This window comes from Lissotriton helveticus, unplaced genomic scaffold (assembly GCF_964261635.1).
Source record: "Lissotriton helveticus unplaced genomic scaffold, aLisHel1.1 SCAFFOLD_1114, whole genome shotgun sequence".
Lineage (NCBI taxonomy): Eukaryota > Metazoa > Chordata > Amphibia > Caudata > Salamandridae > Lissotriton > Lissotriton helveticus.
The window spans coordinates 3,810-147,988 of record NW_027611751.1 but is presented as its reverse complement, the minus strand read 5'-3'; the positions used below and the strand labels follow the sequence as shown (position 1 = coordinate 147,988).

Sequence of the window (144,179 nt, the reverse complement as noted above, 5' to 3'; positions counted from 1 at the left end):
TTCATGCGACTTAAATCCCTTCAGTGGAAGAGGCGGCTGCATGCCTGCAGATATGGCCAGATCAGTACTTGGCTGTTTCGGTTCACCAGTGGGGCTAGAATAGAAGCTGTTAAGGGCAGGGGCTTAGCTGTCTATTGGTGCAGCAGGTGCAGTGGCACCAGGTCCCAGACGCCTTAAAGGCCCACTGAACCCTGATAACTGCTGTTTGTCACAGTTCAAACAAAGGCCTGAGGGGCCCAAAGAACAATGATTATTGCTGTTTTCCACAGTCCAAACAGAGGGCAGGTGTCACATTTCCTTTCTTGCCTTAGGGCCCAGGGCACACTGGCTAGGCCACTGGTTAAGGATGCATTGGGGAAGAGGTGGGGAGACAGGTGGATATTTAAACAGCTCGACAATGACTTCATGCCTGGGTATTAAAGTATTCATTGCATTTAAGGACTGAAGCAGGAATAGATCTCATAATATAGGGAGGCCTACTTACAAATGCAGCTCGATAAGCGGCTGCCTTTTAACATCTCACTTATCACCTCTCCTAATTTACAGTTTTATTTTAGATGCAGACTTAAATCGTGACCTATGAATATGTTTTATCTATCTATAAAGCCACATTAATCACTGGTCTTGAAATGCAAATGGCAGCATTAAGCACGCAGAGGTGTAATCTACGTAATCTCATTATGTTCAGATACGGGAGGGTGTTTAGGGCGTAAAGACTTTGACAAAAACATTGCTGCCACCGTAGAAATTCAATCTTCCTTGTCCTACCTTAGTATACAAGTAGTACCACATACTTTGCATACCTGAATTAAATAGGCACAAAAAATAGTACCATATTTAAAGGCCCAGTTCAGAATTACAGGGAAGGTGCACTGTCCCAGACTACAAAACGGTGCAGTCTTCAGCGGGTGCTGTCATGTCACACAGGGGGAGTACACTAGATTATGCTGGAAAAGGATTGTGGTGCCCCAACGTAGGGGCAGTTGTAAACCACCAGTCTGCTTACAAAGTAAACCGTCTGGCAGCTATTAAACGAGGTGGCAAGTTTCCCCTGCAGGTGGTTGGGGTCTGTCACCATCCTGTCAGGTGGTGGTATACAATCAGTGCGCCTCCTGACTGCTTGTTTGCCCTTTCGCCCGTGTCAGTAATACAGTGCAGTCGCAAGACAAAAGGTTTTCCCACATTTGAACGTGGCCATGTCCAATGCAAAGGAAAGCAGGCCCGCTTAGAATCTCTTCTACGTGATCCACGCTACATAAAGGGCTACGGAAGTGTCTGCAGCCTTTTCTGTAGAACAAAAGCCAAAATGCCCATGGGAAGCAGAAAGAGGGTGCACTCTGATGCTTCATCATGTACGAAGACTTTGGCGTTCGTCTGTAGTAAGCTAGTGACAGAGTTAGTGGAGTGTTTATTGCCCTCTATGACACTCTACTTCTAAACACCTACTCCAGCTTGTACAGTGGTTATTGTCATCTGTTCACCTACATTATGCTTAATATAAATAGTGCAATTTCGGCGTTTGTGTCTGCCTACAACGTGAACCTGATACAAATAGCAGTACCTACAAGGTGGATGGTACAATTCAACAAGAGTCTAGGATATTCCAGCACAGATGACTTTGCATCAACATTACGGGGCATCAGTCTTGATGGCAAGCCAACTTTGTATACATTATTATCAGAGACTATACTTGCCTTTTGGATACAACTTTACAACAGAATTTTATGAATTTTCATACAGTTGTATTTATATAATAAAACAACCTACCCACAATAATTGATATATCTATTAATCTTTTTGGGTTCTGGAGTAGCATGCTACTTGCTGAAAAGCGCTTCAACACTTCATCAGGGGTAGCAAGCGCTCTATAAATGCAAAACCTTCCCTCTTCCATCCCTCCACTCTCTTTTTCAACCCAACTAACAGACCAACATGTCCAGCTCTCAAATACATTTTCTATTTCCCTACACTAATTCACCACTAATCTTTTTTGGATCCTGGAGTAGCGTGCTACTAGCTGAAAAAGCGCTTCAAATTGACCCTAACGCACTCCGCTGCTCGCAGAACTCTGCGTTGAGCGGTTGAGTTGTTTGACACTTTGCGGAGTTCTTCTTCGCGGAACACCGCCTAGGCCTAATCTTATCATGAAAATCTAGATTTCAGTCATAGGTTAAGAAACAAGTGTGAGTAGAAACATTTTGGGTGGAGAAAATTTAAGACATTAATATTGTGAATTTTTCGTTAATTAGTTGATGTTTGCAAGTACAACACTTCTCTGTGTCAAGTAAAGACCTTGAGAGTTTTGTAACTTTCAGATACTCAAATTGTGGATTTTGTTGCAATTAAAACATTTTCAAGGCCTGAAATTTCTTTGGAGGTTGCATGTGGGCAACCTAAGTTATCCTGCAAGAATTTCTTGATGAATCCTATTGCAACTACAATATGTGCTCTCTCATGTAAAGTCAGGTTGTTAGAAGCTTTTCTGCAACTCAAGATACGCCTTACTTTTCACCTGGTGTGGGTGCATTTCTCATGTTTAGTGATATCTCCTTTCTGAGTATAACGTTTCTGGCTTTCCCCTCCTGTATAAGGCTTTAGTCCAGTGTGAATTCTCTCATGTGAAATGACATTGTATTCGTGAATAAACCTTATCTGACATTACGAACATACATAAGGCTTTTTTCTCCCTTGTGAGTTTGCTCCTGACTAGTGAGAAGTAATTTGTGACCAAAACTTTGCTTGCAGTTCGAGCACTCATAAGGTTTTTCCCCAGAGTGGGATCTCTCATGAAGCATAACTGTGTCTTTCAGATTCAAGCTTTTATGGCATAAGGATTTTCTCCAGTGTGGAGTTTCTCATGGTGAGATAGCGTTTTTCTCTGCAGCTTTTCTGGCATTCAGAGTACTCATAAGGTTTTCATCAGTATGAAGTTGATTATGGTTAATGAGGCTGTGCCTGTCAAAAAATAGGAATTTCTGCCATTCACAGCATAGGTAATGTTTTTTCCCTGTGCGCGTCTGCTTATGTAGAGTGAGATTGCATTTAAAATCGATGCTTTTCTGGCACTTGGAGCACTGAAGTATTTTTGATGGTGTGTTTTCTTATGGTGCATGTAACCATCACTACCTCTGAATCTATTCTGACATTTAGAGCACTGATAATGTTTTTCCCCCAGTGTGGAGTCTCACATGTGCAGTGAGATCAAATTTACGGCTGAAACATTTTGGGCATTCGGAGCACTGATAAGGTTTTTCCCCAGTGTGGGTTCTTATATGGTGAGTGAGGTTGATTTTTTCACTGAAACATTTGTGGCATTCAATGCACTGATAAGGTTTTTCCCCAGTGTGGGTTCTTGTATGCCGAGTGAGTATTCTTTTTTCACTGAAACATTTGTGGCATTCAATGCACTGATAAGGTTTTTCCCCAGTGTGGAATCGCACATGTGCAGTTAGAAGTGATTTAAATTTGAAATCTTTTGGGCATTCAGAGCACTGATAAGGTTTTTCCCCAGTGTGGATTCTTATGTGCCGTGTGAGACTACTTTTTATATTGAAACATTTCTGGCATTCAGAGCACTGATAAGGTTGTTCCACAGAATGGGTTATTGAATGTTGAGAAAGACTGTGTTGGTTACAAAACCTTTCCTGGCTTTCAGAGCACTGATAAGGTTTTTCCCCAGTGTGGAATCTCACATGTGCAGTTAGAAGTGATTTACGGTTGAAATATTTTGGGCATTCAGAGCACTGATAAGGGTTTTCCCCAGTGTGGATTCTTATGTGCTGTGTGAGACTACTTTTTAAACTGAAACATTTCTGGCATTCAGAGCACTGATAAGGTTTTTCCCCAGTGTGGCTTCTTATATGCACCGTGAGATGGCGTTTTTCATTGAAACATTTCTGGCATTCAGAGCACTGATAAGGTTGTTCCACAGAATGGGTCATTGCATGTTGAGAAAGACTTTGTTTGTTACAAAACCTTTTCTGGCATTCAGAGCACTGATAAGGTTTTTCCCCAGTGTGGACCCTTGTATGTTCAGTGAGTCTGATTTTTACACTGAAACATTTCTGGCATTCAGAGCACTGAAAAGGTTTCTCCCCAGTGTGGGTTCTTATATGATGAGTGAGACTGTTTTTGTCAATGAAACATTTCTGGCATTCCGAGCACTGATAAGGTTTCTCTCCTGTGTGGGTTCTTCTATGCCGAGTGAGACTGTTTTTGCCAATGAAACATTTCTGGCATTCCGAGCACTGATAAGGTTTTTCCCCAGTGTGGGTTCTTATATGATGAATGAGATTGTTTTTTGTACTGAAACATTTGTGGCATTCAGAGCACTGGTAAAGTTTTTCCCCAGTGTGGGTTAATACATGTTGAGAAAGACTTTGTTTTTTACAAAACCTTTTCTGGCATTCAGAGCACTGATAAGGTTTTTCCCCAGTGTGGGTCCTTGTATGTACAGTAAGGTCTCTTTTTTCACTGAAATATTTCTGGCATTCAGAGCACTGGTAAGGTTTTTCCACAGAGTGGTTTAATACATGTCGATATAGACTCGCTTTTAAACTAAACCTTTTCTGGCATTCAGAGCACTGGTAAGGTTGTTCGCCAGAGTGGGTTATTACATGTCGAGAAAGACTTTGTTTGTTACAAAACCTTTCTTGGCATTCAGAGCACTGATAAGGTTTTTCCCCAGTGTGGATTCTTGTATGTTCAGTGAGTTTGCCTTTGCAACTGAAACATTTCTGGCATTCAGAGCACTGAAAAGGTTTATCCCCAGTGTGGGCTCTTCTATGCTGAGTGAGACTGTATTTGTAAATGAAACTTTTCTGGCATTCAGAGCACTGGTAAGGTTTGTCCCCAGTGTGGATTCTCATATGCTCAGTGAGATACGATTTACGGCTGAAATTTTTTTGGCATACTTTGCACCGAGAGTGGTTTTCCCCAGTGTGGATTCTCATATGCTCAGTGAGATACGATTTACGGCTGAAACTTTTTCGGCATACTTTGCACGGAGAGAGGTTTTTCCCAGTGTGCATTCTCTCAAATTCAGTGAGATGAGATTTATGGCTGAATCTTTTTTGGCACAGGTAACTTTTTTCCCCAACTTGGGTTATTTTGCTTTGATTGAGGCGTGTTTTAACACTGAATTTGTTCTCACAGCCAGTGTTTTATAAGGTGTATTCCTAGAGTTAATATCTCTACATTTAGTTTTCTCTTGCTTATATGCCACAGTAAGAGTGAACCCGATTTTAGAGTCGGGCTTGTTTAGATAATGTTCTGCATTTATCTCTAAAAGAAATTGTGTGTAATCTTCTTAACACTTGAATTGAGCAAAATATGTCTGGATGCAGCCCTTTAAAACCTGTTGAAATGTTTCTAGCAGATAACAGTCTTTTGGTTATAGCCTCTCCGGCAGCAACTTATTTTGTGACTGAAGTTTTTGTCAAATCTATTTGTATAGGTTCTTATCAATGCAGTGATAAGGTGTTAGTTTGGTATTTAATGATTAAACTGAGAAGTACCTTTTTGTAATGGCAGTAACTGAGGGCGTTAGAACATGCACAGTAATATTGTGGCTCACCAGTCGCAGAACATCCGTTCCTTTTACCCTTTCTATGTTTGGTGTAAGGTTAAGGATTGTAGTTCTGAAGACGAGGATTTATTTAATTAGCTATAGCGCAACGGTGCTCATTTAATCAGTTTTTATATTTAACAGTTTTACATATCACTCCTGCACAACAGATAATGTTGAGGCGATTTACATAGAATTGCAGAACAGTACACAATAAAAAGGAAACAATCTGAGATGGTCATGAACATAATAAAGTGGTGAAATTTTAAGGTTTCGCCAGAGTGATCAGAGTGGGTCGGGGTGTTATATCCCGAGGCAGATAGTCTCAAACTTCCGTAACTGGTTAAAAACGGTTGTTGAACAAAGGTGATTTTCCAATCTTTTGGATGTTAGCGTGTCAGCTTCGGAGTCTTCTATCAGTGTCTTTTCTTTGATGGTTTGCAGAAGAAACCTTTTGTTATATCTTTCTTTTATGCAGTGAGTGCTTCCACTCTGGAATTACATGAGGCTTTAGATCATGCATGCTTTAGATGAACGTTATTCTGTCATGCTGAGGCAATTTGTCTTTCTGATAATATTTCGGATGAGGATGTTGTGATTGGTCTTTCTGGCATTATTTCTGATGCTGTGTGGACAGATATGACTTTGCTCTGGGTTAACGAAATGCAAAATTAGAGACTTCACTTACAGGTATAGTACTTTCCTCAGCTCCCACTCCCTCGCCACACCTAGATTTTGGAAATTGTTTAAACTTAGAATGCTGGATGTCCTTCAGTTTTTCAAAATAATCCTTCTTATGGCACTAACATTCAGTTGGCTGGTGCTAAATCTTGCTTTCTTCGTCCATAATTTCAATCACCTATAGTATTAAAATTAAATAGATAATACATGTAAATATTCCCAAAAATTAATTTACAAGTCATATCAATGCAGAATTGCAGAATATTGAAAGTGTTGAGCTGTTCTTCAGACAGAGCAGAGTGTAGAATGGTAGCCTGAGAGTACTTGGATGTAGGAGTGAGGATTTGTAGAATTTCCAACATTTTATTAAGCTCAGAAAGGATACATGTACCCTATGGACTTGTAACATAGAATCCCAAAAGCAGACATTAAAGTCATATGGACTGGCACCAAAAAGATATTGAAAATAGAATACTATTAATTAATTTTTAATGTAGATTTCTAGGATGGGAATTTCCCCTCCACGGACAACAGGCGTTTCCCCCTGCCCTAAGTTACCACCTACTTGTATCTGGTAACCTGACGTTTGAGCTCTGGCCTCTGCCGCACGCAAATCTATTGTGTGTTGCGAGGACTATGCCTAGACCTATCCCTCAACTATGGTCCAGAGTATGAATCAAGGGTATTTTCATGTGTTCATTTTATTCCACCTGATTATCAGTCGTTAGGCTTGTCTGCACCTGGATTTAGAAAAACAGGACACAATTTTTTTTCAGACAGAAAAATTAGACTGAAAAGACCCACAAGACTCGGTGCAGCACAAGCAGCCAAGACTTATGTTGTTTTTTTACTAACTGGGGGAAACACACAATTCTTCCCTCTGTTAGAAATATCTTTCCCCTTCCCTCCCCTGCTTCGCCAATCTCCCCCCCAACCAACCACATGCATATATCTACCTCCTGCTTAAAACAAGTGGTAAATAAAAGCAGAAAAACAGTATGAAATAGTGAATGGCATGTGGTTTGACAGGCAGAAGAATCTGTTCCTCGTGGCAACTCCCCAGTACATGGCGTCAAAACTGTAACTGCACGTTACTGGGATAAATCTACCACAAACCCATTACGTGAGATTTTTCTGCGACCCCAGTACTGTGCAACTTCTAACAAGGGACTATGAGAGATCTTGGACCGGTCCTGTGACCTGGAGGGTCACACCCAGTGTGCCCTCATTTAAGGCAGCCAGCGCCAGGAAGCCTCGGCGTCAGTGCGCTTTATAAATTGCACCTAAGATAAGATAAGATAAGGCAGAGGACTGTCATGGGTTTAACAGCTAGAGCGGTGATGGCAATGCACCCTGTTGTAAGGATCAATAGCCTGATTAGATCTTTGCATCATGGTCAGTGGAGTGGCTTCCTACTGACACACCCATGTAATGCTCCATTTCTATACCTGTGCCCAGACTTTGCGATAACATCAAGTGCATGTTTAGGGTGTTGGTGTGCGTAGCATAAATGCAATGTGAGAGTGCGACAGAGTAAACACCATCTCCTGCCTGCCAGTTGTGTATGCAAGTGGGACCATCTATCCCTCTTTTATACCATAGTTCAAAGTCCTCTGTTACCAAGGAATAATGTGCTCTACAAAGTACGCAGGTGCCTGCTGGGACACCAGGGATGGTGTCAGCCTATCTAGTTGAGGGGACATCACCTGCACCTGCAGGCTGAATTACTTAATGGAGAAGCTGTGTATCTGTCCTGAAGAGCCTAGAAGTCTGCCTAGAAGCCTGCCTGTCTGGTAAGAAAGGGAAGGGAGTTTGACTATCCAGCAGGAGGACAAGGCTGTCCTGGAAGAAGCAAGGTCCGACACATCCTCGTTAAGGGCAGGCCGGAAAGCCATCCAGCAAGACCAGCTAGTCTGAGGGACTTCCCGCCCCGCCAAGACTCTCCCAACAGTTCAAGGAAGAAAATAAAACTCTACGACAAAGTGATTGTTGAGGCCCAGTAGGACGATTGTGTGCTGCCAACGGCGTGTTCAAGGTTGCATTTGCCAAATTCCTAACACAACAGGGTCTGAATCTACAAGCTTCCTGGAGAGCATGTGTTGGGCTTTTAGCTGCTGAATTTCTGACTACTCTTTGTCAGATGCCCATGAGGGACTACAACTATCCAAGTGTCGAACACCCTGTCTGAGCTTACGCCTGTGGTCCAGCCGGCCACAGTGTGGGCTCAATTGCTGACGGTCGGGCCTCCAGAGGGGGCTGCACTTACAGACAGGCCAGGTGTGACTGCTACCTTGGGACTGCTAATCTTCTGGCAACTGCAAAGAAAAGACAGAGTGTGTGCCCTGAGTGTGCACTGTATGCAGCCTTACATCCAGGACAAAAGCGCTCCACAAAAGCCTGCTGGTGGGTCACTGCTCTCTCGAGTCTTCGGGCGTGCCATTCAAGTGCCGGGAAACAGGAAAGAGACCCAGACAAGACAGACTCATCCTGTGGAAGGACAAGACGCTTACGACAGAGCATATACGCATTGGGGTGACTGGAGTGACAGAACTGCACCTATACTATATTCATGATACTCTTAAATGAACCCTAGAGGGGAAGAGGGTATCAGAACCGGACGCACCTGTCTACAGCACATGGTAGTCTGGCATGCCTGCACCATCCTTTCACCCAGACTGTCCATAAAGTTGATTTTAGAGCCAATACGCACATAGCAGGGGGAATCTCAGACCATTCGCTGGTGGAGGTGCAAAGTCATCAATGGAGCGCACACCGCTAGCCCCTCCTCTGGATCGCCCCTCGGGACTCTGGTACTTGTAGTTCTTTAGTGAATCACCCAGGTGGGTGCAAGTCGGTACTTGTTGGACTGATGAATCTCCAGACCCGATACATGTCCCGGGTTTTAGGATATCGCCCGAGACATGTCTCGGGTTTCGGGATAACTTTCCTCATCAGTAGAGAAATATCGTTAGGGGTGGAAGAGAAGGCCGCCACACAACAGTCAAAGGCCTCGAAGCCAGAACCGGTACGCAGGTGCGTCGTCCAAGAGCCCGTCGGCCCAAAGCTCAAGGGAGCCATATTGTGTTTAGTCATCAATGGAGTGCACACCGCTAGCCCCTCCTCCGGATCGCCCCTCGGGACTCTGGTACTTGTAGTTCTTTAGTGGATCACCCAGGTGGGTGCAAGTCGGTACTTGTTGGACTGATGAATCTCTAGACCCGATACATGTTCCGGGTTTTAGGATATCGCCCGAGACATGTCTCGGGTTTTGGGATAACTTCCCTGATCAGTAGAAGATCGTTAGGGGTGGAAGAGAAGGCCGCCACACAACAGTCAAAGGCCTCGATGCCAGAACCGGCACGCAGGTGCATCGTCCAAGAGCCCGTCGGCCCAAAGCTCAAGGGAGCCATATTGTGTTTAGTCATCAATGGAGCGCACACCGCTAGCCCCTCCTCCGGATCGCCCCCTCAGGACTCTGGTACTTGTAGTTCTTTAGTGGATCACCCAGGTGGGTGCAAGTCGGTACTTGTTGGACTGATGAATCTCTACACCCGATACATGTCCCGGGTTTTAGGATATCGCCCGAGACATGTCTCGGGTTTCGGGATAACTTCCCTCATCAGTAGAGAAAGATCGTTAGGGGTGGAAGAGAAGGCCGCCACACAACAGTCAAAGGCCTCGATGCCAGAACCGGCACGCAGGTGCGTCGTCCAAGAGCCCGTCGGCCCAAAGCTCAAGGGAGCCATATTGTGTTTAGTCATCAATGGAGCGCACACCGCTAGCCCCTCCTCTGGATCGCCCCTCGGGACTCTGGTACTTGTAGTTCTTTAGTGAATCACCCAGGTGGGTGCAAGTCGGTACTTGTTGGACTGATGAATCTCCAGACCCGATACATGTCCCGGGTTTTAGGATATCGCCCGAGACATGTCTCGGGTTTCGGGATAACTTCCCTCATCAGTAGAGAAAGATCGTTAGGGGTGGAAGAGAAGGCCGCCACACAACAGTCAAAGGCCTCGAAGCCAGAACCGGTACGCAGGTGCGTCGTCCAAGAGCCCGTCGGCCCAAAGCTCAAGGGAGCCATATTGTGTTTAGTCATCAATGGAGTGCACACCGCTAGCCCCTCCTCCGGATCGCCCCTCGGGACTCTGGTACTTGTAGTTCTTTAGTGGATCACCCAGGTGGGTGCAAGTCGGTACTTGTTGGACTGATGAATCTCTAGACCCGATACATGTTCCGGGTTTTAGGATATCGCCCGAGACATGTCTCGGGTTTCGGGATAACTTCACGATCAGTAGAAGATCGTTAGGGGTGGAAGAGAAGGCCGCCACACAACAGTCAAAGGCCTCGATGCCAGAACCGGCACGCAGGTGCATCGTCCAAGAGCCCGTCGGCCCAAAGCTCAAGGGAGCCATATTGTGTTTAGTCATCAATGGAGCGCACACCGCTAGCCCCTCCTCCGGATCGCCCCCTCAGGACTCTGGTACTTGTAGTTCTTTAGTGGATCACCCAGGTGGGTGCAAGTCGGTACTTGTTGGACTGATGAATCTCTACACCCGATACATGTCCCGGGTTTTAGGATATCGCCCGAGACATGTCTCGGGTTTCGGGATAACTTCCCTCATCAGTAGAGAAAGATCGTTAGGGGTGGAAGAGAAGGCCGCCACACAACAGTCAAAGGCCTCGATGCCAGAACCGGCACGCAGGTGCGTCGTCCAAGAGCCCGTCGGCCCAAAGCTCAAGGGAGCCATATTGTGTTTAGTCATCAATGGAGCGCACACCGCTAGCCCCTCCTCCGGATCGCCCCTCGGGACTCTGGTACTTGGTAGTTCTTTAGTGGATCACCCAGGTGGGTGCAAGTCGGTGCTTGTTGGACTGATGAATCTCTAGACCCGATACATGTCCCGGGTTTTAGGATATCCCCCAAGACATGTCTCGGGTTTCGGGATAACTTCCCTCATCAGTAAAGAAAGATTGTTAGGGGTGGAAGAGAAGGCCGCCACACAACAGTCAAAGGCCTCTGTGGTAAATAATAATTACCGGGACTATTTTTCTATGCATTAAATGATTATAAGAACAGCTCAATAAATGAGAGGCAGAGTCCGTGGTATCTGAGTCATACGGGCTTTAATTAAGTGGCTCGAGCCAATGGACATTGGGTTCCATCACCTACTAAGGTTCAGGAAGGGACATTCAACATTTCATTAACATCATACAATATATATAGTAGAACCGTACAGTTGCATTGAATACAGTAGGCGTAACAAGTGAAAAAAGAAAGATAAGAACATATGGGCGTAAAAGAAGGCGTGCACAGGGCGTGCACGGAGGTGTGTGATGTAGACGTCACAGAAGTGTCATAAGTGGGTGGACACATGGAGGGGGTTTCATGGGCAGCTGGAACCTTTAACCTACTGGTGCGCGCAAAACGAGTCATGACGTGTAACTGGGGAGGGCTGGGGGGCGCTGACTTCTAGCACTAGTAGAGGAGACTGAAGTCTGGGATGTCAGAACGACCTGTACCTATAGCGTATCTGATATCTTGTGTTTGGAGTACATGTTGCTTGATTCTAAAAGTCATCAGGGCAAAGGCTAGTGTATGCATATATTTCTTTATGTATTGCGTGGGCTATGAATCTTCTATGGATACTGATTCAGTAAATCACTTGCATGGAGACAGAAAGACTGGACTGTAGACGGATATGTTTATCCTGTTCGTTAGCTAGGAATGTGGCTCCGGGGAGCTGAACAGATAACTGTAGGCATAATATATTCTTGGCAAGCAGGCCAGGCCGAGCCGGGCACCGCGTTGCTTGGCAGGAAGTAAGGGAAGGGTCAGGGATGCGGGCGGGGCTGCATCTCTCGGAACGTTTCAGGAGGCTTGAGGCCTGGATCTTGTGTCCGGGCCCTGTGGAGCCTTAGAAACGGGTGCATCTCGATGATTTAACGTGCACCATGTAAAGACGTTGGCAACATAGGCCTAAAAGCCTAATTCACGTTGCTTTCACGGAGGACTGGATAACTGACATATTAATGTTGGACGCAACTGCACAGGCGTCTTTATTTTCGGCCATGGAGGGAAAATGCATGGAGATCATGCATATATATTACATGATGGGGAACACGTAGGGGACACATAGCAGGGCAAAATTCAATTTTCCTCACCTCGATGCCAGAACCGGCACGCAGGTGCGTCGTCCAAGAGCCCGTCGGCCCAAAGCTCAAGGGAGCCATATTGTGTTTAGTCATCAGTGGAGCGCACACCGCTAGCCCCTCCTCCGGATCGCCCCTCGGGACTCTGGTACTTGTAGTTCTTTAGTGGATCACCCAGGTGGGTGCAAGTCGGTACTTGTGGACTGATGAATCTCTAGACCCGATACATGTCCCGGGTTTTAGGATATCGCCCGAGACATGTCTCGGGTTTCGGGATAACTTCCCTCATCAGTAGAGAAAGATCGTTAGGGGTGGAAGAGAAGGCCGCCACACAACAGTCAAAGGCCTCGATGCCAGAACCGGCACGCAGGTGCGTCGTCCAAGAGCCCGTCGGCCCAAAGCTCAAGGGAGCCATATTGTGTTTAGTCATCAATGGAGCGCACACCGCTAGCCCCTCCTCCGGATCGCCCCTCGGGACTCTGGTACTTGTAGTTCTTTAGTGGATCACCCAGGTGGGTGCAAGTCGGTACTTGTTGGTCTGATGAATCTCTAGACCCGATACATGTCCCGGGTTTTAGGATATCGCCCGAGACATGTCTCGGGTTTCGGGATAACTTCCCTCATCAGTAGAGAAAGATCGTTAGGGGTGGAAGAGAAGGCCGCCACACAACAGTCAAAGGCCTCGATGCCAGAACCGGCACGCAGGTGCGTCGTCCAAGAGCCCGTCGGCCCAAAGCTCAAGGGAGCCATATTGTGTTTAGTCATCAATGGAGCGCACACCGCTAGCCCCTCCTCCGGATCGCCCCTCGGGATTCTGGTACTTGTAGTTCTTTAGTGGATCACCCAGGTGGGTGCAAGTCGGTACTTGTTGGACTGATGAATCTCTAGACCCGATGGTATACAACCTTTACCACGCAACTTTTACCACGACCTACCTTTACCACGCAACTTTTACAACGCAGGACCCTTTACCACGCATACCATTCCAACGCAGGTATTTACAACGCAGATACCTTTACAACGCATACCATTACAACGTAAGTATTGGTAAGTATATAATTTTATTTAAAATATTTTAGGTTTGGGTTTTGGGTAAATGGGTATTTTTAGGGTTCAGGGTCAGTTTTCAGTTTTTGGGTAAAGGGGTATTTTTAGGGTTCAGGGTCAGTTTTCAGTTTTTGGGTAAAGGGGTATTTTTAGGGTTCAGGGTCAGTTTTCAGTTTTGGGTAAAGGGGTATTTTTAGGGTTCAGGGTCAGTTTTCAGTTTTTGGGTAAAGGGGTATTTTTAGGGTTCAGGGTCAGTTTTCAGTTTTTGGGGTACAGGGCTATTTTTAGGGTTCAGGGTCAGTTTTCAGTTTTTGGGGTACAGGGGTATTTTTAGGTTTCAGGGTTGGGTTTGGGTTTTGGGGTACAGGGGTATTTTTAGGGTTCAGGGCTGGGTTTGGGTTTTGGGGTTCAGGGGTATTTTTAGGTTTTAGGGCTGGGTTTGGGTTTTGGGGTACAGGGGTATTTTTAACATATATATTTAAAAATTAATAAATAAATATTAATATAAATAATTAAAATATTAAATATTAAAATAATAATTTATTAATTTAAAAAAAATATTATTAATAATTACATTATTTTACCATATTATTTACTTACCTATACTTACGTTGTAATGGTATGCTTTGTAATAGTACCTGCGTTGTAGTGTATTGCGTTGTAAAGGTATTCGTGGTAAAGGGTCCTGCGTTGTAAAAAATGCGTGGTAATGGTCTGCGTGGTAAAAGAACGCGTGGTAACGTCATATATCCAGATCCGATACATGTCCCGGGTTTTAGGATATCGCCCGAGACATGTCTCGGGTTTCGGGATAACTTCCCTCATCAGTAGAGAAAGATCGTTAGGGGTGGAAGAGAAGGCCGCCACACAACAGTCAAAGGCCTCGAAGCTATTCGCTGGTGGAGGTGCAACTCGATGGTCCGGTTGTGGACTTCATCCTACCCCCTAGGGTTGATCCGTGATATTTAAAACACAAGACGTACAAAGCTCGTATGAGAGATAGAGCAGAATTCTATTTTAAGGAGAACGGGCGGCCTGTTGAATCAGCTTGCATGCTATAGGGTGAATTTAAGGCAGTGATTCGCGGCCATACACAAGCCTTGATTGGGAGAATGTCGAAGGAACGTAAATTGAAGTGCGAGGCTCAGGACAAGGAATGTGCTTTCCTGGAGGTTGGGTTGGCAAGTGGGGAATCAATTTTCTCCCATTACACCATCGACTGAAGCAGCACACATTAAGAGCACTAATGGAAAATAGCGTGCAGTCTTGCGCTGGCTACCCAGCATTGTCTCTATGTTGTTGGTGATAAAGCCAATGAGTTGCTTACATGGTTAGAGAGACAAGACAAAGGACGGAACTGGATCCTTGAGGACACTGACAAGGGGACGGAAATACTGGGAGAGACTCCCTGAAAGACCTGACCCTGCCAATGCTAATGAATGCGGACCGAGACGCACCAGACCAAGACCTGACAGTAGACTGAATAAATAAGACAATAGGAGCCTTGCAAACAGGGCAAGCGACGGGGCCTGATGAGCTCCCGTTAGAATTATATAAAAGCATGATGGATAATATCAGAGAGAGCCTCCAGAGTAGGTTTCAGGGTGTCTCCCGGAGGACCAAAGAACGTCTGAGGTGGTGGTCATCCCAAAAAGGACGAACCAGCAACTGAGTGTGGGTCTTATAGACCTTTCTCCCTGCTTAATATTGAGACTAAGGTCCTTGCGAACGCCCTGGCGATCTGCCTGCGGACAGTAATTGGAACAGTGGTTCATCCTGATCAATCGGGCTTTATGCCACACCAGGGAATGCGCTTAAATCTCCGACACCTTAATGGAGTACCATATGCAATAGGGGATTCCTTTGCTGTACCAGTGGCGCTGCTGTTAAGCTCTTGTATGTGGCCCCTCTAGCGAGTATGCGCCTCAATAATACAGTCTACCGAGTCTTTGCCGTCCGACAGGGATGTTCCTTGTCTCCTATGCTCTTCACACATGTTTGGGTTCACTAGGACCTCTCATATGGGGTATTCCAGTTGATCAGGAGTGGGATGTGAGAATCTCCGTCTACTCAGACGTTTTGTTGTATGACACGTAGCCAGCCTTCTCGAGTGAACGAATCCTACACATTTTTCACGTACTTGGAGATTATTCAGGAGATAATATCAACTGGAAGAAGTCCTTAATATTCCTGCTGGTGGCAGGGACCCTGCGGCTGCACTCTAGGTGCACAGTTAGGGTGGCACTACATGGCTTTAAATATTTGGTTGTGTTCATTACATGAGAGCACAGGCAGGAACATACTCCCGAAATAAGCTGGGATGCCCCACACTTGCGGGCGCTCCCGCTCTCCTTACTAAGCTGGGTGGCCCTATTTAAAGTGATGACCCTCCAGGGTCTCTTGTACATTGTGCAAACAACGTCCTTTAAGATCCCACCAGTCATTTTTTTTCAAAAGATAGTCTGAGAACTTCGGCTCCTGTTGTGGGATGGTGGCACGTCACGCTGAGTAAGTTGCAGAGGGAGTTTATTATGGTGGACTGGCGGTCCGGAGCATTCACAAGTATTACTGGGTCACGCAGCTGGTGGCAGTCAACAACTGGGTTTTTGCGGACTGTGAGGATCCTGCTTACCGGGTAGATAGTTTGGCCATGGACAAGAGAGGTTTCCCCACCCTGGTGCTGTATCGAAGAAAGTATGAGTGCACCCTGCCTACTCATACCCAAACATTGGTAAAGGTGTGGAAAGAGGCTACCAGGTATTTCGGCTGGGAAGGTAAGCTGACTGAAATTACTCCACTGTATGATGGTGATCTCTTAAGTGCAGCTGGAGTATTGCAGGGCTTCACAAAATGGGGATTGATTAGATTAGAGCGGCCGGGCGATGTGTGAAGGGGACAGGTGCTTGTGTCCTTCACGATGCTACAACAAAAGTATAAATTAGGTGACTAAAAACAGTTCTGGCATTTGCAGGTGGCCACGCTCTGCAAAGTCACATCCGGGAAGGGGGGCAGTTGCCTGATGCATCCCTACTGGAGGACCAGCTACTAATTGATCTCCTGACCGAAAAAGCAATCTCAACCATCTATAGGAAGTTGATCTACAATTCTCTGGATGCCTTGGGGATGCGCAGAGCTGTGTGGGAGAGGGATCTAGGCACGCTTGGCGATGGCGATTGGGTTGAGGCCATTCAGGGTGTCAGAACTCATTTTTGTCTAATTTTAAATGACCAGCATACTGCTTATCTTGCCAAGACACAGGTACTTTGTAAATCTCTTTTTATTGAACAAGTGCTCAATCGATGGTGTTGACACCGAAAATACGGTGCACATTAGTGAGAGTGATTAGACCAAAAACACAAAGTCTGCAAATATAGAGTGAGTAACATAGCTTGGCTTGTCCTGACACTCCCTGGCCAAATCCCACTACATAAAACTAAATTGCCCTTTATCAAAGGCAGGTAGTCCTCCCAAGGTTCTGGAGGTCGCTGGGCTGCAAGACGACTTGACTTTTGGTTCTGGATCATCCAGGGATGCAGACAGGCCAGTAGGACTGGGACCAAGAAAATAGTTCTCTACAGATCCTCACCAGCAGAGAAGGCTGCAGTGCCCTTAGGTCGCCAAGAACTGAAATTCAGGGTCTGGGGATGCCACCTAAAATCTTGATTTAAGGGTGTTAAAAGGGAGTGACAGGTAGAGGCTAATGGGCCCCTCTCATGGGGTGTCTACACCCTCTTATCATGCCCACCTCCTGTGGGAAGGGGACATAGTCCTAGCCCTGATTGGATAAGTCCCATCATCTTCAAGATGGTGGGCACTACAAAGTGTACTTCACCTCGCCTCCAGCACCTGAGGGATGGAGTTAACAGAGGGAGCGGGGGTTGCACCTCCTGTTGTATCTAAGGTTTCCCACCTGTCCTTGCGCCTAAAAGGGGGTGAGGACAGGAAGATCGCTTGCTCCCTCTAACAGGAGAGGCTGGGGCCGCATTACAAAGGCGGCAAGGCCTTTGAAAATCCTTGCCACAGATGGCTCTTCCTGACCAGGGGGAGGTGTGAGCACCTCCACCCAGGAAAGGCATTGGTATTGACCTCGAAGTGCACAGGCACTCTACCCCATGAGGACAGAATACACTCTGGTGGTAGCAGGCTGGCTCAGGCGGTAACCACACTAAGGAGTGGTAGATTTTACGGGACCCCTCTAAGGGGTACTCTGTGTGCAATTTTTAATAAATCGGACACTGCAATCAGCGCACGTATATTTCCTAGGACAGCGAAAACTCTACAGCAGGTCTTGCTCACTGTCCTTATATTGTGACTGCCACTACTGAACATTAATCTTGAATTGTTAAACCAGGGCCAGGATCTGGACAAGAGCCAATGAACAGGAGGGCAACTCACCAGATGATAGAAGTCTTCTGTCTTCACTCTCACTCAGAGAGAACAATGCCATCCCATGTATTGCATGACCTCTCAGATGTGATTCCTTAATAAGAATAAAATTAACATAACGCGTCCCTGGGGACCCCACAGATACACCGTTCCTACCAGTACCATAAATGCTTGGGGTCCCACAGGTAAACCTAACAGTGCTACAAAGGCTTAGGGGCCCTACAGGTAAACCTTTCCTAACCCAGTGCTACAAATGCAATGTGCTCACTGCAGCAAGACTGGGCGCTCTAGGGGCAGCAATTCAGTTGCTTGGCATTTATCTACCCTTAGCAAAGCCACGTGATAAAGGCAGTCGATCAGGATGATTCTCCTCGATCAGAAGTAGCTCTCACTATTGAAAAAGGTGGAGACCCTGGAATAACACAAACGCAGACATGCGGTTAGGCTCTACCAGGACATGTTGTAAACTAATAATTTATGTATCTGTAGGATCAGATTGCATTGCAAGTTAATTCTTATGTCACTATTTTCTGCATACAACATACAAGATAGATTCCTCACATGCTTACCCTGATGAAGGGAGAACCCCCAAAATGAATTGGGGCAGACTGAATTTGAATGTACTTGCGGAACAGTGGATTTTGAAAGTGATTCTATGAGAATAAATATGCTTAAACTGGAATACAAGTGGATTTTCTTCCAAGGGAAGGAGACATTGATGCACTTTTACGGGTACAAGCTGTGGAGCAGGAGACACAGATCAGATCTAGTCTGGCGCTATATAAACAACTGTAGCCAAATACATCTCCCTTCTGGCATGCGATGAGTGGATTACATAAACACTACAATAATGAATGAAAAATACACGGCATGCATAGACAAGGTCTGCTATGTAACATCTGGACTTCTGTAAACCTAAACAAACACCAGTAATCAGACACGAGGGACATCACCTGAAGCTCCTAAGATTTTCCTTTTGTTTGGTATCTTGTTTTTGGGAGGTGGGTTTTTAGGATAAGCTATTTTGGGTGTGTGTGGGGTGTGTCAGGTAGCCCCTGTGGTAGACAATGGGATAGAGGATAAGGAATGCCATGCCATCCCTTCATATATTTCTCCCCTCCTATATTCACAGTCCCCTTTTACCAGTTGTCCGATTTGCTGTTATCAAGAAGTGGAGAGAGGGGAATCGGCAGGCGGCCCCTTTAAGCCGGAGCTGAGGACGGACATCAGAGGATACACACTTGAAGAAGGCGGGGGCGGAGAGCGCGTCAGGTTGGTCAGTAGTTGGTCCAGCTACACGCGGCATGGGAACGCGAGGCGGAAAAACCAGCGGGGAAGACCGGAAAGACAGAGAAGGACTAACAGCCTTACGAGAGAGAGAACCGGAGCCCAGGGGAGGTCACAGCTTGTCGGCGAGCAGAACACCCGAACCTGGCGGAGGAGGGAAAGCCGAAGCAGAAGACCAGACCTCACTGAAGGACACGGAGTCACCACGCCATGGCCCCGGAGGGACATGGCTCTTCCAGGTGCGTGGGCGTCTTCGGGGCTTTTGGAAAGGGGCTGAGTCAAAGAGGGACGGGAGGGGAGGCTGAGGGGTAAAAGGGACCAAAGGAAAAGGAAATAAGTGAGATGGAAACAAAGACAAGAGCAGAAATCATCGGCTACTCTTTTTGTTTTGGTTGCTCCAACCTCTACACCCTCCCTTGACATTTATGCATAGCTATTATTTATCCCTCACATCCTCCCTTGACTAAACCATAAAGCAAAAACACTTACCTGGGTCTTTTACTTCTGTCCGAGGGACGACGGCGGCCGAGGCTCACCTAAGGGACTGAAGAGGAAGACCCTGTGGGAAAGAAGAATATAACAGAGACAATCAATCATTGTGATTTCCTGTAATACTAATAAAAAGTACATACCAAGAAATTATTCAATGCAGTGTGCTCCCTCTTGACCGACTCTTCTACAATGGGGAGCTACATACTTTCCCTACAGGGAATGGGAGACAGAAACACAGAGACCAACAGACACACACAGACACACACACGGGAAAGCATAGTAGGAAAACGCTATATACAGTTTTTATACGCTTGCATATGTACAATGTTTTAGAAAGATGGTGGAACAATTTATTCTGTTCAATGTGCTTATTTTGCTAATTACTTTTATCTGCTTCTATTATCATTGCAGTTCGGGTTGGACTGTTCCCATGAGGCACAGGGTCAAGACTGATTCGCATATGGCCATGTCTGAACTGGGGTGGCATGGTGAGCAAAATAATGATGGATTTACCCAGATCTCTTGATTTAGGGTGAATGTTTTGATTTGTTCTGCATTCCGTCCATCAATTGTGTGTCTTTTGCATTATTATAATTGCAGCACATAAATTCTTTACAAGAATTACGATGGTTAAATTAATAATAAAAATGCTAATGTTATGTTATTTTAATTTGATATCGCACACGAATTACCCCTACGCGGAAACTACTTTAAGGAGAAATTTAGGATTGGTACGTAGAACCACTCAATCTTTGTGAAGTTGAAAGAAAGGCTCTTGTATAGGTAATGCCTGAAGTTCATCAACTCTCCTTAGTGAGTTTATCGTTCTGAGGAAAGCAACTTTCCATGATAGGAATTGTAACGGACATTTGTGCATTGGTTCAAAAGGTGGGCCCATTAGCCTTGTAAGGACTATGTTTAAATTCCACTCTGGAGCAGGGGGAATACTTGGGGGTATAACCCTATTTAATCCTTCCATGAAGGCTTTAATCACTGGTACTCTGAAGAGAGATAGGTGTTGTCTATTTTGCAAGTATGCAGCTACGACTCCCAGGTGTAAACAAATGGATGTGTAAGTTAATCTGCATTGCTGTAAATGCAACAGATAACAAATGATGTTCTTCACAAACAACGAGAGCAATTTGACTGTGACCTGGTTCGATCGGAAACACCTGATTTCAGAGTGGGAAGGATGACATAAAATCACGTAGTACGTAACAATTAAGACCGATATAATTGCTAACAAGATGCGGGTTGTAGCAGTGCAGAACATCGGACTAAATTGTCAAGAAGTTTACACGGTCAATTCAGCAAGAGTGGGCAGTTTGCCAAGTAGGATGGTGTGACAATCGTTTCAGCATATGTCACGGTAAGCCTAATATGATTGAAGTGGACTTAAGGGCAGGTAGAAGTGAGGGTTGTTGCGATGACGAAATTGAGCCTCACAGATACAGGGCAGTGTATTATGAAGCAGGGTTTTGTTAAAGATAGGCAATGGCTATTGAGGGCATAAGAATAACGCCTAGGAACAGGTAACAGCTTGGGGTGGTGAGATGACGCAAGGTAGCGCCACATGTATGGGGCAGCATATTGCAAAGTATGATTGTTGTTTGGCAAGAGGGCTAGCTACGGAGGGGTATAAGTTCAACGCTGAGTGCAACTTGATGACTATCAAAATGTGGAGTGCTATTCTGTTTGCAGTACGTTTCATGGACATTTTTTGTTTGTGTACAAAACATATTAAGAATGTATATATTTTAAAGACATGTGTGTAAAGTACGTTGATGGTAATGCACATGAATTTGCTTGTTTTTTAGATGCCCCCGACGAAGGGAAATCTCCCGAAATGCATTGGGCTTTTTAATAACAATAAAAAAAACGTGACATATGGCAACCACCTCTCCTGTGTTTTTGGGAACGTTTCATCTTGGAAGTAGAATGAATAAAATGGATTGAAGCAAATGAAAAATGGTTAAAAAGAAATTGAGTAAAAAAGGATTAAGCGAAGTAAAAAGAAGAAAGCATTAATTGATTGGATTAATTCATTCACGTGGCTGTGCAGCCTACATGGGATCAGAAACTTGGTTCCTGTTCTGTCTTTTATCTGCATCTCATGGACTCCTCACATTCCTCTCGAGAGAAGATCCTGCCTCCTCCTCATTAGTGTTGTTTCAGTAACTGCTTCTATCACGTGTTCATGTTTCATTGACTTGTATTAGGAGAAAAGTGCATAAAAATACATTGTGTAGCATTAGCATTATATACTCCAACTTGCTTTAGGGTGGATGCTCTCGTCCATTGCAAAGACAATTGTCACTTGTTAGTTTGCTTGGCCTTTTGCTATTTTTGCATTAAATGTATGATAGATGTGTTGGCCTTCCGATGTGTTGTGTTTTATTTTACATAGCACAAGAGATGCTGAGGAAAATGACAGTCCAGTATACACATTCTTCATATAAATCAACTCACAGTATACTGTTCTGGAGGTTCAGTCCTACAGACATTATCTCTAACTGAATGCAGGCACCCTAGGAAGCATGTGCTTTTCAAACCAGGTGCCCTCTGATGCGGCGTCCTTGCTATTGGACAAGTCAATATATACTGAATTTTAGGAGGGTTACCGTATCTAGTGCACTCTGTTAGGCAGCGCTCACCTGTGGTAGTAAGATGGTAATAGGCACCTTATCACCTATGCACGGTGCAGGGCTTTGGGTTACAGAGCTCCTCACGCTGTGGAGAAGATTAGGTCACATTTACTCGTTTTTCCATATTTGGTCCTGATGAAATGCCAACAGATTGCTCCATGACTACACAAGGCATGAAAAACGTTGACCTGAAGTATAGACCCCATCTTACCAGCAGGTCCATAGGTGATCAACACTTTCACACAGTGATAGGGGCCATGAGTTCCTCAATTTCTCTGCCACTGTTTTGAACCTCAACATGGACCAGGATGATCACATTAACTATATTGCGGCAACTGGTCGATAGTTGATCTTATATTCAGACTTTCACCAATCTCACATCTTATGGCACAAAATCCTCTGTCCTTCTATGCTCATCCGGCGTACTTAATAAAAGATCTCCAACAAAGTGCCTTCTTGTGGTGCTCGCCAGGCATTGTAGCGCCGGCCTGGTGAGGAGTATAGCCCAACGATGAAGCATGTCACCTTCAGGTGAGTGAATGCAACTTGTCTTAAAAGCACATGCTTCCTAGGGTGTCTGCGACCTCCGGAACAGTATACTGTGATTCGATTGTGTTTTATTTTAACAAATGTACATAGCAGATATTGGCGCTTGCTTGTTTCACAGAAATGACCGGATACCTGCCTCGGAGCGCAATTCTTACATACGAGAATGAGGTTATCATGTTGCTGCTACAAGCTCCTTACCTGTGCGAGTTATCGGGAACGATGCGGGGGCAGACCCAAACCAGCCATACGTGGAGATCAATGACAAATACTGAACAATGAACAGAGCTTCCAAGCAGGTGACAAATACTTAATTGACCCTGAAAATAAAAGACACGTTTTTAGTATTCTGGTGACTCATGATCATAAAAAACAAAGGTTATAAATTCAATATTGTGTCAAATACTTAAAAAATGAAACTGGATGTGCTGAATCGGATGTTGCCCCAGGTCACGCGTGACACCTTCCACCACTATTGCTTATGGAACTGGGGGAATCAATCTCTTACCTGGCAAGCAAACGCTAGGATCGAGGCACAAGAGGAGTCTTGCAGGTCCACGCCACGCCAAATAACTTCATCAACAGCGACCGCCGCCACCAGGCACGCCCCCGCCGCTCCGGGACTTCAAATCCCGGCAGCCTTTGCAGCGGCGCGTTCCCTGACGCGCTAGACGCGCCAGGAGGGGCTACAAATTCAGCGAGCCCTCGGTGGAGCGGGGGGAATCAATCTCTTACCTGGCAAGCAAACGCTAGGATCGAGGCACAAGAGGAGTCTTGCAGGTCCACGCCACGCCAAATAACTTCATCAACAGCGACCGCCGCCACCAGGCACGCCGCCGCCGCTCCGGGACTTCAAATCCCGGCAGCCTTTGCGGCGGCGCGTTCCCTGACGCGCTAGATGCGCCAGGAGGGGCTACAAATTCAGCGAGCCCTCAGCGTCGCGGGACGCGAGCGGGACGCCCGGGCAAAGGGCGGGCCCTCTACGGCCCTCATCGGTCAGAGGAGGTCAGGTCAGGCCCCCTCACTTTCACATCGACCACCAAGCCCTAAAGGTCAGGATATTTTGCCATCACAATACTCTACATTTTATGTGCACACTGACTCTATCCCCTCGACAATATACAGTATGAGGAAAGGTTTGAAACCCGGTAGAATGCCTGTTTTAAGATCTAAATCTAAACTAAAAGAACCCACTCCCCAACCGGTTCCTCCCCTCACTGCAATCGACATCATGTTACAACAGACTATAGGGGTTGTATCTTCCGCAATTGCTAATACTGAAAGGAGGTTATCTTTGCCACCAACTATATTTTTGTCAGACTCTCGGGAGGTAGCAGCCGATCCCCTGGCCCTATCTCAGGATGCTAATGATGAGCTGGACTTAAACCTCGGAGTCAGCGCCTCGTTTGCCAATTTTCCGTGTGGTCAACCTCTCACTGAACAACCAGGGAGCTCACAAGATACTCCACCTAACCTAAGCCCCACAAGGGAGGATGGATCAACAAGCAACTTATTGCCAGGAAAAGAGAGTATGGGTCCTATAAATAGCAAACCAATGTCAAAGAAAAAGCCCAAAAATATCATACAGAACCATAACTTGGTGTCTCCCGCTCCCAACTCCGCATCTGGCATACCGTGTTGGGTAGTAAACATGGTAGCTGATCTAAAATCAGATCTTGAAGCCACGATTATTGCCCACATAAAGCCTTTAATGTCTAAAATTGATAGACTGACATCACTAATCAATACCAAAGGGATTGGCTCCAACAAATCAAGTGGAAATATGGCAATAGTTACCCAAGGAAACTTGAAAGGGGTGCCATTGGGAGAAACGATTAGTAAACCATCAAAAGATGCCCCCATTAAACCTAAACTGCCTCCAGCAACCACAGGAGCAAATATTCAACGCCCGATTCAAACTGGGGAAAAACCTGCTGCCACTCCTTCAAATCCTAACACCAGTGGCCCTATTCTGGAGACGCAACAGGATTTGGGTACTAGAAAATCACCCAACCAATCAGCGAAGGGTGTGCAAAGCACTGGTAAAAGTGCCACAATAGCCTTTTCCCCAACCAAAAAACAAGAGCCAGCAAAAAGACCAGCTCGCTTTAAGACAATTAATTTGCCACCGGAGGCTTCACCATTTGTGGTTGTGTTAACGGGTGTTCCACCTCTCAAGGAGGGAAGAAGGGAATCCTTTGTTGAGCTGAGAAATAAATGTGCACAGTGGCTCAAGCTACATAGACCTTTACCCCAAAACATGTATGGTGAAATACTCGCAGTTAGAAGAGGAGAGTGGGTTGGAAGAAACACTAAGACCATAGCAGGGGACGTTATAACTGTTAATTTCAGGGATACAGAAGTAGTAAATTACATATGTAACGCACCCAGTAGTGGACCCAATACCCAAGTCCATCCATTTCCTCTTTCTTACTTTTACCCTGTGCAACCAAGACAACAATTTCCGAGATTTGGCTTTCCAACCAATAGGGCCCATACATATGTTCCCCATCATACTATCCAATATCGCCAGCCACCCTGGCAAGGCCCCCCTGAATTCGACCCTTCTTTATCCCAGTTTGCACATTGGAACAGATTCTGCGCCCTTGATGAGGTAGATTGACTCATTTCTGAGGAAACTACCACCCCATAATTGGACTTGGACTGGTGCGAGGAGGAGCGCGCGCCGATTGTATTACAACCCACGTGCTCTAATCCTCTAACCACGTTAGTCACTAGTTTAACCCAGCAAACACCCTCTATGCTGGCAAGTGATTGCCTGGAAGCCCAAATCCTTACTGAAACTAACAACTATAAAAGTAAACCCGCCAAGGAACCAATAGAAATTCTTAGTTGGAACCTTGCAGGTATTCATAGGAAATTGGGCCTGCCTGAATGGAACGACTTGGTTGAGGCACACAAAATCTGCCTCTTCCAGGAGACCTGGAGTATGGAACCGCTCCATCGGGTTGGATTTGTAACCCATTTTATGCCTGCTGAGAAAGCAACGCACGGGAAGGGACGTCCCTCGGGGTGTCTTCTTATTTGGATAAGCATTTCCCTTAACTGCTGTATAACATCTAGGCAGGTTAATAGCCCAGATATATTAGGGATCCTACTAACTAATCCTAGTATGGGCTTATCCCTTGCCATATATAATATCTATGCCAGAGGCACAAAAAATGGGTGTACTTCTATGGTGATTTCTGATCTTGAAACACAACTTAGAGATCATGTGGAAGCTGACCATACCTTGGTAGCAGGTGACTTCAATTGCACCTATGAGCCACTCCCTATGGAGGACATTTCAGACCTAGTTGAGGAGGACAGCAGATGGGGTATTCCTGCACTTACTATCCCCCGATAAAAAGATGGTCCCGTAGCGCAATACAGCTAAATGCGCTGACACTAGAGTTTGGTTTAAGAGCTACGAATGATCGTACAACTTCAGACCGCCTGGGTGCCCATACGTTCAACAGAGTTGATCATTCCTCAAGGATTGATTATATTCTGTTGGACCTAAAACTCTGGAGACTGGTCCAAGACATGGTAGTTACACCTACTGTGGAGAGCGACCACAACTCACTTTCCCTATCTTTAACGAATCCCTGGCTTAGCAATGCATCTGTAGTCTCATTTAACTGCCCACACACAACTATTGTTTCTTCCTGTGGAAGACGTCTAAAGTGGAATAAAATTGCCACTGATGCTGCCAAGCTTTCCACCATAGACGAATTACTTATGGCCTCACAAATAGAATTAGACAACACTAATCCAGCCTTGCTAATCGAAAAGGTAACACCTATTTTCGAAGCAGTTGTCAAGTCCATAGGGGAAGTTTTTTGGGTAAGGGGCTCTGCAGGGAGGAACTCGTCTCATCACAAACCCAGGGGAAAGCATGATTGGTATACTCCAGCATGCAGACGGGCAAAGTCTCTCTTACTAGAGGCCGTCAAAAGTAAATCTCAATCCCTGATCCAGACAGCCAGGAAAGAGCATAAGAGCACACTGGCACACGCAAAAAAAGAGTGGGAAGAGGAGTACTGGTTCACTCTTAAAGAAGCTAGCCTCAAAAAAGATCCAAAATGTTTCTGGGATACAATTAGAGCCAGAAATAGGCCAGATAGTGATCTTATCACATGCAACATCTCAAGCCAGGCGTGGGTTAACCACTTCTCAAAGCTATACTCCCGACAAGATGATCAGACTTCTATTGAGGCTCCCAATGATGCTGAAGGGAGGGTTGTGGCCCTAACAATGAATCAAACAGACTGGGGTATTTACCCCGAAGAGTTTGACTTCACTAAAAGAAGTGGAGTATGCCGTAAGCACCATCATGCCCCAAAAAGCCGCTGGCCCGGACGGTATTCCTGGTGACCTCTTGAGATTAGACATCCCAAAGTGGGGGAAACTTATTCACTGCTTACTTGTTGCCATCTGCAGGGGTGCTCCGATCCCTTCACCATGGAAAGGGGCAGAGGTTGTCCTCATCTTTAAAAAAGGCGCCAGAGAAGACCCAACCAACTATAGGCCCAGTAGCCTGCTGGACATTAGTCAAAAAGTAGTCTGCAAGGTTCTACTGGTCAGAATACTGGACTGGATAGAAGAAAATAAAATCCTTTCTGACTACCAGGCAGGATTTAGAGTGGGTACTGGGACAATCGAACAAGCTTTTAGGCTGATGATGGTGTATTGGAAGGTCGTGGTTATAGGCAAAGGCAGTCTTTATCTCGCGTTTATCGATTTAAAGACTGCCTTTGACCTTGTACCGAGGGAGACCCTGTGGAGAGTCTTGGCCGATATGGGGTTGCCACATCATATACTTTCATTACTGGTTAGGCTCCATGATAATAGTTTTGCCCAGATTAGGTGGGGTTCGGGAGGAGAAAAAACTAGCAGTATCCAGGTTGAGAGGGGGGTCCGCCAGGGATGTGTCCTAGCTCCCACCCTTTTTTCCCTTTATATCAACGGGGTGGTTGAGCACCTTCGGGAACATCCTTCAGATGAACCATCCCTGGCTGGAGAACGTATACCTACCCTTCTCTTTGCGGATGATACGCTCTTAATATCGAAAACCCCAATAGGTCTTCAAAGGCTTTTGAACAACTTCCAATCTTTCTGCACTGAACGGGCCTGGTAAATAAAACGGGTAAAACGAAATACCTTGTGTTGAACCCCCCAAAAAAATTAGCACGCCCTCCAACTCTGAATGCTGAACCTTTGGAGAGGGTAGAAGTGTTTGACTACCTCGGCATTCGCTTATCCCATAAAATGCAATGGACCCCACATTTGGATAAAATGTTATTGTCCCATAAGAGGATAACAGGAGCTATTTTGAAAGAACAACGCTCCTGCGAAATCAGACCAATAGCTGTTGTCCTCGATATTTATGTAGCTAAAGGGGTCAGTTCTGCTCTGTATGGGGCGGAGCTATGGGGTTCATCTATTACCAATGATTTGCCAAGATCTGAAAAGAAATTCTGTAGGGCAATTATGTCACTCCCTCAGGGTACCCCTACGGTCCCACTAATGCTGGATCTGGGTTGTCGCCCTATTGACGATTTAGCAAAATTTCGCCCACTCCTATTATGGGCACGATTGTGGCGAGTGCCCGAACTTAGTAAATATGCGCAAGGCCTCGCAGAAATTATGTCTTTATCAGGGTGGCACAAAATTAAATGGCTGAGCGACATGAAAACCTTGCTACTTAACTTGGGTCTAAATGATGCGTGGGCAAATAGATCTTCTCCCCCAAAGGCAACCCTTAAGAAACTTTATTGGAACTGGATTGCGTTACAATGGAATACTAATGCTTCCTTGGGCAGACTTACTGAAGATTTTCTAAAGTTTAAGGACCTACCAAAACGAGAACTTTATTTAGACGTTATTGGAAAACCTTTTGATAGGGCACTTTACTTAAAATTTAGAGCAGGAACATTGCCGTTGTACGCTTTTTCCTCACGATGGAAATTGCCTGCACAAACTGCAGAGCTTTGCCCAGCATGTCTAGTTAGACCAGAGACAGTGGCACATTTCATGTTCGAATGTGGAGAGTATACTTTACCCAGGAAGATATGGCTTAAACATCTATGCCGCCAACTGGGCACTAGGTGTCACTCAGATGCAATACGCATACTAATGTCTGATAGCCGTACCACCTATGTTTGTGCTCTTGCCAAATTCTTATCATGGGCTTGGTCTATCCGAGCCAAAAGGCTTAAATCAATTGTTTAATTCTTTCTTAAATAATTTATGATGTGATTTTTAAAAAACACTGAATTCCTTTTTAACTGTTCATGCATAGATTCTTTTTGTACTTTGTTTATTTTTGGCTCTTCTTAATGTATTCATGAATTTTATGTGAAGCTTTTATGATAATTTTTTTATCGAAATAAAGCCTTTTTGACTTGACTTGGCTTATGGGACTTGTAGTTTTGTTTTTCTCATTAAAAGGATGGGCTCTAAAGTCCCAGTGTTCTAAGCGATGTTGGTCAAAATCAGAGGCCTGACGGAGGATGAAGCATGACACTGCTCTGCTTAGCAGTGAGATGACTGACAGTTCCCCAGCCCTTCCATTCTTTGACAGACAGAGGCTCGTCAGTTGTTCATATTTCTTTGCAACGAGAAGAAAAATTTTATTACAGCTTGTGTCAACTGAAAAGATAAAACCCCTGGGCGTGTTTAATTTACTGACAAACATGAACAATTAAGAACATGAGTTTCTGGAAAACTATCAAGGACCAAATCAGAATTAGCCGCCCTTCACACCCAGGAATTCTTGAGGCTTTGGAGAGGATGAATTGCACGTGGCATAAGAGGAACACTACATCGACTCAAAGCTCACTTTTCAGGGATGTACTGAAATGCCAGCCTCATGGCACACTTAGCGAGCTCTTCACCTCCTCCTCCTCAAACTGTTGACCAGCTAACAAGGCAAATGAGACTGCAGCAAAGCATCGCTGGCTTGGTTCCACACCGGGCCAGGCAAGGTGGCCAACTCCATGCTCCTCCAAGTCAGCAAGCACTCTGGTCGAGCCTGTCCTAACCCCACATGATTGTTCCCCATCACAACTATTTTAATGGTCCTAAGTTATGTTTCTGCTGAGTCAAAAAGTGAAAGATTTTACTAGGAAGAGCTGAAAGAGAAATCATGAAGTTTTTCAATATTTCTGAGTCTGCCACAGTACACTTGGAGTCAAGCTAGCCGGGCTGAAGAGAGGTGTTACCTCGAAACCGGTCCGGTCCTCGGATGCTTGATTCCGGTCTGGGAAAGATATGGCTGTTGTAGTTCGGACTGGACTGTTCCCATGGGGCAACAGGGTCAGAGCTGATTTGCATAAAGCCATTATCTGACCCAGGGTGGTGTGGAGTGCAAAAAAACGATGGATTTGGGCCCAGATCTTTTGACTGGGGGAGTGTGTGACATTGATCCACATTCAGTCCATCACTTGTTGTTTTTTGCAATTGCCGCCCTAAGTGCGCTGGGGATGCCCAGACGTGGGTCCCAGGCACTCCACACCACTTGGAGTCAAGCTAGCCGGGCTGAAGAGAGGTGTTACCTCGAAACCGGTCCGGTCCTCGGATGCTTGATTCCGGTCTGGGAAAGATATGGCTGTTGTAGTTCGGACTGGACTGTTCCCATGGGGCAACAGGGTCAGAGCTGATTTGCATAAAGCCATTATCTGACCCAGGGTGGTGTGGAGTGCAAAAAAACGATGGATTTGGGCCCAGATCTTTTGACTGGGGGAGTGTGTGACATTGATCCACATTCAGTCCATCACTTGTTGTTTTTTGCAATTGCCGCCCTAAGTGCGCTGGGGATGCCCAGACGTGGGTCCCAGGCACTCCACACCACTTGGAGTCAAGCTAGCCGGGCTGAAGAGAGGTGTTACCTCGAAACCGGTCCGGTCCTCGGATGCTTGATTCCGGTCTGGGAAACATATGGCTGTTGTAGTTCGGACTGGACTGTTCCCATGGGGCAACAGGGTCAGAGCTGATTTGCATAAAGCCATTATCTGACCCAGGGTGGTGTGGAGTGCAAAAAAACGATGGATTGGGCCCAGATCTTTTGACTGGGGGAGTGTGTGACATTGATCCACATTCAGTCCATCACTTGTTGTTTTTTGCAATTGCCGCCCTAAGTGCGCTGGGGATGCCCAGACGTGGGTCCCAGGCACTCCACACCGCTTGGAGTCAAGCTAGCCGGGCTGAAGAGAGGTGTTACCTCGAAACCGGTCCGGTCCTCGGATGCTTGATTCCGGTCTGGGAAAGATATGGCTGTTGTAGTTCGGACTGGACTGTTCCCATGGGGCAACAGGGTCAGAGCTGATTTGCATAAAGCCATTATCTGACCCAGGGTGGTGTGGAGTGCAAAAAAACGATGGATTTGGGCCCAGATCTTTTGACTGGGGGAGTGTGTGACATTGATCCACATTCAGTCCATCACTTGTTGTTTTTTGCAATTGCCGCCCTAAGTGCGCTGGGGATGCCCAGACGTGGGTCCCAGGCACTCCACACCACTTGGAGTCAAGCTAGCCGGGCTGAAGAGAGGTGTTACCTCGAAACCGGTCCGGTCCTCGGATGCTTGATTCCGGTCTGGGAAAGATATGGCTGTTGTAGTTCGGACTGGACTGTTCCCATGGGGCAACAGGGTCAGAGCTGATTTGCATAAAGCCATTATCTGACCCAGGGTGGTGTGGAGTGCAAAAAAACGATGGATTTGGGCCCAGATCTTTTGACTGGGGGAGTGTGTGACATTGATCCACATTCAGTCCATCACTTGTTGTTTTTTACAGTACACAGGAGCATTATTTCCCTACAGCAGCAAATCATGTATGTGCCCCGTAGAAAGCATGTTTGAATGAAACATGGAATGCATTGCAGCCAAAGATCTGTGGTGCAACATCATAGCAGAGTGCAAGATAACATGTGTTATTATTCCAGCAGAATGAAATGCCATTCCTAATGTGTACGTAATTTTAAAGACTGTGGCAGGAAATGTATGGCCAGTGTTGTTCTTCTGCCAGTTAATAGACTAGCACCATTATTGTGTCAGGAAATAAAATACTATGAGAAATCCTACTCTATGGCAGGGTGCTGCATGCCACTATGTTGCAGGTTACTTCCAACATAATCTGATTTATACATACATACTCCAGGGTGCTGCCAGCTATCGGGTCTGCACACAGCAGTCTGGAGCCACTCAGGAAGGAGGTAAGCTCTTTATTTCATCTTAAGCCCTTAGGTTACATTCACAGCCTGATAGATCCGGAGAACTTTATCTTCGCTCTAACTGCGCCGAACAGATAGACGTAGCCCATCATAGACTGTGTTGTGTGCTGGGTGATGCCTAGCATCTTATTATCGTTGGCGGGAGGATGAAGCTCTGATAGGAGCTACTACAAGAAGAGCAGAGAAACAGGTCCACAGATCGCCACAGAGCGACAATTGCCCAGAAGCTAAAGAAAGAACTCTGGAACAGCAAACCTCCTGCACCCTGGAGATTCTCCAGGGTAAGCAAATGATTGTAATGAAATGCAAACTGCAGCATTAAGGTCACACACTACAACATCCTTCCCTTTAAACCAAAGGTAACAACCTACAAGAAAAAACAAAACAAAGAACAACAAAACTAGAAAATGCATTTTCAAATGCTGCAAAAGAGAAACAGTTAATACAAATGAACAATATTAAACTTTGTTGGTACCTTAGTAATGTGCTTACTTCTCGGCTTCACTCCATCTGCAGCAATAACGCTCTGAAAGGAGAAATTACTGCAGTGAGTCTCAGAGTCTTCAGTATTACTGGTCTTAGTCACGAAGACTGTGGTGTTGGAAGATAGCGCGTCCTCCTTCACCCGGTCTACGACTTTGCAATATTGTCTGTAAATCTGCATTAATCTCTTGTAATATATAATAAAATATTTTGAGGCGCTTCACTCTGTGGCTCTTCAATTGGCCATTTTATAAACAACTTACACTCCTTCCACAAATCTCTTGGGACAACAATTAACAAATTTAAACTCAGCTCTCGACCACCCAGCCTGGACCAACAGGCCTCATCTCACTGCATCCCTCCTGGAGAGGCCCCACATTCTATGAACCACCCAAACACAGGACAGGCCTCACCTCATCTGCACCCCTGGACAGGCCTCACCTCCTCTGACCCCTGGACAGGCCTCACCTCCTCTGCACCCCTGGACATGCCTCACCTCCTCTGCACCCCTTGACAGGCTTCATCTCCTCTGCACCCCAGGCCTCACCTCCTCTGCTCCCCTGGACAGGCCTCTCTTCCTCTGCACCCCTGGACAGGTCTCTACTCCTCTGCACCGCTAGAAAGGCCTCACTTCCTCTGCACCCCTAGACAGGCCTCTCCTCCTCTGCACAACTAGAAAGGCCTCACCTCCTCTGCACCCCTGGACAGGCCTCACCTCCTCTGCACCCCTGGACAGGCCTCACCATCTCTGCACCCCTGGACATGCCTCACTTCCTCTGCACCCCTGGACAGGCCTCACCTCATCTGCACCCCTGGACAGGCCTCACCTCCTCTGCACCCCTGGACAGGCCTAACCTCCTCTACACCCTCTGGACAGGCCTCACCTCCTCTGCTCCCCCTGGACAGGCCTCTCCTCCTCTGCACCCCTGGACAGGCCTCACCTCCTCTGCACCCCTGGACAGGCCTCATCTCCTCTGCACCCCTGGACAGGCCTCAGCTCCTCTGCACCCCTGGACAGGCCTCACCTCCTCTGTCCCTGGACAGGCCTCATCCCCTTGCACCCCTGGACAGGCCTCACCTCCTCTGCACCCCTGGACAGGCGTCACCTCCTCTGCACCCCTGGACAGGCCTCACCTACTGCACCCTGGACAGGCCTCAGCTCGTCTGCACCCCTGGGCAGGCCTCACCTCCTCTGCACCCCTGGACAGGCCTCACCTCCTGTGCACTCCTGGACAGACCTCACCTCCTCTGCACCCCTGGACATGCCTCACCTCCTCTGCACCCCTGGACAGGTCTTACCTCCTCTGCACCCCTGGACAGGCTTCCACTCTGCTGCACCCCTGGACAGACCTCTCCTCCTCTGCACCCCTGGACAGGCCTCACCTCCTCTGCACCCCTGGACAGGCCTCACCTCCTCTGCACCCCTGGACAGGTCTTACCTCCTCTGCACCCCTGGACAGGCTTCCACTCTGCTGCACCCCTGGACAGACCTCTCCTCCTCTGCCCCCCTGGGCAGGCCTCACCTCTTCGGCACCCCTGGACAGGCCTCACCTACTCTACACCCTCTGGACAGGCCTCATCTCCTCTGCTCCCCCTGGACAGGCCTCGCCTCCTCTGCACCCCTAGACAGGCCTCTCCTCCTCTGTACCCCTGGACACGCCTCACCTCCTCTGCACCCCTGGACAGGCCTCACCTCCTCTGTCCCTGGACAGGCCTCAGCTCCTCTGCACCCCTGGACAGGCCTCACCTCCTCTGCACCCCTATACAAGCGTCACTTCCTCTGCACCCCTGGACAGGCCTCACCTACTGCACCCTGGACAGGCCTCAGCTCGTCTTCACCCCTAGGCAGGCCTCACCTGCTCTGCACCCCTGGACAGGCCTCACCTCCTCTGCACCCGTGGGCAGGCCTCACCTCCTCTGTCCCCCTGGACAGGTCTCACCTCCTCTGCACCCCTGGACAGGCCTCACCTCCTCTGCACCCGTGGGCAGGCCTCACCTCCTCGGCACCCCTGGACAGGCTTCCACTCTGCTGCCCCCCTGGACTGGCCTCTCCTCCTCTGCACCCCTGGACAGGCCTCACCTCTTCTGCCCCCCTGGACAGGCCTCTCCTCCTCTGCACCCCTGGACAGGCCTCACCTCCTCTGCCCCCCTGGACAGGTCTCATCTCCTCTGCACCCCTGGGCAGGCCTCACCTCCGCAGCCCCTGGACAGGTCTCAGCTATTCTGCACCCCTGGACAGGCCTCACCTCCTCTGTCCCTGGACAGGCCTCACCCCATTGCACCCTTGGACAGGCCTCACCTCCTCTGCACCCCTGGAAGGGCCTCACCTCCTCTGCACCCCTGGACAGGCCTCACCTCTTATGCACCCCTGGACAGACCTCACCTCCTCTGTACCCCTGGACAGGCCTCACCTCCTCTGCACCCGTGGGCAGGTCTCACCTCCTCTGCACCCCTGGACAGGCCTCACCTCCTCTGCAACCATGGACAGGCCTCACCTGCTCTGCACCCCGGGACAGGCCTCTCCTCCTCTGCACCCCTGGCCAGGCCTCTCTTCCTCTGCACCCCGGGACAGACCTCTCCTCCTCTGGACCCCTGGACAGGCCTCTCCTCCTCTGCACCCCTGGACAGGCCTCACCTCCTCTGTCCCTGGACAGGCCTCACCTCCTTTGCACCCCTGGACAGGCCTCACCTCCTCTGCACCCCTGGACAGGCCTCTCCTCCTCTGCCCCCCCTTGGACAGGCCTCACCTCCTTTGCACCCCTGGACAGGCCTCACCTCCTCTGCACCCCTGGACAGGCCTCTCCTCCTCTGCACCCCTGGACAGGCCTCACCTCCTCTGCAACCATGGACAGGCCTCACCTCCTTTGCACCCCTGGACAGGGCTCTCCTCCTCTGCCCCCCCTTGGACAGGCCTCATCTCCTTTGCCCCTCTGGACAGGCCTCTCCCCCTTGCACCCCTGGACAGGCCTCTCCTACCTGATCAGAAACCTTTCCAGGCTCTCTCTTCCCCCTGGGGGGCTGGGAGGGGTCTGTGAGAGTCTGAAGATGAACCACCACTGGGGGGGTCTGTAGATGGAGGTCGCTGCTCACCAGACAGGGCTCCTTCCTCCTCTGCTGCAGGCTGCACACACCAGGAGAGGCCGGAAGTGATGTCACCATCGCTGCCGGTGCTGTGTCTGCCACCGCTGACCCGGAGGAGGAAACTCTTCTCCCTTTATGTGCTCAGTGGAGTTCATCAGCAGGCGAGGAGCGCCCTCTGGTGGCCGCTGACGGAACCGCCGCCTCCAGGCTCCAGGAGTGAATACATTTCACACAAACAAGCACTTATACCTGCAAAGACCTGGGATTTCAGATGTCACAGACGGGAATGGTTTTAAGGGTCAGACAGGTCAAGTACAGGGCCTCACACTTGGCTGCTGCTGTAGAAAAGTATTTATAGCTTCACTTCAGGTGAGCATCTTCCAAACACTGATGTAAAGGACTTGAGAGTGTTTACAGAAAGGTGACAACTGGCAGTGGCTCTGTATTTCAATGAATACATCTGTACTTCAATGAATATATCTGTATTTCAATGAATATATCGGTATTTTAATGAATATATGAGTATTTAGGTCAGTTTTGCAATTAAACTGGACAGCTTATTTATTCTTTTAAATAATTTATTTGCAGTTTTTCAAATCCACAACGTGCTGGATAGCAAAGTAAACAGAGATAAATACCATGGAGTTAACATGCTAATGACAAGTTCAGCTCGTCATGGAGTGCCCATTCATTTCAATGGAAATTTACAGGTAATCGTTGGACATGCCATAGCATCCAAGTGGTTAAGACACCAGATCAGTGACAATGAGGCATAGGTCATGTGTCAAAGTGACAATTGAAGGAGCTTATTTCTAATTTTCCTATGCCTGTGACTTTTTCCTTATATTTAATACGGTTTTATATCCTCGAACAAGATTGAATTGTAGGTTCTAATTAGGTTTTGAGTTTCTGGTGTAAGAGCACAACCTAAAATATTAAGACACCGGCCTCTTCCAGGCTTTGTTGTTTTGTTTACAGTAACCACCATCCTCTCTCAACAAAGATTCACTGACAAAAAATAAAGCAATTTATCTTTGAAACAACTCATTCCTAAGATAGAGATATCAAGTATGAACCAGAAATTTCTCACACAGTTTGCATTGTATCATAAAAATGAGTGGGTGTTACAGGTCTGAAGAACTGGGGAGGGGCATTTGAGTACTGGAAAATATTCTACTCCTTCACATAGGCCCCTATATCATCGTACGCCCGTCATCAATACACCATTGATTAGTGAGTGCGTCAACTGTTTGTAGCATTGGCATGCAAGCAGTCTTGAATGTCTCGACAGCAACATTAGTTCAGACGTGCATACATCAGAGCTCTCAAACCTCACCCATCATGAGTGACACTCACACATTTGGAGGTCGGTCTGAAGTGTCACTCAAACCTGGTGTAAGGTATGAGCCAAGCGATTTATATTTTAAAAAGGATTTATTGAAGGTAGAAAGGGCACAGAGCATCCAGTTGAACAGCAGGGCAGGATTAAACTGCCAAACAGAGAATCTGGAACATAGAACCAGGAAGGCTCACGCAGGAGCAGGGTTCTAGTTCCAGCAAAGGAAATAAATAAATAAGAGGTGAAATGCAACACATCTCCTTCCTATAAAACAAGTCAAACAGTACAGTGAAGAGGAGGATTAGGATAAAAATCTAGAAGGCATAACAACAGGTCTGGCATTGGTTTTAACTCTATGAGCCACAGATTGGGAAGGCAGAACACAGTTGCTGTCGTCATGGGAAGAACTCTGAGCAGAACATTTGTCATGAGTAGATGTCTGGGCAGAACCTGGAGGAACAGACTTACACTTGGCAACCCTCCTTATGTTCCAGGCTCTACCATCTTGGGTAATGACAGAATTCCTGAACACTTTGACAATCTTAATAGGATTGCCGAACTTATAAAGACCTTTGAGAGTGAACCCAGGTTTCTTGATCCTGACCCACTCGCCCACAACAAAATCAGGAACCTTCACATTCATTTTCCTGTCAAACAAATTCTTCATAGTGTCCTGCTTGGTTTCAACCCGACTGGCCACTTGCGAGATGTCCAAGTGGTCAACCTTAACATCCAACTTCTTAACCCACCAGGGACAGATTTCGGAACTAGGAGTTCTTCCTCTCAGAAGCTGGAAGGGACTGACTTCAGTGACGGCATGTGGGGTGATGCGGTACATCCAAAGTCTTTCCCTTACTACATCCCTCCAAGATTCACCCGAAGAACAAGCAAGCTCCACAGCATTTTTGAGGACACGGTTAAACCTCTCAACCTGGCCATTTTCTCTAGGCTCATACAACGAGGTAGTGTGATGCTTGATACCACAAGAAACAAGAAAATCCTCCATGTCCCGAGAGATAAGTTGAACGCCATTATCAGTAATGAGGATTTCAGGGGAACCCTCTCTAGCAAAAACTTCCCTGAGGAAAGAAATGATGACCAAGGTGGTGGCAGAGGAGACAAACTTAACTTCCGGCCATTTGCTGTGATAGTCAATTAAAACTAAAGCAAAACGAGCATTCTCTGGCAGACGATGGAAAGGACCAGAAATGTCAAAAGCTATCTTCTGCCAGGGATGGTTAGGCCAAGAAACAGGATGTAGAGGAGCAGAAGACACCTTAAGCATCTTATCACTACTAATGCAATCCACACAGTCACGGACAGTTCTGTCTACCATCTTGTCTAGGCCAGGCCACCAAAAGTTGGTCCTAATGAGACGTTTCATAGAGGACATTCCAATATGAGTCCTATGGGCCAAAGAAAGAATCTTGTTGTACAAAGAAGCAGGAGGAATCATCTTCCCAGCCTTAAACAAAATCCTTCCTACAGCCTCAATCTCAGACGAAACCTGACAAAAAGGAGCAAATTCAGGTAAAACAGATTTATCCTTGGGCCAACCCTTTTCCAAACAGTCAAAAATAAATGAGAAAATAGGATCCTTCTCAACTTCCGACATCCACTCAATCTCAGAGATACCCCTGAAATCACTAGACATATAGTCATTGACTACAGAAACAATATCAATTTCACGATTATCCGGGTTGGAACCAACATCAGGGCAAGGCAACCTGGAGAGAAAATCCGCTGTGATATTACTCCTACCAGGAACATACAAAACTTCAAAGTCATACTCCTGCAATTTTGAAGATAAGCGTGCAATGCGAGCAGTTGAGTTCCAACCCCCCCCAGGAGACAAAATTCCAACCAAGGGCTTGTGGTCAGTTTTAAGAATGAATCTGTTGCCCCAAACATAATTGCGAAAATGCTCCACAGCCCATGTGCAGGCTAACAACTCCCTTTCGATGACCGCATATCTCCTCTCAGTGAGAGATAGGGTCCTTGACGCAAAGGCAACACACCATTCTTCTTTGCCAGCAACCTGACCTAACACAGCTCCAAGACCATAACAACTGGCATCCACGGTAATAATGCACCTCTTGTTAAGAGAGAAGGATCTCAAAGTGGGAGCATTGACAATATCTTCTTTGATAGAAGAAAAGGCAGACTCCTGCCTTTCAGACCACACAAAGTCTGAGGACTTCCTGGTAAGCTCCCTGAGGGGTTCCATTTTCGTGGCAAAATTGCGAATGAACTTACTGTAGTACTCGCATAAGCCAGCGAAGGAAAGCAATTTCTCCTTGTTATCAGGAGAAGGGGCTTTTACAATGGCATCAACTAGAGAACGCTTGGGAATTACACCGTCAGCAGACAAGGTGTGACCCAAGTATTCGACACTCTTACAAAATAATTTACACTTGTTAAATTTGAGGGTAAGACCAGCATCACATAACTTGTTGCACACATCCTTAAGATGGACACGATGATCATCCACATTCTTGGAAAAAATGAGGATATCATCCTGGAAACATTTTACAAACGAGCTAACCTCCTTAAAAATATGGTGCATGGCTCTCTGAAACACCGAAGCGGCGGAGGCTAGGCCAAAAGGCATCCGCTTAAATTGAAAAAGGCCAAACGGAGTGATGAAAGCGGTAAAATGCTTTGCATCATCAGTCAATTCGATTTGGTGATAAGCGGAACGCAAATCAAGTGTAGAAATAATGCAAGCACCATCCAACAAACAAACCATTTTGTTTATATTAGGGAGAGGGTGACAATCAGTGATTAAATTAGCATTGAGAGCCCTTAGGTCCACACACAACCTGATACTTTTATCGGGTTTCTGAGCCAAAACGATGGGCGAAACCCATTCAGAGGACTCCACTTCCTCAATAACACCTCCCAGGATCATGTCGTCTAATAAGACCTTGAGTTCAGCTCTTATACTAATGGGTACACCCCTCAGTTTTTGTTTGACTGGGATGGCACCACTTTTAACTTTGATCCTATGGGAAAAACCTCTTAGTTTGCCAAGTTTCTCAGAAAAAACCTGAGGAAATAACAAAGGGAGGTCCTTCTCAAGATCACACTCATTCTTGGAAGATTCAGAAGCAATCATACTATCATCAGACAGAAGAGTATTGGCACTACAGGAAGCAGTGTTGTCCAAAGGTGCAGTATCACAAGTGATGGCAACTACAGAGATAGGGTCTTTGTTCCTGGGATTTAAGGTAATTCCAAGTTTGAATTGATCCCTCCAGCCCAGAACATTCACACCTTTGACAGCAATATACATCTTGATCCAAGCACTGTTCCCTCTAAATTCAATGATAACTTCTTTATAACCCATCACCTTAATACAGGATTCATCAAAGTTTAGTGCAGCAATGTCAGACTCATATAAGGTAGAAAGATCAACAAGGCTCCCAAAAATTTCATTGCAATATAACTTGGTAATAATGGTCCAGGGAGAGCCTGAATCAGCCATAAGTTTGAGCTCTTTTCCTAAAATATTAACAATACAATCCGGAGAACTCAAAGTTTCTGCAGATTTGATATCAACTACATTGCGGATAGAAACAACAATACCATGTTCCAGGTCTTGAGATGAAGACATATCTTGTGACACCGTAGAAATTTTGCCTTTAAATGAGGAGGAAGAATCTTTTCTAGTACCAGTGTCTTTACACATTTTGGAAAAATGACCTACCCGTCCACACTTACTGCACTCTTTTCCAATAGCAGGACAGCGAGAATATGAAGCAATGTGGTTGGGATTACCACATCTAAAGCAGTAATAATTTTTAGAATTGGACTGAGTTTTGGTATTAGCATTAGGTTTGTTAAATGAGCTAGAGGAGGAAACAGCAACAGCATTAACATTGCCCTCATCAACAGTAGAGGATGATTTGCTAACAGCAACAGAGGAGGCTTTACCTTCTAGAGTCTTCATCCAACGCTCAGATTGTTCAAGGGCTTTGGAGGTACTGATAGTCACTTCTAAACTGGGATCCCCTAGGATCCAAAGCTGTTCCTGAACCTTTTTGCTTCTTACATGCACAATGATTTGGTCCCTAAGCATTTCGTCGGTCATTAAACCAAAGTTGCAATGTAGGGACAAAGCTCGAAGTGCAGTGAGAAAATCATCAAAACTCTCATTATCTTCTTGAGCCCTAGTATAGAATTTATACCTGTTTAATGCCACACTAGTATTTGGTTTAAATCTATTTTCAATGCGCAATAAGGCTTCATCATAAACATTGTGATCCCCTCCTGAGCGTATAGGAGGAATAGTTCTGAATACATTTTGACCCTCTGAACCCAAGCAGTGGAGAAAAATATTCTTCTTCCTCTCAGCAGACATACGCTCGCCATCGATAGCCTTTAGATAAGTAATAAACTCTTCTTTCCAACGTGACCATGGAATAGATGGTTCACCTTTGCTTTGCAGAAACTTGCTTGGAGGATCAAATTGCATGGCTGAATAATATGTTAATAACACAAATTAAATAAAGTATTGTCTGTAAAAGTACAGGAAATGCCAAGAGTGAAATGTAAAAATTTTGTCAAAGTGCACACAAAATGACTGCTGGGAATGTCAAAATGTCAAAAAAAATTTTTTTTTTATACTGGAACTGTACTGGAAACAGGAAGCAAAGATTAAAAACAGTAAAGTATATAGTGCCAATTTTTACATAGCAGAGAAGTCTCTTCAGGAAAAGTCAGTCAACAATAACTTTCCAATGTAGATGTACCAACCATTGTAGCGTGTAGCGTTTAGCCTGGAAATTTATCTCCTCAGCGCGCAGAAGGTGAAATGACTGCTTAACCACGTCGTTGTGCGTCAAATGTAAACACAGCGTCTGTTAGACAGAGGCCTCTGAAGCGGACACTGATTGAGAACGCTGATCGAGGATGTTTTGTGACGCGCTGTGTGACGAGGCAAACAAGAAAACAAGGCGGATTAGCTCTAGAAAGAGCGTGATCCGTGTGATGACGCGTTAAACGTGGTGACGTCTCAAATGTGATGACGCGTGGAGTGGCAGGCTGGTTGGTAGTTATGGCAACCAAACGGCAGTCCTCTCGTAACGGGGAAATCAGTGAAAATTCAATAACTTAGGCAAAGTACATACCCCGAGGCTGCCGACAAAATGCAAGTGAAGAGCTTCCGTTCAACAATACTCCGACTCAGATGAACGTCGAAAACAACAGACGGGTTCGTCTTTCCGAAGGAATCCTCGCACCTGTGCCTTCAAAATGCCGCAAAGGACTCCTGTGGGTTCTCCAATCGTCGCCAATTTTGTAAGGTATGAGCCAAGCGATTTATATTTTAAAAAGGATTTATTGAAGGTAGAAAGGGCACAGAGCATCCAGTTGAACAGCAGGGCAGGATTAAACTGCCAAACAGAGAATCTGGAACATAGAACCAGGAAGGCTCACGCAGGAGCAGGGTTCTAGTTCCAGCAAAGGAAATAAATAAATAAGAGGTGAAATGCAACACCTGGTTCATTCTTCCAAAACATGGGGATTAACTAGAACTTCACACGTGACTATTCGGCACAGAGCAGACCCTCTGTCCCACATTTTAGTGGCAAAACTTATATTTCACCATGAGTATTGCACACAGTTCAGTGGAATGTTAAATTGAATGTCAATTTTAGTGAGACTTGGTTGTTAATTTGATCACTTTACATTTCTTCTGATCATGTCTATAAATTCAGTAATGTCTCTTCCTTTGGAATTGTCAAAGTCAAATGTTAAGTGACACCACTCCCTGTGTCTTTTTTAAATATCTAATTTTTTTATTGACTTTTCATACACAATGAGCATTTAACAGGGATTGAAGTTTATCAATTCAGCAGAGTCCAAGATACTGTGTAAACTAGAACTGGTGTGACGACATAGATAACAGGAAAAATGATAAATAAAATAACATCTCCAGATAGAGGTGATGTGTCCTAGAAGATCCCGCAGATGATCAGGGAAGGAGGACGAGGGGGAACAGGAGGGGAAGGGACATGGAAACAGGAGAGAAAAGTCAGGGTGCCAGGCCCCATGGTCGCCCCCCAAAAAACTAACTCCCACTACGAAGGCCGTAGCCAGCTTACTCTTACCATGGGGAGTTAAATCATGGAATATTGACATTTTGTGAAGCAAGGTCTGAGGGGCCATGAATTGCGGTGCCACCCCTTGGTTGGTCAAGGTATCCCAAACGGAGCCCAGTAGCAAAAAGTACTGTACAGTCCACAGGAAATGCAAAATGTCACAGGCGAGTGCGCTACACCATCAGCACCTCCAGCACTTGGAATCGTCTGCCATATGTGCTTTATAGACCCACTCCGGCGTCCAGTGCCAGTGGTGTAGGAACTTGAAATAACTGATTTCAACCTGACCTCCTGAGGTACACTGCCATGATCTTTCCAAAGGTCATGGGAGTCCTGTTCAGAGAGTGAGAGGCCCAACCTCTACTCCAGCAAACAGCATATATTGTAGGCAGCAGTGCTTTAAAAAAGGCTGTCCACAGCTGTAACATACAATCCCACCTTAGGGCCTGATTCTGATGTGGTTAGGAAGGCCTCCTAACGGCATTTGCTATGTCCGAATCGGATCGGGAACGTGTCTCACCAATTGAGGGCCCTATTACGATGTTATTAGGAAAGCATTCCCACCTCGGGCCGATTAAGATGAGGTTAGGAACATAGGCTCCTATTGACGTCAATGGGAGTCCAACCAAATCATATCTGGAAGCATCCCGACGCATCATACTCGGTTGGTTGGACTCTCCTGATCCGATTTGGTTGGAAACCATTCCCAAACCCATTTGGTCGGGAAGCTTTCCACACCGTATCAGAATCGGCCCATAGTGTCCTTGAATCCTTTCCACATCAGAGTATAACTCAACATTGGGGCAGTCTCAAGATCATAAGGGGGAGCACCCAGCATGTGTCGCAGGCTATGCATAGGCAGTCGATACTGTCAATGATGCAATTGTGGCAGCCCGTAATCACGCATGAGAGTAGCAAAGGGGGCCAACTCACCGTCCCCTACTATATCGTCCACAGAGCGTATCCCTCTGGTCCTCCGCTAGGTAACCGGAGTTCAGATCATACCTGGCTCCAAGCAGCTCCTTGAGAAGAGCAGGTGTCAGCAATGCGTTATACGTCTGAGCCAGGTGAAACACAAGGTCAGTCAACCAACGCTGTTATGCCTCACAGTGGCACTTATAGGCAGCCAAATCGTTCATCTGCCTTCCTGCCCTCTCACAGCACCTGTGTAGAGGAGATGGACCCAGCGTTCTCCTCCAAGTACTGGCTCAGATATTGGAACCGTCTGTGTTTGTTTTCAGGGGCTTTATACCATGCTGTATACATACACAAATGGGCCTGAGGGGTTTTCAACAATCAAAGTTTATGGTCGAGTAGCAGAAGATCATGACCAGAGGTACTGTTTGGAAGGATCAAGGCGTAAACGTTTACAATGGACGCAGGAGGTGAAAGTATAGTCCGCGTCCCTCAGCTGCGTCAATCACCATGGATCCATCAAGACATGATCATCAATAATGTTAGAGAGGATGAACGAGTCTCAGGGATGCCTGCCCGTATGGTTTCTAGACTAGTCAAGGTGCCATATTCCAGCATCCCCCCTCATGAATAGCCAGGCTGTCCAAAGGAGAGCAGGAGTTTGGTCAGCCGCCGGGGCATAGATAGAGCCCACACATAAAGACTCATTGAGAATCTGAACCTTGGCAAAAATATATCTGCCCAGGGAGGTCCCGCCATGTCTGCAGTGTGCAAATCCCCAGGGATTTGTGAAAACAGATGCCCAACCCACTCTCCCCATGTTCCAAAGGAGTAGATGGCTGTGTAAGGGTAGTCTGGATCCTGCTGGTATGTAGTACCGTACTCATCCAATCCCTTCTGAATGTATCATGTTCACGAGGTGACAGGTGTGTTTCCTGGAGCAATGTTTCATCAAGGCGGTGCATCTTCTGAAATGAGAGGATTTTCTGTCTCTTGATAAAACAGGTCAGGCTGTTGACATTAAAGGGCATATTTACAAGGAAGTAGTCTCCTTGGCCTAACGTCACGCTCTCCACTTCTGAAATGCAGGACTACACCGTATTTACAAGAATACGGTGCAGCCCTGCATTTCTCCCTGTGCTGGGGCTAAATTTAGCTGCCTAGCGCCAATGCAGGCAGCCTTGCACCATAGTGCAAGGGTGCCTGCGTGGAGGGGAGCAGGCCTGCCAAGTACCACGCATCAGAGGTTAGACTAACGCATTTCAATGTGGTTGTACGCATCACCGTACTGAAATGCAAAGTCACACATTTTTATGGCTTTCTGAGCTGTCAAGTGCTGGAGCGATGCTATAATAATTAGAAGTCAAACTGAGCAAAGCTGGCAGCGCACATTTAGGGGTTCTGGTTTAGCTACTTTCATGCATGGCACTCCGATCCGTCACGTGAGACATCCTGTGATTCTGGGCAAATCATTCAATATCCCCGTGCCTAACAAAAATGAATCTGTCCATCTGTAAAGCAACTGAGGCTCATATAAAGCACTATGATCTCCGATAACTCTGGGTCGAGTGCAAGCTTAATGAAACTCCGAAAGAAATGCAGGGGACATTCCTATTCCAACTCTAATGCTAACCCTATGAAGCACCCTACAACTTTAGGGCTACTTACACAAAGACGGACTGTAATCCAAGTCACCGAGTTTCAAACAGACTACTTCCTGAAGTAAGCCTAAAGGAGGTTCTGGCGGTGCCCGACCAAAAGAACCAGTGGAGGCCAAGTTGCATGACGTTTGGGTGATTTCCTAGGGTCAGCTCAAACTGCAGCGGTTTAGGAAACACGTCTCTTCCCCCTTCAAGCGTTTGACACCAGCCGCTGTCCTAGTGGTGTATGAACTGTCTATAAATTATTTTAAGGGGCCGAGCAAACCCCGGTCATAAGCTCTCAATGCCCATTATCTTCCTGAACAAGGGCTGACTGTCCCCTGTGAACACTCAGCATTTCTGGACGGGAGACAGTTACATTTCAGCCCCCACACGGGACCAAACTAGTCTGCGTGGATCTCTAGGACCAAACACTCTGGCCCTGTGATCGGGGTCGATCAGCAGCTGTAGTTTTGTTGTTTTTGCCTGAAGTGCTCACCCCCATGTCTGCTAAAGGTGGATTCATGAAAGAGAGTTTAGTGTTCACTCGCCAGCCGCCTACAGGGCTTGCTGGAGAGTGTCTAGAATAGGGTGAGTTTATGAGAGAGAGTATATTGTTCACGCGCCATTCTCTCTTTTTTTTTTTGCATAGTTTTATATAGCACGAACTTGACCCAAATTGGGTATCAGAGCGCCTTACATAGCACCAGTTACATTACATGAGGACACACATCCATTTTTGTTAGGCACGGGGAGATTAAGTGTTTGCCCAGAATCACAGGATGTTTGGCGTAGTTACCGAGACGCAAACCCAGATCCTCAGGTCCGAGTTCGAGCGCCCTAGCCGTTAGGTCAACTCCTCTCCCATAGACCCTCTCCATTCGCCTACAGGTGCTGCTGGAGAGGTTGTAGAATAGGTTGGTTTGACAGGTATGATGAGGGACGGCTGACCTTTCCCATGGAGCAGCACTTTTAGCTGATAAATGTGCACACTCTTGCTAGCAGTACTAACACTGCCACACAGGGCTTGGCATCACCATCACCGTCCCTTTGTACAGCGTACATGTTTCTATTACTTTCATGTTTTACATCTTAAACCTTGATTACCAAACCTGTGCTGAATATACTCAGCCAGCAGCCCATCTGGACATGGTTGGAGGGGGCCTGATCCAGTCACTTATTGCAATTATGAGGATGAATAAGTGGCGATAAACACGTTTGACATTGAAATCCATGACCTTTGAGTCTCTGTGCCATTCCCTTTAAGATTTGACTAACCAACAGTGTTACATCAGGCCCCTCACACCTCTCCGACGAGGAACACCCTAGACCAGTGGTCTTAAAATGTTTAAATGCCACGCCCCCAACCCCACAGCGATTGTCGGGCTCCCCTCAGAATTTTTGACAATTATTATAATAATTTGGCAATGTTTAAATATGTCTAGACTTATTTAAACATTGCAGTTAAGTACTGTTTTAAGAATGCAATCAAATACATGATTGCCAAACATGCTACTCTGGTCAGGCTTTAATATAGCCTTATGACCTGCTGACGAAGGCCTGCATCTCGGGACTATAACGGGTTCAGGGCATTTAACAACCGGTATATCCCGTGGCAGAAGGGCTATAAGGCTATTGGAACATTCCACCCACTAAGGGTAGAATGTTCTAAATTAAAAAGAGAAAAATATGAAGACAAACATTGGAATGTTGGAGCTCTGTACTTATACCAGCAATTACAAGCCCGGAGCTGCTTCAATGGAGCTCCCGACATTCCAAAGTTCTAATAACGGGCACAAGTGCCCAGAGTGTGTTCATTTGAAGTGGGGGTTTTGAAAAACATTTAGAGTCCCGTCCCTTTTGACACATACTCCTAGCTAGTATATAGTATATAAGTATTTAAACATCAAAACAAGTTAGTGATGGCCCATGGGAGAGCGGCTTACATTATTTTAAGCTTAAAACAAAGCACCATTATCAGCATAATGCTTCTTTTGACCAGTGGCTAGCGCCTCACCTGGGATCACCCCAGGCCCCCCTACGAGAGCCCGCCCTCAGTTTGAGGCCCCCTGCCCTAGACATACATTTTAAGCATTCTCAGATCCTAAAAAAATATAACATGAGAGCTGACAGCATGAGTGAATGAATCAATCAAGATTTATTTCGGAACTAATTAATATCTCATGAAATTGACACAGCAATAGCACAGCAGAACAAGTAAACAACTGAAATGCATTTTAACAACAATTAATCTATTCATAAACACTGGTAGGAAACAAGGAACTGGTGGATCAAAAAGATAAGATACATCCTACATCTAAAACGGATTACACTTTTGATTAAACATTCAAAACTGCAGAAATATGTTACCAGCAGCGTCCTGCAACTTATGGGTGATAGGAATTTTTAGGCTAATTAACTCACTTTTTGACCTGAATCTCTATTGTTTGTTCAATAACTTCTGAGGTTAGGAGGAGAGTTAGAGTCTCACACTAGCTTTCTTAAAAAAATCATTTTCATTTTTAGGGCTTTAATACAGTGAAAATGTATATCAATACATAACTGTTAGCAAATTGCCACTTTGTTATCATTTTATCCGTCCCCTCGGAAACACAAACTGACTAAAACGATTCCATGGTTAATCATGCCACCAAAAAATTGTCGTCCAAGAATGCAAAAATTGTGATTTTGCCTAACTATCACACAACATGGGGCTCAGTGACATTTATAAATGATTCCTCACTCTCCTGAAAAGAAGCTGTGTGCTCACCCTGTCTATCACAAGCATGCAGGTTGGAGACTTTCAATATTAATCCGTATCTGCTAAACAGACACCGTGTGTGGCTATCACACAGCTGCAGCTCCGTGACCTTCATTATTGATCTTGCTCTCCTCCGAAGTGTGCTCGGCCTGGCTACCACACATCTGCAGCTCTACGACCTTCATTATTGATCCCGCACTCTTCTGAAGTGAAGCCTTGTGCTCGGCCTGGCTATCACACAGCTGCAGCTCTACGACTGTCATTATTGATCCTGCACTCTTTTGAAGAGAGGCTGACGTCTTTGTACGTTTGAAAGTTAACAAAAGATCTTCACACATTTACTGCAATGACAGCTTTTTGCCTGTGTGTTTGTTCGCTGATCAATCCTTAATGTTGAAGAGTTACTAAACCTATGTCAACATTCACTGCACTTGAATGATTGTTCATGTGTGTTTTCCAATACCGTTATAGACCTGATATATATATATATATATATATGAACAGAAACTCCTGACCGCCAAAAGTAGCGGCTGCAGCAGGCGTAGACCTCACTCCAAGAATAGGTGCTTGTATTTGATCTAGCAAACACCAAAAAGCCACATCACGCACTTCTGTGCCAGCAATCCATTTTATTTCAGCAAAGTGAAAAGAGCTAGTGCCCTCCCTGACGCGTTTCGCGATAGCCAGTAGGTATATATAGTTAGGATTGTTTTCCATAGGGAAATCGCAACATTCTATTGGGAATAACTTTGGCGCCGGTTGAGGAATCTTCCTGAAATTTTCCTTAACTTTGCCTCGCGGCGCTCCGGTCCTTCGCCGAAAGGTTTTTTAAATGCTAATTCCTAACTATATAAGGCCTGAAACCTATGATTTTTTCAGTGAATTTGCAAGGTTTTTTAAATGCTAATTCCTAACTATATAAGGCCTGAAACCTATGGTTTTTTCAGTGAATTCGCAAGGTTTTTTAAATGCTAATTCCTAACTATATAAGGCCTGAAACCTATGTTTTTTTCAGTGAATTCGCAAGGTTTTTTTAAATGCTAATTCCTAACTATATAAGGCCTGAAACCTATGGTTTTTTCAATGAATGTGAGAAGAGATAAATATATATATATATATATATATATATATTTATCTCTTCTCACATTCATTGAATTTAAATGGTTTTTCCAGCTGTATTCACAGATGTTTGCTTATTGTTGACGATTCACTAAAACTACTTCCCCATTCACTGAAATGATCTGGTTTTTCCCCTGTGTGTGTTCTCTGATGCTGTTTTAGGTGTGATAATCAACCAAACCTCTTCAAACATTCACTGAAATTATATTTTTTTTCCAGTGTGTGTTCTCTGGTGCTGTTTTAGGCTTGATAACCGACTAAACATCTTCACACATTCACTGCAATGATATGGTTTTTCTCCAGTGTGTGTTCGCTGATGAATCCTTAATGTTGAAGATTCAATAAAACTACTTCCACATTCACTGCACTTGAATGATTTTTCCTGTGTGTGTGTTCTCTGATGTCGTTTTAGTCCTGAAACATATATAAAGCTCTTCCCACATTCACTGCACTTGAATGGCTTTTCCCCTGTATGTGTTCGTTGATGAACCTTCAATGTTGATGAGTCACTAAAACTACTTCCACATTCACTGCACTGGAATGGTTTTTCCCCAGTGTGCGTTCTCTGATGCCGTTTTAGGTTGGATAATCGACTAAACCTCTGTACACATTCACTGCAATGATATGGTTTTTCTCCAGTGTGTGTTCTCTGATGAATCCTTAATGCTTTAGATTCACTAAACCTCTTCATACATTCACTGCACTTGAATGGTTTTTCCCCTGTGTGTGCTCGCAGATGAATCCTTAATGTTGATGAAGTCCTAAAACTACTTCCACATTCACTGCACTGGAATGGTTTTTCCCCTGTGTGAGTTCCTTGATGCTGTTTTAGGTGGGATAATCGACTGAACATCTTCACACATTCACTGCAGTGATATGGTTTTTCTCCAGTGTGTGTTCTCTGATGGTGTTTTAGGTCTGTTAATTGAAAAAAGCTCTTCAGACATTCACTGCACTTGAATGGTTTTTCCCCTGTGTGTGTTCGCAGATGATTCCTTAATTTTGACGAATCAATAAAACTACTTCCACATTCAGTGCAATGATATGGTTTTTCCCCTGTGTGTGTTCGCTGATGCTGTTTTAGGTGTGATAATTGATTAAACCTCTTCATACATTCAGTGCAATGATATGGTTTTTCCCCTGGGTGTGTTCGTTGATGTCTTTTTAGGCCTGATAACTGAATAAAGCTCTTTACACATTCAGTGCATTTGAATAGTTTTTTCCCTGTGTGTGCTTGCTGATGGGGTTTTAATATTGATGACAAACTAAAGCTCTCACTGCATGTGTCTGAGACTTCTCTCTTGGTTAGCGTCTCTGGGTCTGGTATATTCTTATTTAAATCCCTTGACTGTACTTCCTGAAGGGTCATCATGACTGATAAAGCACTTGTGTTATTCTTGCATTCCCTGTATGTATCGTATTTTGCACGTTTGCTTATAGATTAAAGAATAAAGTGTAATGATCAACAACTACTCCCCAAACTCATAATGTGTGTAAGGCTTCTTCATGGGCGATTGTGTCTTTAGACTGGATAATGGTTCTGCACGCATGCGGGTAAAGATCCAACGTCCTTCTGGTCGGTGCACAGTGGAACAGTGCTCTGTATTTTAGAAAACAGAACCCCTATTTCTTTTAACCTTCAGTTGTCTGACTCCACTCTGTTGCGCTTTTCACTGGTTGCTGTGGATTGGTCTGAAACAGTTTACAATACACCTCTAGCACTGAATGGTAGTCGTTAGTCTTTTAGGAAGCAGAGCACTGCTGTAACCACCACATACCAACCTCGTGATCAAAGCTGGTATTGGACATGTTTACACAAGAGGAGGTTTATCAGTGTTGTCTTAATTTTCTAGAGGTAATTTCTTCGTTTTGAGGCACGAAGGTGCACAGCTGAGACTCGTGGAATCACTGAATTTCTCTTGTCTCTTGTCCCTTCTTTCAGGATGTCTCAGTTTATGTTTGGGTTCGGCTGGCTCTGACGGCACTTATGTTTTCCTGAATACTGGAACTCAATATTTCGGACTTCATCTTTGCAGAGTTACAGTGTTATCTTCCTTATTTTTAAACATTTCGTCCAATCAAAGATTGTTTTCTGTCGGATGTAAAAAGATTTAAAATAACTTAAAGTGAAACATAACGGAATGTGCTTACACAATTTTTAATTGATTGTATAAATATTTCTTCATTACTATTTCTGAAACTTATGAAGGCATATTTAACCATACACAGAAATTTACATAAAAGTTGCTTTGACTTTCACATCTTACTTATTTCAGCAAAGGTGTTCATGAGTAAGCGAGTTAAAAAAAAGGGCGCTCGCATAGCACTCATACACTAGTTACAGCTTTAGGTAGATGCATATGGGCAAGGTTTTGTAAAACAAGAACAGCTCTTTGAGTAAGAGATGGATCAAGAAGACTCAAGACAGAAGGGTGCACATCAGGATGTTGTGCCATAAATCAAATATTACTGCTCGCAGAGATGCCTGGCTTCCTCCACTGCACCCACAATATGCAGTAGAGCAGCAGTTTCATGATTGTATTTACTTTGTGGTTTTACTTCTCTCAAATATTTTTAAGTTTGTCAGTATTATCCATCGGGGTGGGAATTCCCAGCTGGACGAGGAGATTGAGCTGGGCTGCTCTGTGGTTTAGTTGTCCCACCTCTAACTTTAGAACTTGAGATAGCACACCAGCCTGGTGGCACACTAGTTGAGAGCTGTGGTGCATAAGCATAGCAAGAGCACAGATGGTGCTCCAAAACCAAAGCCTGTTAGCACCCTTTCACCCCTGGACCATGCCCAGCACCCCAAGCACTCTCTTAAAAACATCTCTTAAGTCAAACTGCTCTGTCCATATCTCCTACATCTCTGCTGCCCTCCATACAAGGTAGGGCCTGTTCTCAAATGTATTCACCTGCACCTCACATGCATAGACCTGCTTTCAACATTCCTTTTCCAGCACAAAGCCTGTGAACAAGATTTTCTAACCACGTAATTCCCATGACTTTTCATGGGTCCCTCCTCCTACTCATGCAATTCAACATCACCTGTACAAACCACCGTGGCCACATTTAATGGAACAATACTGAGGTGCGCTCATTCTTTCCACAAGATGGAGAATGCGCCAGAACAGCGCACGCTGCACATAAGATAAAGATAAAGTGCCTTCTGCGACTCTCACACATGCCTGGCAATGACACAGCCCCTACACAGCTTTTACAAAGGACCAGATGCTTAGCAATGCTTTTCAAATACACACAAAATGCCATAGACACAGCTCAACAATGTAAAATTAAATTAATTAATGGAGTGAAAGCCACCAGCAAATGATCCAAAGCGTGCCGCAGGCCACAAGGGTCTTTACTATCTCAGCTGCTTCCTACAGCAGCACAGCTTAATGGCACCAAAGTGTTCTTCCTTTGATAAAGGTGCTATGCATGTGGTATTTGTACAGCACAAACCTAACCAAAAAGAAACAGAGCTCCCTTTCAGGTCCAAGGCAGGGACAGAGTCAACGAGTGATAGGTGAGGCAGCTGGATAGTGGATTGTTACTGCATTGTGATCGAAGAGCCTGAAACTAGCAGCGTGTGTGATAATTCCTCAGCAGCTTCTCCTCTATGACAGGTAAAGCAGGTGCAGGCCCAGATCAGACAGTAATAATAGATTTATAGCTCAGTAGCATTTTGAGATAAAGAACTGGGTAGTAGGACGCTGGCTTCCAATAGCACAGCACTGAACACTCCACCTCAGCCAATCTTTAACGATTGTTTGAAGAACAGAGCAAAAGGAAGGTGTGTTAAATGCCGACCATTAACCTTTCACCAGCTGCACACGGGGACAGCATTGGCTAGATGGAACGCTGTGCTACCGCAACCGCTCAAGTCATGCATGCGCACGCAACAACATGCTGCGAGGGGTTACTTGAACCCTCGATTCCAATTCACACAGTTTAACTACACACATCACAGTTATCTCTCTCCCCACCGTATCCAGCGCATGTTTCTTGATTCAAAACCAGAGAGCCCGACCTGTAAACAGGCTGACGCTGGCTTCTGACATATGGTGTGGGAGTGCCCACCACTACAGGTGTCAAGGCTTGAGGTTACAGCCACCTTAGCGGAACTGGCAGATCATACACGGTCACCTACTTCTGAATCCTGCCTGCTAGGCCTTCACCCTAAAGCAAAGGGGGGCAAACACTTACACCGGTTCATAGACCTTGCATACGTACTTTTCAAGTGACAAATAAAAATGTACTGGAAAGCAGCCTCTGTGCCGGACATTAAGAGGCAGCTGCATACTCTCCTGCACTGTGCACGAGCAGAGGCAAACACACCACACATGCTACTCACTAGAGGAGTGGGAGAGTGGGTATGGGGAACTGGGATATATATAACTTTAGAATAGAAGCCAAGAACGATATTAGACCACCATGAAGAAACTATTTCTGGGACCTCATGAATGTATAATTTCTGTACAATTGTACCGAAGTATGATGTATATCATCCTGTTCATGTGATCTCTGTTACGCTGTGGACGGTGGGGCTGGGAGCCGTGCCAGCAGAAGTCTTAGATTAGACATCATGTGTTCTACCCATTTGTGTTCCCTGCAGCCTCCCCCTTACACCCACTTCCTTATAATTTATTGATTTATTGACGCTCTGTCTGCTATTAGGATTGGCATGTTTTATAGTCCTCACCGTCCTGCTCGCCTTGGGATCACCCTTTACCTTAGTAGATCTTGCTCTGACACTGATGTAAATAGCAATGCTGCCCAACCATGATGTGTTTACATATGTCACATATATGATGTCATTGATGCTCCCTGCAACCTGTATCCCTCAATGTGTTTCCTCTTGTTGGTGTTTTAAAAGAATAAAAAATGAAAAAAACTTTCACCAGCTGCAGTCAAATGAGATAATGAGATGCAAACATACCTCCATCCTGCACAACCTGGGACCAGACTGCTGAAAAGTGATCAATGGGAAATGAGACAGGTTTGGAGGTGAGCAAAACAATGAAAAACCACCTGAAAGAGCAAATTCAAAAAAGAGAGTTAGGAGAAGATAGATGGATATTAGAAATGGCAATAGCGACAAGCAAGAGAAGGAAATAAACTCAACATTATTTGGGTAAACACTGGCCTTGTGAATTTTTACAGAGCAAAAAATGTTTTAAAAGTTTGTAAAATACTGAAAAAATCACCACAATAAAGAACCCATAGAAACTGAAAACAGAAAAGCCAATGCATCTTGTTTTCAATGTTCATTATCAGAGAAGAGGACTTGCTGCATGCACGGAAGGATTAACAACGAGACCTAGTGTGCCATGAGGGTGCACCAGGTGCAGTTATCTGTAGTCGTGCATCCCAATGGGTTCTGGGAAGTGCAGTCATTTTGTAACTGCATTTCATGTAGATGCTGATAAAGCTACGGATGAAATGCATAATAGTCTAGACTTCCTGAATCTTTACACTTAGGAAAATCTAAATTCTGAGCATGCATACAACACATAATGTGAAGTGCACACTTGTATGAGAACAAACAGATGGCAGACAAGAAAAGAAGTGGAGAAGAGCAAAAGGGAAAGAAAGAGAAAGAACCCCATTAGACCTAGCATGAGGCAGGGATGTCCCCTTTCACCCATACTCTTCCTGATAGCCCCAGAGCCCCTCACATTCACCCTATACTGCTCAGAAGACATTTGGGGAACTGAAACCAAAGCCGGAAACCTGGAAATTATGCTGTAACCGGACAACATACTCCTCACTTTAGCCTCCCCGGAACGTTCGCTGCCAGCACTCATGTCCACCATATCAGACTTTACAGCGTTTTCCGGGTACAAAATGAACTGGACCAAACGTTGGGAAACAGAGACAAGCCACATTAATGCTGCAACAGGGCATAACAGTCAAATCCAATTCCCCAGCGGCTTGCCTCCTAGGCATATTTCCTAAACCTAAAGCCAATATGATTTCCTCAGGATGTGCAGATATAGCCCTGGCTCTTGCACAATGCTAGACAACCCTCTTTTGAACCCCTCAGCGGACCCACACTCCAAGACTGGGGAAATGAACTAATCAAATGGGCCACATGCAAAGGAAACAATACTAAAAGCCGAAGCTCAGAAGGGGATGAGGAGTCCAGAACACACACAGGCATGGGAAATGATTCTTCAAGATTGTACCCATATAGATGATACAGCTGATTACTCCCACTGTTGGACGATGGCTCCACTGAGGAGGAACAGATCGTCTCACCCCTGGTCCCCAAATGTAGCAGCTAGGTCCTTCCTAAGGGGGCCTGAAAACATTTGAAACTCTTCGGAAGGAATTCGACCTCTCCAAATTACCAGCAGGTGAACTATGCCCTCAAGACCTCCAGAGTGAATCAAATATCATCTCGGACTCAACTACTAACTCCTACTAAGACAAAATGGGCAAATATAGGAAACTTATCAGTGGTCTCTACACTACACTAATTGAAGATCTTTTTCCTGGTGGCTGCAATCTAAACGGGCTCTGTGTCATCCCAAAATATCCTCCAGTATCCTGCCCCTCTGGAGAGGGATCAGCCCTTGCTGGTGGCTGACTACCTGCCCCCAATCACTGTTTCCTGCTGCTGGACCCACCATAAGTGGAGTAGGGGCTGAAAACATGGTCAGCGGCCATTAAACAGACATTGATGAGGAGTGGTCGCACCACTGGGACTTCTGCTGCGGCAGCTGGGGACTGGGGATCGAACTCGGCTATCTCCCCCACTGTTGCTGGCTACCCTGAGAGAGGAGACAGTGCTGAGAATACCTGTCAAGAACTCAGAGTGGACCGTGAGAGTGGCAGTCACCCAATGACACTTCCGTTGGGGCTGCGAGAGGTGGATAGGCACCTCTCTAATCTTTTGCCTCCTCTATACGCGAGGCGGCCTTCCCCTCACACCAATTCTGACCCACTGTGGGAGCCTCTAAGGGAAGAGGACCAACCAGGCGATGACGCTGGATAAGGACGGCCTACTCCTTGCTGACAGATACAGAGGTGAGAAGTTGGGGGAGTGAAATTGATCTGGCTGTGCACCGTAACACTGGCACCAATTGCCCTGGGGAAGAGACTGAGGATGTGTGAGTACCCAAGGCAGCAAATACTCATGCTGGATATTGGATTGCCACCATGGTGAAGGAGAAGGCTGCAGGGGCCTAGGGACAGATAGATAAATACACCAAACCGGTGGCACATGGCTGGTCAGTAGCGGGAGGAGCACAGGGCCTCCCCTACTACTACAGGAAGAGACAGTTTCCACAGCAGCAGGCCACCAAGTGATCAAAGACAACCACTAAGACTTGACAGACAAGCTTTATGGGGTAGGTGTCTCGCTCCTCCGTCAAGGCTTACATGACTTATGTGAGCTATGGAGGCAGAGGGGCGCATTTCCTCCCTGGAAGATGTGGCAGGCACCACTAGATGAGCATAGAAGACTGAATAAGCCAACAACACTCCTCGTGCACTCCATGGAAGATCCAGAAGGCCGATCATGCAGAAATAATCTGTCGCTGGTGGGACTGCCGAAGGGCACAGAAGGACAACAAACCGGGGAGACTGGTTTAAAACATGGATTCCAGACAGAGAGCTATCCCCGTGCTTTAATATAGAGAGAGCTCAAAGGACGCAGGCCACAAGACTGTCTCCATCATCATCTGGAGGAAAGTACCCTTTTTGGGTGGTCACCCTCACACTTTTTGCTCCAGATACTGTTGGTTAGGACTCTGAAAGTACACTGGAGCAGTCTGAAATTGCTATATGTGAATTGGCATCCCCTATTGGCAAGGACTTTAACCCCGTTTAAGTCCCGAGTACATGGTATCAATGGTACCCAGGGCATGGGTGTTGAAGGGGTCACCAGGGCCTGAAGCACTATGTATGCCACCCTGAGTAGCCCAAGTAAATTACTAACAGGAGGTCTGCCAATGCAGTCTGCAGAAGAGTGTAAACTGCTTGATCTAGACTCTGCCTTCACCATGTTTGGCAAAGTCAAACACGATTTTCAATATACGCCAGTCACCCCTAAAGAAGGCCTCCTGAGGCAGACAAATGGCTTGGCTTGCTTTAGCCCGAGGATCCGAGTAAACTCCGAGCTGAGCTAAAGCCAGGCATCCTTCACTGGCTCGCCCACCTCTATAAAATAATGGAAATTACGGGCACAAAGACATAGTAAGGATGATATTTGAATATCTACAGAAAAGTTTGATGAAGCAGGAGTACCAACACCATGGAGGAGAACTCCTTGTTTCAAGATTCATAACGTTCTCACTACATCATATTTTAGTGAGTGTATTATGAAACTGGGTGTTCTCACCCCTAGGGTCAAATGAAATGATCATTGTTTTACAGTGCAGTTTTATCATCACAAACTTACTACCAGGGTTTAGTTTGAATAAGTTTCCATCCGGGTCACTACACAACGGGGTTGTGAGTTGTTCTGATGGTTGGACTCAGGAACTCCTCTCACCAAGAGATATGCCACTGTGCTGTGGAAACTGTCCAGGCTAAGTATAGATTTCAAAACCAGCATATTTTGGTAAAACGAAGATTAAATGCCAAGCCTCATCATGAGATGGTTAAAACTTTTGCACTGCCCATGTCTTGCGGTGCAGGTTGGGTGTGAGAGTCTGCCCACCACAGAATAGAATAGGATTAGAGTGTGAAATCAACGGAGCATAAAGCTTCAAAACCAAATTTGAGCAACAGAACTGCCCATAAAGAGTAGTTGATAAGACTGAGCCGACCCCTGACCTTTTGTCCTTGACTGGCTGCCATATGAAGCTCGGATACAATACAAAATTGCATGCATGGCACACAAAGCCTTCACTTCAACACCCCTCTGTACCTCACTCAGAAACTGGAGCTCACATGCGGTGTGAGAGCCTCCAGAAGCTCCAGCACACTATTGCTCAAACAAACAAAATTCAAAAAGAAAAAACCTACAATCGAGCCTTCTCGGGTATAGCACTGAAGATTTGGAACTCCCTCCCCCTGAAGTCAGGGTGAATCCTTCCATTGTCCTCTTCAAAAAGGAAATCAATGGGCTCTTGATGAAGAAATCTCCGCTTTGGACTGGCTATTCCAGTGGACACAGAGGTCACAGTTGCTGATCTGTGTCACAGCTTCTATGGTGGTGAGAATCCCTTGACTCTTCATTATTGTGTATTTTTTGCTTTGTTGGTTCTGTTTCTGATTGCTTGTTCCCCTCTTGTTATATAAACTGTAAAGCACTCAGTTACCTGAATTGGTCATGTTTGCACTACAGAATACTTTAAAAATAAATAAATTGTAACAGGCTTCTTCCATCACAGGCCAATAGTGTTATGCTTAGATATACTTGTTGGGATTCCATACAGAATCCCTTATGTTGTCATAGAGCTTCTCTGGGTCTAAGATCCATGAAGAGTCAGTTGGTGCCTCTCTTCTGTGGTGAGAGCCGCGGTGGCTCGTTGTTCCCACGATTAAACTATTCAGACTAATTAACTGTGTCCTGTTGTGTTACTGCGCCTTGGAGGACACAACATAATTTTTGGCGACGAGAATGAGAAATGTCTCAGACTACACTATTGGTGGCCCTCTATGGACAAAGACATAGAAGGGAGGGTCAAGGAGTGTGTTGTCTGTAGAGGAGCAGAAAAGGGTTTGAAAGTTGTTACACCTCCTCTTCAACCCATCTATTTTCCTACGAAGCCATGGCTTAAGGTGGGCACTGGTTTGGTTGGGCCATTCAATTTTCTTCCCCACAACTTACGTTTTGCGTTTGTACTAATGGACTTTCACAGCAAATGGCCTGAAGTCAAGTTGTGTGCGTCTCCCACTGCTAGCAATGCCATACTCTTCCTTAAAGAGATTTTTATGAGGGAAGGGTTTCGGAAGCAATAGTTTCAGATAATGGTGTGCAATTTGTTAATCAGGAAATGAGTGAGTTTTTAAGTGAATCCGGTGTGATGCATTTAAGAAGTTCTGTTGGACACCCACAAACCAACAGTTTAGTTGAGAGAATGAACAGAGTAGTAGTGGAATGTATCAAGTGGGCTAAACACAACAGTTTTGATGTGGAGGGTGCAGTCAGATCCATGTTGTGGTTTTATCGCACAGCGCCGCATTCGCTTACAAAAATTACACCTTTTGTTTCACTTAAAGGTAAAGTACCTACTTCTACTCTTTATCCTGCTTAGCTGTTAAGAACCGTTTCTAACAAAGTTTCATGTTGTGTGGATAATGTTGCTTTGGAGTCTCGTGTTAAAGTATCGCAGAAGAAGATGTCTGGCAGGTATAATCTGAAGAAATCTGCGAAGACAGTTGGATTGTCTCCTGGGGACATGGTTCGTATTAAAAACACGAATTTTGTAAGAAAAGGTGGCATGTCATTTGGTGAACCCATTTGTGTAGAGAAAGTCTGTGGTGGTGCCGTTATGGTAAGGGGTGGACATTGGTGGAATCTGGAAAAAGTTGTCAAAGTTTAGTCTGCAGTGAATAAACCTTCTGGTTTGACTAATGTGTCTGCAGGCAATACCAATTCTCCAACGGGACCAGCAAATGTATCTCATTCTCTGACAGGACCTGCAAATGTTTCTGTATCTTCTTATCTGACAGGACCTGCAAATGTTTCTCCAAGTAATGTCTCTGAAACCAATGCGACAAGTCAGGTGCCAAGGAAGTCTATGTGTGTTAGACGGCTTCCCTGGAAGCTGCGTTTAACTTTTCAGCAATCACTTGCAATCTTCTTTATGTTTATGATCAACTTTGTGGCATTTTTCATGCTTCTCATGCTTATGTTTTGTGCATAATCTACATTACCTGTATTCTACCATACATTTTTCTTGTACTCTTGTATTTTTCAAATGTTTTTTTTATGCTTACCGCTTTCTCTCATTATTTGCTATGCATTTTATTGTTTGTTTTCTTTACAAAAAGAGGTAATATGTTATGCTTAGATATGCTTGTTTTGGATTCCATACAGAGTCCCATGTGTTGTCATGGAGCTTCTCTGTGTCTAAGTTCCATGAAGAGTCAGTTGGTGCCTCTCTTTTGTCGTGAGAGGAGCAGTGGCTCGTTGTTCCCACGATTAAACTATTCAGACTAATTAACTGTGTCCTGTTGTGTTACTGCGCATTGGAGGACACACAAATAGGATGGCAGGATTCTTCAGTAGCAGACTCAGTTCCACCGTTCCAAAGTAAATACAGGCAGCTGATACTTTTTAGGTCTCGGCCTGATCCAGCACATGTGCTAGTCTGGCCGAGACATTTAGTAGCTGCTTTGAGCAGTGGCTCGTTGTTCCCACGATTAAACTATTCAGACTAATTAACTGTGTCCTGTTGTGTTACTGCGCATTGGAGGACACACAAATAGGATGGCAGGATTCTTTAGTAGCAGACTCAGTTCCACTGTTCCAAAGTAAATACAGGCCTGATCCAGCACATGTGCTAGTCTGGCCGAGACATTTAGTAGCTGCTTTGAAAAGTGCTACGTTCCCGGCGACCAGGTTACTATCTCGCACACAAGCACCCGCGTGACGTGCACAGCTACCATCTGGCTTGCTGTGCACGTCGCACGCGCTTGTGCGCCTAATAGCAAGCTGGTGGCAGGCAACTCACATATGTAATCCTATTTACGTGCATGCCTTTTTAAAATTATGCACAGCACCCGTGTGCCACACAGCAGCGTGCTACTTGATTTTTTATTTTCAAAGTGGCTCCGTGTGGGAGGCCACCGACACTGCCACAGCTAACCCCTCTGCATTTCAGGAGCCGAGCCCCGTCTCCAGGACCACGAGCTCTGTGTGTACGGCTCACCAGCGGCTGGATCAGCAGCTCCCATCTCAGGTACTGGGTGTTACCCACTGTGTTGAAATTCTCTAGTACCACAGAAGCACGTATTTTTGCCCGCCCCACCACCCGTCCCAGGTTGCCGCTTGAATACCTCCCCCTGCATTGCTGATCACCTCCTGCTCCCCCTCTCTCTCATGCGCGCACCACTTGCGGGCTTTGTTGTATTTTCATCCAGCGCCACTCTGTTTTCCTTAACCCTCCCTGCCTTCTTCTCTCTCTTCTCCCCGTCTCCGAGTCTCTCCTTCCTCCGCACAGCCTCTCTTCGCATCCCCCTCCTTTTCACCCACTCTATTTCACCTCTTTTACTTTCCTTCGACAATTTGTGCTCCCCGCCCGCTTTTCTGCTCTTGTTTTCCACCCATTGCCTCTTCCCCTCTCTAGCTATTGCCTCCTTATGTCTGGTAGTTTCACATGTTCTCTTCTTACTCCCTATTTTTCTGATTCACTTAAAGGGAACAACACTGCGTTTGACGCACTGGATGGATACATTTAATATTTGTATTCTCACATTTTGCTCCCACCCCCAATCCCTTGTCCCCTTCTATATTCTCTCCTTAGCACTGCCCCATTTCTCCCCCAAACTCTGCCCCTATCCCATCCACCCATTCTTTCGTTTCTCCTCTTTTCTCTATCCCCAGTCATACTCCGTTACTTCATTCATTCACTCATTCTCCCTCCTACGCCTCACCACCCTTACTTCGTCCCCTGTCTCTCTCCTCATCTTTCCAATATGTCCCTCCCTCTCTCCTTGTCCGTGGCTCCTCGCCCTTTTTCTGTCCTTGCTCCTTTCTCCTATCATGTTTTCCTTCTGTTCTCTTGCCTTTCACTGGTATTCATAAGAGAACACACCCCACAAAAAGGTGTTTGTGTGTAGTAGATCACACTGAGGTAGGAGGGGGCAAAGCCGCTCTCCAAAAGTTACAGTAAATATCGCCCCTCTGAGGTGAACGCATTATGGATTGGAAAAAGCTTGGCGCCCCTCTGAGGCACGTGAACCCTGACTGCAGTCTCCTGGCCGCCTTCGCCTGGCTGGAGATATTGTGCTTGTCACCTCTGCCCGCTCTTGGTTCTTAATTTTTGTTTTATTGGCTCTGTCAGTCCCACATGCTGTATTGCCTCTTTCTTCCTTGGACAGTCACAAACACCTCTCCTTATCTCGCTGCCCTTCCCTACCCCTCCTGCCCCCACCTGTCTCTGGCTGGTAATCCCGGGGTTAAACTCTCCTGACTCAGTAATCACCTTTGATATAATCTTCCTTCAGAGAGGTGCTGTACTGCACCATGTTGCATCAGCTGGCCCCTCCAGAGCCCAACCCTAAGCAGTTTAGAAAAGCAAATTGTCTTATCAATCTGGTGGTTCGCAGGCAGGGTGCGTGTGTGAGTGGTGGGGGTCGCCTACTACACAACAGGTTACAAAGAGCAATGTTAGATGGCTTGCATGTGTGTGTGTGTCAGGCGCGTACACCAATTGGACTCAAAGGGCTTCAGCCCCCCCCCCCTGTCGTGTGTGGCAGCCCGGGGTGAGACAGCTTCCCGGGCACACACACAGCCGCACCCGAGCACTTCACTGGTCTTTAAAAGACTATTTGCATGTTAATGAGGCTTTGTTGTTGTTTCACCCCTTCTAATAGCCCCTGCAGCTACTCTCTGCCTATTGCTTAAAGTTTAGTTTCAGCCTCCCCACAAAAAATTTTCTTACCCGCCCCCGGAATTTGGCACTAGTTGCGCCTCTGGTGTGTATTGTGTAACTGTGTATTTACATCTCTGTACAGCTGTTGGCAACGTGATTAGCCTGTCTAAATCTGTAGCCTGTCTAAATGTGTGGTGGCACATGTGTGTGTGTTTTTAACATCGGAATTAAAGCACTTATAATAGGATGGCTGTGTGCCCAACTGTCTCTTTTGTGGCACCCATGTGGGTGCCTCTCCCTGTGCATACATATGTCTGTGTCCAACTATGTGCCCATAAGTATGTCTTCCTATCTAACTTTTTGTGTGTGCGTTTATGTATAATTGTCTATCTTCGAGAGCATTTGTATTACGGTATTTGTGTTTTGGTTGGTTTACCTCCATAGATGTGCGTGTTGTTTGTGTTTTTGTTCAGGCTGTGATATGTGACTGTATGTGTGTTTGAGGTCTTGCGCTTATCAACCTTTCTTCATACCTAGCCTAGCCATGTCTTCCATGGACCGGAAACAAGCATCCTGGGACCGGATTATGAATCCGAAACCGGTCCCAGGATGCTTGTTTCCGGTCCAGGGAAGACATGGCTTGGCAGTTCGGGCTGGAATGTTCCCACAAGGCACAGGGTCAGACTGATTTGCATATAGCCATGTCTGAACTGGGGTGGCTGAGTGAACTAAAGAATGGTGATGGATTAAACCCAGATCAGTTGACTGGGGTTGAGTGTTTGATTTGTTCAAACGCTCCGTCCATCATCCCCTTTTGTATCGCTTTGTTCGCCCTAAGTGTGGCAGGGTATGCTCAGACGTGAGTCCCTTGTTCACTTGGCAACTGGATTCAAAATAGCCTGGCTGATGAGGATTATGAATCCGAAACCGGTCCCAGGATGCTTGTTTCCGGTCCAGGGAAGACATGGCTTGGCAGTTCGGGCTGGACTGTTCCCACAAGGCACAGGGTCAGACTGATTTGCATATAGCCATGTCTGAACTGGGGTGGCTGAGTGAACTAAAGAATGGTGATGGATTAAACCCAGATCATTTGACTGGGGGTGAGTGTTTGATTTGTTCAAACGCTGCGTCCATCATCCCCTTTTGTATCGATTTAGCCTTCTCTTGCCACATAATTTACTTAGCTCTGCCGTATAATTCCAGTGGCTCTGGTCTTAGCCTTTGTACGCAGCAAAATATCCTTGGTGCAACAACATCAAGTGTTGCATGCCTAAACACTTATAAGGTCCCAAAGGCGAGACCTATTGGCTATGCCAATGCTTGTTATAATTTGGTTAGCTACAGACAGTCTTACGTAGTTATATAAATCCAGTATTTGTAAAGCGCACAGCTACCCAAAGGCATCCTGGCGCTGGGGGCCGCCGGGAAGATTAAGTAAACTATTGCCCAGAGTCGCATGGTGCTGGGCTGGGCTGACCTGTCTCCGGAGCCAGAGCCCCAGCGTCCAGCATCAGTCACCCCGGCTGCGGCACCACTCCTCAGAAACATCAGGCACGGTTCCCAATGGTCTAAAACACCTATCGACCTCGACCTTTTACGAAAGCAAAACCACAGAGGACAAAGTAACGTAAATAGCACGAACCAACAAAAACTTCAGAAAAAAATAAATGACGTGCAGTTCCGTATTCACGCTGCGGTCAGGTGCTGTGTGTTTTTTTACCTGCATGTAGCCAATCCGTTTGGGCTTTTCTTGGTGCGTGACCACCAACATGTTGTTCAGGTGAGAGAGAGTTTTCTTCCCAAACTCAGTCCACGGACTGAAGGCGAGTGACTCCTTCCTCGATTCAGAAAGGGTTCGACTCCTGCTCCAGGGTCTCACTTGTGATGTGGGTGCAAGTCAGGGCGCCCGTGTCAGGGAGGGTGGGTGCGAGTGAAACCAATCCTCCTGAGAGAGGGGGGTCTGTGTAGGCTGGGGGTACTGGATAGAGGCTGACGGCAGTGTGTGGGTGCAGGCGAGGGCTCACCGGGCGGCAGACCGCGTTCCCAGGGTCACGAGGTGGTACTAGCCTCTGCTGGTAGCCTGTCCTGGAGGAAGATGATGAGTCAGCCGCAGGGCTCCGTCTGTGCCTGTCCCTCCGTGGCCTTGGCGGCAGCTGATTAGGTGCTGATCTGAGGGGGCGGTGACGGGCAGCGAGATGAGTGGTGAGGATGGTGTGTTGCTAAAGGAAGGGACAGCCTGGGATGGAGGGAGAATGAAGGCAATGGTAATGGGATAGACAGAACGAGAAAAATGTTGCAAATATGGAGAGGGGAAATCAACGAAAGAAAGGATGGCAACGAGATAGGAAAACAGGAAATGAGACAAGCAAAATGGTGGCAGCAGCTGCGGATAAGCCCCGTCCTTTTCAGACAGGGGGGGCGAGCTCCGCCATGACACCACCACGTTTCTCCAAGGCGAAGCAGGAATGCCTCGGAAAAACACACGGTCATTTTGGGATTCCGGAGCATGTTTTTCGTTCTCTCCTCTTCCCATTGGCTGGAAGGTAAAATTCTACCCAATGGGAAGAGGAAAGAAAGAAAAGAGAAAGAATGTAAAAAAAACACCCCGAAACCCAAAAAGACGGGGCTTAAACGGAATGACGCCCCTCTCTTCCAATGGCTGGCCTCCATTTAGGAAGCCAGTCAATGGAGAAGAGGGGTGGGTTCAAGCCCCCATAATAAAAAACATAAAATCTCGACAGCGAGACTGCGCAAGCGCAGCCTTCGCTAGGCCGAGACGTAAAAAGCGGGTTTTAGGCGGGTGAGACCAGCTCTTATCTTTTTATAACTACTCTCTAATGACACTTTTTTGCATACGCTTAACTTTTTACTGGTCGCTGTTAGCCTCAGGTCAAGCTGAGATGAACTTCTGTACTGTAATTCATGAATTTTTATCTTGGGTTTTGATTAACTTAGACATATTATATTTGTCAATCTGTAACTTGGAAGATGGTTTATCATTTTGTAAATTACTTTTATCGTTTTCTTTTATAAAACCTAATAAGGTATGTTGATCATAATCACTAGGGGATTCATTTACAGGGTAGCATGGTATCCCTCACAATAACTCCAGGAGTCACAGTCCACACAATGTACATGCTTTGTTTCCCCTACTTCCAACCTTACATATACCCCCAATCACCTGCTGATGCCAATGTCGTCCTCCATCATCCCGCAGACTATATTTTTGGCCCCTTTGTAAGCGCCCATACAATTAAAATGCTGCAGTTGTAAATACATATCAACTACCATTTGTTGTGTTTGAAACATTTTATTGAATAATAAAACCTAATAAGCATAAGCCGATTATTAAAGCAAAACAAAATATCAGTTGCTATAGACATAATAGACAAAAGTTGTACATAAAAATCAAAATACTGTAACACAGCAAAGTTATGTAGAGCCCAATTATTAATTTCGGGTAATCTTTAAAGTTCAACAATAGAAACGTTCATGAAGAACAAGAAATACTAATTATTTTTTTAAGCAAAAAAGTCTGCACACTAAAATACTACGAGAAATATATTGAACAATGAACATTTCATGTGTAATTTGAATTCAATTTGAATATTTTAACCTCCTCAGCATTATTTGACTCATGATTACAACCTGAATGCTTTCTGGAAAGGAACCGCCTCATGGGGTTCAAAATCACATCTTTTCCAACAATAGGATTCCAATGATAAACTTTAATTTCAATTCAATTTATTGATTTAGGCCTTTTTGGAAATCAACAATTTTAAATATATACAAAATCCATACATTTTTGTGAAATTGTCACCTAAACTTTAATTCAATCCACATTCTAATGAAACACTTCCCATTCCAGCAAGCATCACAGGACCACTTGTTGTTATCTTCTTAATTAGTGATAATTTTTCAGATGGCAACAACAATAAATATGTTTAGAATTTTACCTCCGAAAGCAAAAACATACCATTTCTGAATCATGGTGCACAATAAAATGTAGGAACAGAAGGGCATCTTTTTAGTGAAGCATTCATTAAGGTTTGACCAGGCTTGAAACTAGAATTCCTGAACTTTTGGACATTTAAATGTCATATTTTAAAAGAGTTCAAACAGACCCAGCACGTGGTCCGCGAAAAATAGAAGATGAGTGAAAATGTACTGATAAGTAATCTATTAATGTAAAATACAGTGGTCAGGCAATGCTTGTGGATATAATCTATTCAGATTTTAACTCCATAGTTTGTTCAATAAATTGACTGAGCATAATACTTGAAGGTCCATCTCTCAGATCAGTTCTATTACAGTTTTAGTTGCGATAACACTAATAGAGATCATTGTTAAATAGAGTTTAAAAGCCATGGATGGAATTGATCCTTTGTCTAAATCTAGATTATTGTCTGCAATAGAAACCAGTACAGACAGATCAAATCTAAAAGGATTGAATATGTTTATTATAGCACTTTAGAATAAACCCAGAAAACGCGTAGGCCGACGCGTAAGCCAACGGACAGAGAGAAGGCGAAGAGCGATGATGCATCTTTGCCTTCTTTTTGTGCATCAACTTACTTGAGGAGTGCAAAGGCTTCGAAGAGGAATGGTGATGACTCAGCGACCTTCCTCTCGATGGGGATTCGAGCTGCGTGGAGTGGACTGCCAGGCTTCCAAATGCTTTCGGGACTGCTCGGGCAAAGACTTGAGGTTCATGGCTGGGCAGTCGGAGCAAGGCTTCGCATCGTGGTCGCGCTCCAGGAACCAAAGGCACACGAGATGACCGACATCAACTTGTGTCCAGAGTCACGTGCTACCACGAGGGATGTTTGAAAAAACACTGAAAAAAAGAGGTTGACCAAAGTCGAAAAAGGGTTCAGTAAAAAACTGACTCAAAGGCACGCCCTCTCCCGATCTGGGTTGGCTGGCGCGGAAAAAGACGGAAGTCAGCGCGCAAGTGTGGCATCTAAGTAGACACTGCGACGTCATCCCGGCGACTACGACGCCGGACACGGAGTCAACCGACCCCACCTACTGAAGCGCAGGTGTACTGCTAAGAAAACATTTCTCTGGATCCAGTCTGAAGCTTGGGGGTAATTCTAAGGTAAGGAATCTATAACTAATAGTCTCTCTTTCAGATAGAAGCATCCTGGGACCAGTTTCGGGGTAAAAGCCCTCATCGGCCAGGCTAGCTTGAATCCAGTGGCAAAGTAAGCAAGGGATCCATGTCTGGGCGTACCCTGCCAACTTAGGGCAAACAGAGCAAACACAAGGAGATGATGGACGAACGGCTGAAACCCAGATCTGTGACTCACCCCCAGTCACAGATCTGGGTTGAATTCATCATCGGTCTTAAGCTCACTTCTCCACCCGAGTTCAAGCCCAGCCATATAAAAATCAGTCTTAACCCTGTGTCTCATCCAGATCGAACTGCCAAGTCAGGTCTCAACTGGACTGGAAACAAGCATCCTGGGATTCAAGCTAGCCTGGCTGATGACGGATGTTAATCCGAAACCGGTCCCAGGATGCTGGTTTCCGGTCCATGGAAGACCTGGCTTGGCAGTGCGGTCTGGACTATTCCCATGAGGCACAGGGTCAAGACTGATTTGCATATGGCCTGGCCTGAACTGGGGGTGGCGAAGTGAGCTAAAGAACGATGATGGACTCAACCCAGATCTGTGTTTGGGGGTGAGTGTCTGAAAAGTTTCAGCACTCCGTTCATCATCTCCTGTTGTTTGCTGGTAAAACTTATTTCAAAAAGCAACCAGGTCTGCTCTACAGTACGTGCAACTAACAAAAAAACAACAGATATGAAATCACAATGGAAACCTTTACATTCTTTCAAATGAGGTTGCATAAACACAGAGAAATGAAAAAAGGGCAAGATCAACCACCTGCAAAGAAAGGGAAACTAAAAATGTTTGAAGCAAATTTGTACAAACCGAGTATAAATATAGGTGCAGAGAAATTCATTGCAGTCAGAAAAAAACAGAGAATAAGATCCGGTGACAAGGGGAAGATGAATTTCAAATACAAAGTCTGCCTTATGGTAACCCAACTGGATTAGGAAAAAGTCAGAGTAAAAGTGCGTAAGGAAAGTCCGAATTCAAACTAAAATCACCCTCAGCAAAAAAGGAAAATAAATACTGAAGCCTATGCACTATGCAATACTGGTGGTGCCAAAGAATGGAACAAACTGAACAGTTTGCAAAAAATCCACAAAGGAGGGAGAAAATAAATCAACTGGGAGAAAAAAATGAAACCTCGTCAATGCACGTTCTTAGAAAAGGTTTTTAAAAACACCCAAAAAAGGAATACAGTTTAAACAGGAATACAGTGGACGCATAAGAACTCATGATGTAAAAAGGATGAAACATGAATGCATGGGCTCAAAATCACAACAGAGCCCTCACCCCAAAACAATAAAAAACCTAAATATTTGAAATGGTTTTTGGCCGAATTTTATAAAATGTGCAGCAGGTGTCTTCAACCAGTCAATCGCGAGTTACCAGCAGCTCCCAGACACCACTAGATTAACTCACAGCTTTGAGTTAATTTTTAAGTAAGAACAAGGTAATATTTTCCTTTTAAAGTTAAGGGAAGGCTGTGTTTATTTTATATTATCATCATCTGGCTGCAGCTAGCAGAGTCTGATAATGTTAATGTAATTTTTTTTATCAAGCACACAATTACCAAAAAGGCATCTTGGCACTAGTGTCATTTGAAACCTGACAGTAGGGGATATAAAATACCTAAATATTTGCCTAGCAGTTAGATGAGAACATTAAACTATGGGCTGAAAAGAAAAGACTTAAGTTCCTTCCTGAACTTCAATAGTTTAGGCTGACATTAAATGACTGGATAGAGTTCCACCATTTGGAAGTGGAGTAGAAGAAACGTCTTCCTCCCCAATGGACACTTTTTATTCTGGGTATACATATCTGCCTAGTATTGCTGGACCATAGAGTACGAGAAGGGGCATATCATTTGAACATCTTGTAGGAAGCGAGGGCCAACCTGATGCAGTGCCTTATGGTAAGGCTTTGAATGTAATTCTTTCCCTAATAGGCAGCCAATGGAAGTCATAAATGGCTTCAAAGGCTGAGCAGAATTTGGGGAGGTTCTTCAGCACTCTTGCTGCCACATTTTGGACTGTTTGCAACTTATTGAGAAGACAACTGGGAGCCCATATAAAGATCAATAAAATAATCCATTTTAGATACCACAAGAACCAGGATGACACTTTTCCTAAGCTCCATGGGAAGGAAGGGCAAGATTTTCTTTGAATGTTTTAACATAAGGTAACAGGAAGAGGTTACCTGATTGGAGTGGTCAATGAAAGTGAGTTTTGAGTCAAAGACGACTACCCAAATTTCTAGCCTTCTGGGCTGGGAGTGGAAGGGGCTCGAGACTGTGTGGCCTCCAAAAGGTGTTCCAGAAGGAATCCTTACCAAATAGCACTATTTTGTGCATCCAATTTTAAGAAATTCTTCTGCATCCAATTAGCGATGCTAGTCATACTTGTTCTAAAATCCTTTGCCACTTTTTCAGGTTCTGCAGTAACCGATACCACTATTTGGGTATCACTGGCATAAAAGAATGCAGAGAACCAGCAGGATCGAACTAGTTCAATTAATGTAGTGCTGTAGGCATTAGGCAAAGTCTAACTTATTGAAGATCCCCTAGACCCCACAAGGAAGTGAAAATGGGGCAAAGGTAAAATCTTCCAAAGGTACCAATTGCCCTCTGTTTGACAAAAACAACCTGGTCAGTTTCAGACCAGTACTGTTGATGCTTATATTTTCTAAACGGCTTACCAAAGAGAAATGGGTAACCGTATCAAATAAAGCCAAAAGATCCAATTAGATCAAGGCTGCATTAATCTCCTCTATCTATAATGGATCTGATGTCTTCAGTCACTGCCGATAAGGTTGACTCTGTACAGTAGTAAGGTCTAAACTCGTGTTGAGCAGGATCCAGACAGTCCGTATTTTCGAAGACGGTGGTGATCTCCTGATTCATGGCCTTTTCTAAAATTTCATCGGGAAGAGAAAAGACCAATTTGGATCTGTAATACTTTACATCTTAGGGATCGAGGGAAGGAGTCTTTAGAAGTGGCAAAATCGATGCCTTTTTCCAAGCATCTGGAAAAAAGACAGATATTGCAACCCCCACCCAAACTGACCCCTACCCTACCATGGTATGGGCAAATTGGAGAGGCGCCGATCTACCGTCCTGATGAGACCACGGTAATTAACTGGAAGGGTCGAAACATTGACTATACAGGGACTATTTCATATAAATTATGTCTTCTAAGAATCGCCTTTGCTTAAGTTGTATTGTACGAAAGTATTTACAGCCCTGTTTTTGTGTACAAAATGTGGATCGGACTGTTTTATCATCATATCACTTTCATCTTGAGCACTGCGCAGTCATCACTCAACGATTTATATATACCCTTGCTGCTGAGAATACAATTAGAATTTTTGGAAATGAAAAGACTTAATCTGAATTCTAATCATGATAAAAATGGTGAATTAATATCTGCCCAGGGCCTGCATATGTGATACAGACCCGTGAGATAGTGAACTCATAGACCTCTGTAGTTGTTCACAGAGCGCATGGAAAGTGCTTATAGGAGTCTCCGCTTGTCACTTCTGGAGCAGAATGATGTCGACACTGAGCTGGATGTTGTCTCCTACTCTGCTTTAAAGTTGGAGGACCCAGTCTGGCGTGTGGGGGATATTCACAAGGTGAGGAATCTGCAGGTACAGGAGTATCCACCAGAAAGAGCGTTACGAAGGCAAGTAACTGGTTTGTTATGTTTTCATGGTGTCGTATATTATCTCATTCTGGGTGGTGAACTCTGCTCGCGGAGTTTTCCGCGGAGCTCGCATAGATCCTAAAAACTCCGGTTCATGAAGCATAGCAAGGTTTTTTCTACGCTCGCGCTCTTCAACGTCATGTGCTGGAGCGGGGAAAATCCACCTCCTGATGAGATTTTAACTTGCTCGCGCCCGCCATGGTCTAGTTGGCGAGCAAAATCAACCTCCTGGGGCTATTTCTCAAAGCGGGTGGTCGGATTTTTCAATGCGAGTGGTCGCGGCAGGTCACAACCACTCGCGTTGAGAAACCTTCCTTCACATTGACAAAGCTGCCGCTCGAGTAGAAGCAGCTGCACCCTCTTGCGCTGCACATGGTGCCATTCGTGATTATTTTTACAGGGCGGGACAAACACCAGGAGATCAAAATCACCAAAAACGGCATGACCCTTACGCACTCCACTGCTAGTGGAACTCCGCGTAGACCGCCAGAGTTTTTTATCACTTTGCAGAGTTCCTCATTGAGGAACTCTGCATAGGCTTAATCTTATCGTGAAAATATAGATATCAGTCATATGTTAAGAAACAAGGGTGAGTAGAAACCTTTTGGGTGGAGTAAAATTTAAGACATTATTATTGTGATTTTTTTAGTAATCAGTTGATTTTTGCAACCACTGACACTTCTTTGTCTAAAGTAAAGACCTTGAGAGTAGTGTAACTTTCAGATACTCAAATTGTGGATTCTGTTGCAATTAAAAATATTTCCAGGCCTGAAATTTCTTTGGAGGTTGCATGTGGGCAGCCTAAGTTATCCTGCAGGAGTTTTTTGATGAATCCTATTACAACTACAATATGTGCTCTCTCATGTAAAGTCAGATTGTTAGAAGCTTTTCTGCAACTCAAGATACGCCTTATTTTTCACCTCATGTGGATGTATTTCTCATGTTTAGTGAGATCTCCTTTCTGAGTAAAATGTTTCTGGCTTTCTCCACCTGTATAAGGCTTTAGTCCAGTGTGACTTCTCTCTTGTGAAGTGACATAGTTTTCAAGACTAAACCTTATCTGACATTCAGAAAACACATAAGGCTTTTATTCCCTCGTGTGAGTTCGCTCATGTCAAGTGAGAAGTAATTTGTAACCAATACTTTGCTTGCATTTCGAGCACTCATAAGGTTTTACCCCAGAGTGGCATCTCTCATGAAGCATAACACTGTCTTTCAGATTCAAGCTTTTATGACATAAGGATTTTCTCCAGTGTCAATTTTCTCATGGTGAGATACCGTTTTTCTCTGCAGCTTTTCTGGCATTCAGAGCACTCATAAGGTTTTCCATCAGTATAGAGTCGTTTATGGTTAGTGAGGCTGTGCCTATCAAATAGGAATTTCTGGCATTCACAGCATTGGTAATGTTTTACCCCTGTGTGCGTCTGCTCATGAAGAGTGAAATTGAGTTTAAAATTGATGCTTTTCTGGCATTCGGAGAACTGAATTATTTAGATGGTGTGTTTTCTTATGGCGCTTGTAACCATCTCTACCGCTGAATCTTTTCTGACATTTAGAGCACTGATAATTTTTTTCACCAGTATGGATTTTCACATGTTCAGTGAGATGAGATTTTTGGCTGAAACATTTTTGGCATTCGGAGCACTGATAAGGTTTTTCCCCAGTGTGGATTCTTATATGGTAAGTGAGACTGCGTTTTTCACTGAAACATTTCTGGCATTCAGAGCACTGAAAAGGTTTTTCCCCAGTGTGGGTTCTTATATGATGAGCGAGACTGTTTTTTCCAATGAAACATTTGTGGCATTCAGAGCACTGATAAGGTTTTTCCCCAGTGTGGGTTCTTATATGCTGAGTGAGACTTCTTTTTTGAATGAAACATATCTGGCATTCAGAGCACTGATAAGGTTTTTCCCCAGTGTGGGTTCTTATATGATGAATGAGACTGTTTTTTTGACTGAAACCTTTGTGGCATTCAAAGCACTGATAAGGTTTTTCCCCAGTGTGGGTTCTTATATGCTGAGTGAGACTGCTTTTTTCACTGAAACATTTGTCGCATTCAGTGCACTGATAACGTTTTACCCAAGTGTGAATCCTTGTATGTTTAGTGAGTCTCATTTTGTCACTGAAACATCTCTGGCATTCAGAGCACTGATAAGGTTTTTCCCCAGTGTGGAATCTCACATGTGCAGTTAGAAGTGATTTAAGTTTGAAATATTTTGGGCATTCAGAGCACTTATAAGGTTTTTCCACAGTGTGGGTTATTGTATGTTGAGAAAGACTTCCTTTGTCACTGAAACATTTCTGGCATTCAGAGCACTGATAGGGGTTTTCCCCAGTGTGGGTCAATATATGCAGCATGAGATGTCTTTTTTCACTGAAACATTTCTGGCATTCAGAGCACTGATTAGTTTTTTCCCCAGTGTGGGTTTGTATATGCAGCGTGAGATGTCTTTTTTCACTGAAACATTTCTGGCATTCAGAGCACTGATAAGGTTTTTCCCCAGTGTGGAACCTCACATGTGCAGTTAGAAGTGATTTAAGTTTGAAATCTTTTGGGCATTCAGGGCACTGATAAGGTTTTTCCCCAGTGTGCGTTCTTGTATGGTGAGTGAGATAGCTTCTTTCACTGAAACATTTGTGGCATTCAGTGCACTGATAACATTTTTCCCCAGAGTGGATCTTTGTATGCCGTGTGAGACTACTTTTTATACTGAAACATTTCTGGCACTCAGAGCACTGATAAGGTTGTTCCACAGAATGGGTTATTGTATGTCGAGAAAGACTTTGTTTGTTATAAAACCTTTCCTGGCATTCAGAGCACTGATAAGGTTTTTCCCCAGTGTGGAATCTCAAATGTGCAGTTAGAAGTGATTTACGGTTGAATTGTTTTGGGCATTCAGAGCACTGATAAGGGTTTTCTCCAGAGTGGATTCTTGTATGTTCAATTAGTCTGCTTTTGCAACTGAAACATTTCTGGCATTCAGAGCACTGAAAAGGTTTATCCCCAGTGTGGGTTCTTCTATGCCGAGTGAGACTGTTTTTGTCAATGAAACATTTCTGGCAAACCATGCACTGATAAGGTTTATTCCCAGTGTGGATTATTCTATGACGAGTGAGACTGGTTTTGTAAATGAAACATTTCTGGCATTCAGAGCACTGGTAAGGTTTTTTGCCAGAGTGGGTTATTACATGTCGAGAAAGACTTTGTTTGTTACAAAACCTTTCCTGGCATTCAGAGCACTGATAAGGGTTTTCCCCAGAGTGGATTCTCATATGTTCAGTGAAATAAGATTTACGGTTGAAACTTTTTTGGCATTCACCGCACTGGTAAAGTTTTTCCAAAGAGTGGGTTAATGCATGTCGATATAGGCTCGGTTTGATACTAAACCTTTTCTGGCATTCAGCGCACTGATAAGGTTTTTCTCCAGTGTGGATTCTCATATGCTCAGTGAGATAAGATTTACGCCTGAAACTTTTTTGGCATACATTGCACTGAGAGTGGTTTCCCCCAGTGTGCATTCTGTCAAATTCTGTGAGATAAGATTTATGGCTGTATCTTTTTTGGCACAGGTAACTTTTTTCCCCAACTTCGGTTATTTTGCCTCGATTGAGGCGGGTTTGAACACTGAATATGTTCTCACAGTCCGTGTTTTTATAAGGTTTATTCCTAGAGTTAATATCTCTATGTTTAGTATTCTCTTGCTTATATGCCACGGTAAGGGTGAACCTGATTTTAGAGTTGGGCTTGTTTAGATAATGTTCAGCACTTATCTCTAAAAGAAATTGTGTGTAATCTTCTTAACACTTGAATTGAGCAAAATGTCTGGAAGCAGCCCTGTAACACATGTTGACATTTTTCTACCAGATAATAGTCTTTAGGTGATAGCCTATCCGGCAGCAACTTATTTTGTGACTGAAGTTTTTCTCAAGTCTATTTGAATAGGTTCTTAGCAATGCAGTAATAAGGTGTTAGTCTGATATTTAATTAATAAACTGATAAGTACCTTTTTGCACTGACGTAAAGGCAGTAACTGAGAGGGTTAGACCGTGCACAGTAATATTGAAAATCATTAGTCGCAGAACATCAGCTCCTTTTACCAATTCTATGTTTGGTGTAAGGTTAAGGTTTGTAGTCCTGAAGATGAGGATTTATTTACATTAGCTATAGCGCCACGGTGCTCCTTTAATCCATTTTTATATTTAACAGTTTTACATATAACTCCTGCACAACAGATAATGTTGAGGCGATTTACATAGAATTACAGAACAGTACTCAATAAAAAGGAAACAATCTGAGATGGTCATGAACACAATAAAATGGTGAACTTTTAAGGTTTTCGCAAGAGTGAGCAGAGTGGGCCGAGGTGTTATATCCCGAGGTAGATAGTCTCAAACTTGCGAAACTGGTTAAAACGGTTGTTGAACAAAGGTGATTTTCCAATCTTTTGGTTGTTAACGTGTCAGCTTCAGAGTCTTCTTTCAGCGTCTTTTCTTTGCGATATCCAGAAGAAACTTTTGTTGTAACTTTCTTTGATGCAGTGTGTGCTTCCTCTCTAGAATTACATGATGCTTTAGATGAACGTTATTCTGTCATGCTGAGGCAATTGATCTTTCTGATAATATTTCAGATGAGGATGCTGAAGTGGTCTTTCTAAATTATTTCTGATGCTGTGTGCACAGAAATGCCTTTGCTCTGGGTTAATGAAAAGCAAAATTAGAGACTTCACTTACAGGTATAGTACTTTCCTCGACACACTTAGATATTTGGAAAATGTTTAAACGTAGAATGCTGGATGTCCTTCAGTTTTTCAAAATAATCCTTCTTATGGCACTGACATTCAGTTGCTTAGTGCTAAATCTTGCTTTCTTCGTCCGTAATTTCAATCACCTAAAGTATTAAAATTAAATAGTTAATACATGTACATTTCCAAAAATATAATGTACAAGCCAAATCAATGCAGAATTTTGAAAATGTTGAGCTGTTTTTCAGACAGAGCATAGTGTGGAATGGTAGCATGAGAGTACTTGGATGTAGGAGTGAGGATTTGTAGAATTTTACATTTTTTATTAAGGATACATGTACCCAATGGAGTTGTAACATAGAATCCCAAAGACAAATATTAAAGTCGTATGGACTGGCACCAAACAGATATATACTATTAATTAATTTGTAATGCAGATTTCTGGGAACGGAATGACTCCTCCACGGACAACAGGCGTTTTACCCTGCCCTGAGTTACCACCTACTTGTAGCTGGTATCCTGACTTTTGAGTTTTGGCAAATCTCAAGCAAATTTCAAGCAAAGCTATTGTGTGCTGCAAGGATTATGCCTAGACCAATCCCTCAACTATGGTCCAGAGTATGAATCAAGGCGTACTTTCATGTGTTCATTTTATTCCACTTGATTATCAGTTGTTAGGTTTTTCTGCACCTGGATTTACTGGGTGCAGAAAATCAGGACACAATTTTTTTCCAGACAGAAAAATTAGACTGAAAAGACACATAAGACTCTGGGTGCAGCAGAAGCAGCCAAGACTTATGCTGTTTTTTATCTAACTGGGGGAAACACACAATTCTTCCCTCTGTTGGTGTTCACAGTCGTTGTCGGCCTGTAATTCGGCAGAGCGTATCGAGTAGAGGCGAGGGGCCGAGCCGAGCAGGAGTTGACAAGCAAGCGGAGAGGAGTCTGGGACGACTGCCAGGGTTTGCTTTGTGACCGGTTCCCACTGCCGAAGGTTTCTCCCGCTTCACCCGCGTCCTGTTATACGGGCTCTTTAAGTTCTATGGATCGCTGTGGGGGCAGGAACGTCCGCCGCCGGCACCGCTGTGCTAAGGCGCTGCTGGTGCTGCTCGTGCGGCGGCCGCTGCAGGGGTCAAAGGAAGCTTGGCCTGCGGTGCTGCTGGTGCGGCGGCTGCTCCAGGGCACAGAGGCACAGAGGAGCACAGAGGGCACAGAGGAGCCTTGGACTGCCGCCTGATTTTACGTATATACCAAGCATTGAGCAGAGCAGAGCTGAGCCGAGGAGCGGAGGGAAGTGCCTACATCTGCCATCTGTAGTGGGACTGTCTCGGGATCCCGCTCTTGCTCCTCAAGGATTGCCAGCATTCTCCCTTGTACTCTTGACAGCGACGAATAGCAACGAACAAGCAATGAACAGTGAGTAGTGAGTGACAAGTTGAAAGAGGTGTGTGGCGAGTACTTAAGGTTGATCTGTCCGTAAGTCGCTGAGACATTGGAGTCTGTAATAAGTCTGTAATACAAAGTCTGAGAAATTATGCAAAGGGGAAAGTGACAATAGACTTTGACCCTGTTGAAGCACCCCTCGACCCCTGAATTACTCTGCATGCCTAGACTACAGCACTACCCGGAGCTGGGATATTAACCCCTTGAGTGCTCATGACGAGCTGAGCTCGTCATGGCACACAGTGCACATGTGCTCATAATGAGCCCAGCTCATCATGACACCCAGAACCGGAAATCCCTCTGGTGCGGGCACCAGAGGGATTCCCTTTTCTCCCCCAAAGCCTCAGCTCCCGAGACCCCCTCTGGTTTCCCTGAAATGACGATCAGCGTGCACGTCGCGCTGACGTCATTTCAGTGAAACCGAAACTGAAATGAGCCTAGAGGCTCATTTTCAGTTAGAGTTTCTACATGCTCAGGGGGCTAACTCAGGAAAGGTATCGTTGGAAAGGGCAGACTCTCCCCTTTCCAATGGTACCCCTCCTTAGTGGATCCCTGCTTGGCGATCCCCAAGCAGGGATCCACCCACTAGGCACCAGGAAGGGGGGAGCAGCCTCTGGGCAAGAGCCTTCGCTCCACCATAAAAATGTTGGCATCATTAGTCTTTCTGCCCCCTTGGGGGGATAGATGGGGGCAGTAGCCCCCAATCTGCCCCCCGGTGGGTAGAAAGTCCACTGGACACCAGGGATTTTTTATGGGATATGGATTAGGGGTGGGGGCTGCCCAAAAAGGGCATGCCGATGCCCCCACCCCTCAGCCACAATAATTACAGTCTTTCTGCACCCCCTGGGGGACAGATAGGGCAGTAGCCCCTAATCTGCCCCCCGGGGGGCAGAAAGCTCATTAAATGACACAGATTTTGTTTTTGCACCATTTTCTTTTAGAGTGGGGGCTGCCCGAAATGGGCACGCCAATGCCCCCACCCAAGCCACCAGTACAGCCTTTCTGCCCCCCCTGGGATGCAGAGTGGGCAGTAGCCACCAATCTTCCCCCCAAGGGGGGCAGAAAGCCCACTAAGCGCCAGGGATTTTGTTTTTGCACCATTTTTTTTAGGGTGAGGGCTGCTTGTAACGGCCAAGCCAATGCCCCCACCCGCGCCACCATTACAGCCTTTCTGCCCCCCTGGGGGGCTGTAGCCCCCAATCTGCACCCCTGGGGGGGGTAAAAATCCCACTAGAAGCCAGGGTTATTTCGGGGCAAATCTGAATTAGGGTGGGGGCTGCCCAAAATGGGCATGCCTATGCCCCACCTCCTCCCTGGCAAAAAATTACAGCCTTCATGCCCCCCCTGGGGGGGCAGATGGAGCACTAGACACCAGGGATTTTTTTGGGCACATTTTTATTAGGGTGGGGACATTGGCATGCCCGTTTTTGGCAACCCCCAACCTAATTAGAATTAGCTCAAAAAAATCCCTGGCGTCTAGTAGGCTTCCTGCTCCCCCTGGGAGGCAGATGGGGGCATTAGCAAAAAGCCCACTAGTCGCCAGGGATTTATTTTTTGGCAAATTTGAATTAGGATGGGGATGCCCAAAACAGACATGCCCATGCCCCCACCCACTTCCCTGCAAATATTACAGCCTTCCTGCCCCCCGGGGGGGGGGGAAGCCCAGTAGACGCCAGGGATTTTTGGGGCAAATTTTAATTAGGGTGAGGGCATTGGCATGCCCGTTTTGGGCAGCCCCCACCCTCATTAAAATTTGACCAAAAAACTCCCTGGTGTCTAGTGGACTTTCAGACTCCCTGAGGGGCAGGTTGGGGCATTAGCCCCCAATCTGCCCCCCGGGGTGCAAAAAGCCCACTAGACCCCAGGGATTTTTGGGAAATTTTGTATTAGGGTGGGGGCATTGGCATGCCCATTTTTGGCAACCCCTACCCTAATTAAAATGTCCTCAATAAAATCCCTGGCGTCTAGTAGGCTTTCTGCCCCCCTGGGGGGTAGATGGGGGTATTAGCCCCCAATCGGAACCCCCGGGGGAGCGAAAAGCCCACTAGTTGCCAGGGATTTTTTTAGGCAAATTAGAATTAGGGTGGGAGCTGGCCAAAACAGGTGTGTTCATGCCCCCACTCCCTCCTCCGCAAAACTTATAGCCTTCCCGCCTTTCCTAGGGGCAGATGGGGGCATTAGCCGCCAATATGCCCCCCAGGGGGGCAAACAGTAGACGCCAGGGAGTTTTTTGGGCACATTTTAATTAGGGTGAGGGCATTGGCATGCCCGTTTTGGGCAGCCCCCACCCTCATTAAAATTTGCCCAAAAAACTCCCTGGCGTCTAGTGGACATTCAACCCCCCGGGGGGGGCAGATTGGTGGCATTAGCACCCAATCTGCCCATCCGGGAGGGGCAAAAAGCCCTGTAGACGCCAGGGTTTTTTTGGGAAAAATAAAACACATAAGCTGATGGACGGAATGTTGCACATTGGCAAAATATTCACCCACAACCACAGATCTGGGTTTAATCCATCGTTATTTTGCTCACCACGCCACACCAGTTCAGACATGGCACTATGCAAATCACTCTTGACCCTGTGCCTCATGTTTTAAAAAATGTATAGGTTTGCTAGGTTTCCCTAGGTGCTGGCAGGGCTAGGGTTCAAAAACTACAGCTAGGCACTTTGTCGAAAAAGGGTTATTTTTCAATGCGAAACTGAGGTGGGACCATGTTGCGTTTTGCGTCGTTTCCTGTCGCAGGCACTAGGCCGACCCAAACAACTACGGTACCATTTTTCTCATAAGACTTTGGTGAATGCGGGGTGGGTGAAAATTTGTGGATCCAGCAGATTCCAGAACTTTTCTCCACAGAAATGTGGGGGAAAATGTGTTTTTCTTGGCAATTTTTTAGGTTTGCAAGTGATTCTGGGTAACAGAACCTGGTGGGAGGGAGTCAAGTCACCCCATCCTGGATTCCCCTGGGTGTCTAGTTTTCAAAACTGTATAGGTTTGCTAGGTTTCCCTAGGTGCCGGCAGAGCTAGGATTAAAAAACTACAGCTAGGCACTTTGCCAAAAAAGGGTCATTTTTCATTGCAAAATTAAGGTGTGACCACCTTGCGTTTTGCGGTGTTTCCTGTCGCATGCACTAGGCCGACCCACACAAGTGAGGTACATTTTTCTTATAAGACTTTGGGGAGCGCGGGGTGGGTGGAAATTTGTGGATCCACACAGATTCCAGAACTTTCCACCACAGAAATGTGGGGAAAAATGTGTTTTTTTGTACAATTCTTTATGTTTGCATGGGATTCTGAGTAACAGAACCTGGTGGGAGGGAGTCATGTCACCCCCTCCTGGATTCCCCTGCGTGTACAGTTTAAAAAAATGTATAGGTTTGCTAGGTTACCCTAGGTGCTGGCAGGGCTAGGGTTCAAAAACGACAGCTAGGCACTTTGTTGAAAAAGGGTTATTTTTCAATGCGAAACTGAGGTGGGACCATGTTGCGTTTTGCGCCGTTTCCTGTCGCAGGCACTAGGCCGACCCAAACAACTAAGGTACCATTTTTCTCATAAGACTTTGGGGAATGCGGGGTGGGTGAAAATTTGTGGATCCAGCAGATTCCAGAACTTTTCTCCACAGAAATGTGGGGGAAAATGTGTTTTTCTTGGCAATTTTTTAGGTTTGCAAGTGATTCTGGGTAACAGAACCTGGTGGGAGGGAGTCAAGTCACCCCATCCTGGATTCCCCTGGGTGTCTAGTTTTCAAAACTGTATAGGTTTGCTACGTTTCCCTAGGTGCCGGCAGAGCTAGGATTAAAAAACTACAGCTAGGCACTTTGCCAAAAAAGGGTCATTTTTCATTGCAAAATTAAGGTGTGACCACCTTGCGTTTTGCGGTGTTTCCTGTCGCATGCACTAGGCCGACCCACACAAGTGAGGTACATTTTTCTTATAAGACTTTGGGGAGCGCGGGGTGGGTGGAAATTTGTGGATCCACACAGATTCCAGAACTTTCCACCACAGAAATGTGGGGAAAATGTGTTTTATTGTACAATTCTTTATGTTTGCAAGGGATTCTGAGTAACAGAACCTGGTGGGAGGGAGTCATGTCACCCCCTCCTGGATTCCCCTGCGTGTACAGTTTAAAAAAAGTATAGGTTTGCTAGGTTACCCTAGGTGCTGGCAGGGCTAGGGTTCAAAAACTACAGCTAGGCACTTTGTTGAAAAAGGGTTATTTTTCAATGCGAAACTGAGGTGTGACCATGTTGCGTTTTGCGCCGTTTCCTGTCGCAGGCACTAGGCCGACCCAAACAACTAAGGTACCATTTTTCTCATAAGACTTTGGGGAATGCGGGGTGGGTGAAAATTTGTGGATCCACGCAGATTCCAGAACTTTCCACCACAGAAATGTGTGGGAAAATGTGTTTTTTTGGCAATTTTTAGGTCTTGTGACCTACAATGCGCGCAAGCGCATTGAGGGATCGAGAATTCAAGTGCTCAAAATCCTCATGAAACCACCAGCTTTTTGCTGGCGTTTTCATGAAGTTCACGGGCCACAGGCACGTGCTTTTGGGCCATAAACTTGCATAGCCAGCTTCCCCCAGGCCGTAGCAGCACTCCTCCCACACCAGCACCTCCCCTCGCAAACACAGCCTTTACTTCTCCTCCCCTAACTTTGCCGTCAGAACTCTGCTCTCCCCTCAGGCGCCGTGACATACTTCAAAGGCTTATCACTTCACACGGCCGCAGGCCGTGCAACCAGAGCACTTCAGTTGGTGCGCAGCCCCCCTCCCAGCACTGCCTTGTTTTCCCTTTCTTTTCTTTTTCTTTACATTTCCTTTTAACCGTTTTACTTGGTCGTTAGTCGTTTATTAGAAGATTCTTAAACTATCAACAACAATTACAATACAGCAGCTGAAACAACAGCACTTTGAAATCGAGCGTTTTGTGTTTTTTTACAATATATTTAGTATTGTTAAGTTGTACTGTTTTCTTCTCCTTTCTGCTACCCAGGCTCCGCATTTCACCCATTGAAATAACTTTAGAGCAGCATAAAAGGGTATACAAACAAAGTAATGTAACTAAACAGAACATATATTCTTAACTAAATGTGGCATATACATGGATAATATATGGAACGTATGTAAGCATAACATACCATATGTAAAGTGCAGAGTGCAGATTCAGAGTGCAGTGTGCAGAGGGCAGATGGTGAGTGCAGATTGTGGGTGCAGATTGTGGGTGCAGATTGTGGGTGCAGATTGTGCGTGCAGATTCAGAGTGCAGATTCAGAGTGCAGATTCAGAGTGCAGATTGTGGGTGCAGATTCAGAGTGCAGATTCAGGGTGCAGATTGTGGGTGCAGATTGTGGGTGCAGATTGTGGGTGCAGATTGTGGGTGCAGATTCAGAGTGCAGATTCAGAGTGCATATTGTGGGTGCAGATTGTGGGTGCAGATTGTGGGTGCAGATTGTGGGTGCAGATTCAGAGTGCAGATTGTGGGTGCAGATTGTGGGTGCAGATTGTGGGTGCAGATTCAGAGTGCAGATTCAGAGTGCAGATTCAGAGTGCAGATTGTGGGTGCAGATTGTGGGTGCAGATTGTGGGTGCAGATTCAGAGTGCAGATTGTGGGTGCAGATTGTGGGTGCAGATTGTAGGTGCAGATTGTGGGTGCAGATTCAGAGTGCAGATTCAGAGTGCAGATTGTGGGTGCAGATTGTGGGTGCAGATTGTGGGTGCAGATTGTGGGTGCAGATTCAGAGTGCGGATTGTGGGTGTGGATTGTGGGTACAGATTGTGGGTGCAGATTGTGGGTGCAGATTATGGGTGCAGATTCAGGGTGCAGATTCAGAGTGCAGATTGTGGGTGCAGATTGTGGGTGCAGATTGTGGGTGCAGATTGTGGGTGCAGATTCAGAGTGCAGATTGTGGGTGCAGATTGTGGGTGCAGATTTAGAGTGCAGATTCAGGGTGCAGATTGTGGGTGCAGATTTCAGGGTGCAGATTCAGAGTGCAGATTGTGGGTGCAGATTGTGGGTGCAGATTGTGGGTGCAGATTCAGGGTGCAGATTCAGGGTGCAGATTGTGGGTGCAGATTGTGGGTGCAGATTGTGGGTGCAGATTGTGGGTGCAGATTCAGAGTGCAGATTCAGAGTGCAGATTCAGAGTGCAGATTGTGGGTACAGATTGTGGGTGCAGATTCAGGGTGCAGATTCAGGGTGCAGATTGTGGGTGCAGATTCAGAGTGCAGATTGTGGGTGCAGATTGTGGGTGCAGATTTTGGGTGCAGATTGTGGGTGCAGATTGTGGGTGCAGATTCAGAGTGCAGATTCAGGGTGCAGATTGTGGGTGCAGATTGTGGGTGCAGATTGTGGGTGCAGATTGTGGGTGCAGATTCAGAGTGCAGATTCAGAGTGCAGATTCAGAGTGCAGATTCAGAGTGCAGATTGTGGGTGCAGATTGTGGGTGCAGATTGTGGGTGCAGATTGTGGGTGCAGATTCAGAGTGCAGATTCAGAGTGCAGATTCAGAGTGCAGATTCAGAGTGCAGATTGTGGGTGCAGATTGTGGGTGCAGATTCAGAGTGCAGATTCAGAGTGCAGATTGTGGGTGCAGATTGTGGGTGCAGATTCAGAGTGCAGATTCAGAGTGCAGATTCAGGGTGCAGATTGTGGGTGCAGATTGTGGGTGCAGATTGTGGGTGCAGATTGTGGGTGCAGATTCAGGGTGCAGATTCAGGGTGCAGATTGTGGGTGCAGATTGTGGGTGCAGATTCAGAGTGCAGATTGTGGGTGCAGATTGTGGGTGCAGATTGTGGGTGCAGATTCAGGGTGCAGATTCAGGGTACAGATTGTGGGTGCAAATTGTGGGTGCAGATTGTGGGTGCAGATTGTGGGTGCAGATTCGAGTGCAGATTCAGAGTGCAGATTCAGGGTGCAGATTGTGGTTGCAGATTGTGGGTGCAGATTCAGGGTGCAGATTCAGGGTGCAGATTGTGGGTGCAGATTCAGAGTGCAGATTGTGGGTGCAGATTGTGGGTGCAGATTCAGAGTGCAGATTGTGGGTGCAGATTGTGGGTGCAGATTCAGGGTGCAGATTGTGGGTGCAGATTGTGGGTGCAGATTCAGAGTGCAGATTGTGGGTGCAGATTCAGAGTGCAGATTGTGGGTGCAGATTGTGGGTGCAGATTGTGGGTGCAGATTGTGGGTGCAGATTCAGAGTGCAGATTCAGAGTGCAGATTCAGAGTGCAGATTGTGGGTGCAGATTGTGGGTGCAGATTGTGGGTGCAGATTCAGAGTGCAGATTGTGGGTGCAGATTGTGGGTGCAGATTGTGGGTGCAGATTCAGGGTACAGATTGTGGGTGCAAATTGTGGGTGCAGATTGTGGGTGCAGATTGTGGGTGCAGATTGTGGGTGCAGATTCAGAGTGCAGATTCAGAGTGCAGATTGTGGGTGCAGATTGTGGGTGCAGATTCAGAGTGCAGATTCAGAGTGCAGATTCAGAGTGCAGATTGTGGGTGCAGATTGTGGGTGCAGATTCAGAGTGCAGATTCAGAGTGCAGATTGTGGGTGCAGATTGTGGGTGCAGATTGTGGGTGCAGATTCAGAGTGCAGATTCAGAGTGCAGATTCAGGGTGCAGATTGTGGGTGCAGATTGTGGGTGCAGATTGTGGGTGCAGATTCAGGGTGCAGATTCAGGGTGCAGATTGTGGGTGCAGATTGTGGGTGCAGATTCAGAGTGTAGATTGTGGGTGCAGATTGTGGGTGCAGATTGTGGGTGCAGATTCAGGGTGCAGATTCAGGGTACAGATTGTGGGTGCAAATTGTGGGTGCAGATTGTGGGTGCAGATTGTGGGTGCAGATTCAGAGTGCAGATTCAGAGTGCAGATTCAGGGTGCAGATTGTGGGTGCAGATTGTGGGTGCAGATTCAGGGTGCAGATTCAGGGTGCAGATTGTGGGTGCAGATTCAGAGTGCAGATTGTGGGTGCAGATTGTGGGTGCAGATTCAGAGTGCAGATTCAGGGTGCAGATTGTGGGTGCAGATTGTGGGTGCAGATTGTGGGTGCAGATTCAGAGTGCAGATTCAGAGTGCAGATTGTGGGTGCAGATTGTGGGTGCAGATTGTGGGTGCAGATTGTGGGTGCAGATTGTGGGTGCAGATTCAGAGTGCAGATTGTGGGTGCAGATTGTGGGTGCAGATTGTGGGTGCAGATTGTGGGTGCAGATTCAGAGTGCAGATTCAGAGTGCAGATTCAGAGTGCAGATTCAGGGTGCAGATTCAGGGTGCAGATTCAGAGTGCAGATTCAGAGTGCAGATTCAGAGTGCAGATTCAGGGTGCAGATTCAGAGTGCAGATTCTGGGTGCAGATTCTGGGTGCAGATTGGATTCAGAGTGCAGATTGTGAGTGCAGATTGTGGGTGCAGATTGTGGGTGCAGATTGTGGGTGCAGGTTCAGGGTGCAGATTTAGAGTGCAGATTCAGAGTGCAGATTCAGAGTGCAGATTCAGAGTGCAGATTGTGGGTGCAGATTGTGGGTGCAGATTGTGGGTGCAGATTGTGGGTGCAGATTGTGGGTGCAGATTCAGAGTGCAGATTCAGAGAAAACTCAGCAGCACCACCACCACAGCATCAATCTGTGCAACCATTCAACAACAACTGGTTCAATTATGTTCTCTCAATGTTTCAAGCTTTATTACAAATGTCACAAAAAGATGTTATTTCACTTCTGTTCTTGGATTTTCATCACAATAAAATACACTGAACATAATCTTCACAAACGTTATTTACAAAAATTTAAGCTATTGCCAATATAAATTACAATCACTTTTATTTAAGTATTAATTATTTAAAAAAATTAAAAGCCGTTGCTATTTGTAATATCAATACATCTAAGTCACGTAAATACAAAACATGTTGCATTACAAATGCTATAGTCGTCACATGTGCGAAAGTTATAACTATTGGCATTGAAAATGACAAAGCTATTAATGTAGCTATTTTCAAAACCAACACATAAATAAAAAAATTGTCATTTACAAGACCAATAGCTCAAACTTTCATAATGCGAGACCTATTGCATTGCAAATGCTTGTTTTTTAGGTTTACAAGGGATTCTGGGTAACAGAACCTGGTGGGAGGCAGTCAAGTCACCCCATCCTCGGTGTCTAGTTTTCAAAACTGTATAGGTTTGCTAGTTTTCCCTAGGTGCCGGCAGAACTAGGGTTAAAAAATTACAGCTAGGCACTTTGCCAAAAAAGGGTCCTTTTTCATTGCAAAATTGAGGTGTGACCACGTTGCGTTTTGCGCCGTTTCCTGTCGCGAGTACTAGGCTGACCCACACAAGTGAGGTACCATTTTTCTCATAAGACTTTAGGGAACTCGGGGTGGGTGGAAATGTGTGTATCCACACAGATTCCAGAACTTTCCACCACAAAAATGTGGGGGAAATGTGTTTTTTTTGGGCAATTTTTTAGGTTTGCAAGAGATTCTGGGTAACAGTACCTGGTGGGAGGCAGTCAAGTCACCCCATCCTGGATTCCCTTGGGTGTCTAGTTTTCAAAACTGTATATGTTTACTAGGTTTCCCTAGGTGCCGGCAGCGCTAGGGTTAAAAAACTACAGCTAGGCACTTTGCCAAAAAAGGGTAATTTTTCATTGCAAAATTGAGTTAAGACCACGTTGCGTTTTGCGCCGTTTCCTGTCGCATGCACTAGGCCGACCCACACAAGTGAGGTACATTTTTCTCATAAGACTTTGGGGAACGCGGGGTGGGTGGAAATTTGTGGATCCACACAGATTCCAGAACTTTCCACCACAGAAATGTGGGGAAAATGTGTTTTTTTGTACAATTCTTTAGGTTTGCAAGGGATTCTGAGTAACAGAACCTGGTGGGAGGGAGTCATGTCACCCCATCCTGGATTCCCCTGCGTGTCCAGTTTTAAAAAATGTATAGGTTTGCTAGGTTTCCCTAGGTGCCGGCAGAGCTAGGGTTCAAAAACTACAGCTAGGCACTTTGCCAAAAAGGGCCATTTTTCACTGCGAAATTGAGGTATGACCACGTTGCGTTTTGCACCGTTTCCAGTCGCAGGCACTAGGCAGCCCCACACAGGTGAGGTACCATTTTTCTCGGAAGACTTTGGGGAATGGGGGGTGGGTGGAAATTTGTGGATCCACACAGATTCCAGAACTTTCCACCACAGAAATGTGGGAAAATGTGTTTTTTTGGACAATTCTTTAGGTTTGCATGGGATTCTGGGTAACATAATCTGATGGGAGGCAGTCGAGTCACCCCATCCTGAATTCCCCTGGGTGTCTAGTTTTCAAAAATGTATACGTTTCCTAAGGTGCCGGCAGAGGTAGGGTTCAAAAACTATAGCTAGGCACTTTGCAAAACAAGCATTTGCAATGCAATAGGTCTCGCATTAGGAAAGTTTGAGCTATTGGTATTGTAAATGATACATTTTGTATTTATGTGTTGGTTTTGAAAATAGCGAAATTAATAGCTTTGTCATTTACAATGCATATTGTTTTAACTTTCGCAAATGTAACACCTATAGCATTTGTAATGCAATATGTTAATGTTGTTGTATTTACGTGACTTATATGTATTGATATTACAAATAAGAATGGCTTTTGATTTTTTTTAATAATTAATACTTAAATAAAAGTTATTGTAATTTATAATAGCAATAGCTTAAACTTTTGTAAAGAACTGTTGTGAAGAATATGTTCAGTGTATTTAATAATGACGAAAATCCAAGAACAGAAGTGAAATATTAAAATACACAAGATGATGGACGGAATGTTGCACAATGGCAAAACATTCACCCCCAGTCACAGTTCTGGGTTTAATCCATGGTTATTTTGGTCACCAAACCACCCCAGTTCAGACATGGCCATATGCAAATCAGTCTTGACCCTGTGCCTCATGGGAACAGTCCAGACCGAACTGCAAAGCCCCGTCTTTCCTGGACCAGAATCAAGCATCCTAGGACCGGTTTCTGGCTATCAGCCGTCTTCAGCCAGGATAGCTTGACTCCAGTGGCTTAGTGAGCACGGGACCCACGTCTGGGCATACCCTTCCCACATAGAGTGAACAGCAAAATACACAAGATGATGGACGGAATGTTGCACAATGGCAAAACATTCACCCCCAGTCACAGATCTGGGTTTAATCCATAGTTATTTTGCTCACCAAACCACCCCAGTTCAGACATGGCCATATGCAAATCAGTCTTGACCCTGTGCCTCATGGGAACAGTCCAGACCGAACTGCCAAGCCACATCTTTCCTGGACCAGAATCAAGCATCCTAGGACCGGTTTCTGGCTATCAGCCGTCTTCAGCCAGGATAGCTTGACTCCAGTGGCTTAGTGAGCACGGGACCCACGTCTGGACATACCCTTCCCACATAGGGTGGACAGCAAAATACACAAGATGATGGACGGAATGTTGCACAATGGAAAAACATTCACCCCCAGTCACAGATCTGGGTTTAATCCATCGTTATTTTGCTCACCAAACCACCCCAGTTAAGACATGGCCATATGCAAATCAGTCTTGATCCTGTGCCTCATGGGAACAGTCCAGACCGAACTGCCAAGCCACGTCTTTCCTGGACCAGAATCAAGCATCCTAGGACCGGTTTCTGGCTATTAGCCGTCTTCAGCCAGGATAACTTGACTCCAGAGGCTTAGTGAGCACGGGACCCATGTCTGGGCATACCCTTCCCGTATATGGTGAACAGCAAAATACACAAGATGATGGACGGAATGTTGCACAATGGCAAAATATTCACCCCCAGTCACAGATCTGGGTTTAATCCATCGTTATTTTGCTCACCAAACCACCCCAGTTCAGACATGGCCATATGCAAATCAGTCTTGACCATGTGCCTCATGGGAACAGTCCAGACCGAACTGCCAAGCCACGTCTTTCCTGTACCAGAATCAAGCATCCTAGGACCGGTTTCTGGCTATCAGCCATCTTCAGCCAGGATAGCTTGACTCCAGTGGCTTAGTGAGCACGGGACCCACGTCTGGGCATACCCTCCCCACATAGGGTGAACAGCAAAATACACAAGATGATGGACGGAATGTTGCACAATGGCAAAACATTCACCCCCAGTCACAGATCTGGGTTTAATCCATCGTTATTTCGCTCACCAAACCACCCCAGTTCAGACATGGCCATATGCAAATAAGTCTTGACCCTGTGCCTCATGGGAACAGTCCAGACCGAACTGCCAAGCCACGTCTTTCCTGGACCAGAATCAAGCATCCTAGGACCGGTTTCTGGCTATCAGCTGTCTTCAGCCAGGATAGCTTGACTCCAGTGGCTTAGTGAGCACGGGACCCACCTCTGGGCATACCCTTCCCACATAGGGTGAACAGCAAAATACACAAGATGATGGACGGAATGTTGCACAATGGCAAAACATTCACCCCCAGTCACAGATCTGGGTTTAATCCACCGTTATTTTGCTCACCAAACCACCCCAGTTCAGACATGGCCATATGCAAATCAGTCTTGACCCTGTGCCTCATGGGAACAGTCCAGACCAAACTGCCATGCCACGTCTTTCCTGGACCGGAATCAAGCATCCTAGGACTGGTTTCTGGCTATCAGCCGTCTTCAGCCAGGATAGCTTGACTCCAGTGGCTTAGTGAGCACAGGACCCACGTCTGGGCATACCCTTCCCACATAGGGTGAACAGCAAAATACACAAGATGATGGATGGAATCTTGCACAATAGGTATGCTCAGACGTGAGTCCCATGCTCTCCACACCACTGGAGTCAAGCTATCCTGGCTGAAGACGGCTGATAGCCAGAAACCGGTCCTAGGATGCTTGATTCCGGTCCAGGAAAGACATGGCTTGGCAGTTCGGGCTGGACTGTTCCCATGAGGCACAGGGTCAAGGCTGATTTGCATATGGCCATGTCTGAACTGGGGTGGTGTGGAGTGCAAAAAAACGATGGATTTAGGCCCAGATCTCTGTACTGTGGTGAATGTATGACATTGTTCTGCATTCTGTCCATCAACTGTTGATTTGCATAAGTGAAATATTAACATCTTTTTGTGACATTTGTAATAAAGCTTGAAACATTGAGAGAACATATTTGAACCAGTTATTGTTGAATGGTTGCACAGATTGATGCTGTGGTGGTGCTGAGCGATGCTGTGGTGATGCGATAGATAGATAGAGGGAGGGCGATAGATAGAGGGAGGGCGATAGATAGATAGATAGATAGATAGAGGGCGATAGATAGATAGAGTGCGATACATTGTTAGAGGAGATAGATAGATAGATAGATAGATAGATAGATAGATAGATAGATAGATAGATAGATAGATAGATAGATAGATAGAGTGAGGGCGATAGATAGAGGACGATAGATAGAGGTCGATAGAGAGGGCGATAGATAGGGGGCAATAGATAGATAGAGTGAGGGCGATAGATAGAGGGAGGGCGATAGAGGGCAATAGATAGATAGATAAATAGATAGATAGATAGATAGATAGAGGGCGATACATTGATAGAGGGCGATAGAGAGATAGATAGATAGATAGATAGATAGATAGATAGATAGATAGATAGATAGATAGATAGATAGATAGATAGATAGATAGATAGATAGATAGATAGATAGATAGATAGATAGATAGAGTGAGGGCGATAGATAGAGTGAGGGCGATAGAGTGAGGGCGATGGATAGAGTGAAGGTGATAGAGTGAGGGCGATAGCTAGATAGAGGGCGATAGGATAGATAGATAGATAGATAGATAGATAGATAGATAGATAGATAGATAGATAGATAGATAGATAGATAGAGTGAGGGCGATAGAGTGAGGCCGATACATAGAGTGAGGATGATAGATAGAGGGAGATAGATAGATAGAGGGCGATAGATAGAGGGCGATAGACAGATAGAGGGCGATAGACAGATAGAGGGCGATAAACAGAGGCCGATAGATAGAGGGCAATAGATAGAGTACGATATATAGATAGAGTGAGGGCGATAGATAGATAGAGTGAGGGTGATAGATAGATAGAGTGAAGACGATAGATAGATAAAGTGAGCGCGATAGATAGATAGAGTGAGTGCGATAGATAGAGGGCAATAGATAGAGTGAGGGCGATAGATAGACAGATAGATAGATAGATAGATAGATAGATAGATAGATAGATAGATAGATAGATAGATAGACAGATAGACAGATAGATAGAGTGAGGGCGATAGAGAGAGAACGTGAGGGCGATAGATAGATAGAGTAAGGGCGATAGAGTGATGTCGATAGATAGATAGATAGATAGGTAGATTGATAGCTAGATAGATAGATAGATAGATAGACAGATAGACAGACAGATAGAGAGATAGAGTGAGGGCGATAGATAGAGTGAGGGCGATAGATAGATAGAGTGAGGGCGATAGATAGATAGAGTGAGGGCGATAGATAGACAGAGTGAAGGTGATAGATAGATAGAGTGAGGGCAAAAGATAGATAGAGTGAGGGCGATAGAGAGATAGATAGAGTGAGGGCGATAGATAGATAGAGGGCAATAGAGGGAGGGCGATAGATAGAGTGAGGGTGATAGATAGAGGGAGATAGATAGAGTGAGGGCGATAGATAGAGGGCGATAGACAGATAGAGGGCGATAGACAGATAGAGGGCGATAGATAGAGGGCGATAGAGGGCGATAGAGTGAGGGCGATAGATAGATAGAGTGAGGGCGATAGAAAGATATAGTGAGGGCGATAGAGAGAGTGAAGGCGATAGATAGATAGAGTGAGGGCGATAGTAGGTAGAATGAGGGCGATGGAGTGAGGGCGATAGAGTGAGGGCGATAGGGAGATAGATAGAGTGAGGGCGATAGATAGATAGAGGGCAATAGAGTGAGGGCGATAGATAGAGTGAGGGCGATAGATAGATAGATAGATTGATAGATAGATAGATAGATTGAGGGCGATAGATAGATAGATAGATAGATAGATAGATAGATAGATAGATAGATAGATAGATAGATAGATAGCGATAGATAGATAGAAAGATAGATGGAGTGAGGGCGATAGATAGATAGAGTGTGGAGGGGCTCGGACTTGACAACATACCACAACAAGGCGGAGGTGGAGAAGGGTACAAGGCGGAGGGGAGAAGGGTGCAAGGGGGAGGGCGAGAAGGGTGCAAGGCAGAGGGCGAGAAGGGTGCAAGGCAGAGGGCGAGAAGGGTGCAAGGCAGAGGGCGAGAAGGGTGCAAGGCAGAGAGGAGAAGGGTGTAAGGCAGAGGGGAGAAGGGTGTAAGGCAGAGGGGAGAAGGGTGCAAGGCAGAGGGGAGAAGGGTTCAAGGGGGGGGGATGTAAATAATGTACTAGGAGGCAAATATTTGGTTCAGTATTTAAAGATGTGGCTTAACGGCTATAGCAGCTGACTTACAAGCTGGGGAACTGGGTTCGAGTCTGGTGGTAGGCTCAAGCACCCTGTGATTTTGGGCAAGTCCTTTAACCTCCCCGCTATATAAAACTGCAACAACAACAAAAAGTCCACTCTGAACATGTGTTTGAGTGAGACACTGCTCTAGCGAGATCCTATCATAAGAGTGCGCTGTCACTGCGAGGCTGCATCTTCACTGTGCCTTACAGCATGGGTCGGTGTCACATGTCAAGATAAATGCTACCAGCGGGGCTTGGCCCTTCAGAGTCCACATACCGGGACAAGCTCCTGGCTGCTGCCTTCTGTACCTGTTTTTCCAAGTATGCGAGATATGCATTGGCGTTATTGGAGCCTACGCTGCGACACTAGGGGGCACAAAGGCGCTGCTCGGCCGACTGCCGATATCAAAGCGGGCTCCAGCAGCGCACCTGGCACATCAGCCCACTGTTTCCAGTTACTGTTTGCAGTGGCTCGGATTAGTTTTGATTAGCTAAAACAGCCATCAAAAAGACAAATATATGTTTTCCTGAGATGACTCCTTGTAGAGAGAGTGAAGCGGTGAAAGAGAGAGGAATTATGGAGAATAAAGCATAAGAAAATGAAGACATGCAATAGGAGGAAAAGCTAGAGGTTGTTACGAAAGACAGGTAGGACGATGCAGGAATGAAGGAAGGATATTAGGAAAGGAAAACAAGGGAAATGAGAACATAGAGGTGTGGCCAAGGATGGGATTGTTTTACTACAGAAAAAGGTGCAAGGGAAGAGGCAGGAATTTGAGAGTAGAAGCAGGGGAAAAGGAGTGAGAACAGAGGCTGCAGTGAAACGGGATGCGCAAACAAAAAAAAGACGAGAAGAAGAAGGAATAGAAAAGCAAACAGATAAGATGAGAGGCAAGGAATAAAGACAAGTGTGTCTACATCAAAAGAAGAGGGAGTGAAAGGAAGGATGGAAAAGCTGGTAGAAAGAAAGAACAGTGTTAGTCTGCTTTCTTGTCTCCACTGCTAATGTTACAGGCTTTTACATAGTGCATTGATACCAACTGTAGACCCCATAGCGCTTACAGAATGTGGGGAGTCTGTCTGATCACAGCTATTGTGATTTAAGGTAAGTTCAATTGTAGATCAGGTTAAGATGGGATTGTTCGATGTTTAGTTTGGTGAAGGTGTAGGACGTGCACGTACCATAGGACTTTACCAGTTGTATCTCAAGTTTGTATATTTGTATTTTGCAGAACAGAACTCATAGTGTTGTTGAAAGGCGACTTATGAATTGCATATTTACAGAGCTGTGCTTTGTGTGTAGTTGTTGTTCTTTATGATGAGAGCAATTAGAACAAGTGACACGTAGTATGGAGAAACAGATAGATAGTAAACAAAAAGTAAAGAAAAGCAAGTAGAAGATTAAATTTAGCAAAACACAGCAAATCAATGGAAGGATCACATTTAGCAAACAAGTAGAGACAAGCGCTATCTCTTTTCCCCTCGTTAATGGTAATCTGTTGACCTCAAAAGTCTGGCTTTTGTTGTTGTGATTGGAACTGCGGCCGAAAGACCTCTGCAGATGTCAGCCGCGAGCGTTTAACCATTTTCTGACTAGCATTGTTCCGATATCATGTTACTATGTATTTTGAAGCATGCAGTTACTTGTGTTATGAATAGATTGTGTTAGCTTTGTGTGTAGCGCCATATGGCATTAGGAGGCTGCTAGTATGGAAATTAGCACGACTAATCGAATTTAACTTTTACTGAATGGCTATGCGAAAGTTGGCAGACTTCGTATTTTGGCAAAGCAAGTATACTTTGGAGGTTTGTGAGGGTTCTCTCTACAGAGAACCTTTGAAGAAGGCGGAAATTCCTATTAGCCGGTGAGAAAACACTACATTGTAATTATTTATTTGAAACACGAAGAGATTGCCATAAAGTGGAGCGATGGTGAAGGATATCCCGGCGCGTATACCAGACGTTCGGGAGCGTGAAGCCAGTCGTGGGGCAGGTACTTCCGCCTTCTGCTGGAAGCCCGCGCCCACGGAGTGCGTGGCAGAGAGCAGCAGTGTTGACGCGGGGCTCCGCGGTAGCGGCAGACGTGGCGGCTGAGGCCGCCGGTGCAAGTGCGGGGCTCCCATGAGTGAGGGAAGCGCTGCATGTCTGCCAGGTGATGCGGCGGAGATAACACCAGGGGAGTCGCGACAAAAGAGCCAAGTGAGTGGGGCTTGGAGAGAGAGAGGGGGGGGGTGTGGCTGTGTGTGTGTGCGTGCATGTGTGTGTGGCTGTGTGCCTGCGTGAGAGAGAGAGAGGGGGGGGGGGGGTGGCTGTGTGTGTGTGCGTGCATGTGTGTGTGGTTGTGTGCCTGCGAGAGAGAGGGGGGGGGTGGGTGTGTCTGTGTGTGTGCGTGTGTGTGTAGCTGTGTGTGTGGCTGTGTGCCTGCGTAAGAGAGAGGGAGGGGTGGCTGTGTCTGTGTGTGTGTGTGCGTGTGTGTGTAGATGTGTGTGTGGCTGCATGCCTGCGTGAGAGAGAGGGGGGTGTGTGGCTGTGTCTGTGTATGCGTGCATGTGTGTGTGGCTGTGTGTGTGTGTGTGTGTTTGCATGGGATTCTGGGTAACAGAACCTGATGGGAGGCAGACAAGTCAACCCATCCTTAATTCCCCTGGGTGTCTAGTTTTCAAATATGTATAGGTTTACTAGGTTTCCCAAGGTGCCGGCAGAGGTAGGGTTCAAAAACTATAGCTAGGCACTTTGCAAAAAAAGGGTCGTTTTTCAATGCGAAATTGAGGTGTGACCACGTTGCGTTTTGCGCTGTTTCCTGGCGCAGGCACTAGGCCGACCCACACAAGTGAGGTACCATTTTTCTTGGAAGACTTTGGGGAACACAGGGTGGGTGGAAATTTGTGGATCCATGCAGATTCCAGAACTTTCCACCAAAGAAATGTGGGGAAAATGTGTTCTTTTTTAGGTTTGTAATGGATTCTGGGTAACAGAACCTTGTGGGAGGCAGTCAAATACCCCATTCTAGATTCCCTGGGTGTCTAGTTTAAAAAAATGTGTAGGTTTGCTAGGTTTCCCTAGGTGCCGGCAGAGCTAGGGTAAAAAATACAACAGCTAGGCACTTTGCCGAAAAAGGGTAATTTTTCAATGCGAAATTGAGGTGTGACCAGGCCGCACTGCCCCAGCTTCACCGCGACATGCGGTATATAGGGAGGTGTACTTTGCCAAAAAAAAGCATACTGTGCTTGTGCACACAAATAATACAGATGCATGTCAGGTACCTTAAAGCCACCTCTCTCATGAGGGCGTGTCAGGAAACCCCAACTAATACGTGGCTTCTCCCCCCCATCAGATTTATCAATCACACGCGAGATATACTGCAGAAGTTGCATTTTACCTCTGTATCTGGACAGGTACAGACGACCTGCTGTTGTCATTCCTGCAATGGTTGAACCAGGCGGATGAAAGCCTGCGGTTCACTTGGACCATCAGTAACGTGTCTGCAGTATATCTTGATGTGGATATCTCTGCGGTGGAACATAAATTAGCAACAAATGTCCACCGTAAAGTAACTGACCGGAATTCGCTCCTCCATTATCGCTCTTTCCATCCCAGGGTCCTCAGGGTTAATCTCCCAGTTGGCCAATTTTTACGCTATCTGAGGAATTGCTCAACAATTGATACATTTATGGAACAATCGGAGAAGCTGCTAACGAAATTGAGGGATAGAGAATATCCTATGAAGGTCATTAAGTAGGCGCAGAAACGGACACTAAACACCCCGCGTGAAGCCTTGCTTGAAAGAAACATGAGGGAAAGACAGGCCTGTCTTCCAGTGGTAACCACATTTGACCTGCTGTCAACAAAAATGAGACAGATTATACGTAAACATTGGTCCATTTTGGACACAGCTACTAGCAAAATGCCAGTGGCACGCTTTGCATTTAAAAGAGCTCCTAATTTAAAAGATAAATTGGTCCACTCGTGCACACCGATAAAGACACCACCTAATTCACTGCCAGTGGGGCATTATCCCTGTGGAGGTTGCTCTGTCTGTGGTTTGACACAGATGACGAAAAGTGTCACATTACACGATGGGAGAACCTGGTTTCAAAATCGTTTTAGTAATTGTAACACTTCATACGTGATCTATAGGTTGACTTGTAGTTATGGTTTGCACCACATTGGATTAACCTCCAGAAAGGTTAAAATACGCATTCAGGAACGTCTGAGTACAATTAGAGCGAGAAAGTTGAAAGTTTTGCGCCGTTTCCTGTCGCAGGCACTAGGCCAACCCACACAAGCGAGGTACCATTTTTCTCATAAGACTTTGGGAAACATGGCGTGGGTGGAAATTTGTGGATCCACACAGATCCCAGAAATTTCCACCACAGAAATGTGGGGAAAATGTGTTTTTTTGGCAATGTTTTAGGTTTGCAAGGGATTCTGGGTAACAGAACCTGGTGGGAGGCAGTCATGTCACCCCATCCTGGATTCCCCTGCGTGTCTAGTTTTAAAAAATGTGTAGGATTGCTAGGTTTCCCTAGCTGCCGGCAGAGCTAGGGTTCAAAAACTACAGCTAGGCACTTTGCCAAAAACGGTCATTTTTCTCTGCGAAATTGAGGTATGACCACGTTGCGTTTTGCACCATTTCCTGTTGCAGACACTAGGCCGACCCACACAAGTGAGGTACCATTTTTCTCATAAGACTTTGGGGAATGCAGGGTTGGTGGAAATTTGTGGATCCACGCAAATTCCAGAACTTTCCACCACATAAATGTGGAGAAAATTTGTTTTTTTGGACAATTCTTTAGGTTTGCATGGGATTCTGGGTAACAGAACCTGATGGGAGGCAGACAAGTCAACCCATCCTTAATTCCCCTGGGTGTCTAGTTTTCAAATATGTATAGGTTTACTAGGTTTCCCAAGGTGCCGGCAGAGGTAGGGTTCAAAAACTATAGCTAGGCACTTTGCAAAAAAAGGGTCGTTTTTCAATGCGAAATTGAGGTGTGACCACGTTGCGTTTTGCGCTGTTTCCTGACGCAGGCACTAGGCCGACCCACACAAGTGAGGTACCATTTTTCTTGGAAGACTTTGGGGAACACGGGGTGGGTGGAAATTTGTGGATCCATGCAGATTCCAGAACTTTCCACCAAAGAAATGTGGGGAAAATGTGTTCTTTTTTTAAGGTTTGTAATGGATTCTGGGTAACAGAACCTTGTGGGAGGCAGTCAAATACCCCATTCTAGATTCCCTGGGTGTCTAGTTTAAAAAAATGTGTAGGTTTGCTAGGTTTCCCTAGGTGCCGGCAGAGCTAGGGTAAAAAAACAACAGCTAGGTACTTTGCCGAAAAAGGGTAATTTTTCAATGCGAAATTGAGGTGTGACCAGGCCGCACTGCCCCAGCTTCAACCGCGACATGCGGTATATAGGGAGGTGTACTTTGCCAAAAAAAAGCATACTGTGCTTGTGCACACAAATAATACAGATGCATGTCAGGTACCTTAAAGCCACCTCTCTCATGAGGGCGTGTCAGGAAACCCCAACTAATACGTGGCTTCTCCCCCCCCATCAGATTTATCAATCACACGCGAGATATACTGCAGAAGTTGCATTTTACCTCTGTATCTGGACAGGTACAGACGACCTGCTGTTGTCATTCCTGCAATGGTTGAACCAGGCGGATGAAAGCCTGCGGTTCACTTGGACCATCAGTAACGTGTCTGCAGTATATCTTGATGTGGATATCTCTGCGGTGGAACATAAATTAGCAACAAATGTCCACCGTAAAGTAACTGACCGGAATTCGCTCCTCCATTATCGCTCTTTCCATCCCAGGGTCCTCAGGGTTAATCTCCCAGTTGGCCAATTTTTACGCTATCTGAGGAATTGCTCAACAATTGATACATTTATGGAACAATCGGAGAAGCTGCTAACGAAATTGAGGGATAGAGAATATCCTATGAAGGTCATTAAGTAGGCGCAGAAACGGACACTAAACACCCCGCGTGAAGCCTTGCTTGAAAGAAACATGAGGGAAAGACAGGCCTGTCTTCCGGTGGTAACCACATTTGACCTGCTGTCAACAAAAATGAGACAGATTATACGTAAACATTGGTCAATTTTGGACACAGCTACTAGCTAAATGCCAGTGGCACGCTTTGCATTTAAAAGAGCTCCTAATTTAAAAGATAAATTGGTCCACTCGTGCACACCGATAAAGACACCACCTAATTCACTGCCAGTGGGGCATTATCCCTGTGGAGGTTGCTCTGTCTGTGGTTTGACACAGATGACGAAAAGTGTCACATTACACGATGGGAGAACCTGGTTTCAAAATCGTTTTAGTAATTGTAACACTTCATACGTGATCTATAGGTTGACTTGTAGTTGTGGTTTGCACCACATTGGATTAACCTCCAGAAAGGTTAAAATACGCATTCAGGAACGTCTGAGTACAATTAGAGCGAGAAAGTTGACAACACGCTTAGTGCAACATTTCACTGACAAGGGGCATGACCCAAGGGATTTAAGATGGACTGTATTAGAGAAGGTGATAGGTGACACTCACAATTTGGAAGCTATTCTGGCAAGAAAAGAGGCCAAATGGATCTTTTCAGAATGAGCAGATCAGGATGGGCTTAACGATTCAATTGAGTGGAATAAGGTTAGCAAGCGATGAGAATCCTGTGCCCCGATATGTACATAGTATGAAAAATGAGGAAAGACCCATTATCTGAAATTCATGAATTTGTATTATTTTTTCATGGGTGATTTGTGACCCTATGACAATTCTCACAACATTTTCATGTGAGGTACGTGAGGTCGGCTCATGAGGGTCCTTTGATAAATAGGCACAGTATGTACCCCCTCTTGCTCCCTGTCCCCTTTGCTAATAACTGATCCGAGAGCAATTGGAGTGTCTGGCATGCAAGACTTAGTGGTCACGGATTTTGAATTTTGTACCTTTATTCACTTTCTATTCAGAATTGCACCCTCACCCAAGATGGCCGCCACTGATAGCAGCAGTAACACGCAGGCGCATCGCTCTGTGAAATTGCCTGCGAGGTTAGGGGCCGCATGGTAATCACAGATGTATATATATGCGGACATTAGTTGTGAAATTTTTTTTTGAAAGAACTTTTTCCAAATTCTGGCACACAAAACACATCCTGATCGTTGATGGCCGCCACGCTTGACGACGTGAACACGCAAGCGTCACACTCGAGCTAGTAGGCTTGGTCAGCATGGGCGTTTAAACAGAGCGGCGGTGAGAGCAGATTGTCGGAGCTTAACACGCGTCGTAGGTACTCGGCACCGGTAAGCACTTCAGTGTGTTGGTTGTTTGTCCGAGAGAAGTGTGGAGCCTGCATTTAGTGCAATCGAATGATGTGGTAGGGTTGGAACCAATGGAGCCCAGAAGAGACCCTCGGGGCCCAGGGCGCCGCAGGCTGTCATACCCGAACACGGGAACATATACCATGCAGCACGGGAATATTTAAAGTGAGACAGGGGTACACAAAGGCATTGCAGGAGTTTTTAAAGTGGGATGTGTACTACACAATCTATGAATATTGACTGGGATGTGACATGCTTTATCTCATGCTTTTTTACACTTTGTAGGGTGCTCGACATTGAGGGGCCACTCGGCGGACACGTGATCTTTTGACACGGGGTCCATAAATGAGTGATGGTTGTAGGTACTGTTGAGACGATTGAATATTAAATGATATTCATTGAACCTTCGTGGTTCTCAGAATGACTGCGGTTCGATTTGTAACCTTTGGGTGATCTAATGTTGGTTCGTTTTTAATGTTGTCACAGGTCCTGGGAACTATCAAGAGTGAAGAATAAGAGTATAGAACCCCCAAAGCCCTGACGAAGTTGCGTAAATTCTTGGCAACAAAACATGTTGGCAAAAATGATGGTGTATTGGTAACCATTTTTAAGTGGTAATGCTTGCAGCCAGGAATAAAATTGGATGGCCAGTTAGCATCACCCTGTTTTAATAAGTGGGAATTCTAAAAAATTTCTTTTTTTTTGGTTTTCACTGGGGTTCTTTGAGCACGTATGTGGTCTGTGTAGTGGGAAAATTTAACTGTGTCCACTATTTCTTCACTATATGAGTTTTGTTGTAAAGGGAGCACATTAGTTCTTTTTTATATATCCTTACCCACACACAACAAAGAGGGAGTAGCCAATGATGAGAAGTGGGTAGACTGGCAATCATTAGTCAGTAACCCCCTCGGGTGTTACCGTGAGGTACTCTCTCTTTACACACTACATTTCTTCACGAGTTAGTATAGACCTGTGATGACGGCTTTTAAGTATTGAAAGGGCACCATGACTAAACATAGCAGTGTAAACTAACACACTAGGAGAATAAGGAGATAATATTATTAACAGATCCTTTGTGTTAGTCAAGATAGGTGCAATTCAGGTGGGGCCCTTTATTGTTGGAACCCGCACATATAAAACCATATCGTCAGCGTACATAGACACTGCTAATGGTCTCAGGTGAAAGCGCAACGCTGCCTTGGCATGCCGCTGCCGCAATATACGGGCCACTGGCTCTAGTACGATAGCAAAAAGTATTGGCGACAGCGGACATCCCTGCTGCGTCCCTCGCCTAATTGGGGATGATTCAGACGTCCTACCATTCACCCTCACTCTCGCCACAGGTTGTTCATATAGTAGCTTAATCCAATTGGTGTAAATATAGGGGACACCCATACGATGTAGTACCGCTATCATATACCGCCAGGAGATAGAATCAAAAACCTTTAGCGGCGTCCAAGAGGACCGTAGCAGCCGGCATGGTGGGCTCTAGAAGATGCAGGACAGCAAAGAGCGTTCGCAAGTTGTGGGCGGTGGAGCGCGATGGAACAAAACCCAACTGATCCGGCAAGACCATGACGAGCAGCAACAACTGCAACCTCGTGGCCAGGACCTTTGTTAGTATTTTGATATCCATATTCATTAAAGATAAGGGGCGATATGACTCACATTTGTCAGACTCCTTGCCGGGCTGCAATAAAGTGACAATCAAAGCCTCCCGAATGGTGCCCGGCAACAGTTGTTGCTCATAAGCATTTTCAAACATGGCATGCAGGTGTGGCACCAGCAACTCCGCATACTCTTTATAAAACTCCGCAGGGAGTCCATCCGTGCCCGCAGCTTTCCCATTTGACAAAGCTTTAATCGCATCTTGGATTTCTCCAATCGTGATGGGATGCATTAAAAATTCCTGCAGCCCCTTGGAAAGCCACTCTTCGAGATAGTGAGCAATCTCCTCTTCCCCCGCGGTTTGTCTAGCTTGATTATAATATTGCACGAAGGTAGTAAGCATACCCTCAGTATCACAGAGTCTATGGCCCCCATCCACAATGGAGTGTATCATTCTGTGTTTTGCCCCAGGTTCCTTGATCTTCTCCGCTAATGCTCTGCCAGGACGTAATATATATATAAGAGAGAATAAGCATTTGAATGAGAACTGGAGAGTGATCTGATAGTGTTCTGTCAAAAAACACAACTGGGTCTTGACTCTTTACTCAGCTAGGCTGAGCCAATTGAACTAACACAACAATACAAAAGCCAATGCTGAGGGGTAATTTAAACCATTTTGACTGGGAGTGTTGAATTTAAACAATCACAACCTGCTGATATTAGCATAGACAACAAATTTATTTTTGTAACAATTTTTGTTTCGAATTTGGACAAAAGTCTCAGTGCAAGGAGAAAAAGCAGTTAAATTCTATATATACAATATATACAACAGTGTCAAGGAAAGAAAAACATTTTCATACTTCCAGCAAACATGGCCATCCAGTCATACAAAGACACATTCACACAAGCAGTTATATAACAACCATTAAACAAAAAACAAAAAAACACAGGTAAATCCACGTTTGGGTCATGAGTCAAAATGGAAACAAATTTTCTCAAATGTGCAATTTTGAAGTCTTTTTGAAAAATCAACGTGTATTATTCTGATATTGGTGGAAAGACTTTGTTATTGTCACAAAGCATGTAGACCCAAAAACGGGGATGAGGTGGTCGACGCGTTTCAAACCCCACTCGTTACGGGGGTTCTCCTCAGGACCAATAGATTCTAAAACAAGACAATGAAAGTGTGCTATCAGCAAGGTTCCATACCAAGTAAAACAAGAGACACAGTCCCCGTGATCACACCAGCCTACCTTAACCTGCAAACCACAACGTATTGTATTTTCAATTTTCAAAACCGGCGGCTGATTTGATTGCGCAGCAAGGACGCGTGGTGACTGTGATCTAAACAAAAAGAACCCGTGATGGTTTCAATTACACGAACTCGCTCCCACTCATACGCTCTAACCTAACCTGGTGCTATGTGGGGCTCTTACCTGGACTGCGACCAGCTAACGACTTGCCGTCGGGTCCATACTTCTCCTTCTCCCGTGGGGTAGCTGTCGTTACTGTAAAACGAAGGAGACACGTGAGCGGTTCATACGCATGCTGGACCTGGATTCTGCTAACGGTAGCGAATCGTTTCAGCATACCTGTCAAGCGGATGGCGTCCCTCCTAGTTTCCACAAGTCGTTTGAGAGTAAATTTGGAATACTGGGATACCTGGGATTCCACTTCCTGGTTTATGAACCCAGAGGGAATTCTGGGACTTGTAGTCGCGCTGCCAAAACCGGAGTTTTGGGGGATTGATTGGTGCCTACAGCTTAGTTCTTATAGATCTCAGAGATCTCGTTTAATCCTTTAACGGCTGTGTTGAATTTCATGATAAGTAGCGCCTCGCGTTGAGACAGTTTAGCGTCCACATCTCCTCCCCTTGGATCTTTTTCAATTTTCGAAAGAACAGTCCATTTAAACGCATTCTGTTCATGTTTCATTCTAGTCCAGTGATTGACTAGTGGTGCATTTTCCACTCCTCTTTTGATTCTAGATTTATGCTGGATGATCCTGCTTCTAACCTCTTGCGTAGTTTTCCCGATGTATACCAATGGGCACGGGCAAATGATGGCATAAACGACGTTTCTACTTTTACAATTAGTAAAGGTGTCATGCTTCCAATGGATGTTATCCTTACTGAACACAGAGTCCTCAATTGTGTCGTTACAGCATGTACAAGTTCCGCACTTATGGTGACCTTTGGTAGGGGGAAGTCCAAACAGGCTTTTCAGAGTGGGTGCTTTTGCTTTAGGGAGGGCAGCTCTAACAATATGGTTGGCTACACTTTTTTCTTTTTTGTACGCGAATAATGGAGGTGACAAAAAGTCTTCATGGAGGTCTTTCAACAAATGCCAGTTCGACAAGATCAATTTCTTGTATGGATTAGCTGCTGGGCAGAATGTGGTCACACAAACCAATCTTTTCAGGTCTTGTTTAACTCTCTTTTCCAAAAGTGTTTCCCTCGGGGTCCACCAAGCTCTTTTAATGGAATTCTTTAACAATTTTTTAGGGTAACCCCTTTGTATAAGACGCTCTTTAAGGTAGTCAGCATGTTTGAAGTATTCCTCCTTTTCTGAGCAATTTCGGCGTATCCTTAGAAATTGGCCGTAAGGAAGGTTTTGCTTCAAGTTGCGAGGATGGTTACTCGTAAAGTGTAATGCCTTGTTCCTATCAGATGGTTTTCGGTGCAAGGTCGTCATAAGTCCCTGTGTGGTGGATTCTATTTTCACGTCCAAGAACGTGATGGATTCATTAGATGATGTGATGGAAAATTGAATATCAATGGTTCTAGAATTAAGCCATGCCACGAATTGGTTTAATTCCTCCTGGTTCCCTGTCCAAATCAGGAACACGTCATCGATATAACGCATGTAATGTGAAATGTGAGAGCTATATGGATTGTCATTAGCAACGAATTTCCCTTCGTATAGTCCCATAAACATTATGGCCAGCTCTGGAGCAAAGGGGCAACCCATCGCTACCCCTTTTATTTGAAAAAAGAACTCAGAGTCAAAAATAAAGAAATTCTTCTGTAATGCAAACCGGGATAGTTCAAGGATGAACTCGGTGGGGACTCGAACTGGTCTCTCCCGCCTGTCCAGAAACCAAGCTAGTGTTTCCAAAGCTTGTTCTTGGGGGATTTGCGTGTACAAAGACACGACGTCAAGGGTAACCAATAGTTGTGTGTTGCTGTCAAAAGTGACATTAGCCAAGCGATTCAGAAAAGCAGTGGTGTCTCGCAAGTGGGCTGGAATGTTATCAATAAATGGCTTCAAAAAGAAGTCGATGTATTTAGCGACTGGCTCAAATAGGGAGTCACACCCAGAAATTATAGGGCGACCCGGGGGGTTCGTCTCATCTTTGTGCATTTTCGGTAGCACATAAAAAACTGGGGTTCTGGGGTTTTTATTTTGCAAAAATGACAATTCCTTAGGTCCAATTATACCTTGATCAAACCCTTTTTGAATAACATCAAAAAGTTGATTTTTGATTTCCACAGTAGGGTCCTTACCAATGCGTCTATAGCATTCCTGATTGTCTAGTTGGCGGTGGACCTCATGTTTATATTTGTTTACGTCCCAAATAACTATAGCTCCGCCTTTATCGGCCTGCTTGACCACAATGGTATCATCGTTTTTTATGGCCAGGAGGGCATCTCTCTCAGTTTTAGACACATTGTATTTAACAAAGGTTTTGGTTTTTTCCAAAGCTGAGATTCCAGATAAAATGGTATTCTCGAAAGTCACAACTTCTTTGGGAATTTTAGGACCTTTGGGACAGAATGTCGATTTCCTTTTTAAACCTGTTACCTCCTCTTGATGTTCTTCTACCGAGTCTTGAAAAAATGTTTTCAGACGGATTTTCCTACAAAATTCAAGCGTCTCTAATTTCATTTTCACATAATCAGTGGGTCGTGATGGCACAAAGTTAAGGCCTTTTGTAAGTATAGACGTTTCAGCAGGTGACAAGGTTCTGTCAGAAAGGTTAAAGATCGGAGACACGGTTAGTTCTTGTAAAATTTCTGACGTGTTCGCATTTCCCATGGTTGGGGAGTTCGAATGCGGCCTCGAGGTTTCGGTTGGCCTCGTCCTAAAAAAGGCTGTTGGTTTTGCTGTTGTTGTTGGTATTGACCAGGGCGATTCTCTGGCCTATTTTGGAATTGTCGGTTGGTATTGTCTTGTTCACTCCCAGATGATGAAGATGTGTCAGAGAAGGTCAGATATTTTTGACGTGATCTTCCCTGATTGTCCTGTAAGTAACGACGTGAGTCCGGTCGTGTATAAAAATCCTTACTCAAATACGGATAAATATATTCCAGCGAAAAGTTCTTTTTATCGGCTTCAAATTTGTTGTTTTTTTGGGTCACTGTATAATCCTTGAATTCAAGAATGTCCTTTTCGATTTTCTCCAGCAGTGCTTTAGAATCAGAAATAAGCTGATTGTTTTCAATTTCACTCCGTAGAGTTGCAATTTCTTCCAATTATTTCTGGGAAATTCTATGTGCAGTCTCGATGGTTAGGACCATGAGGTCCCTGCTGCATTTCGTTTCAATTCCGCTGAATCCCTTTTTGTACTCCGGGTCGTCTGTGAACACGACGGGGATGTTTCGAATGACTAATCCTGCAGGTATAGTACCTGATCGGAGATGTTGGAGTAAAAAATGACCGTGAAGGTCTGTGCGAATCTGTTTTTTTCGTAGACGAGTTAATTTGTCCGACTCGTTCTGAGTGCTGGCGGTGAGGCTCAAGGATGCCGAGGCAAACACTGGGGGGTCTCTTATTAGATTTCGTATGTGATCTTCGCTAAAAGCAAGCGTATCTTTTTCAGCCATACCAAAATAAATAAATAAAAGTGAAAAAAGAAGGAACTAAAACACCAACACCAAGTGTATTAAACAGTGATTAAGACCAAGCACAAATGCCCCACAACTGGGCAGACGACACCAGATCATACAAAGAGCTAAACACCCTGTGGCAGGATTTTCCCTGCCTATCAGGACCTCGCGGGCACCTGCCCGCTACAAAGTCAAAAAACACAACTGGGTCTTGACTCTTTACTCAGCTAGGCTGAGCCAATTGAACTAACACAACAATACAAAAGCCAATGCTGAGGGGTAATTTAAACCATTTTGACTGGGAGTGTTGAATTTAAACAATCACAACCTGCTGATATTAGCATAGACAACAAATTTATTTTTGTAACAATTTTTGTTTCGAATTTGGACAAAAGTCTCAGTGCAAGGAGAAAAAGCAGTTAAATTCTATATATACAATATATACAACAGTGTCAAGGAAAGAAAAACATTTTCATACTTCCAGCAAACATGGCCATCCAGTCATACAAAGACACATTCACACAAGCAGTTATATAACAACCATTAAACAAAAAACAAAAAAACACAGGTAAATCCACGTTTGGGTCATGAGTCAAAATGGAAACAAATTTTCTCAAATGTGCAATTTTGAAGTCTTTTTGAAAAATCAACGTGTATTATTCTGATATTGGTGGAAAGACTTTGTTATTGTCACAAAGCATGTAGACCCAAAAACGGGGATGAGGTGGTCGACGCGTTTCAAACCCCACTCGTTACGGGGGTTCTCCTCAGGACCAATAGATTCTAAAACAAGACAATGAAAGTGTGCTATCAGCAAGGTTCCATACCAAGTAAAACAAGAGACACAGTCCCCGTGATCACACCAGCCTACCTTAACCTGCAAACCACACCGTAGCAGCCGGCATGGTGGGCTCTAGAAGATGCAGGACAGCAAAGAGCGTTCGCAAGTTGTGGGCGGTGGAGCGCGATGGAACAAAACCCAACTGATCCGGCAAGACCATGACGAGCAGCAACAACTGCAACCTCGTGGCCAGGACCTTTGTTAGTATTTTGATATCCATATTCATTAAAGATAAGGGGCGATATGACTCACATTTGTCAGACTCCTTGCCGGGCTGCAATAAAGTGACAATCAAAGCCTCCCGAATGGTGCCCGGCAACAGTTGTTGCTCATAAGCATTTTCAAACATGGCATGCAGGTGTGGCACCAGCAACTCCGCATACTCTTTATAAAACTCCGCAGGGAGTCCATCCGTGCCCGCAGCTTTCCCATTTGACAAAGCTTTAATCGCATCTTGGATTTCTCCAATCGTGATGGGATGCATTAAAAATTCCTGCAGCCCCTTGGAAAGCCACTCTTCGAGATAGTGAGCAATCTCCTCTTCCCCCGCGGTTTGTCTAGCTTGATTATAATATTGCACGAAGGTAGTAAGCATACCCTCAGTATCACAGAGTCTATGGCCCCCATCCACAATGGAGTGTATCATTCTGTGTTTTGCCCCAGGTTCCTTGATCTTCTCCGCTAATGCTCTGCCAGGACGTAATATATATATAAGAGAGAATAAGCATTTGAATGAGAACTGGAGAGTGATCTGATAGTGTTCTGGGCAGGTGATGGGCTTTAGTGATCAGTGAGTTAACCTCGACTAAACCTAACCAATAGTCCAACCTAGACCATGAGTGTTGTGCATAGGAATGGCACGTACCCTCCCTCTGCCCAGGATGCCTCAGCCTCCAAACATCAATGAGAGACAGCGCTTGCATACCATCCTTAACCGCCTGCGAAGCTTTCTTAATTATCGGATCCACCCTGGATTGGCGATCCATTTTAAGATCTAGGACCACATTGAGATCCCATCCATAGAGGAGCTTCGCGGGCATCCAAGATGGTCGCGTGAGTGTAGAGCTCCCGAGACCCACGCCGCCCTTTGCACCTATCCTTTCGAAATCCTGATTTTATTGATGGGCTTTTGAAGACGAACTTCGGCTGACATCATCATCCTTCGAAAAATCGAAATCGGACGCTTGGGTCCATTTCTAGACCGTCGGGAACTTTATCGGCCCACCTCGAGGCGGCACCGGGATCTCAATTGATTTGTTGGCCGGGGAGTAGTTGAACAACAACGGCCGAGGGGGTTCTCTCCCCTGGGCGGCCCCTGTGGGACTTTCGGTTTCACTTTCTCTCCCCGGCACGACTGACCGGACTACGGCTTGGTTCGCCTTCTGCCGCAGCCTGATTTCGAGGCATTGCTGCCAGCCGTCTTCTTTGACCACCGTGTCTTCCACGTTATTGCCATTTGTGCCCATTTTGTCCAGTTTCGTGGCTTCTGGCATCACCGCGCTCGCCATTTTCACCAGGTCGCGCGGGCCCCTTCGGGGTCCCTATTCCAATATGGCCGCTAGGCACGAGCCGGAGAAACGTAAGACCAAGACATTGCATCGTGGGGGCCCATCTCAGACGAACATTATGGACCATTATTCCCAAGTAAAGGGATCCCCCAGCAGTGCTGGCCGTACGCTCGACGATCCTAAGGCCGTTTCTGCCGCGACGGAACTATCATTGCAGGACGTTATGGGTGCCATCTCCGGCCGTAAGGTCTCTGTGGGACAGCAATATGAGGCGCTTGCCTCCAAGATAGACACGGTGGCAGTGGACGTCACGTTAATCAGAGCGGACTTGGCGAAGACAAATGAGAGGGTCAAGGAGTTGAATTTAAAAACTTCTAGTCTGACCACTGATGTCACGGAGATCCAAACAGAGATCGGGAACCTGCGTTCCTCTCGGGACATGATGGCACGTCGTCTGGAGGATTATGAAAATCGGTCCACTCGCAACAACGTGCGCATTATTGGTGTTCCTGAGACTTCCGATCCTACTGCTACTGACCTCCGAGTGGAAGATCTGGTCTCTAACCATCTTGTCCCCCCCCCCCGGGCTCACCAAATTCTTTGCGGTTGAGCGGGCTCATAGGGTTCCCGGGGGAAGGGCTCAGCTCGGGGCCCCCCCAGACCCATTGGGGCCAGATTGTTCCACTTCAGGGATAGGGACGCTATCCTGCAGGCTACCCGGGACAAAGGCCCGTTGAAGTTCGAGAATTCCACAGTCAACTTCTATCCGGACTTTACTCCATTTGTACAACGGCAGAGGATGGGGTTTCAGGGAGCCAAGAGGCGGTTGAGGGACCTGGGACTCAAGTATGCCATGTTGTTTCCGGCCAGGCTTCGTGTGGAACATGGTGAACAAACGTTTTTCTTTGATCGACCGGACAGTGTCAATGACTGGCTTGACTCCTTGCCCAAAAGGGATGATCGTACTGAGCACCCCGGTGGAGCCGAGGGTGGCGTGTCGGAATAGGAATGATGCTGTGGACCCTGGTGTTTCAAACTTCTTGATCCTTTCGGCTGAGTTTGGACTTTGGTTCTTTTGTTTCTATGTTATTGATTGTGCCTGAGGGTGGCGGGGTTACTGGGAACTCGTTCTCCGCCTGGGTTCTTTGTGTAGAGTAGTTACTATGGGGCGACAGGCACACTGCAAGTTGGGGTGGCTTCTGAGTCGTAAGCAGGGGTGCAGGGTGGGGGGCGTTGTAACGGGGTTCAGTTGGGGGGTGGGGGGGAATGTGTGTGTTTTTTGTCGTCACAAGGCTTCGTATTGTCTCTCCTTTTTTAGCTCATGTAGTTTGGGTACATGTGTGGGGTTCCCTGCTCATTCTCGGGGATGGGGGGTGGTGAGTTGAAACTGTTGTCCTGGAATGTTAATGGGCTGGGAGACAGAATAAAGCGGGGGGTGGTCCTGCAGTTCCTCAGACGCCATTCTCCTGATGTTGTTCTCCTGCAGGAGACACATCCGATTGGCAACGTGTGTCACGCCTTGAATAGGCGGGGTTATCGCTTAGTCGCTCACTCTGGTTTCACTTCTGGTTCCCGGGGGGTGGGCATCCTTATCCGGTCCTCTCTCCCTTTTGAGATCGATGACGTGATACTTGACGATAGGGGGCGCTATGCCGTCCTCACTGGTAGATGGGAGGGTAAGACTCTCTCCATTCTTTCGATCTATGTCCCTCCGGGCTTGCAGGCCCCGACTTATGTTGATTTGGGTACGGTTATTCTTGGGTTACCCAAGGGTCTTCTTATTCTCGGTGGGGACTTTAACACCGTGGTCTCTGGTGCTGCGGACCGTTCTCCCCCTCGGGAGTTGGTCAGGTCTCAGATGTGGCTTAGTGATTTCCTGGAGACTTTTGGATTTATTGATAGCTGGAGACTGATGCATCCCACCCAGCTTCAGTATACCTTCCATTCCGGGGCGCATGGTAGTCTCTCCAGGCTCGACTATTTCCTGATGCCATCAGCCCAGTCCTCCTGCATTGATGAGGTTCGACATCTTCCTAGGGGTATATCTGACCATTCTCCTTTGTGGCTTCGGTTTCGGGTTGGAGTTGGTAATGCGGATAGGTTTGCCCCCATCAACCCTTGGTATTTCGCAACCCTAAGACCCGTTCTGAACTAGTGAAAACTATTGACCATTATTTCAATGACAATGTGGGGTCTGTTTCTTCATCTGTTTCTTTGTGGGAGGCCTTTAAGACAGTTATCCGAGGGCAGTCACTATCGCTTATTGCTGCTGCTAAGAAGGCTAAAAATGAGGAAATTGTGCGTATTGAAAATGATATCACTGCACTTGAGAATGAACTTGGTTCTGGGGTGACACGTTTGGCTTCGCATTCCCTTAGTTTGAAGCAAGCTGACTACAAAGCCCTAGTCACGAATGCGGCGAAGGCGATGTACAGTGAGCAACAGGGCCGATGTGGGGGACAAGGCTGGTAAACTGATTGCTTGGCTGGATAAGAAAGAGAGAGAGAATCGTGTTGTCCCGGTGATTGAGCGGCTGGATGGTGAGCGTGTTGCGGAGCCTGCGGGGATCGTTGACTGTTTTGTTGACCATTTTCAGACAGTGTACGCCTCGGTCTCCGACAGAGATGAGGATGATTCCCGGTTCCTTCTTCGGGACATTGCGTCGCCTTGTCTTTCGGAGGACGACAGAGACCTCATGGACGCGCATATCACGGTCGATGAGATCGCGAGTGCTATCCGTTCCCTTCGATCTGGTAAGGCAATGGGTCCCAATGGCTTACCTATTGAACTGTATAAGCTACGACCCGATACCGTGGCACCCTATTTAAAGGAGATGTTTCTGGAGGCTTTGGACTCTGGCGCCCTGCCCGCGGATCAGCGACTTGCTACCATTGTGGTTCTCCATAAGGAGGGCAAGCCTCGTGATCGCTGTACCTCGTACAGACCCATTTCACTGCTTAACGCTGAACCCAAAATTCTCGCAAAATTGTTGGCTAATCGCTTGGTTGCTGTGATTGGGGACCTGGTCCATCCGGATCAGTCCGGTTTCATCCCGCATCGCAACACCGCCCTTAATCTGCGGAGGCTCCACGGGGTTCTCGCGAGGGCTGCAACGCTTACTGAGTCGGCCATTTTGGTTTCCCTTGACGCTACGATGGCTTTTGATACCATTGAGTGGCCCTATCTCTGGGCTGCTCTTTCGAAGTTTGGGTTCGGCCCGGGGTTCATTGCTTGGGTTAAACTTCTTTATGAGAAGCCCCTGGCTCAAGTGGTGGTCAATGGTAAGGTGTCCGGGACTTTCCCGCTGGGGCGTGGTACCCGGCAGGGCTGCCCGTTATCCCCGTTACTCTTTGCCCTTGCATTGGAACTGCTGGCTGATTGGCTCCGTTGGGAGCCTTCCTTAAAGGGCATTCGGTGGTCCCCTGACTTTGAGGATCGTGTCTCGCTTTACGCGGACGACATCCTCCTCTACCTTACCTCCCTATGGAAATCTCTTAATGTGCTTTTCGATGTTCTTACCTCCTTCGGGAAGAACTCGGGTCTCGTCATTAATTGGACCAAATCTTGTGTCTACGTTTTGGCTGGGGGTCTTCCCCCCTTGCCTCGTAGATGTCCTATTCAAGTGGCTGAGACTGGCTTTAAATACTTGGGGATCTATATCTCCTTGGATGCCACCGTTCGCTATGAACGCAATTTGCTACCTCCTCTTCAAAGATTGAAGATGGATGTCGCTCGCTGGCGTAAGTTGCCGTTGTCCCCGTTGGGTCGTGCGGCTCTATTTAAAATGATGTCGCTGCCCAGATTTCTGTATGCTCTCCAGAACTCGTTTGATCTTGTTCCCTCTCGGTATTTTCGTGAGGTGGAGGGCCTACAGAGGCGACTGCTCTGGGACGGTCGCGTGCGCATTGCCCTGTCTAAGCTTACCTTACCGTGGTATGACGGCGGTATCGCACTTCCTGACGGCAGGCGCTACTATTGGGCTTCCCAGCGGAGCGCGGTTAATCACGCGACGTATGCCCCCGGCCCGGCCCCGGCTTTTGAAATGGATAAACACCTTTTGTCTGGTGGGACTTTCACCAGGGCGCTTTATTCCCGTAGGCTTTGTGGTTCGCTGACTGGACCCACTAGGATAGCGGTGCGAGTGTGGCACGATGCGACTGCGGCTCTTGGTTGGCGTGACAGATTCACCCGAGCGACCCCCCTGTATGATTCTGAATGTTTGGGCAATTTGTGGCGAACGAAAGGATTTGATAAATGGGACATGATTGGTATTAGCAAGGTGGGGGATCTTTGGTCCAAAGGTGATGTGAAGTCCTTTGCGGTGCTACAGGCTGAATACGACCTGGGGGATAGAGAATATTTTCGCTATCTGCAGGTCCGACATGCTCTTTTGTCGGTTTTCACGGTGGGCACGGATCTACCTGAATCTTCTCCCCTTGAGGATCGTTTACTTGACGGACATGTACCTGATAGTACGATTTCCCTGACTTATAAGAAGCTCATAAACAATAGAGCCGATCTGCTTGTGCGCCTCAGGGCCTCGTGGACCGCTGATGGTCTGGAATTAGATGACGAGGACTGGCAATCTGCCTTGTCCTCACCTAAGGAGGTCGCCATCCCAGCTCGCCTCCGATTTGTTCAGCTCAAGATCCTCCATCGTGTGTATGTCACTGGTCCGAGTCTGGTTCGCATGGGTTTTTCTGAGGATGATCCGTGTAAGCGTGGATGCGGTATGCAAGGCACCTTCCTCCATATTCTGTGGGAATGCCCGGTGGTTTGTAAATTCTGGTCTTATGTTCATGCTGTGATGGAAAGGGTGACTGGTGTCGCCCTGCTTCCCGAAGCCAGGCGTTGCCTTCTCAATGTCTGGGAACCAAATGACTACAATACGGCCCAGATTACCTGGGCGACCCTGGGGAATATGATTGTGAAACGTGATATTGCACAGCTGTGGGGTTCTAACAGGTCGCCTACAGTTTCGTCCTGGAAGGAAAACATGGACTGGTGCATGTTTAGGGAGAAGACTGTATATCTGTCGCGGGGTCGACCCAGGAAATGGAGTAGAATTTGGTCACAGTGGAACTCCTATCGTGGCGATATTTGCACCCCCCCACAGGCTTTGGATCCGGATGTCGCTTTGACCCCATGATTAGCATTCCATTTATTGGTTTTATGTGTTACTGATTCTCTCCTCGCTGCCCCCGCCCATTTTCCTTTGTATCCTGCTGGTTTGATACGTGATATTGCAGTGGAGCGCCTCCTGCGCGGACCCATGGCATGCTGATATACTGTCCTTGTTGCCTTGTGATGTTGTTGTGTGTTTCTGTTATTGTTTCAATAAAAGTTTATAAAAAAAAATAATAATTAAAAAAAAAAAAAAGATCCCATCCATAAGACAATCAGAGCTAGGGGCAAATGATAGATCTTATTCCAGACCTCCTCATAAAAACCAGGGTCAACAATATTAGGACCGTACAGATTAATCAGAGTCAGTGTCATGCCACACATTTTCCCTTGCACAATGAGATACCTGCCATCATCATCATCTATATCCACATGAGTCGCCTGGAAGGGGCTGCCTTTCTTAATCAATAGCATGACGCCTCTTGCATAGGAGGAATAACTGGAGGCCCACTTAAACTCAGCCCACTTCGTGGCTACCTTCTCGGCCGTCTGTTTAGTCAGATGGATCTCTTGCAGAAACGCCACTTGTACATTATGCCTATCCAAGTAGGCAAGCACCTGTCTCGTTTTCTTTGGACTATTGAGGCCCCTGACGTTCCACGTTATCCATGTAAGTTTGCCCAACTCAGCTACCATTCACATTAAGTTCAATTATCATATCCCACTGTAATGTTGCATGCTGTCTTTATAAAGCATTCTGCCTGGCATATTGCATTCTGTACAGCATAACAATACATATAAACAAGCCCTCTTCCAGTCCCCCCCACCCACACAGGCATCCCAATCATGCCCACAGCCCCATCAGAAGAAACATAACAAAACAAAACCCCTGCCCCCGCCCACCAAAAGCAGAGAACCTGCTCACACCCCAGGAACAAAAGCTAAACTGCTAGGGGAGTTCCCTTTTGAGGAAAGTTAGTAGCCCAAATGCCCCCACTATTGTAAGCAGGGGGGTCAGAGCCATAATCATAGCCCCCTTCAATCGAACTAGCTGTAGTATATTGTAGTAAAAACTGTAACAAATTGAAAAGACCCCACAGTAATCAATGACAGTCTGGAGTCCACAACGTTAAGGCTATCCACCGTCAATTCCCACCCTCCATAGCATGTATAGCGTCTGTCATTCCTTTGCTGACTGTATCCGTGAAGGATCAGCAAGTACGCTAGACATCAAGGAGCAACGGAAAATAACCATATTACAGCACGTGTACAACTAGTAAAATAAAGAGAAAACAGCAAAGAAAACGGAATCAGGCTCATTACTGACATACAATCCGAACGTTATAGGAGCATGTATCAGCCAGCTTGATGTGGCAAGATGTGAGCCCATACCTTACCATATACCAATAACAGCAAACAACAGAGAATGTTCAGATATCGAAGCTGTTGGCTCTAATCATGTTCCAGCATGTAACACAGCAGAACTACTGAGGTGATCTGCAGCACCTTCACAGCCTCATCAGTCCCCTGCATCTGCTTCTCCACCCTCTGTCATCGTCGAGGCTTTACGCTCAATTTTATTGATGAAATGCAGTGCGTCCTTAGGAGTCGTGAAGATCCTCAGCTTGCTGCCGTGTTGGATCTTGAGCCGGGCTGCGTAGAGCATTGCATACTGGATTGCAAGCGTTTGCAACTTCTTCTTGACCTGTTGAAATTCCCACCGGGCTTGCTGAACAGCTGTTGTGAAATCCACATAGAGCTGTATCTCTGTTCCCTGATACCTTGTAGTGCCCATTTCCCATGCCATCCGAAGCGACACTTTCCGACCCCTATTATTAAGGAGTCTTGCTATAATCGGATGTGGAGGCGCCCCTGGGGCCGGGCGCGGCACAAGGGACCTATGGTCCTGCTCTACCACCAACATGACGGAGAAGTTTTCGGCACCAAACATTGTCTTCAACAAATCCTACACAAACAGCTCCATTTTCGCGAACGACAGAGCAGAGCAAACGATCGCCCACAGGTAAGACGGGATAATATAGGATGTTGGGCCCTGACCAGCAGAGCTGCACTAATGTGTGGCCATCTTGCTCCGGGCTCTCTAGCGCCCGCCCAACTGGTCGATAGCATGTTCACTTTCAGGTGAGTGAACGCAACTTGTCTTAAAAGCACATGCTTCCTAGGGTGACTGCGTTCAGTTACAGATAATGTCTCTGGGACTGAACCTCGGGAACAGTATACTGTGATTTGATTGTGTTTTATTTTAACAAATGTACATAGCAGATATTGGCGCTTGCTTGTTTTAAAAAAATTATTGGATACCTGCCACGGAGCGCACTTTTTACAGACGAGTATCGGGTTATCAAGTTGCTTCTACAAGCTCCTTACCTGTGCAAATTATCGGGATAGATGCAGGAGGCAGACCCAAACCAGCCACACGTGGAGATCAATGACAAATACTGAAGAATTAACTGAGCATCCGAGCTGGTGACCATTACTTAATTGACCCTGAAAATAAAAGACACATTTTTAGTATGACTCATGACCATAAAAAACAAAGGTTATAAATTCAATATTGTGTCAAATACTTAGCAAATGGAACTGGATGTGCTGAATCAGATGTTGCCCCAGGTCATGCATGACACCTTCCACCACTATTGCTTATGGGACTTGTAGTTTTGTTTTTCTCATTAAAAGGATGGGCTCTAAAGTCCCAGTGTTCTAAGGGATGTTAGTTAAAATCAGAGGCCTGACGGAGGATGAAGCATGACACTGCTCTGCTTAGCAGTGAGATGAATGACAGTTCCTCAGCCCTTCCATTCTTTGACAGACAGAGGCTCATCAGCCGTTCATATTTTTTTGCAACAACTAAGAAACTTTTATTGCAGCTTGTGTCACTGAAGAGATAAAACCCCTGGGCGTGTTTAATTAACTACTGACAAACATGAACAATCAAGAACATGAGTTTCTGGAAAACTATCAAGCACCCAATCAGAATCAGCCGCCCTTCACACCCAGGAATTCTTGAGGCTTTGGAGAGGATGAATTGCACGTAGTATAAGAGGAACACTACATTGACTCAAAGCTCACTTCTCAGGGATGTACTGAACTGCCAGCCTCATGGCACACTTAGCCAGCTCTTCACCTCCTCCTCCTCCAACTGTTGACCAGCTATCAGGGCAAATGAGCCTGCAGCAAAGCATCGCTGGCTTGGTTCCACTCCAGACCAGGCAAGGTGGTCAACTGCATACTCCTCCAAGTCAGCAAGCACTCTGGTCGAGCCAGTCCTAACCCCACATGAATGTTCCCCATCACAACTATTTTAATGGTACTAAGTTATGTTTCTGCCAAATGTATGAGTCAAAAAATGAAAGGTTTTACTATGAAGTGCTGAAAGAGAAATCATGAAGTTTTTCAATATTTCTGAGTCTGCCACAGTACACAGGAGCATTATTTCTTTACAGCAGCAAATCATATATGTGCCCTGTAGAAAGCACGTTTGAATGAAACATGGAATGCATTGCAGCCAAAAATCTATGCAACATCATAGCAGAGTGAAAGATAACTTGTGTTATTATTCCAGCAGAACGAAATGCCATTCCTAATGTGTACGTCATTTTAAAGACGGTGCCAGGAAATGTATGGTCAGTGTTGTTCTTCTGCCTGTTAAAAGACAATCTACATAAATGTGTCAGGAAATAAAATACTTTCAGAAATCCTACTCTATGGAGAGTGCTGCTAGCCACTATATTGCAGGTTACTTCCAACATAATCTGATTTATACATACATACTCCAGGGTGCTGCCAGCTATCGGGTCTGCACACAGCAGTCTGGAGCCATTCAGGAAGGAGGTAAGCTCTTCATTTCATCTTAAGCCCTTAGGTTACATTCACAGCCTGATGGGTCTGGAGAACTTTATCCTCGCTCTAACTGCGCCGACGTAGCCCAACATAGTCTGTGTTGTGTGCTGGGTGATGCCTGGCATCTTATTATCGTTGGCGGGAGGAAGAAACTCTGATAGGAGCTACTACAAGAAGAGCAGAGAAACAGGACCACAGATAGCCACAGAGCGACAACTGCCCAGAAGCTGAAGAAAGAACTCTGGAACAGCAAAACTCCTCCACCCTGGAGATTCTCCAGGATAAGTAAATGATGGTAATGAAATGCAAACTGCAGCATTAAGGTCACACACTACAACATCTTTCCCTTTAAACCGAAGATAACAGTCTACAATAAAAAACGAACCAAAAAGCAACAAAATAAGAAAATGCATTTCCAAATGCTGTAAAAGAGAAACAGTTAATACAAATTAATAATATTAAACGTTGTTGGTACCTTAGTAATGTGCTTACTTCTTGGCTTCACTCCATATGCAGCAATAACGCTCTGAAAGGAGAAAATACTGCTGTGAGTCTCAGAGTCTTCAGCATTATTGGTCTCAGTCACGAAGACTGCGGTGTCGGAAGATAACTTTCTCTTATTTGGCTTTATAGTTCCACCAGTCACGCCATCGCTTTTAGCAGACACGCTACTGTCAGCAGCATCATAACTTCAGGCAGACCAGCAATGCGGATCTCACCACTCACATTGGGTGAACAGACTCGCCTCTGCTACATACATCCACTCTGTTCTCAAATTTGCTTGGGGCTGTCAAAATGCTGCAATATATTCGCCATACTTTCCTGACTACCTTGTTTTAAAAAGTTATGACATTCAAGCGTAATTCTTAGTTCGTCTGCAAGCTGAAGTTTTTTAGAGATTCTATTGCCACACAATACTCATCCCATATTTCAATCTGTCCACATGGTGCTTCAACCCTGGTAGATTATCAACTGCCTGTTTTGCAGATAATGTTAGATTGTTTCTGTAAGAAACTGAATTATTATTTGCGGTAGATGTGGAACAATCACAACCGTTGTCAGAGTGAACTTTCAAAGCCATTCAATTAACCTAGGATCAACCCCCTGGTACCTAAGCACCGAACAGGCAGGCTTAACTTAAGGTAATATGTAAAATATGTATGTAGAAACCAAAAAATAAAAGTCAAAATGCAAAAAAATAAAAAAAAAATAAAAAACGAAATAGAAAAATAAAGTAAAGTGTATTGAACAAAATGACACTAAAATGACAAAATCCAATAAGGGGAATGAGATATGAACTGTAACGCTGTAAGAATCACAAGGTGCCAATGGGTGAGGGGCCCGGGCATGGATCAGTCTCTCTGGAGCTGACTGCCAAGTCAGAGGAAACCGGAGGCCACGGCCTGCAAGCACATAATGCAGGAATTAGACGCAGTGGTCCAAGAAGACATCTAGTGCTCCAGGCTCAGATAGGGCAGCTGGCCTACAGGGGGATTCACAGCAGGTTCGGGCGCAAAGTGCTTAGAGTATTGAGAACAAGCAGCAGATGCCCAGCAGGGCAATAGCAGACGGTCAAAGACAGCATTGCACGCACGAGACTGAAAGGGAGTGACACCTAGGGCCCTCACCATCAAGCAACAGCGTAGTGGAGCTCAGCGGGAGGACAACCCGGTGACAGCCACCCACTGGGGCTGGGACCCCCACGACAAGGCATGCGGGTCTGGTGATGTGGTAAGAGATATAGCAGCCATGTCCTCGGCGAGAAGCAAGAAGGATCAGAATCTAAAAAAGATGCTGATCAAGCGCCCGATGACCGCAGCGGAGAAGGGAGGCTCTCCCCAATGACACAAATCAGCCAAGATGTGGACACCTCTGAAGCCCCAGTTACCCACGCCTTTTTAGAGTCTCTATTCGGTGCATTACAAGGCGACTTGCAGACGCTGAAAAGGGAAATAGCGGGGGAGATGAAGGAGATAACCGATGGAGGCCACACGTTCCCAAATGGCATCAACGTCCCACCTTTTGATAAGGCGGGACGTCGCTGCCGTTGGGGACCGTATTGCTTCCATAGAGGATCAGGAGCAAGCCCAGGAAAAGGAGGTGGAGCATCTACAGCAAGAGATAGTCCGGCTCAAGGCTCAATAGATCGATCTCCAGGCACACAGAGAAGACCTGGAGAATCGGTCTCGGCAAAACAACATCCGTGTTAAGGGAGTTCCACCTAAAGAAGAAGGGCCAGACATCACACAATACCTGCAGGGTCTCTTCAGGAGCATACTGGGCACCCCCACCGGATATTTTGGCTTACATTTCAGACTTTCAACTAAAAGAGTGTATGCTACGTGCTGCCAGGGACAAGCAACCAATAATATATTAGGACCACTCCATAGCTTTGTACCAGGACCTGGCTCTTATACCCCTTCAAAAGTGTAGGGAGTTCCGAGTAGCTAGTTGCGTCATCGAAATCAAGGAATACCGTATTCTTTGGGTCACCCTTTCTGGCTGATTTTCCTATGGCAGGGCATACTCCTCCTGCCAGGTGCTGGGCATTGAGAATCCAATCCAGGAGGAGACAGAGGGCCCACAGACCAAAATTCCTCGAGAAAGATGGCATAAGGTCTACGGGAGGCGTAGCCAAACCTTTTATGGGGACAGTGGCGGAAAAGGTGGCTGAAATCAAAGAGGTTGATGGGAGCAGGGCCATCAATAGTGTAGGTGTTGGAATGAGTATTTTAGATGCGAAATTGTGTCGCAAACCGCCAGTTACTGCTCCCGCAATCACCCTTCACCTGATATAAAATCAATCCAGGGGCTTGTGGTAAATAAATAATTAATTACCGGTTCTATTTTTCAGGATACTCTATAAACAGGTAGCTCAATAAATAAGAGTCAGGATTCGAGGTATCTTGAGTCGTCAGGCTTTAATATGCATAAAGGACAGGAACAGGACAGCCTGTACGGGAATAGAATGAAGGAAGGCAGCTGCCTGGGGACGGACAAGGGAATTGGCTAGCAAACTTTAATATCGGTGTACAATATATATACTTAAACAAATACATTACATTCAATACAGTAGGCGTAGCAGTAGGCGTGGTTCGTAGCAGTCGCGAAAGATAAGGACAAAATGAAGTAACAAGAAGGCGTGTACAGGGCGTATACATAGACATGTGATGCAAACGTAACAGAAGTGTCATAAACGGGGTGGAAACATGGAGGGGGCTACCTGAGCAGCTGGGACCTCTAACCTAGTGGTGCGCGCAAATGGGCAATGACGTATTACCAGGGAGAACTGGGGGCTATGACTTCTGCGCTAGAAGAGGAGACTAAAGTCTGGAGTGTCAGAGCGACATGTACCCAAGCATATCTAATATCTAGTGTTTAGAGTACATGTTGATAGAATCCAAAAGTTATCAGGGCAAAGACTAATAGACGCTAAGACTGGTGCATGCATAATTCTACATGTATTGCGTGTGTGAGGAATATTCTATGAATATTAATACAGTATTTCTCTTACATGGAGACATAAAGGCTAGACCATGACGGAAACTATTGATGCGATTCAGTAGCTTAGGAATGCAGAGAAGGAGGGCTGAACTGATAACTAGAAACATAACATACTCTTGGCAGACTGGGAGGCAGAGCCAGGCCGGGCCGGGCACTGCGTGGCAAGAAGTAAGCGAAGGGTCAGGGATACAGGTGGGGGCTGTATCGCTCCTCGGAGAGGGTTCAGGAGACAGGAGCTGAATCTGAGTCCGGGCCCTTTTGAGGCCTAGAAACGGGGACAATTCAATTAATTAACGTGCACACTGTAAAATGTGGCAACGTAGGTTTACATAGGCCTAATATTCGTTGCTTTCACGAAGACTGGAAACTGGCATACTAGAGATGGACACAACTGTAATTGCGTCTTTAATCGATCAGAGGGGAATACATGCATATCGATCATGCACATATAACATAAGGTGGGGAACACGTAGGCACATACAACATGGCAAAACTTACTTTTCCACAGGCTGCCTCAATTGCCTTTAGATAGAAACGGGTCCTCCCCCCACCCCCCTATACCAATAACCATTTCAAATACCAACCCCACCAGAGATGGTGCTAATAGGTTAAACAGGCCCAGGGGATCGAATCAGAACAGGTTGTCTAGTACCTCGTGCATTAATGTTCCTGCCGCCCCAAGTATGAATGGCTAATCAGGATGTCCTGAGTCTGCCGCCCGCTGCTTGCCCTTATGTGTTGGTACTGGCAGGAGTACCTACTTTAAAGAGGGATCAGCATGAGTCATGGAGCCAGCTACGCATGAAATGTGCAGACTTCTATCAAGGCATAGAAGCTTCCGTGCTACAGCGCCAAGACGCCTCGGCATAAGAGCGCATTAAAAATAATTCAGTCAGTCAGTCCATGTATCCGAAATAAAGGATATTATTATGGCACGCAGGGTTGGGTGAGTTGGTGCATCTACAAAAAATATTGAAGGGGACAGTGTAGGAAGGTGGCTACCTGACTATGGTTACCCCAGATTTTTTGCCTGTGTTTAGCTGGTTTTTTGACTTAGTTGACCTGGTTCCCTGCTAATCAGGGCCCCAGGCCATCTGCTCTCTCTGTAAAATGGATTCCATGTACCCTAGGTACATACCAATTGGAAATGGACTCCTTGTCAGCCCCTGTAGAATGCACTATAGGTGCACAGGGCACAGGAGCCACTAAGGCCTACCAGGGGCTGCAGCATATCTTTTGCCACCCCTGGCTGGTTCTTAAATTGACACAACTGGCTGATCACTCAGCTGGGGTAAGGTGGTGTACACACCCCTTGCTTAGATATAGTATACCTATGTCTAAACCTATATCTGGACACATGTAAACCTGTGAGCCACTCCTATAGACAGGCCTCACCAATCCTGGAGGCTGGGTGCATGGTTTTATGTGAGATGGAGCTCTAGCATGAGCTGAGCCTGTCTGCAGCCGTCGGGAACAAATCCCTAAGCTGTTTCAGGATAAGGCCATACCATATACTATTAAGTGCCTTATAATCCTCGCGGTTATTTAGCAACTTTGGTTTGGCTTTATCAAAACATGTCGTGTAAGGTGTCATACGCTTTGGAATACCATCCCCTCGCCAGTTCTGGCGACGGGGATGGCATTCCACCCCTCTAGAGGGGTAAGACATGTTACTTCACTTTAATGCGGTTGATTTCTCCAAAGGCCTTAAGATCCACAAAATGGATGCCTCTGCCACAGACAAATGTCTGGACCCCTGGAGCTGACCGAAACCCAGTCAAGGGGGTCCTGGACAAAGGGTTTCCTGTCACAGGAGGGTGTCACCGCCCTCCAGACAGGAGATAGTGTATTGTAGCAGGGAGGTTTGAAAGAAACCAGACACTGCCTGGGGCGCACAAGGCTGCCCCTTGCATAATCCGGCCAAACCGGTTCTGGGGCACTCCAGCCCTCGTGCCAGGGCGGCCTGGATCAAAGGAAGGGGGTGTATCCACCCACTTCCTGGGTCCCACCCATAGGAGGGGACCTAGCAGGTAATCACGCCCACCAGATTCGAATAAGAGTGGGAGCAGTGCCAATGCACATCAGATTTCCTGGAAGAAACATTTGAAACGATATTCTGGACCCTTCGCCCTCCATCTCAACGTGGAAGCCCGAAGAATCTCCCTTGTGGTCAAGGAGTGACCACCCTGCAGCAGCAGGCACCATCCAGCCCTCGACGTCTACTTAGTTGCAGTTCCCGCCGGAACTCGAGCGACTGAGATCGACGAGATCAAGCCTGCCCAGCTTCTAACAGCCCGATCCACAGTCCCTGCAAAGCTGAGACCCGTGGAGGCGACCGGAAGCGTGGGGCACGCCATCTTGAAGTGACCACGAGACGCTGACCGTGCAGCCCACGAGTGACCCTCGAAGCTGTACACCGGGGTTTGAGAAGCCCCCACCCTGAGCTACTCCTGAGCCGAAGTTCAGCCCTCCACACTCGACGAGTGCTGCGTGGGGCCCTTTGGCACGATTTGGCTCAACGCGTTGGCCCGGTCACTTGCCAGCTGGCTTGTGGTCCCTGTGCCGACGAACTACAAAAGAAGACTCGTGATTCTGGTTGCTCCAGATCCACACCAGCTCCCCTGAAATGGAGCCCCGACTCTGACCTTCCTGGTCCGAGTGAGACGCCATCTTCCAATCCCGCGTGGATTGCTCTTACCAAGGCTTGTTTGCTCCAAACCGGAAGCCGACTGCACCGACGGTGAGAGCCTGCGTGGGACAGATCGTGACCTGCTCCTGGACGTCGCAGATGCCCCAGAGCCCACGTGACAGCGAAGAGAAGCGCCTCGACGACCACCTGATTGCGCCCGACATTGCCTGGTTCCGTCCTGGTTCCACCCTGGTCACTGCTGAGTGACCCAGACTCTGTCCCCTCTGCTTTCAGGTACTCTACAACTTGAGTCCACTCTTGGACTCCACCGGACACTTCGTCTTCACCCTGCCTGCAGCCCTTTCAGCTTCAAGCACCAAGAGCCTGCGTGTCAAAACCCGACGCCACTTCGACCCTGTGCACCCACTTCCTGTGGGTGAGGTAACTTTGCTCCGCCGGTGTTCCCACACTGGTGCACACCTCTAGGGTCTGTGTGTTAAGTTTTGTTCCTCTAGGTTCAGCGGAAGTGTCCTTAAACTTTAACTATTTGACTTTTACGCACCATTGGTTAACATTGGTGCATGCGTGCGCTTTCCGCACATCTCCCGAATCCCGAGGGCCATTCCCGACTTCAGCATTGCTTGTCCTGACTGCTCCCAGCGATTCCCTAGGCCCTAGGCCTAACCACTGTTCGAGTGGCCTCTCTTATACCACTTGTTTAGTATATGGTTTGAGTGGCCCCCCGCCCTCATCCATAATTGTGCAACTTGTATGTTTAAACAGTGCTTTTGATTTAACGCTTGTGCCCCTTTATTCATAAAGAATACTGGGGATTGTTTTTAGTAATAAACACATATATTTTTATAATATATACTTGTGTGGTGTCCTTTCATTTGGTATTACAGGATTGTATGTGGTAAAACAGCTCGCTTAACACGACCTCTTAAGTTAAGCCTTTAGGCTGCTTAGTCCATGCTACCCCTAGGATAGCTTGTCTAATAAGGTTGACTTACAACCAGACACCATAAGGGATTGTTTGGTCAGGTAGTAGGTGGTTCCAGAATTGGAAACATCCCCTACCAGGCCAACTTCTCACATTGGTGGCAGCGGTGGGATTTGAGCTTGCTGTTGTTTTACCATTGCAATCTTTATATCAAATTGAAAGATCACATCAAGTACCTCTAGGTACATATAAAATCAAAAGCTTAGCATATTAAGTTCTACTGAACTTAGTAGTTGTAGGTTGAAGGGAGTAGCACACCCCTGACTACAACTCACTAGCAAGGTCCAGTAGGAAAACACTTAGTGTAGGTAAGTGCACCACTTACACCTCACTAGTAACCATGTCTGACACAGGAAAGGCCTCAGGGTCTAGTCCTGTGACAGTTGACCCTACCCAGGCAACTTTTGGATATGACAAACTAACCCGCAGAGACTTGATTGCCTTGTGCAAAGCAAGAGGGTTAAAAAGGGGCAGAAGCCCCACCTGCCTAACCCTGGTAGAAATCCTAGAACAGGATGACTTAGAGAAGGCTAAAACAGCTTCCCTAGACACAGGAAATGGAGAGAACCCCCCTGTAGTTGATCCCCCTGAAGAGGAGGATGATGATGACTTGGATGAGGACTCAGATGTTGGGGACTTAGAAGTACAGGATCAGGGTAGCCAGGTTCCAGTTGGTAGGCTTAGCCAGGCCAACTTGGACCTACTGGGGAATGGAGAGGGCCAGCACCTCCCCAGAACCCAACATGTGATTCTCCCAGGCAACAGAAGAGTGAGATCTCCCTCAGGGGACTCTCATCTTTCTAGTGCCTCCAGAGAATCAGAGAGAGGCATGAGTGCTTCTCAGAAAGCTGAGCATAGGGCTAGAATGAGGGCTGTCAGACTCCAGATAGAGAGAGAGGAGGTAACCCTGAGTCAAGCTAAGCTTACCTTAGCTCAAGCTAAACTTGCCTTGGCAAGAGAGCAAAAATTGTGTGGCTTAGATGCCACTGGTGGCAGCAATATTCCTAAAGAGAAACCCAGGTCCTATGATAGTAGAAACCTGACAAAGATTGTGCCCCCCTACAAGGAAGGGGATGACATCCACAAGTGGATAACTGCTCTTGAGAGAGCCTGCATGGTACAGCAGGTTCCTGAGGAACAGTGGGCAGCAATCTTATGGTACTCCTTTTCAGAGAAAGGGAGAGATAAGCTCCTCACTGTCAGACATGAGGATGCAAGCAATTACAAAGTCCTGAAGAGTGTTCTGATAGATGGGTTTGGCTTAACCACTGAACAGTACAGGTTGAAGTTCAGAGATACCCAGAAGACACAGACTCAGGACTGGACTGATTTTGTAGATTGTGCTACTAAGGCTCTGGAGGGTTGGCTACATGGCAGCAAAGTACATGACTTTACAGGATTGTATAATTTGATTATGAGGGAGCAGATCCTAAGTAATTGTCAGAACCAGCTCTTACACCAGCACCTGGTAGACTCTGATCTGACCTCTCCCCAAGAATTGGGAAAGAAGGCAGACAAATGGGTCAGAACCAGGATTAGGCCTAAGAATCAGGACAGTAACCAGAAGAAGGAGTCTACCAAGCCTCAAGATAAGGGTGGGGATAAAAGTAAAGAAAAGACTTCCCCAGGGCCCCAAAACTCCAAGGATGGGGGTGGGACCCAAGACACTTCTTCAACTGAGAAAAAGCCTTATTGTTATGCCTGTAAACAGGTGGGGCATTACAAAACAGATAACTGTTGTCCCAAGAATAACAATAAAGAAAATATACCTCCAAAACCAGCTTCAACACCTCCTGTTACTGTCAGCAGTAATCCCCCAGGAAGTGGGAGCACATCCAGGAATCTGGGTGGGTTTACTTTTGGAAATCAGGTGGACCCTGGCCTATCCAGGTCCCCATCACCCAATGATCTTGTTTATGAGACTGGCATGGGGTTTGCCAACTTCTCTGCTTGCCCAAATACTTTGAGTAAGTATAGACAAGAACCCATCATCAATGGTTTAAGAGTTGAAGCTTTTAGAGACACAGGGGCTAGCATCACCATGGTGGCTGATGGCATAGTCCCCTCTAAGCAACTTTTACCTGGTGCCACATACCAGGTAATAAACATTGATGGCATCCAAACAAATCATCCCATGGCAGTAGTAAGTCTCAGCTGGGGAGGTGTCACTGGCCCAAAGAGAGTGGCAGTGTCCCCAAACTTGCCTGTAGACTGTCTACTGGGGAATGATTTAGAAATCTCAGCCTGGGCTGAGGTTGAACAGGAAACCCATTCTAGAATGGTGAATTCCCATGGAAAGGTTAGTGAGGCTGTACTGGCTACAGCCCCAATTCAAGGTGTCCTTCCTGAAAAGGTTGGTAGGGCTGAGAAACTCTCTGCCCCATCTTTAGTAAAAGCTCTTCCTGAACAGAATAGCAAAGCTGTTATGATAACAGCAGAAACCCAAACTGAGTCTCCTCCTGAAAAGGTTGGTGGGGCTGTGATGGCCACAGCCCAAACTCAAACTGACGTGTGTGTTGTGAAACCTGAAATGATGGATAACTCCACACAAACTGAGAGCATGGAGGAGGAAGAGAAATCTCCCCCTCACCAGACTTTAGGACAGGATCAGCCTCCTCAGGGAACTGATCTTACCCCTGATGAAGGAGCTGCCCCAGAGGTGGTTGGGCCTAGCCTGACAGAACCTCTGATGTCAGTGGACCCTTCTCAGGTGGGACCCAGTCTGGAGCAGGTAACCTGCCCCTCTCTCCCTTGCCTTAGCCAGCCCAGGGCTGCAGAGGACAAGAAGGACAGTGAGACCCAGAGGGCCCCCTGTCAAATAAAGCACCCCCATCAAAAGATTAGGTGCACCAAAACTAGTAGCCCTAGTAAGGTGAAAACTTTAAAAACTCCTGAGGGAGCCCCCTTAAAAACAGTTAGGGACCTCCCCCAGATGGATTCTGTTGGGCACAGCCAAACCTGGGACCCAAAGGGCCCAAACCTGAACTGTCCCTCCAGCAAGCCAAACAGAGGGACCCAGCCTCCAGCTTTAGGTAGCCAGAGGTTGACCCTGAGAGCACAGTGCAACTCAGTTAAAGAAAGAAAGGCACACATGGTGGAAGATAATTGGAGGAAGCTAAGCCCTAAATTAGTAGAGCCTCACTTCAATACTCCATATCCAAACCAGCCTTTAACTTTGCATAAACACACCCAAGGTAGTGATTCCCTATGGTGGAGACCCTCTAATACCCAAAGGGTGAGGGACTGCTTAGTGGACCATGAGACAGGGGGTACCCATGCTAGTGCAGGTACTTCCTTATATGGCCACTCAGGCAATATAGGCTTACCTGGCCAAGGATAGCCTTATCTCCTTTCGTTTGGGGGGGGGTTATGTAGGAAGGTGGCTACCTGACTATGGTTACCCCAGATTTTTTGCCTGTGTTTAGCTGGTTTTTTGACTTAGTTGACCTGGTTCCCTGCTAATCAGGGCCCCAGGCCATCTGCTCTCTCTGTAAAATGGATTCCATGTACCCTAGGTACATACCAATTGGAAATGGACTCCTTGTCAGCCCCTGTAGAATGCACTATAGGTGCACAGGGCACAGGAGCCACTAAGGCCTACCAGGGGCTGCAGCATATCTTTTGCCACCCCTGGCTGGTTCTTAAATTGACACAACTGGCTGATCACTCAGCTGGGGTAAGGTGGTGTACACACCCCTTGCTTAGATATAGTATACCTATGTCTAAACCTATATCTGGACACATGTAAACCTGTGAGCCACTCCTATAGACAGGCCTCACCAATCCTGGAGGCTGGGTGCATGGTTTTATGTGAGATGGAGCTCTAGCATGAGCTGAGCCTGTCTGCAGCCGTCGGGAACAAATCCCTAAGCTGTTTCAGGATAAGGCCATACCATATACTATTAAGTGCCTTATAATCCTCGCGGTTATTTAGCAACTTTGGTTTGGCTTTATCAAAACATGTCGTGTAAGGTGTCATACGCTTTGGAATACCATCCCCTCGCCAGTTCTGGCGACGGGGATGGCATTCCACCCCTCTAGAGGGGTAAGACATGTTACTTCACTTTAATGCGGTTGATTTCTCCAAAGGCCTTAAGATCCACAAAATGGATGCCTCTGCCACAGACAAATGTCTGGACCCCTGGAGCTGACCGAAACCCAGTCAAGGGGGTCCTGGACAAAGGGTTTCCTGTCACAGGAGGGTGTCACCGCCCTCCAGACAGGAGATAGTGTATTGTAGCAGGGAGGTTTGAAAGAAACCAGACACTGCCTGGGGCGCACAAGGCTGCCCCTTGCATAATCCGGCCAAACCGGTTCTGGGGCACTCCAGCCCTCGTGCCAGGGCGGCCTGGATCAAAGGAAGGGGGTGTATCCACCCACTTCCTGGGTCCCACCCATAGGAGGGGACCTAGCAGGTAATCACGCCCACCAGATTCGAATAAGAGTGGGAGCAGTGCCAATGCACATCAGATTTCCTGGAAGAAACATTTGAAACGATATTCTGGACCCTTCGCCCTCCATCTCAACGTGGAAGCCCGAAGAATCTCCCTTGTGGTCAAGGAGTGACCACCCTGCAGCAGCAGGCACCATCCAGCCCTCGACGTCTACTTACTTGCAGTTCCCGCCGGAACTCGAGCGACTGAGATCGACGAGATCAAGCCTGCCCAGCTTCTAACAGCCCGATCCACAGTCCCTGCAAAGCTGAGACCCGTGGAGGCGACCGGAAGCGTGGGGCACGCCATCTTGAAGTGACCACGAGACGCTGACCGTGCAGCCCACGAGTGACCCTCGAAGCTGTACACCGGGGTTTGAGAAGCCCCCACCCTGAGCTACTCCTGAGCCGAAGTTCAGCCCTCCACACTCGACGAGTGCTGCGTGGGGCCCTTTGGCACGATTTGGCTCAACGCGTTGGCCCGGTCACTTGCCAGCTGGCTTGTGGTCCCTGTGCCGACGAACTACAAAAGAAGACTCGTGATTCTGGTTGCTCCAGATCCACACCAGCTCCCCTGAAAGGGAGCCCCGACTCTGACCTTCCTGGTCCGAGTGAGACGCCATCTTCCAATCCCGCGTGGATTGCTCTTACCAAGGCTTGTTTGCTCCAAACCGGAAGCCGACTGCACCGACGGTGAGAGCCTGCGTGGGACAGATCGTGACCTGCTCCTGGACGTCGCAGATGCCCCAGAGCCCACGTGACAGCGAAGAGAAGCGCCTCGACGACCACCTGATTGCGCCCGACATTGCCTGGTTCCGTCCTGGTTCCACCCTGGTCACTGCTGAGTGACCCAGACTCTGTCCCCTCTGCTTTCAGGTACTCTACAACTTGAGTCCACTCTTGGACTCCACCGGACACTTCGTCTTCACCCTGCCTGCAGCCCTTTCAGCTTCAAGCACCAAGAGCCTGCGTGTCAAAACCCGACGCCACTTCGACCCTGTGCACCCACTTCCTGTGGGTGAGGTAACTTTGCTCCGCCGGTGTTCCCACACTGGTGCACACCTCTAGGGTCTGTGTGTTAAGTTTTGTTCCTCTAGGTTCAGCGGAAGTGTCCTTAAACTTTAACTATTTGACTTTTACGCACCATTGGTTAACATTGGTGCATGCGTGCGCTTTCCGCACATCTCCCGAATCCCGAGGGCCATTCCCGACTTCAGCATTGCTTGTCCTGACTGCTCCCAGCGATTCCCTAGGCCCTAGGCCTAACCACTGTTCGAGTGGCCTCTCTTATACCACTTGTTTAGTATATGGTTTGAGTGGCCCCCCGCCCTCATCCATAATTGTGCAACTTGTATGTTTAAACAGTGCTTTTGATTTAACGCTTGTGCCCCTTTATTCATAAAGAATACTGGGGATTGTTTTTAGTAATAAACACATATATTTTTATAATATATACTTGTGTGGTGTCCTTTCATTTGGTATTACAGGATTGTATGTGGTAAAACAGCTCGCTTAACACGACCTCTTAAGTTAAGCCTTTAGGCTGCTTAGTCCATGCTACCCCTAGGATAGCTTGTCTAATAAGGTTGACTTACAACCAGACACCATAAGGGATTGTTTGGTCAGGTAGTAGGTGGTTCCAGAATTGGAAACATCCCCTACCAGGCCAACTTCTCACAGACAGTATTGTAATTAACTTTCGCAGACCTTCTTTGGTGAGACACCTACTAAGGGGTTGCAAATTCATAACACCTAATAGCACTAACATATGCACACTACCCCTTGGTTATTTCTACAAACCAAGTCATGCTCCTTTCACCAACAATTCCTCTTGAATTACTACCTCTAATAGGTTCCAGGCCTTGTCTGGATTAGAGACACAAAACTGATATCAACTTTTGGGGAAAATACTGATCCTGCTATTAGGTTACCTCATGCCCTGCCAGAAACTGAGTGTACTATTCCCACAACCCACTTATCCCCCCTATGCAAACGAAGGCCTCAGCAAGTTCAGACATTCGTATCTTAAGCTGGAATGTTGCAAGGTTGTACTCTAAACTTCACCAGCCAGATTGGGTACAACTTATTAAAGACCAAGATATCCTTTTATTTCAGGAAACATGGGCCACACAAGAATTGCATATTGAGGGGTTTGAATGCCATAACATCCTAGCAACAACCCCCAAGCAGGGTCGACCATTTGGGGGTTTATCAATCTGGGTCAATATTAAGACAGGGGGTGCATAAAAACTGTACATACAGATAACAATAATTTTCTAGGCATATTATTTAATAGTGGAATTTCCTTTTGGATAATTAATGTTTATAACAATGATTTTCATTCTGTTCCAAATATGCATTTTATAAATTTGTTTCATTTTATTGCATCTATTGGAAATTCCAAAGACTCTTTCAAGTCAGTAAGAGTCTGTCTGGGGGCGATTTTAATGCTAAGCTATCTTACTCATGGTCAAGTGAATATTCACACAGCAGCAGACAAACATGCAATAGGGGTAGAGAGCTAATGGACCATTTGAACACCCTTAACTTAATTAATGTTATGGAAATTGATGCAACTACAAAAGATAATGCCCCCCCTCAAACGACATTCAGAGGGAGGGGCTGCTCATCTGCAATTGATAATGTTTCTTATCTCCCCCGCTTTAGAAGCAAGCTTACTTAAAGCCGAAATTATGGCCACAATCTTTGGGGACCATAACCCAATACAAATAAGGTTACGGATGTCTCCAGTTCCAACGCCTCAGACAGAATGTGGTGCTGGAGATCTATCACCATCCACAGATAATCGCAGGCTGGTATGTCGAGGCATTAATAACGCAGACCGATTCAGTTCTATGGTTAGGGGAAACACAAATCTTATTAACATCTGCTTAGAGGGCCTGTTCCACACCCAGTGGCTATCAGCGCCTTTACCGAACTCCGTGGAGCCATTAAATCCTTGCTGTCTAAACCCATTTGTACAGTACTGCGCGAACCTAGATGGTTCAATCAGGAGTGCTCAATTGTCAACAGGAAGCTCCGCAAGGCCCTATCTCAAAGCCCTAGGTGTAATGATTTGCTCAAGTCCTTAAGGTTGACATATAAGCAGGCTACTGCTAAAAGGAAGCAACAGTTATTAGGTGAGCACTGGTATGCGCTCATTAATGTTGCCAGCTTAAATAATGGGAATATATTTTGGACTACCATTAAAGAGTTGAGATCAATGGGACAACCGTTAACTCCCATCAGCTGCAACATAATGAGCCCTACCTGGGAAAGTCACTTTTCCACTATTTACCAAGAGCCTGCTTTTTAATCCGACCCTTTTATTAACAGGGTGCCATCTGGAGTCTCATTATCAATAAACGAGGTTAAAGAGGCTATACGTCAGAGTGCGGGCAATAAAACTCCAGGCCCTTATGGGTTGCCCATCAATCTTATTAAATATAAACCAGATTTTTGGGCCCCACTGTAGTTAATTATTTTTAATAATCTAACCAATGCCCCACTGCCTAAGACATGGTGTACCAGCACGATCGTTCTCATTTTTAAAAAGGGTGATTGCACACAACCATGTTGCTATAGACCGATCTCCCTCATAGATAACACCCTTAACATTTTAGGCAGAGTTTAATACACAAAAATGTTAACCTGGAGAGAGGACAATCCGATTTTAGAACAATGCCAACTAGATTTCAGGGGTAAAGTTGGCAAGAACAAGCAATGTCTTTGATCATAGGGAAGTACACTTTTGCACAGTACTCGCCATTTTACTTAGCTTTTATGGACCTGTCCTCAGCTTTCGATTTTGTCAATAGGTCCCGTCTATGGCCCATCCTTTTAGAAAATAAATGGACTGGATGAGGCCCTTGTTCATTTTTTTGCCTATCTCCATAGGGACCATAGGATTGGTGGTGGTGGGGGAGAAGATTCCAATGACATCAGTGTAGATAGAGGGGTCAGACAGGGGTGTGTTCTGGCCCCCCTCATATATATATATATATATATATATATATATATATATATATATATATATATATATATATATATATATATATATATATATATATATATATATATAAACAATTTACAGAAATCACTGATCCCACTAACTAATGATGTTCCCAGAATTCAAGGCAAACCTCTCTCAGTGCTTTTATACACAGATGATGCGGTTTTAATTGGTCGCACACCAAATGCACTATGCACTTTAGTTCGAGGTTTCACAGATTTTATGTCCGGCCTAGATTTAGGCACACATTTTAAGAAATCTTTTATACTGCCTTGTGGGCCAAGGAAATGTCCTTTAAATGTTATCTCTGTGGGCGACCAAAAATTAACTTGCACTGCTACTTCCCCTTATCTGGGAATGGTCTTCGCTGCGAACGGCAGCTGGTGTGAACACTTGGCATATTGTAAAAGTAAGTTCTCAAGGGCTTTTAACTCAATCCTCAGTCTCCTCCGCCCTAAAAGATCGGGAACAATTCCAGCCTTTTTAAAGATTTTTAAGATCCAGTGTGTACCAATAGCTACCTATGGGGCAGAGGTATGGAGTGTTGCCAAATGCTCTTGCGTCCAATCAGAGGAAAATAGATTTTGTAGAAAACTCTTGGGCGCTCCAATCTCCACCCCTCTGTACATATGTCAAGGCAAACTGAAATTAGGATACATTGAAGACATCATAAGGGCCCACCCCGCACTATTTTGGCTATCCATAATTAAGAATCCCGCGGCTTCTCTCACAAGGGACATAATAGATGATAGTCTTCGCTGTGAGAAAGGGATGGATATTCCATGGCTTCCTGGGGTAGTCAAGAGTCTGGAAAGTGTTAACCTTGGTAGACTGTTTGCCAATTCAAACACAGCTGTAACAATGGACAAAAAAGTTTTAAAGAGAGCATTGTACGCACTTTATAGCGCAGAAAGACTAGAAAGGGAATTGAATAAACAAACTGTTGCAAAATGTATATCCATTGCGTACCCTGAGCATTGTCTACCAAGTTATATTACACTACCCATGTCCCAATGGGAGAGAGGCCTCCTATTCCGTCGAAGAGCTGGGACAGTAAGATATTTGCTTTGTTTTCCCTATGGGTATAACGCAAAACGTGACTCCCTGCCATGTCCATGTGATGTTCACAGCGGTCAAACACTTTTACACTTTTAAGTCTTTAGTAAATACTATATGAAATATGCAGAATGGTTGTTGATTCTGTATTTTAAAAAATTGTCACCTATTAATTTAACAGACGCTATTGACTGCAAATTTAAATTGGACAATGTTGAATCGATCTTGCGCATTGGCACCTTTTTGAGAGTAGCTACGGGTGCACAGAAATCTATGAGCGATCTATGATGTCATTTGTATAGTAAATAAATACAGAACAGAACAGGCAGTGGGGGAAAACAATTACAGCTGCACTTACTCTTCTATCACTGAATGTAGGCTCATTAAGTAATCTAGCTTGTGCCCTCCTTTGTAGGTCCACTATCCTAGGGCCTAAATTAAACTATATGCTACACTCGCTCAAAGAGGCACAAAGTAAAAAGCATATAATATGCACACAGGTCATACAGATTGATAAGGAGACTTGTCTTCATGAAAAATTCTTCTTTTATTCTTGACCCACACAGCCAACGCGTTTCACCATAAAGGGCTTCATCAGGGCTGTTAAAAAAAAAACCAGATCATTGATCATAAATACCTATCTCACATGAGATCATGAACCCTTCACCATAAGTGCACTAGTGGAAATGTTCTTGAGCCAGAAAAGAAACAGTGCCTCTGATGGTGCACAACACATGACAGCATCGGCCATGAGAACACCCACACAAGAAACCAAAACGAAAAACCAAGACTCTTGTGAAGAGATTAACAAAAACAGAGAGTATTAGGACCCAAATGACCCATTCCAACAACAAAGCACATCTAATCAGTCTTTGTGAGGTTAGGACAAAACCCCATAGAACAACAACCATTAAATGAGTATCTTTACCCATTTAGTTGCACAACACATTAGGTGATCACAACTAACTATCTGGGTCACAGCCAGGGAGAAAAGCCAGTGTGGCACAAAAACCAACTCCACAAGTCATATATTAGACCTGTATTTTTGTTGAAACTCAACACCAGTGACTTGGTGAAGTTTAAAACACATCAACCATAAATTCCAATGATTTTTTATTTACCTGAAGTGGAAACCTTTATCCACGTGCCTTGCAAGACGATGGATAGTCCACCAAAACACAATTCAAACACAGAAATCCTGGAGCAGAAAAGAAGCAGCGTCTGTTACGACCACAACCATCATCTTTTTACTTAATCATTAGTAGCACGGCTTAGATATTCGCCATCCTATGTCCAGTATATATGACCCAAAACACCAAATAGCAAGTTGCTATACCTTGTCAGCTTAGAAGTTTCTGCGCAGTATCAACAATTCGGATCCTTGCTTGCTAGTTGGCCGTTTCAGGCTCCAGACAAGTTTAGTGGAAGTCACTATCTCTTCAGTTCGTTCTGTGAAGCAAAATGAATGAGCCATCATTGAGAAAACATCTTCAGGTATTAACTATGCCGTTTGCGTCTCACAGTGCACGAAAAAAGAGATTCTCCTTACATATTATGTCAGGAAAACTAATATTTTAAAAACAGCACCTGATTTTAACTGTCCCGTTCAGATAGCACTGTGCACGTGACGTGATTCTCCTCACATGCATGTTCAGAGAACCAATATCTGAGAAACTCATTTACGTATAGCGCTGGTATCCCTCACCCTCACACCCTCACACCCTCAGAACCCACACCCCCTCACCCTCACCCTCACACACCCCCTCACCCTCACCCCCCCTCACCCTCACTCTCCCTCACACCCTCACCCTCACACACCCTCATTCACCCTCACACCCTCACACCCCTCTCAGCCTCTCTCACCCTCACCCTCTCACCCTCACCCCCCCACTCCCTCACACCCTCACACACCCTCACTCACCCTCACACACCATCTCACCCTCACACACCCTCTCACCCCCTCACACTCACACCCCCTCACATCATGCCTCACACTGCTGCACGCCACACTGCTGCATGCCTCACACTGCTGCACGCCACACACTACTGCATTACTCCTACTGCTGCCCACCTCACACTGCTGCCCGCCTCACACTGCTGCACGCCTCACACTGCTGCACGCCTCACACTGCTGCACGCCTCACACTGCTGCACGCCTCACACTGCTGCACGCCTCACACTTCTGCATGCCGCACACTGCTGCACGCCGCACACTGCTGCACGCCGCACACTGCTGCAGGCTGCACACTACCGCACAACTCACACTGTTGCACGCCTAACACTGCTGCACGCCTCACACTGCTACACGCTGCACACTGTTGCATTACTCATACTGCTGCATGCCACACACTGCTGCATGCCACACACTGCTGCACGCCACACACTGCTGCATGCTCACACTGCTGCACGCCTCACACTGCTGCACACCACACACTGCTGCACGCCACACACTGCTGCATGCCGCACACTGCTGCACGCCGCACACTGCTGCACGCCGCACACTGCTGCAGGCTGCACACTACCGCACAACTCACACTGTTGCACGCCTAACACTGCTGCACGCCTCACACTGCTACACGCTGCACACTGTTGCATTACTCATACTGCTGCATGCCACACACTGCTGCATGCCGCACACTGCTGCACGCCACACACTGCTGCACGCCACACACTGCTGCACGCCACACACTGCTGCATGCCACACACTGCTGCACGCCACACACTGCTGCATGCCACACACTGCTGCATGCCACATACTGCTGCATTACTCACACTGCTGCCCGCCTCACACTGCTGCACGCCTCACAATGCTGCACGCCACACACTGCTGCATGCCACACACTGCTGCACGCCACACACTGCTGCATGCCACACACTGCTGCATGCCACATACTGCTGCATTACTCACACTGCTGCCCGCCTCACACTGCTGCATGCCACACACTGCTGCACGCCGCACACTGCTGCATGCCACATACTGCTGCATTACTCACACTGCTGCACGCCACACACTGCTGCATTACTCACACTGCTGCCCGCCTCACACTGCTGCATGCCACACACTGCTGCACGCCGCACACTGCTGCATGCCACACACTGCTGCATGCCACATACTGCTGCACGCCACACACTGCTGCACGCCACACACTGCTGCACGCCACACACTGCTGCAGGCTGCACACTACCGCACAACTCACACTGCTGCATGCCACACACTGCTGCACGCCACACACTGTTGCACGCTACACACTGCTGCACGCTGCACACTGCTGCATGCCACACACTGCTGCATGCCACACACTGCTGCACGCCACACACTGCTGCACGCCACACACTGCTGCATGCCTCACACTGCTGCATGCCTCACACTGCTGCACGCCTCACACTGCTGCATGCCACACACTGCTGCACGCCTCACACTGCTGCACGCCACACACTGCTGCACGCTGCACACTGCTGCATGCCACACACTGCTGCACGCTGCACACTGCTGCATGCCACACACTGCTGCACGCCACACACTGCTGCATGCCACACACTGCTGCACGCCGCACACTGCTGCACGCCGCACACTGCTGCAGGCTGCACACTACCGCACAACTCACACTGTTGCACGCCTAACACTGCTGCACGCCTCACACTGCTACACGCTGCACACTGTTGCATTACTCATACTGCTGCATGCCACACACTGCTGCACGCCACACACTGCTGCACGCCACACACTGCTGCACGCCACACACTGCTGCTGGCTGCACACTACCGCACAACTCACACTGCTGCATGCCACACACTGCTGCACGCCACACACTGTTGCACGCCACACACTGCTGCACGCTGCACACTGCTGCATGCCACACACTGCTGCATGCCACACACTGCTGCACGCCACACACTGCTGCACGCCACACACTGCTGCATGCCTCACACTGCTGCACGCCTCACACTGCTGCATGCCACACACTGCTGCACGCCACACACTGCTGCACGCCACACACTGCTGCATGCCACACACTGCTGCATGCCACACACTGCTGCACGCCACACACTGCTGCATGCCACACACTGCTGCACGCCACACACTGCTGCATGCCACACACTGCTGCACGCCACACACTGCTGCATTACTCACACTGCTGCACGCCACACACTGCTGCATGCCACACACTGCTGCACGCCACACACTGCTGCATGCCACACACTGCTGCACGCCACACACTGCTGCATGCCACACACTGCTGCACGCCACACACTGCTGCATGCCACACACTGCTGCACGCCACACACTGCTGCATGCCACACACTGCTGCATGCCACATACTGCTGCATTACTCACACTGCTGCCCGCCTCACACTGCTGCACGCCTCACACTGCTGCACGCCACACACTGCTGCATGCCACACACTGCTGCACGCCACACACTGCTGCATGCCACACACTGCTGTATGCCACATACTGCTGCATTACTCACACTGCTGCCCGCCTCACACTGCTGCATGCCACACACTGCTGCACGCCGCACACTGCTGCATGCCACATACTGCTGCATTATTCACACTGCTGCACGCCACACACTGCTGCATTACTCACACTGCTGCCCGCCTCACACTGCTGCATGCCACACACTGCTGCACGCCGCACACTGCTGCATGCCACACACTGCTGCATGCCACATACTGCTGCACACCACACACTGCTGCACGCCACACACTGCTGCACGCCACACACTGCTGCAGGCTGCACACTACCGCACAACTCACACTGCTGCATGCCACACACTGCTGCACGCCACACACTGTTGGGGTCCCTACTTCTAGCTTAGGGACATTTGAAACAAGCATTGGTGTAACCAATAGGTCTCGCCTTTGGGACCTTATAAGTGTTTAGCCATGCATAAGTTGATGCTGTTGCACCAAGGATATTGTGCTGCATAACTAAATACTTATAATGTTCCAAAAGCGAGACCTATTGGCTATGCAAATGCTTGTTTAGTGTTGCACTGGTGTTTCCTTTGGTACAGTGCTATACACTGTATTTTAAAATAGGGTTAATACATTTAATCAAATAAACGTTGCCTGTGCAAGATCGTTTTCTACTGTTTTTGTAGTGTTGCTCTGGTGTTTCCTTTCTAATTATTAAAAAATGTTTTTGTGTCAAGGATCAGAGCGGCAGTGGAAAAATACAGTGAATCATGCCCTCTAATAGTGGATGTAAAAATGGCATCAATGCTGTGCACTGGCATGCTGAAGGCACCATCTATGCATATTTGTAATTCTGAGGAGATATGATTTTATTCTATTCTGACTCGTGTTCCAGGCGAACCCTAGAACGAGTCTACACTAACTGTTTATTGCTCATTTTAAACTAATAAAGAGATTGAACTGGAGGACTCTGAGACTCTAAAAATGCATCTCTGCCACGGACGAGACCTCTCTGGTTGTTTACTCGGAAGCAGGAGCAAATCTTGCAACAATACCTAAACTCCCGACAGTCATCTTCAAAAGTCTGAGTACAAAAAAAGCTTGCAAAAACTAGTTTCTTTACAGGTGCTTGTTGTTGTCCTAGATATTCATGTATGCATGCGTATCTGCGGTGGCTGTCCTTAAGTGGCATTTTGTTAAGTATTCAAAAGTGTACTCAAAGGGAGCTCTGGCTGATGCTTGCGCATCCACGGAGCCATCGTTTAATGAACAGGTTTTGATTAAGTAAAGCACATTCAAATATTCTCCCTGTAGATGTGCGTGCATCAGTGGTAGGAGCGATCTTTGATGAGATTTGTTAAAGCAAGTGCCATTTGAAGATGCAAGTAGTGCATGCGTGCACTTGGGGCACGTTAGAATGTCAGCGTGCGTGTGCACGCAATCAGCTCTTTTTTGAATCACATACTCGTGCTTGTGGCGCGCCCCTGCTTGCTCCCGCAAGGCGGATGCCGCCAGAAGCACGAGTATGTGCTTCCAAAAAGAGCAGAGCAATGGCTAAAGGTCCTCTTATGCAGCGTATGCTCACTGCGTATGCGAGACCTAAAAATGGCATCCAGTATGGTACCCTTTACATGGGTGCTTGTGTTTATCAGTTGTTTCAGTTGCATGGCCTCCATGTCATGAATTAATCTAACTGCTGTGGTATTATCAGGTTCATCCAGATGGAAGGTAAAGTCCCCCAATAATGTAATGGAGCTCTTGCTGGCCACCATGTCTGCTATTAAGCTGGGAAATTCCTCTAGGAACGGAGTGGGGGGTCCTGGGGGTCTACAGAGCAGTGTGCCTGAAAACGAGTTATTAGCCGATGTTTTAGGCTGAATTGTACAGTTTCACTGTTGGTGGTGGCAACGGACGATATCATGCATTCATAGTCGTTTTTGTAAATGATTGCTACCCCGCCTCCCCTTTTTCCCATCCTGCCTTGCCTTTGGATAAGGAAATCGGGGGTTAGTCCTTGGATTATGCCAGGGGCGGACCAGTCTTTTAACCACATTTCAGTAACGAAGAGAATGTCAAGTTCTTCATTCTCTATTAGCATTATGATTTCTGTGGTGTGTGCTGGCAAGGTTCTACTGTTAATAAGTCCCATTTCCCATTTCTCATTCCTTGTGGGCCTATCTAGTTGTAGTGGCCCTTCAATCTTGCCTGAGTTGAACTTAGTCCGGCAGAGAGGGCATGACATCTTCTTCGCTATCAAGCTTGTTGGCGCTAGAGTCATCTCACAATGGGCTCTACCCGAGTATCTCAATGAGAGTAATAATGCTCTATCATATGTGATGAGCTTACTGTTTTCTGGGACGAATCCGGTATGGTTCCTTGCGCTTGACCGTGTCCGGACGCAGGTGGGCTAGCCTTAAGCGCATCAGGAGTGTGCTGCTGCGCGTCCGTGCTGCGGGCACCATAAGTAGGCTTTTGATTAACTACTAGAGCGCTGACCTGTCCCTTGCTCCCCACGAGGGCGAATCCTCTCAGCTGTGCTCACTGGTCCTGCCCCGCCCAGCTCCCGTTCTACTGTTCGACGTAGGTCAGGCTTCCCCACAGTGAGTAAGAATTCAAGTCAATTTCAGTTTAAAAAAACATTTGTTTCAAAAAGCTTTAAATTTAAAATGCGATTGTCTTAGAAGCATTCAGAGTAATTTTAAAAGCGATACATTGAATCAATCAAAATACTCTGGCTTAAAAAGACTGTGCGAACAAGCATGTTCTCAGTTAGTACTCTCTGGTATCGTGTGTCGGACCTGTGTCTGTTTCTCTGATTCTTCCTGTTTCTCTTGTTAAGCCAGGGCAGCTTCTTGAGCTGTGCAGGGTGTGAGCATCTTGAAGGGCAGCCCCAGCTCTACCCCGCCCACTCCCCCCAATGAACGCGCTATGGCTTAGCAAGAGAAACAGGAAGAATCTGATCTGATCCTCTTGTCACCATACGTTAGGAATAAACAGACTTGCTGAAGAAATGTTGCAAAAATGTAACAGACTCACTCAGTAACCAAGAATGGCTCAGCTAGTCTGTCTGCTCTGACCCTTCTGGAAAGTTAAGGACGGATTAGCAGAATGAGCAGCTGCTACTCCCATGGGACCACCAAGAGCAAAGGAGATACACTGGCCTCGGCTCAACCCTGACCCCTTTTTGAAGAATATGGAAATACATATGTAGCTGGTGCGGTTGCCAGGGAGGATCTAGATCAGTGATACTCAAAGTACGGCCCGGGAACCGCATAAAGCCCTCCGGGTCTTTACATGCTGAGCCCTGGGCAGCAGCAGCACTGGGCTGCCGTTTACTTGACTCAGCACTAACATGAAAAAGAAACGTACATATACAACAAACACTAATTTAAAGGTTAATTGCAGTTAGGAAAAGGAAGTAACTAAGCCTTTAACTTTAGGAATACCTTCATTATTAAAGGCAGCCACTAGATATACATGCATTGTTTCTCTACCTCGACTTTACACCTCGCTGGCATCAGTGCGGCCCTTGGTCACACCATAGACCAAACTTTGCGGCCTCCGGGAGAATGTTTGTATCTGTGACCTAGATCAACAAAAGGCGGAAGTAGTTAGACAGGAGAACGAAACAGAAGCATGCATCTCTAAAAGGCACAAACAGGAACCAATCAAAACAAGCATTGGCATAGCCAATAGGTCGCACCTTTGGGACCTTATACGTGTTTAGCCATGCAACAGTTGATGTTGTTGCGCCAAGGATATTGTGCTGGATAACTAAACACTTATATGGTCACAAAGGAGAAACCTAATGGCTATGCCAATGATTGTTGTTTATGTTTAGCTATACAATAATTAGGTGTTCAATCTTTCTATCTCATGACCTCACCTGGGGTTTAATATGGGTGCTGTGGTCCCTGCTGTGGGTCTGGCACCCTCGCTAGCCCTGGTGAGGTTTCTGATGCCTTTGTGTAACACTGGGACTGAACTACATAGGGTCTGTGGTTGAACAACTGCGCATGCGCTGAGGACAGATAGCGCCAACCGCAGATTAAAGAGGGCCTGTGGATGAGAACTGCGCATGCGCTGAGGACAGACACGGTCTTCCCTGGTGGAGCGTGGATTAAATTGTGCCTTAAATGAAGAACTGCGAATGAGCTGAGGACAGACACGTTCTTCCCTGGTGGAGCGTGGAATAAAGGGCGACACCTGTGGCTCGTTAGCTGACAGCTCAGCGCCAGGACAGGTGAGACGGTGTCCTCGCAGGGACACAAACACAAGAAGGACAGTGACACGATGAATGAGACACACGGAGCGCGAGGCGGAGATTGATGTGAGTGCAGAGCTCCTCGGCCCGGCTCGTCCATTGGGGGGGAGGGGGCGTGTTTCTATTCGTTCTATTTTGTTTGGAGCCTCGCCACTGCCGCCACTTCCAACCGCCATCAGCCAAAGGAAAGTGTCGTTGATATGTTCTGTCATAGAATTATTTTGCATGTCATCCCATTCAAGAACACTATCATCGACGCTACTTTCATGGTTTTCCTCACCTCTCATTATAATGCACTCTTGTCCTGGTTTAAGTTTCACCACATGGTCTTTACTTCGCCATCCTTCTCCTTCCACTAAAACTGCACCATTAGTAGCTTTGTCTACT

General features: G+C 46.2%; 3 protein-coding genes across 3 annotated transcripts in view; all 3 read right to left on the bottom strand.

Annotated features, from left to right (window-relative positions):
* The window catches only part of LOC144806649 (uncharacterized), a 25,623-nt gene extending 2,501 nt beyond the window's left edge, over positions 1–23,122 (bottom strand). Inside the window, exons 1-3 of the mRNA XM_078672973.1 lie at positions 23,002–23,122; positions 19,607–19,676; positions 1–6,425 (exon numbers count right to left, since the gene is read on the bottom strand). The exon at positions 1–6,425 is cut by the window's left edge and continues 2,501 nt beyond it. Of these exons, the coding sequence (XP_078529099.1) occupies positions 3,147–5,030 (1,884 nt within the window). The 5' untranslated portion in view covers positions 5,031–6,425; positions 19,607–19,676; positions 23,002–23,122 and the 3' untranslated portion in view covers positions 1–3,146. The remainder of the gene's footprint in view (positions 6,426–19,606; positions 19,677–23,001) is intronic.
* A 26,375-nt stretch (positions 23,123–49,497) lies between these two features.
* Positions 49,498–50,873, bottom strand: LOC144806648 (uncharacterized). Its single transcript, XM_078672972.1, has one exon. The coding sequence runs from the start codon at positions 50,843–50,845 to the stop codon at positions 49,676–49,678; it is 1,170 nt and encodes a 389-aa protein (XP_078529098.1). The 5' UTR covers positions 50,846–50,873; the 3' UTR covers positions 49,498–49,675.
* A 15,392-nt stretch (positions 50,874–66,265) lies between these two features.
* On the bottom strand, positions 66,266–119,000 carry LOC144806647 (uncharacterized). Its single transcript, XM_078672970.1, has 3 exons — positions 118,946–119,000; positions 116,998–117,117; positions 66,266–76,678 (listed from the first exon to the last, which is right to left on the bottom strand). Exon 3 carries the CDS (start codon positions 75,307–75,309, stop codon positions 73,240–73,242), a length of 2,070 nt encoding a protein of 689 aa, XP_078529096.1. The 5' UTR covers positions 75,310–76,678; positions 116,998–117,117; positions 118,946–119,000; the 3' UTR covers positions 66,266–73,239.
* Positions 119,001–144,179: the final 25,179 nt, after the last annotated feature.

Excerpts from the sequence above, each read along its gene's own strand:
- LOC144806648 (XM_078672972.1), bottom strand. The coding sequence starts at position 50,845 with ATGATGACCCTTCAGGAAGTACAGTCAAGGGATTTAAATAAGAATATA.
- LOC144806647 (XM_078672970.1), bottom strand. The coding sequence starts at position 75,309 with ATGCACACTGGGGGAAACCACTCTCAGTGCAATGTATGCCAAAAAAGT.